At 36.6% G+C, this 113,583-nt stretch overlaps 10 protein-coding genes and 1 long non-coding RNA gene across 29 annotated transcripts; 7 read left to right on the forward strand and 4 right to left on the reverse strand.

Annotated features, from left to right (window-relative positions):
- The first annotated feature begins 702 nt into the window (after positions 1-702).
- LOC143218374 (uncharacterized) lies at positions 703-6,486 on the forward strand. 2 transcript variants are annotated; one of them, XM_076443508.1, is made up of 3 exons: positions 703-1,019; positions 2,274-2,403; positions 5,674-6,486. In XM_076443508.1, the coding sequence occupies exons 1-3, from the start codon at positions 895-897 to the stop codon at positions 5,932-5,934; spliced, it is 516 nt and encodes a 171-aa protein (XP_076299623.1). In that variant the 5' UTR covers positions 703-894; the 3' UTR covers positions 5,935-6,486. The 2 variants fall into 2 exon arrangements, with proteins under 2 accessions (XP_076299623.1, XP_076299624.1); XM_076443509.1 differs by having other exon boundaries at positions 2,274-2,400.
- A 2,073-nt stretch (positions 6,487-8,559) lies between these two features.
- LOC143218481 (uncharacterized) lies at positions 8,560-9,884 on the reverse strand. The gene is made up of 3 exons (XR_013011082.1): positions 9,730-9,884; positions 9,375-9,547; positions 8,560-9,192 (listed from the first exon to the last, which is right to left on the reverse strand). It is a non-coding gene; the product is annotated as an uncharacterized LOC143218481 (long non-coding RNA).
- A 6,666-nt stretch (positions 9,885-16,550) lies between these two features.
- LOC143218469 (leukocyte receptor cluster member 8 homolog) lies at positions 16,551-25,360 on the forward strand. 3 transcript variants are annotated; one of them, XM_076443658.1, is made up of 6 exons: positions 16,551-16,860; positions 18,426-18,832; positions 19,647-20,827; positions 21,554-21,887; positions 22,149-22,356; positions 23,889-25,360. In XM_076443658.1, exons 1-6 carry the CDS (start codon positions 16,712-16,714, stop codon positions 24,049-24,051), a joined length of 2,442 nt encoding a protein of 813 aa, XP_076299773.1. In that variant the 5' UTR covers positions 16,551-16,711; the 3' UTR covers positions 24,052-25,360. The 3 variants fall into 3 exon arrangements, with proteins under 3 accessions (XP_076299773.1, XP_076299771.1, XP_076299774.1); XM_076443656.1 differs by lacking the exon at positions 23,889-25,360 and having other exon boundaries at positions 22,149-23,713; XM_076443659.1 differs by lacking the exons at positions 16,551-16,860; positions 23,889-25,360 and having other exon boundaries at positions 18,426-18,451; positions 18,529-18,832; positions 22,149-23,713.
- Positions 25,361-27,271: 1,911 nt separating this feature from the next.
- On the reverse strand, positions 27,272-51,009 carry Pka-r1 (protein kinase, cAMP-dependent, regulatory subunit type 1). 2 transcript variants are annotated; one of them, XM_076443677.1, is made up of 5 exons: positions 50,605-51,009; positions 38,449-38,758; positions 34,406-34,672; positions 33,651-33,854; positions 27,272-30,959 (listed from the first exon to the last, which is right to left on the reverse strand). In XM_076443677.1, exons 1-5 carry the CDS (start codon positions 50,974-50,976, stop codon positions 30,787-30,789), a joined length of 1,326 nt encoding a protein of 441 aa, XP_076299792.1. In that variant the 5' UTR covers positions 50,977-51,009; the 3' UTR covers positions 27,272-30,786. The 2 variants fall into 2 exon arrangements, with proteins under 2 accessions (XP_076299792.1, XP_076299793.1); XM_076443678.1 differs by lacking the exon at positions 50,605-51,009 and adding an exon at positions 43,885-44,035.
- A 2,638-nt stretch (positions 51,010-53,647) lies between these two features.
- On the reverse strand, positions 53,648-61,584 carry Syn2 (Syntrophin-like 2). 4 transcript variants are annotated; one of them, XM_076443673.1, is made up of 10 exons: positions 61,156-61,584; positions 59,898-60,002; positions 58,858-59,056; positions 58,619-58,744; positions 58,389-58,547; positions 58,122-58,306; positions 57,880-58,038; positions 57,083-57,307; positions 56,804-57,007; positions 53,648-56,735 (listed from the first exon to the last, which is right to left on the reverse strand). In XM_076443673.1, exons 1-10 carry the CDS (start codon positions 61,216-61,218, stop codon positions 56,628-56,630), a joined length of 1,533 nt encoding a protein of 510 aa, XP_076299788.1. In that variant the 5' UTR covers positions 61,219-61,584; the 3' UTR covers positions 53,648-56,627. The 4 variants fall into 4 exon arrangements, with proteins under 4 accessions (XP_076299788.1, XP_076299790.1, XP_076299789.1 ...); XM_076443675.1 differs by lacking the exon at positions 61,156-61,584 and adding an exon at positions 60,083-61,118; XM_076443674.1 differs by having other exon boundaries at positions 53,649-56,735; positions 58,858-59,053; positions 61,156-61,583.
- A 750-nt stretch (positions 61,585-62,334) lies between these two features.
- Positions 62,335-65,021, reverse strand: LOC143218477 (mitochondrial nicotinamide adenine dinucleotide transporter SLC25A51). 3 transcript variants are annotated; one of them, XM_076443681.1, is made up of 3 exons: positions 64,444-64,489; positions 63,777-64,040; positions 62,335-63,671 (listed from the first exon to the last, which is right to left on the reverse strand). In XM_076443681.1, exons 2-3 carry the CDS (start codon positions 63,921-63,923, stop codon positions 62,961-62,963), a joined length of 858 nt encoding a protein of 285 aa, XP_076299796.1. In that variant the 5' UTR covers positions 63,924-64,040; positions 64,444-64,489; the 3' UTR covers positions 62,335-62,960. The 3 variants fall into 3 exon arrangements, with proteins under 3 accessions (XP_076299796.1, XP_076299795.1, XP_076299794.1); XM_076443680.1 differs by having other exon boundaries at positions 64,355-64,463; XM_076443679.1 differs by lacking the exon at positions 64,444-64,489 and adding an exon at positions 64,493-65,021 and having other exon boundaries at positions 62,337-63,671.
- Positions 65,022-65,297: 276 nt separating this feature from the next.
- Egl (Egl_like_exo domain-containing protein) lies at positions 65,298-73,713 on the forward strand. Of its 5 annotated transcripts, none has more exons than XM_076443660.1 (8): positions 65,298-65,424; positions 66,048-66,193; positions 66,285-66,457; positions 67,020-68,486; positions 68,576-68,656; positions 68,723-68,967; positions 70,291-70,673; positions 71,178-73,713. In XM_076443660.1, the coding sequence occupies exons 4-8, from the start codon at positions 67,080-67,082 to the stop codon at positions 71,537-71,539; spliced, it is 2,478 nt and encodes an 825-aa protein (XP_076299775.1). In that variant the 5' UTR covers positions 65,298-65,424; positions 66,048-66,193; positions 66,285-66,457; positions 67,020-67,079; the 3' UTR covers positions 71,540-73,713. The 5 variants fall into 5 exon arrangements, with proteins under 5 accessions (XP_076299775.1, XP_076299777.1, XP_076299778.1 ...); XM_076443662.1 differs by having other exon boundaries at positions 66,285-66,445; XM_076443663.1 differs by having other exon boundaries at positions 66,048-66,175.
- A 999-nt stretch (positions 73,714-74,712) lies between these two features.
- On the forward strand, positions 74,713-78,196 carry LOC143218474 (bifunctional purine biosynthesis protein ATIC). Its single transcript, XM_076443672.1, has 7 exons — positions 74,713-74,881; positions 75,681-75,884; positions 75,960-76,248; positions 76,330-76,821; positions 76,959-77,351; positions 77,508-77,772; positions 77,843-78,196. The coding sequence occupies exons 1-7, from the start codon at positions 74,863-74,865 to the stop codon at positions 77,960-77,962; spliced, it is 1,782 nt and encodes a 593-aa protein (XP_076299787.1). The 5' UTR covers positions 74,713-74,862; the 3' UTR covers positions 77,963-78,196.
- A 531-nt stretch (positions 78,197-78,727) lies between these two features.
- LOC143218478 (prefoldin subunit 5-like) lies at positions 78,728-79,802 on the forward strand. Its single transcript, XM_076443682.1, has 2 exons — positions 78,728-79,057; positions 79,194-79,802. Exons 1-2 carry the CDS (start codon positions 78,853-78,855, stop codon positions 79,469-79,471), a joined length of 483 nt encoding a protein of 160 aa, XP_076299797.1. The 5' UTR covers positions 78,728-78,852; the 3' UTR covers positions 79,472-79,802.
- A 1,225-nt stretch (positions 79,803-81,027) lies between these two features.
- Alg9 (alpha-1,2-mannosyltransferase Alg9) lies at positions 81,028-86,443 on the forward strand. 4 transcript variants are annotated; one of them, XM_076443668.1, is made up of 11 exons: positions 81,028-81,522; positions 81,846-81,984; positions 82,548-82,753; positions 82,837-82,950; positions 83,026-83,136; positions 84,035-84,317; positions 84,390-84,506; positions 84,589-84,944; positions 85,023-85,152; positions 85,231-85,361; positions 85,466-86,443. In XM_076443668.1, the coding sequence occupies exons 1-11, from the start codon at positions 81,443-81,445 to the stop codon at positions 85,605-85,607; spliced, it is 1,809 nt and encodes a 602-aa protein (XP_076299783.1). In that variant the 5' UTR covers positions 81,028-81,442; the 3' UTR covers positions 85,608-86,443. The 4 variants fall into 4 exon arrangements, with proteins under 4 accessions (XP_076299783.1, XP_076299784.1, XP_076299785.1 ...); XM_076443669.1 differs by having other exon boundaries at positions 81,357-81,522; positions 81,833-81,984; XM_076443670.1 differs by having other exon boundaries at positions 81,401-81,802; positions 81,890-81,984.
- Positions 86,444-87,150: 707 nt separating this feature from the next.
- LOC143218471 (4'-phosphopantetheine phosphatase) lies at positions 87,151-95,589 on the forward strand. 3 transcript variants are annotated; one of them, XM_076443667.1, is made up of 13 exons: positions 87,152-87,522; positions 87,743-88,022; positions 88,108-88,291; positions 88,369-88,438; positions 90,037-90,165; positions 90,250-90,440; positions 91,078-91,352; positions 91,529-91,681; positions 91,764-91,851; positions 91,938-92,142; positions 92,219-92,376; positions 92,451-92,620; positions 93,540-95,589. In XM_076443667.1, exons 1-13 carry the CDS (start codon positions 87,408-87,410, stop codon positions 93,859-93,861), a joined length of 2,340 nt encoding a protein of 779 aa, XP_076299782.1. In that variant the 5' UTR covers positions 87,152-87,407; the 3' UTR covers positions 93,862-95,589. The 3 variants fall into 3 exon arrangements, with proteins under 3 accessions (XP_076299780.1, XP_076299782.1, XP_076299781.1); XM_076443666.1 differs by having other exon boundaries at positions 87,153-87,522; positions 88,369-88,461; positions 90,009-90,165; XM_076443665.1 differs by having other exon boundaries at positions 87,151-87,522; positions 88,369-88,461; positions 90,009-90,440.
- The last annotated feature ends 17,994 nt before the right edge of the window (positions 95,590-113,583 follow it).

The raw sequence follows: 113,583 nt of genomic DNA on the forward strand, positions 1-113,583 counted from the left end.
CTTATACGAGCATATTTAGAGCTGGGTGAGGGCTCATTCTAAAGAGGATGGTTCAACGCAGCGCGCTTTTCTCATCTCATATGTCAAAAAAGTCTTTTAGAGACAGAAAATGCATTGAAATCTGCGGGATTTTTTCCTAGATTTTTTCTCTACTTTGGACCCTCATATTATTAGTTATTAACATAATCTCGTTAACCTCGTGAGAAAAGCGCGCTGCGTCTAACCTTCCTCTTTCGAATGAGCCCTCACATAGCCCACAATTTGCTTAAATAAGGTCAAACAACGTTCAGTACGAAACCCATATTTTCGACCCAAAATCTAGTAAGATTCTAGGTATTTTCTAGTTACAAATCGAGCCTATACTAGCCCCTTAAATTGTGCTTCCCAATTTTTTTCATAAATGCGTAAAATCCGCGGTCTAGTTATGAGCGCGATCGAAATAAATTTCTCTCATTGATAATTGTTATAAGTGATTGAAATGAATTGCTCTCAACGATAACACTTACCAACAAGAGAAAAGATTTTCTGTTACTTATAATCCTTATTTGTAACCAATACGATTTTAGTCGACGAAATACTCGTTATTCAATGACTTCTTTTTCTTTTTGGTTATAACAGTTATGGTCTCCGAACACAATTGTTCAATGCGGTCGAAGTGATTGGACCACCGTGTATAAAACAAAAATAAAAAAATCACGAAATCGTACGCGAGCTTTCGATACATCGTTTCGAGGAAGTTTCGTCCCGTATTTCAGTCGGTGTTTACGGATACCTTTCCTAGACGGTCCGCCATTTTGACACGTTTTGCATCTATCGTCGAAGGAGCAACTTGAATGAGAACAGAATTTTGAGGGTTTGTAGACTTGAGACGACGGGATCACTGGATTGGCAAACATGAACGCGCCCGTGAGCGATCTCAAAGTTAAGATGTGGTCACCTGCTGTTCCTCTAAAAACACCGGACAACATCGTGTCCTCACAGTTCACCTTGCAAAAAGTTTTCGTGCCGTCTTACGAAAAGTAACTGTTTCGATTTTTCGTGTACATGATTTTTTTTTCGATCAGAGAGTACGAAAGTCTCGAATTTTCTGGTAGCAAAAGTTGCACGTTGAAAGCTCCAATGGACAATCTCAAAATCTTTCTTGCATATGTCATTTGGTAAATCAATTCTTGCAATTACTCAGAAAAAAAGTCAGCTCGTTTGATCCGATCACAAAGAAGTTATACTGTTTTAAAGTGCGTTCAAACAGAGTTGGGCAAAAATTGAATCAACGATCGACGACTAAATTTCTACTTCAATCGTTAATCGCAATTAACAATTAATCTCCTCGTTTAGTCGTTAAAATTGTGGTTAACGATTAAATACTTATTAATCGTTAATTGCGGTTGACGATTACTAATCGTCAATCGAATAATTGATGAATGATTAACTGCTGAAATATCGAAATGAAATACGTAATCAGAACTGTATGGATACTGAAAAAAATGTAAACTGAGTTTAGGTGTATTATCATTTGGTCTACATATAATAATACAAACTCTGTTTACGTGCTTTTATGTTTGAAGTTATTATTCCTGGAAAGCTACGATCATGTGTTTGTTGAAATATATTATTATCTCTCCCTCCTTATTACAATTTATGGATAGACCGTGAGGCGATTAACTTCAACAATTGATTAAATCGTCCGATTTTTCGATGATTCCTTTTTTTAACCAACGATTGACGATTAACTTCATCAATCGATTGAACAATCGTCGATTTTTCAACGATTTAGTTTTTTAATCGTACACATTACTTAATCAATCAATCACATGATTAAAATTTTAATCGATTAATGCCCAACTCTGCGTTCAAAAACTTTCGTGGTTCACTGTATACTTACAACAAATATTGTAGCATTTTAAGGGACGCCTCGAACGAGTATAATTTCCTTTTTACCACGTTTTTATTAGCTCGCTTTCTTGTTTGTTTGTTTGTTTGTTTGTTTGTCTGTTTGTTCGGTGGCAAATTTTGCAATTGATATTTTGTATTTCATTTTTTTCCGAGATATCAAGGTGAACTTTAGTTTTGTCAAGGTCAACTGTCAAGGCCATTATATTGTAGGTCGCTGAATTCGTCCTTGCATCGTTCAACAAGGAGTTAATATAATTGCAGTTTGTTTTAAATTCGCTAGATCAATAGAAAAGAAATGAAAGTTCGGTGGATATTTCTGTTCACCTCTAAAATTTTCATGGCCACCGTCTCATGCTAATTATAGTGTAAATGATCTTTAGAGAAAAACGACCTTGCATGGAACAGCTGTTGACGAACGAATACCAGCGTATTTGGTGGCAAGAGAAGGAAACGTGGGACAGAAGATTTAACGCGACGCCGACTACGAAGAAATTGTTGCAGCGCAAAGTAGTAGAGACCATTTTTACTCTTCTTTACCTTCTGCAAACATACATAGTCCAGTCAATGAATGCTTATAAGGGAGGTGTAGAGGGAAATGGAAGGAACACAATTTTTAACTTCGGGACTTTGTTTGGACTAGTTAGAAGGTAAACATACTAAAAGTCCCTACTCCTAGGAGGTGACCGGGGTCATATCTCGGAAACTATGCGTTCTAGCGATAAGACCATTCCATACAAAATTAAAGCTGACAAAATGTGCCACAATATTGATTCCATTCAGTTTTTTGCTATCTCGCATAGTTTCCGAGATATCCGCGCTCAAAGTTCACTAATTGTGAGAAAGAACTGTTCTGCACAATTAGTGAACTTTGAGCGCCGATACCTCGGGAACTATGCGAGATAGCGAAAAAGTGAATAGAATCAATCTTATGGTACATTTTGTCAGCTTTAATTTTGTATGGAATGGTCTTATCGCTAGGACGCATTGTTTCCGAGATATCCGCGCTCAAAGTTCACTAATTGTGAGAAAGAACTGTTCTGCACAATTAGTGAACTTTGAGCGCGGATATCTCGGGAACTATGCGAGATAGAGAAAAACTGAATAGCATCAATCTTATGGCACATTTTGTCAGCTTTAATTTTGTATGGAATGGTCTTATCGCTAGGACGCATTGTTTCCGAGATATCCGGGCTCAAAGTTCACTAATTGTGAGAAAGAACTGTTCTGCACAATTAGTGAACTTTGAGCGCCGATACCTCGGGAACTATGCGAGATAGCGAAAAACTGAATAGAATCAATCTTATGGTACATTTTGTCAGCTTTAATTTTGTATGGAATGGTCTTATCGCTAGGACGCATTATTTCCGAGATATCCGCGCTCAAAGTTCACTAATTGTGAGAAAGAACTGTTCTGCACAATTAGTGAACTTTGAGCGCCGATACCTCGGGAACTATGCGAGATAGCGAAAAACTGAATAGAATCAATCTTATGGTACATTTTGTCAGCTTTAATTTTGTATGGTATGGTCTTATCGCTAGGACGCATTGTTTCCGAGATATCCGCGCTCAAAGTTCACTAATTGTGAGAATGAACTGTTCTGCACAATTAGTGAACTTTGAGCGCCGATACCTCGGGAACTATGCGAGATAGCGAAAAACTGAATAGAATCAATCTTATGGTACATTTTGTCAGCTTTAATTTTGTATGGAATGGTCTTATCCCTAGGACGCATTGTTTCCGAGATATCCGCGCCCAAAGTTCACTAATTGTGAGAAAGAACTGTTCTGCACAATTAGTGAACTTTGAGCGCCGATACCTCGGGAACTATGCGAGATAGCGAAAAACTGAATAGAATCAATCTTATGGTACATTTTGTCAGCTTTAATTTTATATGGAATGGTCTTATCGCTAGGACGCGTAGTTTCCGAGATATAAGCGGAAAACCGGAAAAGGGGCACCCCGCTCACCTCCTAGAAGTGGGGACTTTTTTATGTTTACCGCCTAACTAGTCAAAACAAAGACCCAAAGTTAAAAATTGTGTTCCTTCCATTTCCCTCTACAACTTTACGTTGACTGGACTAACAGTGAACCGCGAAAGTATTTGAACGCACTTTAAACCAATGTAACATTTTTCTGAACGACCTGCCTTTTTTTCGATCAATTAGAAGAATTGATTTACGGACCAATTAGCGCGCGACCTAGACGCGTGTTGGCACAGTCGGCCCAGCGCACAGTGCGGATAAATGGCCTAATATTCGGCACTTCTCTAAATTTGGTTATTAATGTATATATAGGTAATTTTTTTACAGAAAATGATATTTACCAATATAATTAATAAATTTATTAAGAAATTAACAATTTTTATTTAAACAAAAATATATTTTTAAAAACTAACAAATTTAAAACGAAATTAATAATAAATGTACCATATTTAATATTAATAATAATAAACTTAGACAAATTATAATAGTATAAACCAAATTAATAAACTTAACAAAACGCTATTCGCTATCCGAGTCATCCTCGATACTTTGAATGTGATCTAAAACGAATCATTCAATCCCGTGATCTTGCATATTTCTGATTAAATATTGATCAATTTCAGTAAAATCGCAAGATTTGCTTTTTGTTGTCGTTTCTCGAGATATTTCAATCTCTTCAGATAAATCGTCCACCCTGTATAATTATTGCAAAATTGTATTATGCATAAAAATGATTATTATATGATTATTAATAACAATTTCCATCCTAATACGCATTTTTTGCAAAAGAAATGTATTTCATATCGTGATATACACGGATATTGAATTTTTCTGTGGCGGACAAATGGCAAAATTTTGTACAAAAATCCAAATTTGTTATGAATGTATATGTATTGGTAATTATTCGCAGAAAATGAAATTTAACGACATAACTAATAAATTTAAAAAGAAATTAACGAATTTTCCACAATACAACATAAAGGCAAGGTACGGGCACTTATTAAAAAGTTTATAAAATTAAGAGTAGCAGTTAGTTGCAGGCTAAACTATGAAATTCTTAAACTACAACAAGTAATATATCCGAATATATCAAAATCTCAGGATATTTTTTGCCTTTCTCGAGATATGTTAATTTGAAGTTTTATATGCAAGTAATAAATAAAACCACCGTTGAAAATTTATACAAAAAATAAATCTACTTTATTACATGTAAAAAGAATGCATATACCTTGGTGAGCATTTTCCATTATACAGAATTATTATTGCAACACTGATTTACAATTAATGTAATATTATTTGATTTTTGGGACTATAGAGAGTGCGACACATGGTAAAATTTTTTATAAAAATCTAAATTTGGTTACTAATGTAAATGCAATAGTAATTATTCACAAAAAAAAAATGTAACAATAAAATTAATAAATTAAAAAAAAAAATTAACAATATTTATGCATAAAAATTATTGTTATATGATTAATAATATCAATTACCACCTAATAAAACGTTTTGCCAAAGGAATTTATCGTACATCGTGATATACACGTGTAGTGAGATATGCCACGTTTGTCCGCACTGTGCAGCGCGCCAACTGTCAATTGGCGTCTAGATCACGCTCTGATTGGTCCGTGTTTTTCGTTAATAACTCCTTGCGAACGCAATTTTTGCAAAGGAAAATGTTGTGCTTCAAATGATCCCAGGAACCTCCCATTTCCGGATGTTGAAGGAATTTTAAGACACCCTGCAGAGAATGCTGAATAGTCGATATTACTACGCCCGATGTATCGTTGTCTGTTAAAGGTAATCAGGAAAAAGTCGTCGAAAGAACCTGTGAAGGAGATACCGAAGAAAATTATAAAATCACGCAGAAAAGTAGAACCGAAGAAGACGGCTGAAAAAACGAAGACAGCTGAAGAAACGAAGAAACCTGAAAAAGTGAAGAAATCCGAAGGAACGCAGAAATCTGAAGAAGGAGCGCAGAAATCTGAAGGTACGAAGAAATCCAAAGCGACAGAAGTTATTCCGACCGAAACAACGGACGACAAGCAAGAGGATAAATAAAAATAAGCGACGTGCGTTGCGTCGAATGGATTATAAATTGAAGATCGAACTGGAGAACGTTCAACGCTGTTTAAAATTATATCATAGGTTCATTGGTCGTAGCTCGATCAGCTTCGCTGTAATTAAATTCAATGAGAACCTATTCCATTCGACGTTTCCCTTTTTATAACATTTAATGTGGAAACAATCGCTTTTGTACGACATATGTATACGTGTATTTGTACCGACCGTTTATAATGAAGGAAAATAAACTAGCTATTGCTAATTTCTCTTAATTAAACCACGTAAATGATTGCCCGAGACAGTTTAGATTACCGCAATCAGGTAAACGAGCGTAAAGCAAGATGGCGGGATTTTTTCGAACGGAAACGATCGCGATAACCGTTTCGCATATTAGAGAAGAATTTTGCCTTTCTACATATCACGTAACGGACATTAGAGAAATGTCTGAAAGGTTTAATCGAGATGCTTTATCAAATGTCCGATGTTTCGGAATCGCTTCTATACAGGGTGTCGTGTAATTTATTCGTAAATGCGTCTTCGAAATCCCGAGTTATCGTAGATACGACTTTTCGAGAATCGGAAAGTCCGATGGACATCCGATATGCAAAGTTTTTGAGAATGCCAAGATATGCAACATTATTATAAGGTGGAGTGTGGTAAGTCCGTCGGTTGTAAAAAAAATTACATAGTCACCATTCTTTTCTAATTGTGGAAAATTGAAAGTTGAATATTTTTTCAAATTGCATCTACAGATTTGCGTCATGAATACATAAAGCCCCCAATCTCGTGACAGTCCAGGTTCGTGGATATTACATTAAACAATTATATTTAATGTAGAATTTGATCGAACCGGAGCGCCGAAAAATATTACTATTCCAAGTTTGTTTCAAACAAAAATTGCGATCGATAAAAATCCCTCCTTTATTAAACAATTATCTCTCGAAAAAAAGATGATTCTCCCATTAAAACAAAAAAATACAATTGTACTTTAGAAATATTTTATTTGAGTAAACTGGCGCGCATCAAATAAAATACTTTAATCTTACTTGAAGTGTTGGGTAATCCTATAAGTACTGCGGTTTTTTTCGATTCGTTCTTATAAATATACAATACAAAATAAAAATATAAATATAAACATACAATGTACCTGTGGTCATTAGGAAACAATTTGTACTCGTAAATGTATCGAGTACGAACCATTATTTTCTGCAAGAATATTTCAAATAAAGAGCATAAATTAAAATCAACAAAATATTTCAAGAAGATATCCAAATGTTCTCGATAGTCTTCGAATAAATTGCTATTTTCAAATATTACTTCAAAAAATCATTGCATCAAATCAAATATTTTATTTTGATGTTGTATGCATACTTTAAAATAAATATGGTTATCGACAACTAAATATATACTTTAAAATAGATAGGATAATTGACTGCTTAAAATATTTAAGTATAAAGAACTATTATCCAATATAATATTTGTTAAAATTATTGAATCAAGTTTAACGCATATCTTAAAATAAATAGGATTATTTACGACTTAATATTTAAGTACTAAATATTATATATTGCCAGATTCTATTTAAAAAAATCATTGCATCAAATCAAATATTTTATTTTGAAAGTTGTATGCATACTTTAAAATAAATATTAGATTGGAGAAAAAGAAAACCATTATTTTTACGTTATCTCAAGCAGAGAAATGATGGGGATTTCTTTTTCCCCAACCTAATATGATTATTAATAGATAGGATCGTTGATTCCTTAATATTTAAATATTAAGTACTATTATCAGATTCCATTTCAAAAAGTCATTGCATCAAATCAAATATTTTCAAAGTCGCACGGATATTTTCAAATAAATAGGACGATATTTAATCCTAATATTTAGTTCTAATATTTGAGATACTATTTTACTCAGCCCAAGACCGAAATAACCAAGGTGGGCGTGAAGAAAAATTCAACTGGCCAGTACGTCGCACAGTGGGCTAAACCGACGAAATCTGTGTCAAAATCAAAGAACTTTCGATAGAAATGAGAGAGAGAGCGATGAAATTTTTTTTAAATGGAAGCTGAAACTTTGCAGAATATGGAATAATTATGGAGATTGTGGTACGAACGTTTTTTAACCTTGAAAGAATTCGTTAAACTTGCACAATTTCAAGAAAATTGTGGTTTTTTTTCAATACCACTCGCGGAAAAATTTTTTTTTTAACATGCGACACATCATTTCCCGTATATTTTTTCACGCTTATTTTAAGTAAACGTTCAAATACATCATTATGATTATTTTTAATGTGTTTTATATATGAGAATACAATATTCCTTCAAACTAGTGGCTTACCAATTGATTTCAACGAAAAAATGATTTCATAAGTTACGTTCACAATAATTGATTTCTTGCAAAATCCTGAGATCGTAGACAAATTTTGAAACCAGATTTGAGATCACCGTGAGAAAATCTACAGGAAATGGTGTGTCGCATGTTAAAAAAAAATTTTATCCGCGCGTGGTATTGAAAAAACCACAATTTTCTTGAAATTGTGCAAATTTAACGAATTCTTTCACGGTTAAAAAACGTTCGTACCACAATCTCCATAATTATTCCATATTCTGCAAAGTTTCAGCTTTCATTTTAAAAAAATTTCATCGCTCTCTCTCTCATTTCTATCGAAAGTTCTTTGATTTTGACACAGATTTCGTTGGTTTAGCCCACTGTGCGTCGGTGATGTAATAGACGATCTAATCGCCGAGAAGATAAATCCCCGCGAAAATGGCGTAAGTTAAGCCTAATTGATTGTGCTCGCTTGAAACGGAACACCTTGTATGCACGCACCCGTGCTGCATTGACTACCTAAATCGCTAAGAATAGTGCCCGGTTGCGGCGATGGTAAATACACAAGAACACTGCCTTCGGATATCCCGGTCGAATATTTCTGTGATTTTAATATATACATATCCTTTTCGACAATTACGCGAACTTTCTAATGCTATTACTCACCAGTCTGTTACACTATGATAAGATTACGGTTGGTGGACACTGGTGCAACGTTGCAGCTCGTCGAAAGACGAAAGTCGCAAATGCTGATGCAACGTGCAACGATAGTTGAGTTTGATTTCTCGCCGTACACCTAGGAATTTCTCATGGGGGTCGAGAATGTTGCCGCGTGTGTTTACCTCCGACGATTTATTTTGTTGTTGGTAAACCAGCCTGCTAGAGCTACCCGCAAGTAACGTCGTGTGTCTTGATATATTTCTATAAAATAACAGATTAATTAATTACAGATTAATATCACAAGAAGCACACTGCCAACTGAATGATAACAAATTCGATCGGCAATGTTTAATCGATCTGTGCAAACGACATTACTTGTGGACACTCATAATGCTTAGAACTAAAGTCTACAGTGTGTGTATAACAGAGATTCGTAAACTTACACATTCTTTATAACAAATGTCATTGATTATGAGTCTCTGAAACAGTTGTTAAACATCGTCTTGGACAGTTCTTCATCGAGAATGTTGTGTTTACATCCGACGATTTATTTTGTTGTTGGTAAACCAGCCTGCTGGAGGTACCCGCAAGTAACGTCGTGTGTCTTGATACATTTCTATAAAATAACAGATTAATTAATTACAGATTAATATCACAAGAAGCACACTGCCAACTGAATGATAACAAATTCGATCGGCAATGTTTAATCGATCTGTGCAAACGACATTACTTGTGGACACTCATAATGCTTAGAACTAGAGTCTACAGTGTATGTATAACACAGATTCGTAAACTTACACATTCTTTATAACAATGTCATTAATAATCAGTCTCTGAAACAGTTGTTAAACATCGTCTTGGACAGTTCTACAACGAGAATGTTGTGTTCACCTCGAACGATTTATTTTGTTGTTGGTAAACCAGCCTGCTAGAGGTACCCGTCCGTAAGTAACGTCGTGTCCTGACATCTCCATAAAATTTCTGTAAAACAATAGATTAATTAATTACAGATTAATCTCGCAAGAACCACACATGTTTAATCAATCTGTACAAACGACATTTATATTTGTGCATACTTGGACACCCATAAGAGAGATTCGTAAAATTACAAATTCTTCATAACAAAGTCTTTGATAATGAGTTTCTTAAGACGTCTTATTTCATACGTCCAAACAACGTCCAGTTGGGGACGTCTTCGAGACGTCTAAAGACGTCCGGACCTAGAACGGACGTCTTTGAGACGTTTTGTGCTATCTGGGAAGTAGACTGCGGAAGTTTATGCAATTGGCAATGTTCCGAGACGATTTTTAAGAAGGTGGAACCAAGTGAAATATGATTTTCAGTGTTAGTGGCCTTTGTAGATCTGAAAGATATGAAAATTTGACTTTATGTCCTAGCATTTTTTGAAAAAGAAGCCATATATGCATAAAGATCCGCAGTCTACCTTGAAATAATCGTTTGCAGATTTGCTGTACATGTATGGCCGCCTGAACCTCGTACGCGCAACCTGTTTAAACAATTTCTTGGATCGCGTTATCCGGGAGTCTACTGTGGACGATCAGTTAAACGAAAGGAAGTAATCGGACGATTATTCAGGCCGGTTGTTCCCCTTGTTCGCTTTCACGAAGAATTTGTAAAGAACAATTGTCGATAGGTGTTATTTAACGCGGGCAGGGTAAGGTCTGGGTAACGAAACACCTCGGTAGTTTTGCAACGAAATGGTAGAAATGGAATATGGTCTGGCGCGAGTGTAACACTATATTCATAGGATATCGAATGAAGTTGGACGGCAGTCCTACTGTTATTTCTTTTTTCAGGCCGGAACTCGAGCGAAGATAGATTGCAAACATTTAAGCAGAGTGGTAAACCTGCGATCTGTTGCCTCTCGTTGATCCCGTAATTTAGTGGACTGAATTTCGTTCCACGGTCTCTCCGCGTTTCTTTTTCGCAGAGCTTTTATCTATAAACTTTTATGTATAAAAGTCGACCGTTTTTGTTCCGATCTCTTTTATCAGCACCGAAACTCTTTTTATCACCGACCGCTAATGGGTTCCGTGAATCTTAAAACGTAATTTTACGATACAGTTTTTCAAGCCACGCGTTTCGCATCGTTTCTAAAGATCGAAAATATCCTTCCGAGCGGATTCGTCATGACGCAACAACGGTCGTTGTTTCGTGTTGTTTTACGGATGAAATATCGGACAGTTAATTGATAGATACATATAAAGGCATGTTGTTCGCCTTGAACGAGTACCGGAACTTCCCTTCAAAAATATCGCTCCGGAAAATAATAACCGGCGAGCATCGTGCAGGCAACAATGCGAGAAAGCATTCGCCTAATCTCGCGTTTCTGCTTAGAAAGTAATTGAAGCGTCCGGGGAGCAACTCGCACAGCTGGTAGCAAACATTGAACTCTCCAAAGTGAACTGCGGTATCGTTTGTACATTATATAGTGTAGCATAAATATGTACAGGGCGATTCAGCTGAATGTGCCACCTTTGCACGTAAATTATCTCGTGTGTGAAAAAGTGGTCGGAACAAAAATTATGTGGTTCCAAGAATACTATACAATGCAGTAATTAGTTTTTTTCTATTTTGTTTGTAAAGATCACGTTGAATGTCTTTATTGTGAAGGGTGGAATTTAATCTTATGCTTGGAGGGAAACTCTGAGACAGTGTTGGGATATTGCACGGTTTTTTCGCGCATGCGCGACCAAGTACAGGAACGTATGGCCGTATGTATTATGTCCTAAGTTTGTGGGGAATGTAGTGAAGAACTATTACTGGTAGGAAAGTATTGGAAGAGTTCAGAAGTCTGTTCAGAACTTCAATTTCAACACTCCAATTTCAACTTCAATTTCAACTTCACTTTTTCAGTTTCCACTTCCATTTTTCAGTTTCAACATCAATTTTTCAAATTCCACTTCCATTTTTCAGTTTCAAGGTCAATTTCTCAATTTCAACATTAATTTTTCAGTATCAACATCAATTTCTCAATTTCAAATTCAATTTTTCAAATTCCACTTCACTTTTCCATTTCCACTTCCATTTTTCAGTTTTAACACCAATTCCCCAATTTCAACTTCAATTTTTCAATTTCAACTTCAATTTTTCAAGTTCAACTTCTCAATTTCAACACTCCAATTTCAACTTCACTGTTTCAGTTTCCACTCCCATTTTCCATGTTTCAACATCACTTTTTCAAATTCCACTCCGTTTGGAGCTCATTCTGGCATCACTGGCGAATATCTCGGAAACTATGCGAGATAGCGAAAACCTGAATTGAATCAATCTTGTGGCACATTTTGTCAGCTTTAATTTGGTATCGAATGGTCTCATCGCTAAGCCGCATAGTTTCCGAGATATAAGCGGAAAACCGAAAAGGGGGACCTTCTACGTGCATTTGAAGTTGAAAATTGAAAAATTAATATTGAAATTGAGAAATTGATGTTGAAACTGAAAAATTGAAGTTGAAATTGAAAAATTAATATTGAAATTGAGAAATTGATGTTGAAATTGAGAAATTGATGTTGAAACTCAAAAATTGAAGTTGAAACTGAAAAATTGAAGTTGAAATTGAAAAATTAATATTGAAATTGAGAAATTGATGTTGAAACTGAAAAATTGAAGTTGAAATTGAAAAATTGATGTTGATATAGAAAAATTGATGTTGGAATTGAAGTTGAAATTGAGAAATTGCATAAACATCCGCAGTTCACGTGATACGACTCCGATTCGAGTTGGTAATACGAAGCACAACAATAAGACCAGGTAAAATCGAGCTGTAACGGATTTAACGGAAGTTCTTCTCACGGAGAAAGACATTATACGCTGACAAGTATAGTACGGAGGTATCCTTCGGAGTCGTTAAGATGATAGGTGGCGCTTTGAACGAGCGTTTATGGCAATTTTGTTGCCTCTGCAAGATTGAATCACTTTGAACACCGTTGGAACGAAGATATATGTTTTTAACATCGTCCAAGACTATGTTCGACAACTGTTTGAGAAACTCATTGTCCTTATCAAAAACTTTATTTTAAAGAATTTGGAATTTTACGAATCGCTATTATACATACACTGTAGACTTTAGTTCTTACCACCTCGATTTTCGTCATTATCATCCCAGTAAGCAAACATGTTCTATTTTAGACAGTAGGCTGTGCCATTGAACCTTTTCTGTGAATAAATTCATTACAACATTATTGAGAGAGTCGTGATTTCATAACAACACTGAAATTAAAATATCTCCTTAACTATAACAATGGTTTTTCGATATTACAGTAAATATTCGATGGACGCGCAAGGGCCTCGGAGAGGTTCGTTTGCATAGTTCGTAGAGAGACACTATTTTTTTGTGCTCCCGAGCCGAACGTAGAAAAGGACAGCGCGTGTAAACAGAAACCGCGCACGGCCGAAGCGTACCGATGCACTATGCACGGTGGGGTATTTCGCTATAAAATGGGAATAAAATATTGTTGCGTTATTTATGGGCTCAGGGTCATAAATAAGTAGGTCGTTGTATTCGTCTTGACTCCAGCTATAAGATTATGAAATAAAAATTGTACTTTAACATTTAAAAAATCAAAATAATTCTTATTTTTTGTCGAAAAAAATTTTTTTTTTCGAAATTTTAAATGTACAATTTTGTACATGTCTAAATACTGTTCAACTTTTATTTCAAACATTTTGTCGTCAGACTATCCGAACTCTTGAAAAGTAGTGATAATTGAATGCTTTGATTACGATGTACTGGAAACGAGTCTACCTCCTTAAATTTGTTTTTCTTTGTTAAATATATACTAGATTGAAGAACTAAATCTTTGGACCTGATTTTTTATAATCAATTAGAAGCATTGGTTTACGGAATGATATGCAAAAAAGATTTTCCAAAAATTACAAATTTAAAAGATTAAATGCAAAAATAAAAAAGCCATTTGTTAAAACTTTTTTATTTGGGCCCTTAATGACAAATTTAAAATATACGCTTTGTAGATCTATGTTAGTTATACACATGCTGAAAATTTCATCGGAATCGGTTGACGCATGAAAAAACAATACGCATCGAAAGATATACGATTCTGTAGATTTTAAGGAAAAACTGATCAAAAGTCGTGAAAAACTACAATTTTCGTGAAAAACATCGATTATGTTAATCGATTTCGACGAAATTTTCAGCATGTCTATAACTACTATAGATCTACAAAACATATGTATTTTAAATTTTCACTAAGGGCCCAAATAAAAAGGTTTTAAAGAATGCCTTTTTTATTTTTGCATGTAACCTTGTAAATTGTAATTTTTTGAAAATCTTTTTTGCACATCATTTCGTACACCAATGCTTCTAATTGATTATAAAAAATCAGATCATTTGATACAATTATAAAAAAGTTATGGGCGTACGAATATTTATGGGAGTCATTAATTATGCTTTCCGCTCATCAGAAGCAATCACGAATATCACGAATCACTGTGAAAAATAACCGCGATTGAGAACGAACGTGATAGAATCACGAGTGATTCAAAAGTGGCAGTTCACGCCATCCCTATAAGTAATTACGGTTCAGTTTAGACGTTGATCTCCGATTTCAACGTCAGTGGGTACATGGTATAAAATTTGAAATATCTTCGGAAACATTAACTTCTTTGACATTCTTTCCTGGTATTTTTTTATTCAAAATGACATACCACAGATCAGATGATATAAAAAATTGTTGTCTCTCGCAATATCACTTTACAACTGTCAAAAATCGAAATGCTCGATAACGGTTGCACCGGCCTATGACGCTATGATAATGTAAACAACACTGACATTTACTAACACTTCCCACAATTTTCATATACATATAACAAAGTTTGAACGTACGTAGCAAATAGTTTACTTACTGATTCACTCTTGCTCGATGAAAAATCACCGATTCTGTTCCGATCCGCTTCTGCAACTTCGATCACATTATCACAGACAAGGTATAGGAAATAATAGGAATAGAACAATCACCATGTGAGGTTTCTCGTCTCACGATTTGAAATACCGACCGACATCGATCAAAACAACTCGACATGTTACGCCCTCTACGCTGAGAGACGATAAATGTTGGAACTAGATCCACGAAAACGATCAAATCTGCTCAAATACAAATGACAAGTTGTGTCTATGATGTTATGACTAGATGTTCAAGTTAAATTTTTTTATTCGATGTCACACACTATGTTATGTATTTATAATTATTTGATTAAAATACTAATAAATATCAAGTTGTAGAATATTAGCACAGACGAGGTATCGTAATTTCGTACGGAAAAGAGATTGGGTTATTTTTGGCGTCCCAGCAAATTAACAACACGTCTCGATAAATGCTATTTGCAAAATTAATTCGAATTTATACCTATCATACCTTAAAAGTCTATTATATGGAATTATATTATCTAAAACAAATATGTACGATAAGTAAAAATTGCTCCATCACCCCGACGGCACACCGGCTCGGTTTCAGCCTGGCCCCTGTGCACAAAAGGGCGCGTTTTCCGCCTGCCGAGGGCTCGAGCCCAGGGCCTGCCGGCCGGGCTAGGATTCAGCCGATTTGCAAGATTGCAAGGGTGCGGGATTCGCGTTCTCATTGCGTGATAATACAAACACGGGTTTTTTCAGTAGTCAAAAACGCCAAATAAAGGTCAATCTAGGCAGCAATCGCCCTCAAAGGTCTTATTTATTAACTTATTATACTTTTGTCGGTAACAAGGGAGACTGCTACGCATTTGCAAAGTACTGCCACATTGATGCGACCCGCCCTGTGTCGCGCATGCGCGAGAAAAGTTGGGCCCAATCGAAGCACTGATTGGCCACATTAGTGTGATACCGTGCTGCCCTCTCAAAAACAGGCTGAATCCCAGCCCGGCCGTCAGGCTCTGGGCTCGAGCCCCCGGCAGGTGAAAATCGCGCCCTTTTGTGCACAGGGGCCAGGCTAAATCGTCCTGATTTGGTCTCAACGCTGAGCCAAGCATTGCGTTAGCCCGTAACGTGTCGGGCTGGGGCTCGGCTAGCTGGGTCCGGCGGTGGGCTCGGGCAGACTGTGCTGTCGGGGCAGTGTTTGTTCGTTTCTGGACACAGTTATTCGAAGTTTATCTATTATACATAAGATTTCAAAGTAAGATTGAAGCTAACATTGAATCAACTATATGTAATAGTATGTAATACCTAGAATAAATATATACGAACAATTATCGAAAATAAAGAAAATATAGTCACAATAAAACTCCTATAAAGAAAATCAATCTCGAAAATCCTTTACTCTTCGTTCATTGTTGAGTTCCCGCGCTCTCTCTATAGAACCAGATTGCTTCTTCCGTGTTTTCAGTGAACGCGTAAACGTTACAAATAATCTTAGATACTCTAAAATTAATTTCGAGATTAGTATGCAACAGAGAGTATTATGCAACTATTTTAAAACCTTTTAATTTAATTACATACACGTTATAGGGGGCGCGACAAGAGCCAACAACGCCACTGGCTACATGGCTATATATATATGAATTTCGCCGATGCTGCCGTCTAGCAATGAGGAATCGCATAACTCATCGACTCCATTTTATCTTGTCGCGAGAAGCTCGGTCGTTGTTACGTGTCCAACGCATTAACAGTTCGTTGAAATACTGTTTTACTCGTGAATAATGTTTTAAAAGAAAGTCTTCTGGCTTGGACTGATTCGTGGTAATACAAACAGTGTTTACGGCGGTGAAACGTAAAGCGTAAAATTGTTTAAGCAATTCTGATTTTTTCCACGGTATGTCAGAGGGCGAGGCTACAGCATCGCAGAAGAAACAGCAGCCATTTCAGCAATCGCCACAAATCGGAGTAGGCTTGATGGCAACAAACATGGCATGGCAATATCCTTCGCCAAACAATATACACAACATGTTTCCTCCATATTCGGGGTAAACATTTTTGTACAATACTTTTCTATGATATTACCCTCGACCGTTACACAATGAGCGGAATGAGTCACCCGTAGAGACCTGTGTTCGACACAACGCAGATTGTCGGGGAACGTTGCACGAACGAAACTTCAGAATTTGTTAATTCGCCTTGAAATTCATCGAAATCGTGTTCCTTATCGAACCAAATCAGTTTCGAGAGTAGAAAAATGTGGGTAAAGAGATATTGTCTATATCAGGAAATTTATTGACTAGTTAAAAAAATACTGGGGTTGACCTAATTTCGGAGGAATATATAGAATGCGAGTCCCTATAGACGTATATTCATATTTATCGAACTTATTAGGTGTACAAAAGTTCTCGGCCTTTTTTCGTAAAATTCAATATTTTCTTATTTAAAATACAAGTATGTTTCAATCGGGAAAGTAGTCTCCGTTTGCTTCTACACCCTTCTTCCACTTCTTGGGCAAATGACGAATCCCTAGGTGAAAAAAAGATGGTGGTTTTGACTCGATGAAGTCTGCGAGGCATTTCTCGACTTCTTCAACTGGAAGTATGTATCCACCAAAGGATGTTGTAGCGATCTGAACAAGTGATAATCTGAAGGAGGCAGGTCTGCTGAATATGCCGGGTGTGGCAAAACTTCCCAACCCAACGAATCCAGAACGTCACTGGTTTTGTTGCGTTGCGCCTAACCCAGTAGCAAGCTCTGCTTGCGCTTGGCAAGGATTTTCATAGAGTAACTGCTCCAAATCCTCATCAGGAAATTTCTTCGATTTCTTCGGAATGTTTGATACCACTTCTTGATGGTGCTGATAGATACAGCATCTTCTCCCAATGCTTCACGTATTGTCTCCATAGTTTCGGAACTATTGCGAAAAGCATACAATGCCTAATGTGCGTCTTTTGGCAACTAATTTTGTTTATTGTGGTTACAATAATATTTTGAGATTATGTTAAACTATTAGTCGGGTAATTTACTCTACTAGGTTGGTACTATAAAATCCCCCAACCGGAACAGAAATGTTTCGGTACGAAAACTTAGTACAGCTGTTTTTATTCTCAGGCCGAGAAGTTACTTGTACACCTAATATTAACAATTAGATTAATTCAACAAATTCATTTGTTGTAAGAGAAAATATTGTGTTCCTTATCGAACCGAGTTGGTTTCGAAAGAGGAGAAATGTGGGCGCAATTGTATCATCTATATCAGAAAATTGATTGAGTTCGTAGCGTTTTTAAATTTTAAATTCAAAGATAAAATTAAGATATCTACTCATAGATTTTCCAATAACATGGTTTCCATTCTGTTCTATTACTTTTTGCTATTTTGGAGGTATCGTAACATGTCACCGAATAAACCTATGAATAAGTACCTTAATTCTATCTTTAAACGTTAATTTAAAAACGCTATGAACGTTCGTTCCATCCCAATACTTTCTGTAGAATTCTATAGAATGCCCACCTTTTGGATACATTGACCGTAACTTATTAGTAATTAGATTAATTCGAAAAATTCCTTTGTCGTAAGAGAAAGTATTAATTTGTTGTATTCTTTGTTGCAGGCAATTGTATGGACCTGGATACCAAGGTGTACCTCATCAGGGGCAAATATTTAATTATTATCATACAATGATGCCTGGATATGGACAACCTTTTAATCCACAGCAGATGCAACAGCAGCAGCAACAACAACAACAGCAGCAGCAGCAACAACAACAACCACAACAACAACAGCAACAGGGCAACAATCAAGGAAAACAACTACATCAACAGCCTCCTGTACCTGGGACACCAATGTCTTTGGAAGATGAGGCGGATCTTCCTCCTCTTCCACCTGGACCACCTCCGTCTGTACCGCAATCTCAACAGCACAACAATCAAGTGCAACAAACTATGCAGCCTCATCCAGCGTATATGTACAACTCTTTCCCTTATGGAAACTGGAGTGGCATGCATGGTGACATGTCTCGTAAGTTTCCTGCGACGTGCGAGAAAATAGTCGGAGATTATTTACAAAGAGGCACTCGTCTCCGATTTTGATGAAATTTAAACGGAAAAAGTTGTTCGAACTACTTTCCTTCGAAGGTCGAAGATTCTGAAGCTTCGAAGCTTTAATTTCTGAAACTTCAAAGGCGATGAGAATCGAAGCATCGAAGCTTCGATTTCTGAAACTTCGAAGGTGATGAGAATCGAAGTTTCAAAGCTTCGAATTTCGTGTCTCCGTAGTAAATTATTAGCAGATTAAACGAAACGCGGTTTCGAAGCTTTGAACTTCGAAATTTCGCTGCTGAGTTATATTCGATACAATTACAGTGAGCATAAAAAGTGATTGGACACTCCTACATTTCGAAAAAAAATACGCCCTCACAGCTAAAAGAATGAGTTGGGCATTTTAAACAAAATATGACACATAATGTTTATATCAGTACAAAAAGTAACGTGATGAAATGTATAATAAACGGGGAACAGAAAGGGAGAGAAAGTCTTGGGACACTTATAATTTTTATATAAATTTAAAGCAGAGAGGATAAACATTAACACCAAACGTACTGGTTGTATTTATATTCTGTGAAAAATCTGTTCAATTTTTTATCTATCAAAATCATAACATAACATGAAACTCGTAAGTTACAACTTCATATGCTTCAAGACTTCGAAGGGTCGAAGCATTGGAAAAGTAGCAGCCCTTCAAATTTCATCAAAATCAAGCCTCTTTATAAGTAATAACCAAATAATGTGCTAGCTGAACGAATATTTAACCATATACGCGTTCCCGGTTTCAGAATACAACAATCAGATTCGCTTCAACGTACAAAACAAGAAGAATGGCATGGCATTCACTCCGTCCAGCAATAGCGGGGCTGCGAAGAAAAAACGTAAGCGGAACAAAAACTTAGCGGCACAATTCAACAATAGCTTTCAGGCGAACAGTCCCACCACTACTTTCGTACCGGGTCCAAATTTGAAGACAGAACTACCACCCCTACCCCCTGCACAGCGTGAAGTAGCAGCTCCTCCTCCACCGACTGAAGAATCCCCTGCTCCCACTTCTATACCTGCTACTACTACTACCACCGCTAACACAACTCCTAGTGCTGGCACTCCAGCGGTAGGTACTCCGTCTGTTGTGACAACTCCTAGCCCAGTCGGAGACTGGCCTGACAGTTTGAAGAACTACGTGAACAGATGCTACGAGAAATGCAAAACGGCCGTGGACAAGGATCAAGTCGAGATTATATTAAAGGGGAAGATTACACGCGCTGCGAACGATGGCTCGCTATGGGTGAAGGATTGGGACCAAGAGCCTTTACCTAGCATCCACAGTGAACGTATGACCATGACGATCAAACCTCAAAAACCGGCGTTAAAGTTGAACAATTTAGCAAATCCGCTGATCACTGCACAGGGAGGCTTGCGCAAGCCAGGCCTCTCTACTTCTCTTGGGGCTCGGCTTGGTGCGCGTCTCTCTGTCAGTCACAAACGGTCGAGATCAAGATCGCGGACTAGATCTAGATCAAGATCAAGATCCAGATCGAAGTCAAGATCAAGGTCGAGGTCGAGATCGAAGTCGAGATCGCGTTCAAACACACGTAGCCCGCCATCCCGAAAATACAGACGTAGCACGTCGTCGTCGTCCAACGTTAGCGACCGGGAACACGACTATAAGTCGTTAAAGACGAAAAAGTCAAATAAAAGCAAACAAAATCACAGCAGCAAGAAAACAAAGAAGACTAAACAGATGAAATCACATTTCTATTCAGAGTTTGGTTTAGCTACAGGAAACACCGAGGAACTAGGCTCCAAGGAGAAACTGCAACAACGTGCTGCAAGATTCAACGACAGTATTTCCAGGACCGCCAGCAACGGTGTTAAAGATGATTCCTCGGCAGAGTTTGACCTAACCGGTCTTCACATTGTTGGCACATGCAAGGATATAGAAAAGCCATATTTGCGGCTGACATCTGTAAGATTCTATATTCTGCTAATGGGTCGTTCCAACGCGAAATCGGACACAGTATTTCGAGTAATCTTTTCTAGATTCTCATCAAATTTGAATATGTTCTAGTCTTTTTAAAATTCTTTTAATTCTTCTCAAAATTGTTGATTTCTCAGACGTGTAAATGAAGTGTCGCCCCTTCTTTTCATTATATCATAAGACTGGAACTAACAAATCGATGAAAATGAGATTTTAGGAGCTTATTAAAATGTTGTTTTCAACAATTATTTTGCAATTGTTCTAAACAAATAGCGGGGTAGTACTTTTTAAAAAATTGCAAAAAATGAGGGTATAGCTCCAAGTGTCCCCTTTACGGATCTGTTTTTAAAGAGATGGACATTTTAAAAAATTTACGAAATTAAAATTATTTGAAGTGAACCATAAGGGATATCGGAATGAAAAATTTGGACTAAAATTCATTCTAATATTTCGCGTGGAATGACCCTAATAACTAGACTGTGGATGTTTATGCATTTTCCAATTTTTGTCAACAAATTTTAAGAAAATGGAATGAAATAAAGTTGGATTTTTAATGGGAGCAGCCTTTGTAGATCCAAAACAAATGAAAATTGTGCAAAATTCTATTGTATTTTATATTTTAGCATAAAGATCCGCAGTCTACTATGTAATAACATTACTAGTGATGTGCAAGACGCGTTTACTATTAAATGTATATTTGTTTGCACGTTACAGGCTCCAGCTCCCTCCGCTGTACGTCCGGTAAGTGTACTCCAAAATTCTTTGGCACATGTCAAGAAGCGTTGGGTGGCTGAACAAGACTATAGATATGCTTGTGATCAACTTAAATCCATTCGGCAAGATCTTACCGTCCAAGGTATCCGAGATGCATTTACAGTCCATGTGTATGAAACGCATGCCCGTGTAGCTTTAGAAAAAGGCGATCATGAAGAGTTCAATCAATGTCAGACACAGCTAAGGATGCTGTATCAAGATGTCGGCGGAGAAAATCGGTGCGAATTTATCGCATACCGAATACTCTATTATATTTTCACAAAAAATTCCCAAGGTAACAAACTCGCTCAGAAATCTTCTCAGATGATATGCCGGATATACACGAGTTACCTACATTGTTGCTACATTTTATTATTTATTTTCATTTTCTCTCGAGACAACGAAAAGGATTTCCGAACGACCTATATTGATACAAAGAATATCTTACTTCTATTATCAAGTAACAATGATGGGTACCGAATGTATCGGATATCTCATCTGTAAAAATACCAGAAACTTATCGAGAAAAGACAACCAACGACATTTTCTCTTACAGATTTAACAACAATTTTAGCCGCTTTATCCAAGGAAGACAAACGCGACGAGTGCATAAAACACGCACTGAGAGTGCGTTCGGCATGGTGGTTGGGCAACTTCCATGCCTTCTTCAAACTGTACGCCATCGCTCCAAGAATGGCTGCCTTCCTGATGGACTGGTTTGTTGCAAGAGAACGCAAGAATGCATTGAAGTGCATGCTAAAGTCGTACGTACTAAACATTTTGTTAGCCTTTATCCATCTATATTCATCAAAGCATCTTCGAACAGTATTTGATGGTACTTCGCGAACATTAATATCATTAATGCTAAACAGTCTCCTTTTACAAACTTCTTTTTTTTTACATTGTCTTCAAAATAATCTGTATCGCTTTACCTTTTCCTTTTTAATATTTCACATCGCCTAGCGTAACAATACATTTCGAATAATTCATTCGTTTTGGATCGGCGTGGCAGTCGAGTAGCGTTCATAAAATTCTTTCGCTTCATAGATACAAGTAAATGAAACACGTACTAGTAGCGCATAGTTGTGAAATATAGTGACTCCCACTAATATTCGGACACTCTTAAAAACACCATAACTTTTCAAATATTGGACCATGCGATTTGAACTTTTTTCGAAAGCTAGAGCAATTAGTTTACTACAGGATGTGAAAAGAAATTTTTTCAAAAATTGCATTTTACCGGAATTGTAGAGGAAATACTAAATGTTGCATTTTACAAGTTTTTTATGCGGGCCTATATTGAAATTTTGAAAAATATGTTTTGTAGATCTGTGTGGGTTATATGCATTGTGAAAGTTTCATCGAAATCGGTTGATGCGGGGAAAAATGACAGTCATTGAAAGATGTAAGAATTCTTAGATTTACTGCTGTTATAGGCCGAAAATCGTGAAAATTTTTACCATCTTTAAACGCTTGTAGCCAGTGGCGCACCCAGGGGGGGGGGAGCCAGGGGCCCAAGTCCCCCACCAAGAAAAAAATGTTCAGCTTCCAAAATTAAAATCGCGGAATAGCCCTGGGTACCGGTGATAGATATTTTGGCTTTAAAAAAAAGGTCATCACGCAAAACCTAGGGCTGGGTTCAACCCCCCCCCCCCCCCCCCCCCCGCAAGATTACATCCTGGGTGCGCCACTGTTGTAGTCCATTGCAACGTCGACCGATTTTGACGAAATTTTCAGGATATGTTTAATTGAAACAGATCTACAAAACGTATGTTTTAAATTTTCAATATAGGCCCACATAAAAAAAAGTTGTAAAATGGATCTTTTAGTATTTTCTCTACAATTCCGACCAATTGCAATTTTCGAGAAAATTTCTTTTCGCATCCTGTAGTGAACTAAGTGCTCTAGCTTCCGAAAAAGTTTGAATCGTATAGTCCAATATTAAAAAGATTATCGCGTTTTAATGGGAGTCACTGTATTTCCACGCTTCCGTTGGAAATATGTTTGTCATCTTCACGGTTCGTTCTTGAAAATTGTCAACCTTTTACATTCCTACAGGTGTATATCGTTGCGCGGAGAATGGTGGAAGAGAGTGAACGATCTCTTCTTTTTTTTTTTCAATCACGTATAATCATACACAGATTTTCTGTTACAGGGCATCGTATAGCCGAAAGATAATTGATTTTAATGTGTACATAATATGTTCATTTGCTATGTTTACCGCTATTATCATTTTTATAATGTGCACACCGTTCACGGACACTTGTTCTAATGATACATTTCTTCTGCTGTTTAGCTACCGGCAAAATTTGGCGGTTGATTTCGTCGTGGCAGAATTGGCCTTTGAATCTTTGGACAAGTTTTATGAATTTGTCAATGAATTCGGGTTGGTTTATGCGGATCCTGAACAACAGCTAATCGACTGCAAGACAAGCAGTGGTTCTCTAGGTGCTTGGTAAAAGCAACATCAGTCCTCTAGTTTCTCGTGGAAGCCGCATAAACAAATCGATTATTCCTCGTCGTGCACACTGGTAGGCGTAAAAAGCCCCCCTCCTTCGTGCAATGTGCCCCGATATGCACGTCGCCCTGTTTTACGATGATTCTTCTCGCTGTTCTCAATTTACGATCATTGTTCTTCGTTGATCGACGTTATCAATCGATCGAGCAACAATCCTGTATATGAGAAAATCCCTCCCACGAATCAATCTGTGTACATAATACAAATCTCAATCCTCGACCCACCGGTAAAACACGTCACCTCGAGGCGAAGATGTTTCGTGTGGGTTTCGAACAAATTGTACAAAGGATCAGAGGTGATCGGTTCCCGATCATCCTCAACTACCTCAAAACAGAACTCGGTATGAAGCCGGGGCTCGTAGGCGAATTACGAAAAAAAAGAAAAGTAAAAACAACGAATCGTCTTTCGGGGGAAAAAAAATAATAAGTCTCGTCGGGTGAAGCTCTTCCGAGTTCTTCGATAAAAGGCGAAGTCCCCTCCCGTTCGTTGATCGTTGCGTGTTTCTCGATTGTCGTCTCTGCTAGAAAATTGTGTGAACGTCTTTTTAAAACGCTGCCCACGAAGGAACCGGAATTTTTTAAGCCTGTGGTTGCTGCCCAGTCCTTTCGCTCGATTGGGGTTAGCCTCGACGTGGAGGAGAGCTCCGAGATTCGATGGATGAAAGAAGTTAAACGGAAGTCGACAGAACCGGTTCGTACATACGGGGACGAAGATCGGCGTGCCGGCGGCCATGGATCACGAGTGTCGAGAGGAGAGTTGGTTTTTTTTTATGGAAGATCGAGGAGAGACCGAAAGGAGACTAAGCTGGGGTAAAAACCGTTCATAACGAAGAAGAGAATGGAAGACAGCTTCGACTTGGAGATCAACGGGTTGTGCCTTTATTGTGGATACGATATAAGGCATTGACTCTGTGGATACAGTTGACGTCACGTGTTCAAAGATCGACGGCTAGGAACTTTTAACCGGGACAAAAATCTATTCGGCGTCGAGTAGTCGCCGATCGCGTGTGATACAAGTGATTTATTTTTATCTTTTTAAGTGTTTATCGCAGGACAATGGTTTTTTTTTCTTCTCCTTCGATTAATCTCTGCTATCCGATTCTCGGTTCCTCGTCTTGCTCGTACGGAACCTCCCCCCCCGGGTACAGCATAATTGGGAGAAGAAAAAAAAAGAAAAGGGACAATTTACACTGTACGATCGCATTCGAGCATGGGTATATTTCTGCATAATAAATTATTTAAATTTTCGGATATTATATTACTTTTTAATGCGTTACACACACTGGAACCTAACGGATTTACAGGGCATCTGTTGTAAATTAAAATAAAACGTTTTATTATGTTGTAATTTGAACCTGCTCGTTCACCTGAACATCATAGGGAAGCAATGACCAAGTTATTTCTATATTCGTTAGATAGTTACTTTGCTAATTCGATAGTGTACTCTTCGTGGTAGTCCGTAAAAAGTGTTTGATCCTGCAGCGCGATTCATTCATCCTCGGATTCGCCATTCTAAGAGAATCATGTCGATTAAATGTGTACAAGAGAATAAAGCACAGCCGATTGCATGAAATTAAATTATAATATGCGAACATATGGCAGTCGATACGATCAGAGTAAAGCTCTTTGGTTCTTCGAGTCATCTGCAGAACGGATTCTAAATGAAGAAGTTAATATACGCATGGTAAAGGAATAATATTGTTTTAGTATATTGTTATGCAGTTGAGAATTATAAAATATTATTAGTAAAGAAACTTGTAGAAATCGTAGGGTAAAGGTACCTGTTACCGTGCCCCACCCACGGTTATCGGAAACAACAAAAACTTTTTAGAAATTAATAAAAATAACATGAAGTAAGTACCTATTGTATTATTTTATTTTAATTTATTCGATAAATACTCATCCTAGCGCTTTCATACTTGATATTTATCGTTAAAATGCTTTATCACACAATGATCTAATATTTATAATTGTCCGAGTAAGCTAGAAAGATAAGTTTACTCTTTGCGGTCGGAGCAATAGTTCTCAATAATTGGAGCAATACGCGTCCGAGAGCTTTGAAACTCGAGAAATATTGATAAAATGCGGTATTATGCGTGGATATAACGATTTTTGAAAATAAAATTGATGTTTCCCAGCGGTGTGCGAGAACCCGAAAATGCCGAGTCGAGAATTTTATTGAGATTCTCCAAATTATCGAGATTCGATATGAGTGGCGACTCAGAACCACTAAAAATCGCTGTACAATTATTCAAAATATTGTTTACATTATTACTTATGGTGGTAATTAATCAATTATAAACATTTACAATTACAAAAGTATTATATGAGATATATCATTTCATATCAAAAGAACTTAGAGTGCAAAGGGTTAACCAATCGTGGTATGAGATTTCCGATATTTGAGGCATTTTCGAAAACCACATTATAAAATTTATACATTGAATCATCTTTTTTTATCCCGATACTTTTGAGAATCCTCCCTCTAATGTTCCCCCTTCGTATACAAATCAAAACTATTATAATAATATTTGTTTAAGATATAGAAAACATTCGTTAAAAACCTTATTCCTCGAGACAACGCAATTTTTCGTTTCCAGAGGATCGAGGGGACGCCTACGGCATAAAAGGAGATTAATTAATTAATTTGTTATCACAAATTTCTTGTGCCCGATTCGGCGGAGTGTAAAATATAAAAATTACATAGTCACCATTCTTTTCTAATTGTAGAAAAGCTGTATTCTTTAAAATTTAACCATTGAATTTTATTTTCAAATCGGCATCTATAGATATTATAATATTTCTTTTGCTTTCCAACAAAATCGTCCAGAAAAATGTTGATAATCAATCTTATATCGCGAATAATGCGAAGTAAATTACAGAATGTCTTCAAATTAATAAAAAAATATCCGGTAACTGGTACCTTTACCCTATAATCGTTTTTAATGATTAGACTCGATACAGTTCTAACCGAATAACAATTGCACAAGCAGCACAATGCAATTTTGACTAACAGTATTCGATAGAAGCTTCTAAAAGGACCATCCTTACTTTCTTCGTTCACTCATTGTGCAGTATTAAAAAAAAGTTATCGACAAAATTGTGCGAAGCTACATTAGAGTTGCTGCCACACTTTCAGATTCAATATTATACAAATACATATTCAGGTTTAATATATTTTTCTTTTTATATTTTTTTTTTCTCTCTCTTCCTAAATCATACACATATACGTGCACGAATTGATCGCTACATCATGAAATGCATATAATCATTATATATATATTCCAAACATTCTTACAGAACACGATCAAGTTCGCTTCGATAGAATTTAACACAATAAATAACACAAATTAAATACTGTCATAACAAACGAAATTGAAGGTACAGAATTTCGAATTCCGAATACTTTATAGTAACAGGATGAAATTACTTCCTTCTATCATTCCTCCAAACATAAATATTCCGTAAAATAAACATGCGATTTACCAAACTTCTCGGGCTCCCGCGAATTGGTTTATATAATGCAGCACCCCCCTGGCAAAAAGTATTCGATCGCATTTAAAAGTCGCATAATTTTCTTCAAATCGAACCAAATCAGTTGTGATTTCTCGACATGTTGGAAAACATTTTTTACCAAGTAACGAGTAAATAAACTAAGGTACATCGTACATACGACATTTTATACTTGCTTTGGTGTGTACCCCTTGGATTATTCGAATGTATTAATGAATCACCCGGTATAATTGCCGAGCAATTGCATTTTTTCAAAATTTCGTTTACTCGTTACTTGGTAATCGACTGAGCGAGCTGATTCGGTTCAATTTGAAGAAAATTATGCGAGTCTCAACCCTTAACACTCGAATGGGGTGTACCATTATTCAGAATATTGTTTACATCATTAAATACATTGGTATCTGATCAATAGGCTGCGGATGTTTATGCGTTTATAGCAAAATTGAGTACATGAAATTCGAAATTGTTGAACAATTTTAAAAATTGAAGATGTCAATACATAATTTCTCCTCTATTAAGATCATTACGAGAAGAAGTGACATTTAATTTAATTTTTATTTCTTGCAATCGATGCAGACAATTTTTATTATTTTGCACAAAGATCCGCAGTCTGATCAATTACTAAACATTTCAGTATTGTATGAGGTATTATATCAATTTCATAGCCATCAAATTTTAAAAACCAACCAAAGAAATGTTTAATTTTCGAGTTAAAGTAGCTCCGAGTGCAAAGGGTCAAATGCGATCGAATACTAAACTTCCGAATGTCGGTCAAATCGGATTCAGCTACAATTTCGTACATGGAATATTTATTTTGAATTGGAAACGTTTCCCAAAGGGATTCTTGCCGACTCCAAAAGAATTTCTTATCATTTTACTGTAATTTTCTACCTTGTTAGGTTAGGTTAGTTTAACCCAGACCAAAATAGAAAATATTATATCGGTAAGTTAGACAATACAAGTGCTATACAGAAAATACAATGAACTGGGGAACATGTTTTCAACACAAAACTATGTGCAAATTTTTAGCTGAATCCGATTTGACGATTTTTTGCCAGTGGTTGTACTTTCAAGAAAAGTTCGTGTAAAAGACAAAGGTCAAGGTCGTACAGCGACGTGTTGCGAGTTGTTACAAAGTGCGTAATAACGTTATGTGTCGCGGTATATCTCTAATCGTTTAATTTATGTAAATCAGAATTTCGTATATACTATCACCGTCTTTGACAAGATATAGCGTGTACCTGTTCAACGAGCATACCAACAAGAATAAATAACAACTGCGCTTGCTTGCGTGACAAAAAGAGTGCTTACAGTGCTAAGCAACGGCGTGGCAAAATTCATTTCACTTTTGAACAAATGATCAACTTCGGTTTGACGTTGGCGCATCGATCAAATTCATTCTGAACGAGCTCCGAAACGCGAATCACAAATCCCGTCTCGAAAGAAAGACGTTAACGAGAACACAACCGACGACGACACGAATACATTCGAAAGACGGTGAACGTATAACATAATTCTTAACGCGCGCATTGGCTGACGTAATATAGTTGTTACTAGACTACAGAGGTTCATGTATTTGCAGCGCAAAACAAAAGAAAACCTTCCGGAGTCCGATGAAGCTTTTCATTGGTAATTGTGCAGAAAAGGTCCCACCGCAGCACCAGTTTTCATCCAATTTAAATATGTTGTAAAACTGAATATTCTGAACAACTTCTTCCTACATATGTAACAGTCGCTCAGCCTTAAAAAATCACAGCGTGAATGCAGTTTAAATTAGGGAATCGAAGACTCAAAGGATTTGAAGGAACGAAGGGAATTTCAAAGGATTCGAAGGAACGATGGGAAATTCAAAGGATTGAAGGGAATTTCAAAGGATTCGAAGGAACAAAGGGAATTTCAAAGTGTTCGAGGTATTGAAGCTTCAAAGCCTTCGAAATCAAAGTGACATGAAATAAAATACTGTTTTTAATGGGAACAGCCTTTGTAGATCCAAAACAAATCAGAATCTTACTAATTGTAAGTTCTATCGAATTTTATGTTGTAGCATTGTTTGCAAATTTCCATAAGCCATAAATGCATAAAGATCTGCAGTCTACTCATCACCTTCGAAGTTTCTGAAACCGAAGCTTCAAAGTCTTCGACCTTCGAAGGAAAGTAACAGCCCTAGTTCAAATCACGACCGTGGTTTTGCACGCCATCACAAGTCGTGATATAAAGTGGGTGTACAAAGTATTCGTACACCTTTTAAAAACGAGTAACTTTTTCAATATCGGACCCAACAGCTTCAGTCTTTTTGAGACGTTAGAAAAATTAGTTTACTAGCTGATGTGTAAATAATTGTTTTTAAATTTTTAATCTATGCCTGTAATGAAAATGTAGAAAGTGCCTTTGATAGTTTATGAAGTGTAACTGATTGAAAACAGCAAAAATTGTAAGAACCTGCGATTTAAATGAATCACAAGCCCTAAATTCAAAGATTTTTACATATTACAAAATGCCCATAGCTTATTTATCTGTCAACAGATTTCAACGAAACTTTGTACATGTATGTAACTTACTTAGATTTACAAAATACATCTTTTAAATTTTCGTCACAGACACAGATTAAAAAGTTAAAAATCGTGACCTTTACTTTTTCCTTAGCAATCGCAACCAATAACAATTTAAAGAAAATAATGGTTTGTGCACATTAGCTAGTAAACTAGTCCTTCTACCGTCTCAAGAAAGCTCAGACTGTTGCGTACAAATTTGATGAAGTTATTCGTTTTTAAAAAGCGTACGAATACTTTGCACACCCACTATCTGTAAATGTGTAGGCAAAATTCAATGTCTACAGTTTTTCGCAAATGAAAAACTAAGGCTGAGCGGCGGTAACATGTATAGAAAAAACATATTAAAAATTAACGAAATCGGTGAGGTGTAACCTTTCGTGCATAATTACCATTTAATTTTACTGTCAACCCTGGTTATTCTTCCACCGAGGAGAATAAATCGAATAAATTCCTCCATTCCGCTGAACCGATCTAGAAAAATGTAAACTCGCATGAACATCCGCGGTCTAGCTGTTACTTACATATTACTTAAATAAAAAAATGTTAACAGTATAGTGGAGCCGTGCGTAGATCCACGAAGAAAATCAGAGCGACTGACACTCGGACAGCAATTTATACGGACAAAGACACGAAACTGTTATACTGGGTAATGTTGCGTTTCAGGATATCTGCACAGGGGCCCAGAACTCTCTCGAACCTTGCCCTATCCAGTTTTACACATTTCAAAGGGCCACGAGCCACAACCGTCGCAGCCCTCGGCCTGTCTAACAACAATGCAATCTCACCTGCAATTAATAGCTCGGTTAAACGTAATGTTCTATCACAAATACCAAATATTGGACGATTGCGAAAATTCGTGCCCGAATTTTGGAGACTCTGACATCAAATTTCTACGAAATTTTAATCGAATTGTACAAATCTGAAGAAAATTGTAGAAAACGGTGATGACTGTACGTATGAAATTTTGAAATTAATAAAACTGTTATTTTATAATGTAACCACTTATTTTGTATTTTCAAATCGGGCACGAACTTTTGCAATTATCTAGTATTAGGTTGGAGGGGAAGTTCTGTCGTATTTTAAAGAAAACATTTGAATCAGTTTATAAAATGTTCAATATTATTTACACAATGATTTACAGTTAGGAGCATAACTGATCACACACACACTTTAAATCAGAATAACAAGTAACCAATTTCAATGAAATTATCAGAACGTATATAATTTATACGAGTTTACAAAACTCATCTCTTAAATTTTCGTTATTGATCCAGCTAAAACAATTGTGAAAATCAATTTTTCTATCCCATCCCAGTTTTCATATGTATGTTAATTCTCCTCTCATTATCTCTGCATTTAGTGATCCCATAACTGCTGCACGATCGAAGTTATCAATTCGACAACCGAAAACTAAGAGAGAGAGATTTCACTTTAAAATTGTAAAACTTTAATCTAAAATTGTATAATTTCCATTTACATAATTGTGATATTGTAAAATTCTGAAGTTTCAATCTATGATTGTAAAATTTTCATCCAGAATTGAAGAATTTTAATTGAAAATCGTAACATTTCAATTGAAAATCGTAAAATTTCAATTTAAAATTATGAAATTTCAATTCAAAATCGCAAAATTCAATTTTTACTATTGCTTTTCATATTTCCGACCAAATGCATTTTATCAACATATTTACTAGACGTCATTTACTAAACTAATTCTTCTAGCCTTACAGAAAAATCGAAGTCGTTTGGTCCATTCATGAAAAAGTTATTCTAATTTAAAGTGTGTGCGATCGGGTTGGACTGCGGATGTTTATGCAAAATCCAAACTTTATGTATCAATCACAAGACGCAGAGCTAAATATAAATTTACATTTTTCATTAATAATTTTAACGTGGTGAAAATAATATATCGATACTCTTAAAGTCTTTTAATATTTTCACTGTTTTAAATTGCACTTGGTTCATTTTTGTTATAAATGCATAAAAACTGGAGTCTAGTGATCGGTTATGCTCCTAACTGTGGTTTCCATTGTTTGTAACAACTTGCCAGTCAGCCAGGCCTGCTCCGAGCAGACATCGAGCATAGCCTAGCGAGCAGATGGCGGGCATTATCCTGTCCGAACGACGCTCGAAGCTGCTCGAAGCATAGGATGCTCGGAATCTGGACGATTCTGCCAGCATAAAGCGCCACCTCTGCTGACGTAGCTGCGTGGTATTCTCCGGGCAGATGGAAGGCAGCTCGTTCCTGGATTCTGCCTCGCCGTAAGAGGCCAGCACGGTTATACATGGCAGGTCAGATTATAGGGTGACAAGAAATAACGGAGTTAAACATTTCTTATTATAATTCTGTCAAATCGACGAATTTTGAAAAACCAAATGATAACAACCATAACATATAGATCTTTAGTATTCATATATTTAAGAAGTTTCGAAGTGGCCACCCTTTGAGCCGATTCAGAGGCTCAAACGTGTTTTGAAATTTTCGGCTATGGGCCGCAGCTCCTCTGGCGTCATTCGGTCCCACACCCGGCGCAGAGATTTTTCCAGCGACTCGAAATTTTTATGAGGCTGAGCACAGGCCCTGGCCTCCAAAATCGACCAAACGCTGGAGTTCATAGAGTTGAGATCCGGTAAGTACGGCGGCCATTCCGCAGATGTGATGAAACCTGGAAAATGGGATTTGCTACGGTTTTCGTGGATCAAGGGGTCAAAATCAACTAAGGAGTGTATTGACGGGACATTCTCGAAGCCGTCGTACTTCTGTGGGCCCAACAGCACCTCGGCGATCCGGAATGAACGTTACAGCAGGATTCCGCGCCGGCCTATTTTCCAGGTTTCATCACATCTGTGGAATGGCTGCCGTACTCACCGAATCCCAACCCGATGGACTACAGCGTGTGGTCGATTTTGGAGGCCAGGGCCTGTGCTCGGCCCCATAAAAATTTGGAGTCATTGAAAAAATCTCTGTATCAGGAGTAGGACCAAATGACGCCAGAAGAGCTGCGGCCCATAGCCGAAAATTTCAAGATACGTTTGAGCCTCTGTATCGGCGCAAAGAGTGGCCATTTCGAAACTTCTTAAATATATGAATACTAAAGGTCCATGTTATGGTTGTTATTATTTGGTTTTTCAAAATTCGTCAATTTGACAGAATTATAATAAGAAATGATTAACTCCGTTATTTCTTGTCACCCTGTAATATTAGTGCCACTGACGAGAATACCGCATTAGTGCAACGCAGGCAGAATCCAGGACCGAGTTAGCAGCTACTGCCGGGCAGATGTTGGGTCTTTCTGCCAGCAGCAAACTGCTTTCTGCCAAAACCGAGCATTTGGCTGACTGGGTTGTTGTCATCTTTCAGATAACCTGTCAATTCCTGTTTCCCAATCACTCGCTAGCAACGTGTGTTTATCATTTACGAGCAAAATTACCTGCTCATTTAAAATACGACAGAACTTCATCATCTTCACACATACCGAAGTAATCGGACGGTCCTAAACGACCCACTTCCGCCGGTTCCTCGTTCTCCGAACGCTGTTGAAGGACTACAGCAGTGCCCTCTACAATTATATAAAAGTCCTCACCGGGCTCACCCTGTCGAACTATCGTCTCGCCGTCGTCAAATGCTACCGGTTCCAAAGCATCAGCTACAGTCAGCCGTTCCCACTTGTCCAGAGACTCTAAACATAGACCACTCATTATGTAATCTATTTATAAGCGACATCGTCCACAACATGTAACACAGTCCAAAGAAATTAAACTGTTTTCAAAGATCAACTGGGATTTTCGACCGAGGACCATCCTCGGCGTTTGTTTTTGTAGCCTGTTTCAAGTTTATCGCTGCACAACACCTCAGCAATTACCGTTGGGTGATTCTCATAGAGTTTGACATTCCAAAACCAAAGCCGAAAGTAAAATTTAAAAACCGACTATAAAAAATCATTTACAAAATTGTATAACAATTTTCTCTTGTATTTGAAGACTTTAGATATATGTCGAAAAAATGGCGGACTCGAAAACTGTGTTTTCATTACTTTATCAGTCCCATAAAAATTATTTTTCGATCGACAAGTACAACATTGACGACGTAGCATCAGATAAAATTGAAATAGGTTAGAAAAACAAACGCCGAAGACGGTCCCCGATCGAAAATCCTAGTTGGTCAGTTTGTTTATCATGCTGTTATACTTTCTACCTAACTGCATCGTTCACAGAACGTGTTCAGACTCACCTAAAATGGACACTCTGGACAGAAACTCTTCGTACATCTTTCGCTTTCTTATGGTGGAGCCCATGAGGATTCTGCGGTAAGAATCTCTATCGATACCCCATAACTTCACGTCCGTTTTCGCTCGTACAGTCGCTGCACGCGGCGTGCCGTAGATTAGCGCCAATTCGCCGAAACTTCCGCCTTCCCCGATCGTAGTGGCCAGCTCTCCGTTCACGAATATTTCAACTTCCCCTTGATCGATCACGTAGAAATTGTCGCCCTCGTCCCCTAATCAAGTGTAACACAATTTCAAGTTAAATCACCGTGCTTAATCATCTCAACAAAATTCTATTGTATATAAAGCGGTGCGTCATAAATAGCAGACACTTAAGTGAATCCTTTGACGGAACCACTTAACCTTTACGCTACCCGTCGAGTAATCAACCCTCAAACGTTCGACCCGTGCAACAGCGACACGAAGGCCACGGGTTTTATGACCCCCGACAATTTCCGAAACGAGAAGTTTCATACTAGAATTTAAAGGGAGAAGAAAGAAAACTATGTCTTTCGCCGAGTTCGGGAGAATGTAACATTGTAAAAGCAATTATTTGCCAAACTGTATACATAGTATTTACTCGAACAGCTGAATAAAATGCTACTATATTTTCATTTTTTACATTTAAAATGGGCTCGTGCTGTGGGCATACTTATTAGTAGACTGTGGATTTTTATTGTTCATTGTGAACCAAGTTTCATTGTTCGTTTAATCATTTTAATAAGCCGGAACTTATACATGGAGCTCTTCAATTCTCATAACCGGGCTCCTGCTTATAAATTTTACGATAAATCCATGAAATCCGCAGTCTACTTAATAGTTGTGGAAATATTTTTGAATTTTGCGTTTCCGATGATCGCGTCAGATATGTACTACGTCGCACGATGCTGATTTTGTAAATTCTAGACGATGGACTTGCATAAATCACTGAAACATAATTATGCCTAGCTCTTTTTAGACAAAAACAAATTTGTTTAGTCACTTCAATAGTGCAGTGAAATGTCCCTATAATTATAGAAAGATTAGTTCGATTGAATTAAATTCAGAAAATATTTCGTTGATTTGCGACAACCCCAGTAGCATTTATGGTTGGCCAACGGTTGATGATGGTTTTGACTGCAAATTCCCAACATATTTATCTGCAATGAACCTGTAATGAAAATTTCAAACATTTATTTTGTAAATGTATAAGTATGTAACTTGCATAAAGATATCCGCTGTCTAGTTATCATTTCGAAAGAAGCAGAAATAAAATAAAAATTGATATCATCCCTTAATGAAATTGTTAAGTTCATAACAACATTACAATATTCTAGAATTTTTAGAATCTATTACTGTTTTATATTCCACCCAACTAATCTCTTCATAAATGCATAAAGATCCAAACATTTCTAACGGTTGGCCAACGAATATTGCACCGAAGGCCTAACAACCATAAACGCTACTAGGGCGACGATGGCGTTCAATTGTAAAATAATTACCGTGCTGAATGATTGCCTCACGGAACAAGAACGTATCTATGAATCTATTACCGTTTTATATCAGATGATTGCATAAGTTCGTAGCCGATTTTCATAGATATCGCAAACTGTACTTCACGACGAAATGTAAGAAGAAATTATATAGTCACCATTCTTTTGTACAATTAGAAAAGAATAGCGACTATATAATTGATTAATAAAGCTGTATTCTTTAAAATTTAACCATTGCATTTTATTTTCAAGTCGGGCACGAACTTATGCAATCATCTAATATTTCATCCAACTAATTTCTTCATAAAGATCCGCAGTCTAATTAATGACGTTGTTGGCCCACCTGCATAAATAGGCGACATTTCTAACGGTTGGCCAACGAATATTGCACCCAAGGCCCAAAAAACAGCCAACCATAAATGCTACTAGGGAGGCAATGCCGTTGTAAAATAATTACCCTGCCGAATGACTGCCTCGCTGAACAAGAGCGTCTGTTAGTCTATTACCAATTTATATTATATTTCACTCAACTAATTTCGTCATAAATGTATAAAGATCCGCAGTCTAATTAATGACGTTGGCCTACCTAATAGATAGGCGACATTTCTAACGGTTGGCCAACGAATATTGCACCCAAGGCCCAAAAGACAGCCAACCATAAATGCTACTTAGGGAGGCAATGCCATTCAGTTGTATAATAATTACCCTACCGAATGCTTGCGTCGCCGAACAAGAACGTATCTATGAATTTATTACCGTTTTGTATAATATTCCACCCAACTAATTTCTTTATAAATGCATAAAGATCCGTCTAATAATGACGTTGGCCCATCCGCATAAAAAAGCGTCATTTCTATCAGTTGGCCAACAAATAATGCACCTAAGGCCCAAAATACAGCCAACCATAAATATGTTACTGGGGACGCAATGCCATTCCGTTGTAAAATAATTATCCTGCCGAATGATTGCCTCGCCGAACAAGAACGTATCTATGAATCTATTACCGTTTTGTATAATATTCCACCCAACTAATTTCTTTATAAATGCATAAAGATCCGTCTAATAATAACGTTGGCCCATCCGCATAAAAAGGCGACATTTCTATCAGTTGGCCAACGAATAATGTATCCAAGGCCCAAAAGACAGCCAACCATAAATGCTACTAGGAAGGTAATGCCGTTGTAAAATAATTACTCTGCCGAATGATTGCCTCGCCGAACAAGAGCGTCTGTTAGTCTATCACCATTTTATATTTCACCCACCTAATTTCTTCATAAATGTATAAAAATCCGCAGTCTAATTAATGACGTTGGCCTACCTACATAGATAGGCGACATTTCTAACGGTTGGACAACGAATATTGCACCCAAGGCCCAAAAGACAGCCCACCATAAATGCTACTTAGGGAGGCAATGCCATTCAGTTGTAAAATAATTACCCTGCCGAATGCTTGCGTCGCCGAACAAGAACTGTACTTCACGACGAAATGTAAGAAGAAATTATATAGTCACCATTCTTTTGTACAATTAGAAAAGAATAGCGACTATATAATTGATTAATAAAGCTGTATTGTTTAAAATTTAACCATTGCATTTCATTTTCAAGTCGGGCACGAACTTATGCAATCATCTAATATTTCATCCAACTAATTTCTTCATAAAGATCCGCAGTCTAATTAATGACGTTGTTGGCCCACCTGCATAAATAGGCGACATTTCTAACGGTTGGCCAACGAATATTGCACCCAAGGCCCAAAAGACAGCCCACCATAAATGCTACTTAGTGAGGCAGTGCCATTCAGTTGTAAAATAATTACCCTGCCGAATGCTTGCGTCGCCGAACAAGAACGTATCTATGAATCTATTACCGTTTTGTATAATATTCCACCCAACTAATTTCTTTATAAATGCATAAAGATCCGTCTAATAATGACGTTGGCCCATCCGCATAAAAAGGCGACATTTCTGTCAGTTGGCCAACGAATAATGCATCCAAGGCTCAAAAGACAGCCAACCATAAATGCTACTAGGGAGGTAATGCCGTTGTAAAATAATTACCCTGCCGAATGATTGCCTCGCCGAACAAGAGCTTCTGTAGTCTATCACCATTTTATATTTCACCCACCTAATTTCTTTATAAATGTATAAAGATTCGCAGTCTAATTAATGACGTTGGCCAACCTACATAGATAGGCGACATTTCTAACGGTTGGCCAACGAATATTGCACCCAAGGCCCAAAAGACAGCCAACCATAAATGCTACTGGGAAGGCAATGCCGTTGTAAAATAATTACTCTGCCGAATGACTGCCTCGCTGAACAAGAGCGTCTGTTAGTCTATTACCATTTTATATTTCACTCAACTAATTTCGTCATAAATGTATAAAGATCCGCAGTCTAATTAATGACGTTGGCCTACCTACATAGATAGGCGACATTTCTAACGGTTGGCCAACGAATATTGCACCCAAGGCCCAAAAGACAGCCAACCATAAATGCTACTGGGAAGGCAATGCCATTCAGTTGTAAAATAATTACCCTGCCGAATGATTGCCTCGCCGAGCAAGAACGTGACTGGAAACATTGCGTCGAATATGTCTGAACGTTCGTTCTCATCTAAATGAGCGAAAAGAACGTTCTTAGCGATGGCCTTGCTCAGAGCAGCCATCGTCTTGTAATCCTTAGGCACGACCTTCTTGACATAACTGGTGGCATCCTCTTCGGAGACCGGCTCCGCAGAGATGCCACCTCTACGTCTTGGTACTTGTGGCCCTTGCTGTCCCGCGGGTATGTCCTCCGTGTCTTCTGGACTGGTCGCGATCTGTTGCTTGGCATCGTGGGCCTGTTCCTGAAAACGTAGAGAAACAGGTTAATCGTTGCTATCTAACAATCTAAATATGTACATATATTATTAATTTTCTTTAAACCGAGAAGAAATTCTATTTTGGTTTTATTAATGTATAGTTATTGGAGAACACGTAGGCATACAATATATGTAAATTGTCTCCTTTTTTAGCAAATTACGAATTACAAAAGAAAGTTCTACTCACTGAAACCGTAAAATAAATCGTAGGGCAAGGGTTAAATGAGGCAATCGCTGCTTACGGTGGGTGTACAAAGTATTCCTACGCCATTTAAAAATGAATAACTTTTCGAAAATTGGACTCGACAAGCTTGCGAATTTCGAAATAAATCGTGGGAAATATGTTTTACAAGCCTCGTGTGGTTGTGAAACAGAATTGCTTTTTATTTCAAGGTTTCTTTGAGATCACCTTCGCAACGGGGGAATCCCTATAACCCGTCCCGCCTGACACTTGAGACATCCTGTATATGTACTCAGGAAATTTCAAGATGCATGTGATTTCATCAGGGGAAGGGCACGCTGCTACTCCGCGCATGTGTAAACAAAATTGACTTATAAAAGCGTGGTATATATTTCTCTCTCGTTCTCCCTCTCCTTCTTCCTCTATCGGGGGCTCTTGTCGTGATCGTTTTTGTTGAAGAAAAATCAAATGAAAAAGACGATATTGATCCCCGTGTGTATGATCACGGTTAGTGTGCTACAAAACGACTAGGAGCACTGTATCGCCACGTTCCAGCAAACGAATAGAACGATACAAAATACATACAGTGGGCGTACAGAGTATTCATAAACCTTTCAAACACGAATAACTTTTTCTAAATTGAAGGATTAGTTTACTGGCTAATGTGTAAATACTTTTTTGTCTTTATGAAAGTATTATTATAATTATGATATAATTAGACTGTGGATCTTTGTGCAAAATAAAAAATGTTTGCATTGATTGCAAGACACAGGAGCCAAATAAAAATTTGTTGTCAAGCTTAATTTTCGTATTGAGCTGAAAGTAATATACTGATGTCCTCAAATATTTTTAATGTGTCCACTACCTTCAATTGTACGTACCCAGTTTTATCATAAATTCATAAAATCCGCAGTCTAATTACAATTAAGTAAGTAGGTACTAGGTACTACATATAATTATGAAAGTGGTCCAAGTCGTATATTTCTTGTTTCGAGATATTTAATGAAGAGAATGATATTAACACTAAATGAATTCCATATAATGTTGAAATAACGAGCACTATCTAACAGTTCATTTTTTACAATATCGTACAATATTACATTGAATTAATTAGTTTAAAACAATCTGATAACTCGTTTCTTTGAAATATTCACTTAGACCACTTTCATAATTAAGGGCTCATATAATGACTGAAAGTTGAATTTGAATTTAGATTTAAATATAATGTTTCAAAGTTGTAATTTTGATATGAGATCACTGATAAATTCATGTTTTTAATTTTTAGTTAGACCACTTTCATAATTAAGGGCACATATAATGACTGAAAGTTGAATTTGAATTTCGATTTAAATATAATGATTGAAAGTCGAATTTGAATTTAGATTTAAATATAATAATTGAAAGTCGAATTTGAATTTAGATTTAAATATAATGATTGAAAGTTGAATTTGAATTTAGATTTAAATATAATGATTGAAAGTCCAAGTTGAATTTAGATTTAAATATAATGATTGAAAGTTGTAATTTTGATATGAGATCAGTGATAAACTCATTTTTTTTATTTTCACTTAGACCACTTTCATAATTAAGAGCACATATAATGACTGAAAGTTGAATTTTAATTTAGGTTTAAATATAACGATTGAAAGTCGAATTTGAATTCAGATTTAAATACCTATGTGCCCATAATTATGAAAGTGGTCTAACAATAAATCACATATTTCTTGTTTTGAGATATTTAATAAGGAATTTAATATATCTAATAATAATGTTGAAATAACGAGCACTACATAACGGTTTATTTCTTACAATATCCTACACAATTACATTGAATTAATTAGTATAAAATAATGTGATATGAAATATCTGATGAACTCGTTCTTTTTGAAATATTCACTTAGACCACTTTCTTAATTAAGGGCACAAATATAAATGACTATTGATCGAGTCTTCCCTCTTTTACCACGTTTTTTTTATCAATGGATTAGATTTGGTACATTTGAAACAAGGGGAAGTGATCGTTTCTATTTGATCACCGCTTCCTGTCCGTCGGAAGTTCAACAACGCCCGTTGTAAAATTATAGAGAAGCTCGCGGAGAAAATGTTACACGGCGTACAAACGACGAGTACGGCTGAAGAAGGTTGGCAAATAATGCCATAGGTCACTTGGCGTTTTCACGGATGAACGGTGAATCTCGTGGAGCAAACGCCTTCGTAAAAAACATCGAAACGATCACCATGAAGTTTCATGCGACTCGAGAGATCTCCTCGTTTCGTTTCCATTGTTTTGATCAGTCTCGTTCCATTCGCAGCGAGTGTCATTCTTCGCTCGTACTTTATTTGAATATTATTCCTACTTTATCGTGAAATAATAATATGCGTCAGCATTTTGTGGAAGAATTATTGCACGAAATTAATCAGAAATAATACATGTCTTCACTTGAGGGGATATTCCCATTCAGAGCCGTCGATTTTAGACAATTTGTAAGATAAAAACCTGTTAGATTATTACTAGTAGACAGCGGATTTTATGCATTCATGACAAATATGGGCAGCTGTAATTTAATGTAATGAACACAGGTGTAAAAAGAAACATTAGAATTTTTTTTTACATAAAAAAGTTATAAAATGCAATTTTAAAGCATATCCCACGAGAGAGTAACCCCGTTTCGCGCAGCTTAAAACATGGTGGGGGGCGCAGCGAGCCTATCATGTCTCACTCCACTACCCACTCTCCACTTTCTAGAACCAATTAGGGCGAAGGTGCGCAGCGAAGAACGAAAACTAGTCGTTACACAAGTCCGTTCTCTCATTAGATTTATAAAATACATGTTTGAAATTTTCTTTACAGGCACAGATTAAAAAGTTAAAAATCGTGACCTTTCTCCTTCGCAATTGCGACCAATAACAATTTGAAAGAAAAAAATGATTTACACAATTGCTGGTAAACTTCTAACGCCTAAAAAAAACTCAAGCTGAAGGGTCCAATTTTGAAAAAGTTATTCGTTTTTGAAAGGTGTACGAATACTTTGCACACCCACTGTATATCCTTAATTATTCTGATTTCTACAAAACACACAAAATTTACGTTCTGTCTGGATTTTTAACCATTCCTTGAGAAGTTCTATCTTTTCTTTTCAAGTTTGTGCAACTCTTCATTAATTACAATTATTGATCCAGTCGTTTGGACATTTTTACAGAAGTCTTAATAATTTTTAAAAATAGCATTATATTGTGGAAGAATATTTAATTTTGGTCAATTCTTTCAATTTTTCAATTTTAAATATTATTGCCGAGAATAATGGTTCGAATTGAATACTCAATATTAAATATAAATCCTGTACTATTAAGAAAATATTTTTTACACATTAGCTAGTAAACTAATCCTTCCAACGTCTAAAAATTTTCATTCATCAAAAGTAGTTCTCGTTCGACGTTTCATTTAATTCGACGAATCGTTGAATCAAAGTGAAACCTAAATAGTACAGGTGCGGACGTGTACACTGTACACCCTGTGCATATACGGAAACGTTGAAATAACACTATCTCGTGACGAACAGTCGAACTACACTCTAACAATAGCATCGAATTAAAAGGACAGTGTCAAGTCTAGTCGGTCAATGGTCTTAGCACGTGGTGGCACAGTATTGTACCCTTAGCCAATTTGGTTCAAAAACAATCACAAGATTTCCGTGACATTATTACACGATACAATCTCAACGGTTGATTCTACAATCAAAATATATGCAGTTTCTTCGTCCGAACAGTCTTCCAAAATTCTAAGACGTTACGAAATTCTTTTCGCCGAGGATAAATTCGAGAAACCAACAAGTTACGTAAATAATACAGTGGGTGTACAAAGGTACTCGTACAGCAGAGTTGGGCAAAAATTTAATCAACGATTGACGAATAAATTACTACTTGAATCGTTAATCGCAATTAACAATTAAACTCCTACTTTAGTCGTTAATTGCGGTTAACGACAATCGGATAATTGATTAATGATTTAACTGCTGAAATTTCGAAATGAAATACGGAATCAAAACTATTATGCATACTGAAAAAAATATATACTGAATATTTGTCGAGATATATTTCTGCCAATTCTCCATCTCTCTGTCCCTCTCTCTCCCTCCTTATTAAATACAATTTATGGATAGACCGTGTGGCGATTAACTTCAACAATTGATTAAATCAGTCTCCGATTTTTTGATGATTTCTTTTTTTAATCAACGATTCGCGATTAACTTCATCAATCGATTGAATCAATCGTCCATTTTTCAATGATTACTATTTTTAATCGTACACATCAATCAATCTTGACCAATAGCGATCAATAACAATTCTATATCGTTTCGGTTTGTTGCAATTTAGATAGAAAATTTTAAACCGAATTAATTCAATGTAATTGTTACGATAGTGTCAAAAATGAACCATTTATATGGATCATGTTACTATAAATATCTCGAAACAAGAAATATATAACTTGAAGCACTTTCATAATTTTTAGCACAATTGCGACCAATAACAATCTCGAAAAAAAATTATTTACACATCAGCTATTAAATTAATCCAACTAGTCGAATTTTGAAAAAGTTATTCGTTTTTAAAAGGTGTACGAACACTTAGCACAACCACTGTACCATGAACGAAGAAGACCTGTTTGAAAGTGGTTGGAAAATATTTCTCTCGGTTGGAATAAAAATGGTAGCGTTGCCAAGGATTTTTCAATCAAGCGCGAAACTTTCAGAGCCCACGTAATAAGACGAATCTACAATTCTACTGACCTTAGCGGTACGGTCTATTAAAAGAACGAACCGAGAAAGAAAATACGAAAACATTCCAACGGCGTTTCGCAATCTAAACGAAGTACTGAAATCTCTGGATCTCTTGTTATCAATAATAATAAGATCCACATGTGCGGACATACCTCGTCCATTATTTATCCAAATACGACCCGCTGGTGCACTATAATTTTCTGTCGAATGTATCCTTCACTGGCAGAGCACGTCACACAAACACACGGACACGCACACACACGAAATTTAGGAAGCGGAAGTTACGTTACGGGGAAGAAAGTTTTTCCGAATCAAAAGTTGCGGACGGAACCGACCGACAGCACGAGGCACGCGCGAGAGAACGATCGTGTCTGATCGCGACGTCCCGCCGCGGCGCTTCGGAATTTTCTAAGGCCTCGCCAAATTCGATTAATACGACAACGATCTTTCGCGGCACGGCGCTCTCTGCGTGACAGCAGAGGGTAGGGAGGGACGACTGTTGTCGTCAAACGAAAACATTACGGTTGCAGATCACCGAAAAATCAAAACAACTTTTTCCAGTTACCGTGAACCGCAATACATATGTGCCCATAATTGTGAAAGTGGTCTAAATCATACACAGTGAGTGTGAAAAGTATTCGTACGCCCTTCAACACTAAACCTACCGAGTACTAAAGGCGATTAAAATATATGTTTGGTTACAAAAATGACAAGGCTCTATTTATTTAGATTTTGTGCAACTTTAAATTTATTACATTATATTTATTACAATATTATTATATTTATTACAATATGTGCTTGGACAAAGAAATTTATCGAATCAATTTCCATGTAAGCAACTTCATAACTTCAATAATTGTAAGACGAAAAATATAAGACCGGTCATTTGACCCGCAGTGGTAGGTTTAGTGTCAAAATAGAATAACTTTTTTATAATTGTACTAAACGACCTGATTCTTTATAATCAATTAAAAGCATTGGTTTACGAAATGATATGCAAAAAAGATTTTTCAAAATTTACAAGGTTACATGCGATAATAAAAATGGCAATTTTTAAAACTTTTCTATTTGGTCCCGTAATGAAAATTTAAAATATATGTTTTGTAGATCTACAGTGGATGTACAAAGTATTCGTACACTTTTTCAAAACTAATAACTTTTTTATAATTGTACCAAACGACCTGATTTTTTATAATCAATTAGAAGTTTACGAAATGACATGCAAAAAAGATTTTTCAAAAATCATAATCTACAAGGTTAAATGCAAAAATAAAAAAAGGCAGTTTTCAAAACTTTTTTATTTGGGTCCTTAATGAAAATTTAAAATATATATGTTTTGTAGATCTATGTTAGTTATACACATGCTGAAAGTTTCATTGAAATCGATTAACATACACACGAGCTACAAGCGGTTAAAAATTGTAAAAATCGTAGTTTTGCACGACTTTTGATCAGTTTCTGCTTGAAATCCACAGAATCGTACATCTTCCGATGAATGTTTTTTTTACCTGCGTCAATCGATTTTGATGAAATTTTCAATATGTGTATAAAGAACATAGATCTAGAAAACATATATTTTAAATTTTCATTAAGAGCCCAAATAAAAAAGTTTTAAAAAATGCCTTGTTTATTTTTGCATGCAACCTTGTAAATTGTAATTTTTGGAAAATCTTTTATGCATATCAGTTCGTAAACCAATGCTTTTAATTGATTATAAAGAATCAGGTCGTTTGGTACAATTATAAAAAAGTTGTTCTATTTTAAAGGGCTTACGTAAATGAATTCCATAATGGTTCTTTTTTGACAATATCGTAAAAATTGCATTGAATTAATTCTGCGAATTAAAGATAAACTCGTTTTTCTTTTATTTTCACTTGGACCACTTTTATAATAATGGGCACATATAATGATTGAAAGTTGAACTTGAATGTAGATTTATTCTTGTTTCTTTATATTAACACTGAATAACGGTTTTTAATACGAAATGATACGACTTGTAATTTTTGGAGAAGTTAGACCAATTAATTTTCTGCATGACGTGAACGAGAATTTTTGGAAAAATTGCAATTGTACAGAATTACATCGATAATAATAAAAGTTGTCCTTTACAATTTTTTCCTGTGGGAAAATTTAGAAAATACGTTTTATAAATCTGTGTCAATTAAACATATTTTTTTAGGGCCACCAATTTGATTGTTTGCATTCAGAGCACATCATTCATCCATAAAATACTTACACATACGAGATCTCTTTATTTTGCGAGTAAAATGATGTAGAACAAAATTTTTTAACAAGATGACAGTCGAATAAAACAGAAATTCATTAAAATGAAAAATTCTTCAAGCAAAACCTTATTTTAAATGTGTAATAATATGCTACTGAATAATAAAAATAATTGCATACCAATTGCACTGTGTCATCTCGAAAAAAATGACGAACATCTACAGAAAATCTTGAAACATTGAAATAAATAAATAATATAGTAAATAAATTGTGTAAAACTAACGGCTCTGAATAGAAATATCCCCCCAAGTCTAGTTATCAATTATTTCTGATGAATGTCGTCCATAAAATGTTTACACATTTGAATAATATTTAAATAAAGTACGACCGAAGCATGGTACCGCAGTAATCGATACAATTAGTCTAGACAAATACGGAACCTGAGGATGGAATGTACTTCCGATGTTGTCGAAAATTTCCGTCGCAACACATCCCGTTTGCACATGTTTCGAGGACGACGCGACGGAACGCGTTACACATGGACTTTCGTGGCTGTTGGCTAAGGTTGCGCGCCTCGTTATATTTCGAGCGTACTTCTATATTTAGAGCGTGCCCTATACACAGTGTTCGTCGTGACGGTCTCCGTGGTTTTCTTAAGTTTTCGCGATCATTGGATAAAAGATAACCATCGGGTAAATTATACTTCGAAATCATCTGGTGACCAGATGATTTCTAGCCATCAAACGGACACGTGTAAACAGAATCAGGAATTAATAAAGTAGGGCAGATGCTACGGATGGAATTAGACACGAGTATCTGATAGAACTATTTCATTGAAACGAGTGCCTTTCGATTAATAATAATTTCTGCATTATTGATTAATTTTGCAGCATCAATTAATTTCTTTTATGCCGTAGCACAATAAAATCATTATTTTATTATCCTCTGGTGTATCACAGTTTCTTAGCATTCTCAAAAACTATTGTAACACTTTTGATTTATACACGAAGGGGAAACTTCAATTTTATTTCAAAAATTATGTACTAGGTACTTCGTGTTATTTTTAGTAATTTCGGGAAAGATTGTTTTGTGTAACTGGTACCTTCACCTTCATACCAGTAAATACTTAGGTTCTTCAAAGTTTCCGGACAATGGTAACGCTCTTACTATTTAAATTAGGAGAATCAATTGGTCAAAATGAATTATAATTCCTATTGTATTACATAATCCTGTAGTCACTTTCTACGAGTAACTGGAGACCCTTAATCTCCTTCAATTAAATTAAATATCGAATGATCGATCGATAGACCGTCACGTATTCAACTGTGGGCGAATACGGTTTCCATTACTTTCTCAAATGTTTACGATAAAACTCCCATAAAATCTAAACAATAGAAATGGTGTATAATGATTAATATAATGCGCAGTTTATGTTCTGAACAGCATTCATTCTTCTCCACGATTTTTTTATATCTCATTGAATTAATACTGGTTTAAAATTAATATTAGATTGACATAACCTCATATTTCCATGTTTAACGTAAGATCAAATTTTGGACGAACGAGTAAGGAAATGAAAAATAGTCGAACGATTGTACATGGATAAATTCAAACGATGAGCCAACTAGTGTTCAATAGTCAACAGATTAATAATTATTACGAACATCCGGTAGCGATAGCGCGTACTAACCAGTACTAACCGAACCCTTGACCGTGTGTTATGGCGTGCCCCTGATTTCTCAAGATTTAAATCCCACCGTTTGCGTGGTTCGCTAGAAAATGGCAAATGGTATCGATCATTCGTTCGCGATGCAGCTCTCAACCATCTAGACTGCAAGAAAACGGGCCACCTAAATCTCTCTGTTGTTTTCGAAGATACGAAAATCTTGTCAAGGTCGGTGTTGTACAGTTCGGATGAAAAATAAGGATGTAATGACGCATGAATTTATGATCGATACACGATGTCGTGTAACAAGCGAAGAGAAACGTTAGGGGCAAGTGGATCGCCCTAAACTGCTAATCGTTTAGTCAGAAAACATTAGGGGGTTGTTTCACACAAAATTTTGCGTTGTAGCATTTTGAATACCAAATATGTATTTTCTATCAAAATATTTGTCTCATCAAGCACATCCTAAAAGATGCCAGTCTATAATTTTAGATTGTTAAACATTTGATATTTTTAGTTTATGTTGATTTTGAGGAAGAACAGGATAAACAAACATTTTAGAAATAAATAAAAATAACATAAGTACCTAGAAGTACCTAGTACATATTACTTTATTTTTAAAAATAAAATTGAAGTTTCCGCTTCGTGTATAAATCAAAAGTATTACAATCATTTTTGTTTAAGAAAGTCTTATAATTAATGTCTTAAAGTCTTATAATTTTTTTACTAACACAAATTGCAGCTTCTCATTTTTGTCATAAATGCATAAAGTCCGGAGCCTAGTTACCAAAAGTTTGTTAATATTTCTTTTGCTCTTTTAACAAAATCGTCCAGAAAAATTTGACGATACAGAAAAAGGGTTGAAAATATAATCGATCGTTCGTCACAAGTTATGCGAAATAAATTACAGAATGCCTTTGAATTAATAAAAAACTTTCGAGTTGTCTCTAAATATCCGGCAACTGGTACATACCTTTATCCTATATTAGATAACGGTAATACTATGTATAAATAAATAAATAAAATACTAGATGCCAGTAGTGATCAATTTCAAAGAGAAACCGTTGTGTACCGACCCCCCACCACAATCCATTTACTCCCCCTCAATTACTTTCAAACGTGCTTGCAGAAACATTTCTCGCGCGAAATTTGAAAGAACTTATGAAACGAACGATTTTCTACTGTACAATAGACAATGTCAAAGCTTTAATGCGACTTATAATGCAATAAGTGTGTTCTGTGACAATTTAAACGAACATAAATATTACAAAATAAAAATTTTCTGTACTATAAATTACAATTACAATTATAAACGAACATTTTAAAAAACAAAAAACTTAATGTATTATCCTAATAAGTATTTAGACGTTCTCAACTCCATTCGAAATTGAAGATCTCGGAAAATTTTCTAAGAATTGTTATTCCGCGTTAAAAATACTTGGGAATGTCGGACGCTTGTCACAATGTTAAAAATTGTGCGCTCGGTAAACGCAAAATAGTTTTGTCAGCTGAAACTGTCACGACCTCGGCTTGAAAAATTATACGAGTGAAATAAAACTCGTAAGAAAGTAGATAAGTAGCCAATTGTGACTTCTGAAAATTTGCAAAAAATGCTAGGATATAAAATGTGACAGAATTTAGTAGGATTTTAATTTATTTCAGATCTAAACAGGCTGCTACCACGGAAAATGAGATTCTGTTCTATTCTAATTTCTTAGAATTCGTCTACAAAAATTGAAAATTGCATAAACATCCGAAGTCCAGTAATTAATGAACATCTATGTTTGATTCCACCTTGCTTTCAAAAAGTCTTCGCGAAACGAATTAGTCTAAAAGACAATTAACTTTAAGTAAATGTTCTGTAATCTCTTCTCAATGATTTATCAAAATCAGTACTTATCACTGTACTTATTCCTTTTATTAATATTTTGTCAATGTACCTTCTAATTGAAAAATTCTCGTAAAAAATATATGTCATCCTTATCTGTCATCGAGCAGGCATGTATTATGACCTCAAGATTAAAGTTTCTTTTTCAATTTATATATAAATGCTACACAGAGCACTTTACTACAATTCTTTTGCAATAGCATCAGCTATTGTTAAATGATAATTAGACTGCGGATCTTTATGCATTTATGGTGTATAAAAATTTTCAAAAAATGCTGAAGTATCAAATTCGACAGAATTTAGTACAATTTGTATTTATTTTGGACCTACAAATGTTATTACTATACTGCGGACTTTATGCATTCATGACAAAAATGGGTACGTACAGTTTAAAGCAGTGTACATATTAAAAAGATTTAAGGACATCAGTGTATGTATTAGTTTCAGCTGAATAAGAAAATCAAGCTTAATAAAAATTGTTTATTTGGCTCCTGTGTCTTGCAATCAACGCAAACATCTTTTATTTTGCTTAAACGAAATCCGCAATTTAGTTATTACCAATGAAAATAGGATTTTATATGGTACCACCTTCTTAAAATTTGTCTACAAATATTGAAAATTGCATAAACATCCACAGTCTATGATGAGATTATTTTACTATGGATTACTATACTAATAACGACTCCTACAAAGTCATATTTGACGAAAAACTTATATTTTTCACAAAATAATCTAACGGAAATCGTGTTTGATTTATACTAATCTATTGCAAATATATTAGAAATAGTCGTGGCAATCGAACGTAAGATTCGTCGGTGCAGGATTTTTGTTACCCACTGTATATTACTCACACTTGTCAAACTCGACGTATACATATAAATAGTACGAGTCTGTTTGTATATAGGTGAGTATTTGTATACGGAATAGATAGAATTTACATTGTACATTGATTTGTTGTTCTTCCATCTAATCGTTGACATATACTGCATTGTTCAACAAACGAACAGATAAATGTATAAATCGTCTAGCAGAAGTGAAACAAGAGGGCAAAATGAAATCCGAGGTTATTTACAGGCGTTGCGATTCAATACGTACCCGTTCTAGTTTTTGAAAATACTCCCTTAAGAAAGATATGGGATTTTCAGGGCGTCCCACGCACAGTTGCACTATACAGTCTTTCAAAACTTGTTGAATATTGTGTCTTTGCACGTATTCCTCGCACTCTCTTAAACTTTGCTCTTCCTCAAGATTCGCCGCCATATTGATGCACAAAACCAAATACCTTCTCAACGATTCCGCTAACACAGGGATCGCTGGACGCAATTTTTCGTGTCTGCAGCTCGATTTCTTAATGTAAACAATATTAGCACGTTTTATACGAGCGTAATCATGCATTGTTTGGTACACCGTCAGCAGCTGAGAACTATACGATTCGAAGCAATAATTATTAATCAAATATAACGCCATCGATGTTAGCGCGCCTATATATACAGTACGTCACGAAACTATTAACCGAATCAAATTTCATCGACTCTCGTTTAATTTATGTGTATACGCGTATTATGTCGAATATTTCAAACCTTTCGATTAAATCATTTCGAAAAATACGTAATTGCGCACTATAAATAGTTTATATAGGCTTCGCACTCCAAATTTAAAAGAAATCAATTCTGCGCTCCAAATTAAAAAAAATCAATTTCACCTTTTTGTAAATCATTTTCTCCCTCTTGCAAATTACTTTCACCCATTATTTAGATTAAATGATATATTTAAGTAGATTCAGTACTCAATACTCTTCAATAACTGTACATATGTACTTTCGTTTTTAAAATTGATTGATCACAAGTAGCCACGTACGTCCCTAAAACGTACGGTTCACGTCCAAACGTCCTACGTCCATTCTGCGTACGTTTTAGGGACGTACGTAGCTACTTGTGGCTACTTGGGATCAGAAAATGGCTACAATGAATATATATATACATATATATACATATGTATACATATATCTATGTATACATAGTTTTCATACAATGAATTGGTAAGTACTTTTGAATAAGTATTTCGTGTACATCTTTGCAATAAATAAAATGTTGACATTAGATTTGATTTGTTTTTACAAAAACTTCCTTTATTTGTGAAAGGTTGAAATTGATTTGCAAAAAGATAAATTTTGTTTTGTATGGATTCAGAAAAAAATTAATTGACCCACTTTAATTTACAATGGAGCTCGTTATCTTTAGAAGTTCGATACTGCTCGTCCTGTACTGATTGCATCTTGTCAACCTAGTAACATTTGAATCTAAAGCCTAATCTTGGAAAAAATCCTTTTTATCTCCGACCTATGAAGAAATTGTACCGAGACACGATTTGTTTATACTAACCTAACGTATACAAATCGCGTGATAGCAAAAGTCACAATAGTGCACATCCACACGTTATATTTTTAAAAAATATATAAATCAGTATATGAATGAATACTCTGTTTATCTAACAAAGAAAATTTATTCAATAAATTGCTGAAAGATAAGTTGGCATGATTTATACAATGTTGGTAAATATACACGCGACAGACATACCCCATGGGAACAGGCATTTAAAAAAATATTTGAATTGTCTTTTTTTTTAACTTCTAACAATAATATATTTTAAAACATATTGTCAATGGGAGGATAGACATTATAACACATAAACTATATTTTAAAATATAAGGTAAGAATGTTTTGTGTTCTTTTTATACTTTTAGCAATCAGTAATTCTGTAATCCCGTATCGTTCTGAAACTAATTATGAAATCAATTTTCTTTTTTTATAGCAGCTTATGGTATACAGAAAGACACAGGACTTCAGAATAACAAGTCGTTTTTGAACTTAAAGCTTATTATTTAGAAAACGCATGGCCATGTTCTCCTATTTACATTAATATTGCTGAACAACATAGAATGACTCGATATACCTATATATATATATATCTGTATATATATAATTGTTCACACATTGTAGAATCCATTAAAATATCGTTACGTTATGAAATTCTACCGAATTATAAAAACAGTTGTTTTGCGATTTAAAAAAAAAACATTGCAATGATAATAATTTTCCTAACGATGAAACGTCATTATCAAAGTGTTTAGAATCTCTTTTATTAGATTAGAAATCGTCAAATGGATTCTTCAATGATAAAGCTTCGAGAAAAGAAAGATTAATGTTAAACGACTATATCGAATAGCATTATATTCAACTTCTGCGGATCAACTCTTCACATTCTCTGGCTTATGTTTACCTATACACTGTAATTGTGCAATTTTTTAATTATAATCTAAATTTAACTATAGAATGCATGCGATGCACATATATATATAATAGAAAACAGCAATGCCATTATGGAACATTGTAACATATCTTGCGCTTAATAAATATAACACACAGTTATAATTGCTTTCAGAGTGTATTGACATGAGTCGATACTCATATGGCTCTTGGATACAGTTTTATTGTGTTTGCAAATCTAACGAGTGGACGCCTATAAATAGTATTTCTCGGTACTTGCATACTGAACTATTTTGGCCCTTTGCTAACAATATTATAGTTTATAAAAACTCACCGCGATGCATCTGTAATTAAATTCAGTAGTGAGTTTCATTTAATCTTTCTTCTGTTTTACCGTACACGTACGATCGTTCCCTAAATAAATAACGTAAAAGACCCGTTGGTTCACGCAGGATATTAGCAAAACATTGCAATACAATGGAGTGATGCTTGTCTTCCTAGAGTGCCTTTCGCTTACAATGAAATTACGATAATCATTTCTGCATATCTCCACAGAGTAAAGGTACCAGTTACCGGATATTTAGTGACTAATTAATAATTTATTTTGCATTATTTGTCATGATTATCAACCTTTCTTCCGTACCATCAAATTTTTCCGAACGATTTTGTTGAAAAACAAACGAAATATTAACGAAGTTTTGGTCCTATTTTAGTACAGTCATTTGGTTCGAAAAAAAGAGGTTACCTGGAAAGTTTTCCGGGAGTTTTGAAAATGGGCAATTTTATAGATTTCGATGTGCTCTTTCCGAATTTCAACTTTGCCACCTCGTATCTTTGCCGCTCGCGCCGCCATATTGGAAAAATAGGCGCCGTTTTTCCAACATGGCGGCGCGAGCGGCAAAGTTGAAATTCGGAAAGAACACATCGAAATCTATAAAATTACACATTTTTAAAACTCCCGGAAAACTTTCCAGGCAAAACTACCAAATGTCTATATTATTTACCGGACACAAGAAATTTGTGATAACGAATTAATTGATTAATTTTCTTTTTGTACCGTAGCGCAGTAAAATCATTATTTTATTATTCTCTGGTGTATCACAATTTCTTAGAATTCTCTATAATCTTTAACTAATGTTTTCTATATCTTGAACAAAAATTATTGTAACACTTTTGATTTATACATGAAGGGGAAACTTCAATTTTATTTTTAAGAATAAAGTAATACATACTAGGTACTTCGTGTTATTTTCATTAATTTCGAAAAAGTTTGTTTTGCGTAACTGGTACCTTCACTCTGGTAATTACCAGTAGGTTCTTCAAAGTTTTCGGACAATGGTAACGCTCTTACTATTTAGACTAGGAGAATCAATTGGTGAAAATGAATTGTAATTCCTATTGTATTATATATAATCGTATAGGCACTTTCTACGAGTAACTGGAGACCCTTAAAATGTGCAATGCAAATGAAACATCTGTCAATCTCCTTACAATTCAATTAAATATCGAGTGATCGATCGATAGACTGTATACACGTATTCAACACTGGGCGAATACAGTTTCCATTACTTTCTCAGATGATTATGATAAAACTCCCATAAAATCTTAACAATATAGAAATCGTGTGTTATGATTAATATAAAGTGCAGTTTGTGATCTAAACAGCATTCTTTTTTTCTTTTCTTTCTTTTTTTTTGCTTCATCCAATGTACATTTATTGCTCTAAATATAATTGTAGATTGGTAGATTAATTGCACAGAGTGTGGGTATTAGTTCTGAAAATTACCTCGCATAATTAGTAACGTTAGAACTTTTATAGAGAAAGAGAAGAATAGATTTTTCTTGTAACGCAATAACAAAGACTTTCGTGTATGAAAATTTTTCGGCGCGAGAACGTGATTAAAAACGATATAAAAGCATAATTGATCCGTAGATTGTACGATTTAGAATATCTTTTTAACTTAACGTTTATTGGATACAAACAGGAGTTTTTTTTTTGTAAAATGCACTGCTAACTTCTACGAAAGAAAAAACAATGAACAAACGAATTATTCGTGATATCATTTGTATGTTTGCTCCCTGTGATCTATTCGTTCTTATTCACGCATTAATAAATAAATTTGTTTTTAAATAGATGGCCACCATGGTCTAATGATACTACTTATTGCTATTAGGTTTTTTCATCCACGATTTTTTTTTTATCTCATTGAATTAATACTGATTTAAAATTAATATTAGACTAATATAATCTCATATTTCCATGTTTAACGTAAGATAAAATTTTCTAGTAAAATGTATACCGCGGCATTAGATGCATAAAACTTGCTGTTCTAATGAACTATACAACTTCGATGCACTTTTGTAACTTATTATTTAATTACACCTTGTTCATGGTTTTTAAGGCACCAGATACACGTGAAAAGTAACTCAACGCATGAATATATGAATCATTGTTTAAAGAAGATCGCCTTATCTTTGGAACTTAAAAATCATGAACGAGCGCTTTGATAAGTTTTTAATACCGACTTAACGGGGATAGACTCTCGGTTCCAGGATTGCAAGGGTGCGGGATACGCCTTCTCGTTTCTTGATAATGTAAAGATGGGCTATTCAATGATCAAAGCGCTAGATAAGAGATCAATCTAGGCCGACATCGCCCTCCCAAGTCCTATTTTTACGTTTACGAGGCGTAATTTGCTTTATTTGGCAGTGTAATTTGCATTATTCGGAAGCATAAAGCTGCGGATTTTAGGAAAGACTCTAGAGGAACCGAAGGACATTATTATGTCGCTTTCGACTTTATAACACGATTAAAATAGAAAATATATTTTCACTTGGATAATTTTGATTTTGCATAAAGATCCGCAGGCTATATACATATTAACCCCTCGCCGTAACATTTTCTTTACAGTTGCAGCGATTGAAACGTCTTTATCCCCAAAAATGTCGTAGAAGAGAAAAGAAAATTTATATTTTTCGTATTTTTAATGCTTGAATATCGATTGCAAACGAATCAAATTTTCTTTCGTTTAAACAGAAACGCGTAACATTCGTATTTGTTAGACTTTGAAATCGATCATATATCATCAAAATAAATTATCCAGTGATTTGATGTTGAAAGCTGCACATGTAGCTATTGTCATAAAGCTGCGACAGCTACATGTTGCTGAATAATGCAAATTACGCCTCGTAAACGTAAAAATAGAACTTGTGAGAGCGATCGCGGCCTGGATTGATCTTTTACCTTGCGCTTTTGAAAACTGAAAAACCCCATCTTTACATTATCGAGAAACAAGAAGGCGCATCCCGCACCCTTGCAATCCTCAAAACGAGTCTACCCCCTTAATATTTCCATTTTTTATATAATAAATGCATGTTTCTCACATTATATAAGAATATCATATAAAACAATACGCTTTAAAAAGTAAAGCAGCTACGCTCTCAAAGTCGGCTTGAAATGTCGCAATGAAATATCAATTTCCTATCGACCTCTAATTCATCAGTGTAAAAAAATAAATAGCAGTGCTTAATTAATCGCGAAGTACATAACGATATTTATATATATATGCATATATACATAAACAAAATAATATCTAGCAATTGATATTACTATCTACACAATGGTTCACCAGTATCCGTCAGAAATAAAAACGGAAGCATTGAAATAAACAATATTTCATGTAATCATTCCAAAAACATAAAGAGATATTTCCACTGGGGAATTGACTAGTATTTGACATGTCTTTGTTCTAGTTCATTAATTATTATTATTTCTGTACCGTCTATGTAATTATATGAATATTAAACAATGATCCATGTTTTGCATTATTGGCGATAATACTTACTTCGATCTTACGGTGTAGTTGACGTTAAAAAGGTTGGGTCTACCGCGGCAACTTTTGCGGTCAAGAACGCGTGCATACAGAACAATAAATTCTGTAGCTGAGAACATTCCAATTCCTACAAATTGAAAAAGAGAATTAACGAACGAACATCGTTGCTTCGTGTACGGCGCCAGATACGAATACCTTTGTCTCAATTGCAATACTATCTGGCTCTTGAAAGTGTAACTTCAACCTGCTCTTCCCGTCATCACTGGATCCCCTCAACTGGGAAAACTTATAACGCCACACGATCTCTCCGATATCCTCGTAAGAAAGCGTGAAGCCTTGAGTCCACTCTAATGTTAATCCTGCACTTCTTCCGTTGAACGTGACGGGAAATGTTTTACTCTGTAACGCGTAACAAAACAATTCGAAACATTATACTTTCGCAGTCGAATACGAAAAAGAAAATAAGACACAAACCTTTAAATGTGTAACAGCTGAACACACTGCAGTATGCCACGCTGCTTCGACTCTCAACAATTCTTGTCTAGTTTCAACACTTAAATATCGCGGCGGTTTTCCGGGGCTCTGAGCTAGGAAACAGTGCTGTCTCTCGTCTACGTTTTCGGATTCTCTCATCATACGGAACATCGTTTGGTAGACTTTAAAAGTTAATGCACATCGAGACCAATCACCTATGTTGCACTAAAAACATAAACCACATACACTTTAAGTACGTTGTTCCGTTAAATGATACATTGCAATCCCGCAATCCCTAAATATATGTATATTCCTAATAATATCTTGCGTAAAAAATAATAGTTAACAAGATATTATCTATAATTTCCTATATGTAGCTATTACCTGGAAGCTAGTAGACAGAGTTGGGCAAAAATTTAATCAACGATTGACGAATAAATTTCTACTTCAATCGTTAATCGTAATTAACAACTGCTGAAATTTCGAAATGAACTGAATGCTGAAACTGTATGCATACTGAAAATAATGTAAACTGTCTGTCTGTCTCTCTCTCCCTCCTTATTACAATTCATGGATAGACCGTGTGGCAATTAACTTCATCAATCGATTGAATCAATCGTCCATTTTTCAATGACTAATTTTTTTAATCGTACACATCAATCAATCTTGATTCAAATTATAATTGATTAATGCCAAACTCTGCTCAACTTGAATAACTACACATGGAAAAGTATTTCTGTAATATCTCGTTTCATGCCTTCAACTGTGCTCCTCGCTGTATCTTAGTTTGTACTTACGGGAGGTGTTTCAAATAACAATAAATCAGGTCCTTTCAGCGCTAAAAATCTTGGTCTGTAGCTTTGCCATGGCTGATTACTATTACTCACTGCTTCGTTTACCCATCCCATGTACTCTATACGTTCACCCACGCCGAAATTCCGATTGTACAATTTCATCTAATAAAAGCATATGAATATACATCGTTTTCCGAGTTAATCTAATGAAACTGGTATATTGATTAATACGAAATTCCGTTTACCTGTAAATGCGTTAAGCCAGTAATATTATCGGTAATGTATTTCAACCATTGGCTTAGAATCGCACTATCGTCGCAGTGTATGACACCAGTGCGTGCACCATTTAATCCTCTTACTTCAAATGCATTTCTTCTTAGTTTATCCGTTCCGAAGATGTATCTTGTTACGTACGCCATCATTAGTGGAACTGAAAATTTGTTGACATCATGTTTCTCATCACAATTGGATACGAACAAGCAAGAACGAAGATTTGATAGAGCTATCGCAACCTGTTATAACATCCACCCATTTCTTAGATTGTATCGAGGTTACAGATGCGTTTGAACTTTGTCGACTGTGACCGCACCTAGGACTGCCCTGTCTGTTCGGTGAAAGCCATTCATCTTCCGAACCACCGTTCGGAACGTTATCCAACTTTTCTTCTTTTTCTAAAAGTAACATCGAATTAGTATTACAAAATCATGAAACGTTTATGTTTCTAACATGAAACTACGCTCACCATTCTTTTGTAGAAATGGTTTAGCTGCTCTGTAATGTTTCACAGTTAAAACAATTATGTCGCCAGCATTCCTCAGGATGTTTACAGCATCGTCGTGATTACACGCAGTTATATATTCTCCGTTCACTGTATCAGAATCAAATGTTAATCAAATGTTATACGATGTTACACGTCCGTCGCGTGTTTTCTTTCAGTTCTTTGGTTATTTCATCCGATTTTACTTGGAAAGAAGAGCATACCTTTAATAATTGCATCTCCTACAAACAATTGGCCACACTGATCAGCAGCTTGACCTTTATAAATTCTAGATATAAGAACAGGAAGCTTGTGTTCTGCTCCTCCTTTTATACTTAATCCTAAGCCTCCAACTTTCTGTCTGGTGATTTGCACCATTCGTTCCTTAGCATCCAACGGTGGCTTGTTATGATTCACTGCCTGCTGGAAATCAGTGTCACTTGTTAGAAATCATTCAATTCTCGCAGCTAGAGACAGCAGATTTTATGCATTTGTAACAAAGATGAGTAGGTGTGACTTAAAACGTTTACAATTTAATGTTGTTATATAATTCTCAAACTATTAAACATATTAAGAAAGGAAATAAACTTCTATTTCACTCCAGTTTGTTGCGAATCAGATAGAAAGTCTTTATTTTGCATAAAGATCCGCTGTCTACTAATCAATTACTAAACATTTAGGTATTGTACAAGGTATTCCACCAATATCGTATCCATAAAATTGAACAAAATCATAGCAAAAGGTCAGAAGAAATGTTTCATTTTCGAGTTAACGTAGTTCCGAGTGCAAAGTGTTAAAATGCAACAAATTATACTGTAAGGTCGATTAAATAGTTTAACCTTTAGTTACTCGCACCTCGATTTGTGAAAAATTGCTCGCATCGGGTCTTGTAGGACCCCAATATAATTATTGGCATTTATGCCAATTTATGGCATTTATATCCAAAAAACTTCAAAAAATGCTAGACCCTAAAAATTCCAGGAAATTTAGAACTACAAAGACTACTATCACTGAGAATAAGACTTTATGTGAATCCACTTCCTTAAAGTTTGCCTACAAAAATTGAAAACTACGTGAACATCCGCAGTCTAATAATGTTTCAATCCAAATAAAACAACTATTCTAGTTCTAATGATTTGTTTACATTAGTTAAGTCCCTGCACAGAAGTGAATAGAATTGCGCATTTACGAAGACATCGAAATTACTGTGACCCCATGCGAGTAACTAAAGATTAAAGAAAAATATAGATGCATTAAACATTACCTCTAAATCTTCTCTCTGAAGTTTCAAAACTTCCATGGACAAATGTAAACGCATCGGTACCGGCTTGCTTTTCCCATCGCTAACGCTTACCATTCCGCTCCTCACCTTTTTCAAAACAGTAATAATTTTAATTCTAAGTTTCTGTTTGAGAAAAGTGTTGTTCTATGTATTCGAATCTTCTATACCTTCTCAAGTAAGATTCATAAAGAATATTTACTAATCATAGTCGAATAGAAATGGAAATATTTCCATATACTATATGTTAATTATCTACATTTATTAATTATAGTTTGCCTTAACTTTGTTTAATTAATCGACATTCCGTGCGTAACATTTAATTCTGAAATTCACGTGAAATTCCCGATCAAATAAAATCGATTTCCATGTTCATTCTGACGCTGAAACGAGCACAGAGTTAAATTGGAACACGTTTCCACGATAATATAAAAAGACGTACTAATATTAGGACTCGAAATGTCAATAATCCCATCTCGAAAGACCTAATTCCGCGCGACATAATTCTCCCCATCTATCTCTGCATATCATCAGCAGAATTCTACAATTTATAATTGTACGATCTAAAACGGGAATCATCAAACAAAATCAGTAGCGTACGTCATTACTTCGCCCGGCTGTCGTTCGAGTCTCTATCCAGATTTTAAATAATTATAATGTATAACGATTCTTCAAAAATTCTGTTTACTTATTAATTAACCACGCTACTGACAATGAAACCGAATCGTTTACAAAGCATACAATTCCCTTTTGTTTTCAATTCTCGTCAATTCATCGACGAAATGCATTCGCAATATACGGATTACATTGTCGAGGGGAACTTATCGTTATTTTCAATTTACGGTCGTTACTCAAAAATCTACAGACATCGAGAGCGGTGTGCATAATCGTTATGCAGTAAAATAGCATCGGAGCGAATTGTTTATGCACCATTGTCTCTCGCTTTCGATTGGCAATGCGATCTTTTAATACGTCACTTGCGGTAAAAATGATTTATAGCTTCTAACATAATAGATAATCGAATTCTCGCGTAGCGGACTGACGTGAATAATTGTTGACGGAGAGAATATATGAAGAATTTAAAGGGAAAGGTGAAAAGTGTCCGCGAACATTTTTGTTCTGTTACTATATATGCGAGTTGATGGTTTTTCGATGGAACCACTTGAATTTCCTAAAGATTCGTGGGGACTCGATTACGGTCGCTGAAAACTAACGAAAGTGAAGACTGCATTCGATTTCTCACCTTCAGCTTCTGGTCAATCTTCTCCTCGATCGGAGTGCTCATTTTTGTTGCGTTGATTCTCATTATTCGATCCGATTATGCGGTCCGCGGAAACAGCTCTCCGTATTGCCAGCCGCGAATCACCGGGACCGAGAGAATTTCGGTTCTGTCCGACACCACAAGTCGCATGTTAATTTCATACGGGTTGCCCGACACGACTGCGGCGGCTGCTGTACGAAGACAGTAAGATCATAGCCACGGTCCCTTTTCCGAAAAAAAAGAAAAAGAAAAACGCACCGACTTACGCCGGACTTCGATATAGATATTCGACAACGCGGCGGCACGCTCATGCGGAATTAAAGCCGCGGGATACAATGCATCGTGACGCTTCGAGACGTTCCGGGGGGAAACGAAAAGCTTGAACCGGGATGCAGAAGAATTGGAGTGGGCTAAAAGTAGCTAAAAGCCCGCGGCCGAGGCGCATCGATTTGCGGGATATGTCGCGCACCGATGCCGCTTCGTTTCCTTTCCGTTCGCGGGAAACATAAACAGAATTCCATCCCCTTCGACATGCAATCCGCTTTTTAGTCCTGATTGAATCGAATTAGGAGGAGCTGTCAATTTCCCAGTCGGCAAAATCTGTCTCGAGAAAATTATGAACAAATGTTTGCAATCGTACTTTGCGAGTAAAAGGCGGTCGTTTTGGTGCCAGACCACGCTTCAGCAGGATTTGGTCCTTATTTGCTGCGAATTTGTCGATCGGAACCTGTTGGCAAATTCTGAGTTTAATACGGAAACGAATGGTTCGGTATTTGTTTGCAAAGTTTCGAGGCAAAATGAGGGCAGACTGTGCTCTCGTCCGTTTAGAAGTTTCGTGTATTTCCAATTATTTAAATATAGTTACAAATCTTCGAATAATGACCATAACGATTTTGCCCGATATATTTACTTTGAAAGCAAGGCTAGGTTCGTTCGTAGTGCGACCGACCTGCCCTCTGTAACGAGGTCAGGCTCCGCCTTCGTTTTGCCCTCGATTTGCCATGGAATTTTGCCTCCAAACTTTGCAAGCAGATGCCGAGGCTAATGCGGAAACAGATGGGTCGGAATTGTAGGCAAGTTTTGGTGGCAAATTCAGAGCAGATTACTTACTGGGTACTTTACGAATTCATTTCAATTCTGCGGGTGGTGGGTATTTTGCAAGTAGACTATATGGTAGGATACGTTCATACAAATACACAACTTTATTAGTTGCACTGTTTTTGTACAATAAAATATTACAATCGTTATAGAAACTCCAAATCAGTAACATATAGCCATTATAGAAAATATAAATTTCAATGTTTATCACTTATGTTTGAAGCCACATTACATTCATTTTCTACTGACCAGATATATCTGGTACGCAAATGCTGTATTAAATTTCGATTGAAGATCAAGCATTACCAATATAATGTTTCATTTATATTAAATGCATAATTAAATAGAAAGGAGATTATTCTCTCACTGTAATGAAAAACAAAATTTTATAACATACGTTTATAAAACATACATTTTAGATATATATCTAAAATATATATTTAAAACATTAATTACATGTTCTATTGGCCATAATTTATAATTTATTTATTCACAATAAAAAATATAATATTTTCACAATGATTGCAAGAATATGATTACGGTACTACTATTGTTTTACTTTGATCATGTCGATTTGTTGCAGAAGAAGTGTGCGATCATGAGCTTCAACAATTGAAATGTAGCTAGTTGTCATAAATACATTCCTTTAAAAATAAATAATCATTTTTATATCCTAATCGCAGTTATTGTTAAAAGATGATTTGTTTGAACAAATCGTAAGATGCGTTTATCACTCCCCAACTAATAAACGATCTTACGCAATTTAACTGTACTCCTTTATAAAATGACATTACACTTTTATTTCTCGCTGTATATATTTCGCGAGTAACAGTCAAGAACTTTTCAAAGTTACCGCCTATCTTCGATTGCATATGTATTTTTATTACATTCATCGGATAAAATATAGTACTCGTTAAACCACCGATTAATGCGCCGTTAATGAAACTTGTTACCAATGATTCCTGCTCGCCCATTAACAGTTTCGATTGTTCTTTCAAAACAAAGAACATAAGATTAGAACAGCTATTCCTATATACAATTGGCATTAAACCACGATAACATTCCGATAGACCATAGTTCTTCAATAAATATTTAAATGCATGAGAGGTATTCTTAAATTTATTATGATACCGCCAATCTTGTAGCAGCGTTTGTACCCTTTCAAGCGGCATAAGTATAGCCTCAGCAGTACCAGCAATGTGTGCTGCTAATATTCTAACTAACACATCATTATGCGTTAACATATACAGACGTTCTTTACATCCTTCGTACATACTAAACATTACGCTAAGAGATAGAGTCTTTTGGCAAAGGGGTGGTAAAATTCCACGGTATAACAATCGTATGCCTTCTTTGGATATTTGTTTGAAAGCGGCATTGGCTGGTACGTCTTCCAAAATCTGTACAATAGTAATTAGGAAATTAAAGAAAATAGAAGTTAATCGTCCGATTATATACATTGTAAATATCGCTAGAAATATATTAGTAAATATTTTTCTACATACCTGTCTAAATATAATTTTATTAATAGGAAAGGTAATAGATACGTTAATAACAGCAGCCCCCCATCCGCATATAAATTCTTTAAAATCATTATTGTTTAATGCTAACACTGATTTTAACGAAACATCTTGCGAAGTAATGTTACTCATTTTAATATTTTGCAGAATAATTTATTCATACAGCGCTACAATTTAGAACAGTCGATCATGTTTACTTCTCCTCTACATCACACTTGCCGAACTGTTTGGATCGAAAAAATGATTTACCTGTAAGGATTAAAGTATTTATATCATCTATAAATTACATTGTTAGAAATTTTTACAGCGACCGATAGTAAGTTACCGAAGAAAATTATAAATAAAATATCTACGAGATAGTACTAAAGTATATAAATAAGCGATGAAACGGTATGAAATAAATTACTTAGGTAAAAATAAAATTAGTATATACACGAGAGAATTAACTGCGATACATTTTGTTAATCATAGATATATATATATATATATATTTATTAAAATAGCATTCGACAAAAATAATTCAAACATTTCGAATAAAATTGCAATTGTTGTGTATACTAAACGATAAGAAAATAAACGAAGCTCAATATGCAACACATGTTACTGTTCGCCACATTATATAATTTTCATTATAATAAGAACTCATTTACACGTTATGAATATGATACAATCTTCGATACACTTGGATACACTCTACTCACATCTTGTGCGATTTATGCAGATTTATGAGACGACCCATATTCACCGTTCACATATGTTGTAAACTCAGTTTTAATGTTGTATTTTCTGATTTATTTTATAATTTCCATATTCCTTTGTAGATTCACGAAAAACTGTATTTAACACACATGCATCTTGTTCGGTTATCGAAGTTTAACAATTATTCTCTTACAATGTCAGATGTCAGATATCAATCAAGCCAATCGAAATCTCACGTATACCGACATACCGACCAATGAAAATTCGCGAATCTTAGCGAGAGTATTAGTGGTATTATTACAGCCTACTCATGCAGTAGTAGGCGAAATAAAACTTCCTTGAACTTTACATTATATGATATCGAAGAGTATTCTCAAATTACTTTATCTTTTCCTCAAGGAAAAGTATCTGTGCCGTGTCTATAGGTATATGTATATTTATATGGTCTAAATATGATGTAGGTTTTGATCCAGGCTAAAGATAGGATTTGATCCTAGCTAAAACCAGTGCTAAAACTTACTTACAAGCTTACAATTAGACCTGCTTAGACCTTAGACTAGGGGACAGCACGGTACAGGTACAGGGCACAGGGACATAATCTCCCCGGACGTGAGCACTCTCTGTTCCTCTCTGCTAATAATATATAATTTCGTTATATTTTTCCATTGATCTCTTCAATTCGAAAATAAAAATTGATTTCGTTGAAATATATTCAAAACCAATATGAAGGACAATTGTTGTAATTCTTATCTTCTTGAGAAAGTAATCATAGTCTGTGGTAATGTTCCTCTTTTTAATACTCCCTCTTGTGTCTGTTTTACCAGGTGAGAATTAATTGGATATGCATGTATCAGTATGTATAGAATGATATACCTATTGCACAGTGCACCACATTGGCGAATGACTGAAATTTTACTACATATTATTAGGCAAGGTATATAAGCAAACGTTTAACGAAGCGTCATAACTATTTAGCTGTCGTTTCTTGTTTAAATAATACACGTAACGAAATGCTAACGTTTAACTGTAAGATCACACACATTCGATTTATTAGCGTTGTTGGCGTGGTATTTTAAATCTATGTCACAGAGTTGTTTGACCTGCGATATCTTAGAATTTGAATATCGTTAATCCTTTAATTTTTATCTTGTATTAACCGTTATTTGTCGCGTGTAGTTTTCTTGTTGCTTATAATTACTCAGCAGTGTCTGTAATGTATCGAATTCATTTACAGACATATGTCTTATGTATAATACATATATTCTAACATTATGGCAAATCGGTTAAGTAAGACTTTTAATTTATAAGTCCGTAACGTAATGGTACGAATTTATAAATATTCAGTTGCATTACATATATATGTATACACGGACAATATTTCCCCCCCGTATTTATATTCAGTAGATGTTTCATTCATCGTAATTCTTTCAAATTTTATCAATGTACAAAAACGTTTTATCATCGAATGTTAAGTATTCGTTGACATTTGCTAAAATTTAGTAATAGGTAATGTATTTAAGCATATGCGTTAATACTAATGTTTCATATTTTTTTTAGGTTATGTCATTATTTTTTATTTTCATTAATTTAAGTATTCTACAAAGGAGGAGAAGAAAGATCTTATAATGTTCTTGTTTTCCACGATGTGCACGATATTAGTAAAGAAGGAATTCTGTTTAAAAGAAGTATAATCCTCTTATAAGGTTCCTATTTTCTTTTTTTTTTTTTAATTAGAGGAAAACATCTATTATTAATAATCAATGCGTTAATCAAATGTTTCCGAATCTCTTTTAGATCTAGCTTTTCCTCTGTTATGGTGGCTGTGCAATTATTTACTCATTGGAATTTAATCAATCTCGACGCAACTATTTCTTTTCGACAAAAACCAATGAGGCGCTTATGAATGTGTACATTAAAGGATGGCAATAATTTATTTTTATGCTTTCATTCTGACGGTTAGTATAATGGTATGTATGTGAAAAATGTTAATCGTTCAATCGGTGTAATTAAAACTAGTATAAAAATAGTTTTACAATGATTACTGTGCACAAATATATTGACTATTCACATAATTTACATGTATATAAGCCATGTCAAATATAGAAGTTTCTATAGATGTTGAAATACTGGTCAACTTTAGTTGGAAACATTTTTTCCTTAGATTATGCAACTAAATATTACGATGTTTTCTAAATACCACGATATGCAATCTTTCACTTACCCCTAGACGAACAAGCCATATTAATTTGTTTGCTGAACATTGTTTCGTACTTATTAAAACGTCTGTTTGTCACTCCATAACTAAACTCAAATGACATCGAACTTAGTCTTTCAACACTGTTATTTTTTATTGTTTCTACAAGAGCATATCTTAATTATATTAAGTAACTATATTTTGCTGACAGATAATCATGAATGTAAACGAGTTTGACATGCCTGCTGTATTTATATATTTATACACATAATTTAAATTGTACGTTAACGATTTTAGTCATATTATTTCGACTATATTATAATCGTATTCTTCAGGAATTGTAAATAAAAATATACATATGTACATGTACTGAAAGCAGAGGATAAAGTAGAAAAATGGATAGCTTAGAATACGAGACTGTAAGAAATATGACACTTCTATTTTTCTTCGAACTTCTTGTGGACAAGGGTGGACCACGTACATTGCACGATTTAAGCTGCCAGTTCGGAGCTAAGGGATTCACGAAAGAAATGCGTCAGATAGCTGGTGGATCTCAAAGTGGCCTTAAAAAATTTTTAGCTCAATACCCGATGCTTTTTGTTATCGACGGTGATCACGTATCTGTAAATACTTTTCAACAAATCGCCGAGGAAGAGAATGGATGTAAATTGGGCAGTAAACGTGATTATGCACGAGAGGCTGTAGAATATTTTACAAATAAATTAATGCAATACGGTGTTGGTACAGAGGTGCCGATCAGTAGCCTTTTGGGACATCGGTCTCAAGCTTCTCCAGAAGTTCGACACATTTCCGGACAACATTATAAGAAATTTAGAGATTTTCTTTTGAAGTATCCGGACGCTTTTATAGTTACCGATGATAATGTGATGTTGAAGCAATACGAAGGCATGAAGCCGGAGCCTGCAATGAAAATCGAACATACGATACCCTTTCATATAACTGCTACTAAAGAATTCTTGGATTTTCTGTGCGAGTGTATCGAACAAAAAGGTCCGGTTCTTCTCGAGCAGATGGTCAATATAATTCAGAACAAATTTCCTAACGAGAACGTGACTTCAATATTTACGGCGCCTCACGATGTGCGTTTATTCCTGAAAATGTATCCAGACGCGTTCCACGTTCAAAGCGATTTGGTGACGTTAGTTGGGAGACCAAAGTTTTCCGTAGTAGACGGAAAAATAAAAACTGAGAACGCTAATTCTGTGCGAAATCAAAATAGTACTTCGAGTCAAATAAATATGCATCAGGCTGTCCAGTCGAACAACACAGAAACGTTACAGCCGTCGGTTGATCCAGAGCCCATTAGCGCTACTCCACTGAGCGAAGCTAACTCTGTACAGAATTCTTATTCCCAATCGAGTGAAAGCAATAATAATTCTCCTCCAGTAAGTTTGCAGCAGCAAACCTTAAAGCAAAGAATAAATACGCTGGTAATGAAGACCTTGGCAGACAATACAGAAAAAGATCGCAGTTTGCAGGTTGCGCAAATGGGAGACGCATGGAAATTGAAAGTACTGCAACAGACTAGAGTGATTGTGAATACGAGAGAAAGTCTTCAAATTATCGACGATATAATAAATCCTCGCAAACCTCCGCCGGATGGTAAAATTGTTGTCTCGATGGATTGCGAAGGCATTAACGTAGGAATTAAAGGACAATTAACGCTTATACAGATAGGTACTATGTCTGGACAAGCGTATGTATTTGATTTATTTACATGCCCTGGTCTTGTTCAAGCTGGAGGACTTCAAAAACTTCTAGAGCATCCAAATGTTATTAAAGTAGGGAATAATAATAATTTTTCATTCTCTCTTTTGTATCTACCTACGAAACATATATTTCTGAATGAACACTGTACATTTTGTTTCAGGTAATTCATGATTGTAGGAACGACAGTGTCAATTTGTACAGACAGTTCAACATTATGTTGAACAACGTGTTTGATACACAGGTATTTCTTTCTTATTAAATACCATCCGAATCTTACTGAAAATATAATTGACGAATTTGTTTATAGGCAGCTCATGCTGTACTTCAATTTCAAGAAACTGGCAAACCTGTATATAAAGTTAAAAATGTTAACCTGAATACATTATGTGATCTTTACGGTGCTCCATCTAATCCATTAAAGGAACAACTGAAGAATACTTATCGTAATAATCAAAAGTATTGGTGTCGGCGTCCGTTAACACGAGATATGCTTATTTACGCTAGCAGTGACGTCTCGAACCTGGTTCCACAAATATACGTTTCCATAGCTAAGTATGCGTGTGATTTATTCGCTCGATATTCACAAAGTATTTCTTTTATTACGTTTTATATCAGCAGCTTCCAACTTTTTTAATAGATAATACACTCCGAAAAATTGGTCCCACTTTACGTGATCATAACTCCGTCAAAAATTGCCGTATCGATATCGTTAAATAACGGTTTGAAAGCCTGAAACCTCTAGTTTCAGATGTTCTGTTTCAAATTGTTGTTATGTTGGTTCTTTACAAAGTTATAGCGAGATGAAGACAACATTGACGGTTAACAAAAATTTTGTGCAACTTTGGAACATCACACGGGTAGCAACAAATTTTTTAGATAAGTCGCGTTAATATCATTTGGAAGGCCTATCTTTCCTGTGTAAATTGTGCGGTTGTTGAATATTGTGCGATTTTTTTTATTCGAGTTATTCAACATTGAAGTAAATATAGGCTTTTTAACTTGAACTGGCTCCAGAAAGCGAAAAAATTATCGTAGAATCTTGGGCAAAAATGCAATAGAAAGAGCGTTTCTTTCTCTCCAAGGCACTCCTTTTGTTTTTTTCAATTTCATTAACATTTCGATATACCAAGTGTTTCTGAAAATATGCTTAAAAAATGGACAATTTCCATTTTTCCTTTAACTCGTTGTATCTCGGCGAGAAATGATCGTAATACCATGATCCGAAAGTCAGATTGAAGCAGAGATTCTGCCGATTCTCGATTGTGTACCCCATGAACTCGCTGCGACAATTTTTTACCTACGGCAGCTATGTTTGAAGTTAGTGCTTCGCAGAAATTAGCGCGCCACGTACAGCGGCTGCCTGACATCTCTGAATACGCTACCGCCGCGGCGCACAGTGGGCCAAACCGACGGAATCTGTATCAAAATTAAAGAACTTTCGATAGAAATGAGGTAGAGCAATGAAATTTTTTAAAAATTAAAGCTGAAACTTTGCAGAATATGGGAAAAATAGGGCGATTATGGTACGAACGTTTTTTAACGTTGAGAAAATTCGTTAAACATGTGGAACATTTCAAGAAAATGTGGTTTCTCCAGTACCACGCGCGGTAAAAATTTCATTTCCCGTAGATTTTTTCACGCTGATTTCAAATCTGGTCTCAAAATTTGTCTACGACCGCAGGGTTTTGCAAGAAATCGATTTTGAAAAATCCTGCGGTCGTAGACACGTTTTAAATAATAAAAAGTTTTATTCATTTATATATAGACATTATAAATCCTCCCAAGTTGGAAACTGCTGGCTTATATCAATGAATTGAAATCTCTTTGTAGTCACATAAAACACGTGCTATATCGATTATAACTTTTTATCGGCAGATTAATAAAGCCTGAAGTACAAGCTCTTTTCGCTGAACTATGCGAAGAGCAAATACAAATATACATTAAACCGGCAGACGTAAAGGCACGCAAAAAGCAACGGAAAGTGGAAACGGAAGTGGCAGATTTGAAAAAGAGAATGGAAGAAGCGACTACTAAAAATATTGTGCTGAGCAATCGTGAGATAAGGCTTTTACGTTATTTGGATCTTACCGAGGATGAGAAAGAGAAGTTGAGAGGCAGTTATAAAGTTGCTAGAAAGTTGGAGAAACTTGAAAATATGGGTCAAGATAAAGGGGATAGCAGCGATGACGATGACGATGATAAAGTCGATGATGAATATCATAGTATGGAGAGTTACACTTCGGAAAATTCACACTCTGGTATATGTTGCTTGTAATTAATCACACTGTTCCAGAAATTCTAATTTCCTTCTAACTAAAATCACTCTTTAGCTTTTGAGACATTTCATGACAGCTGTACAGGGTCGTCCTTCTAAATATCTCCTTTTATGACGACTAGATCTTGCGGATCTTTATGCGAAATAAAAAATGTTTGCATCGATTGCAAGACACGGGAGCCAAATAAAATTTTCTATCTTCTTCTAATTATCTTATTCAGGTGGCCTTAAATCTTTTTCATAGATCCATTGTTTTAAATTGTACGTACCCATTTTTGTCATAAATGCATAAAGATCCACAGTCTAGTCATCACAAATAAAGGAGATACGTGTTCAGGTGAAAAACCTTGCCCTCTCAGGTTTTCAGTTCAACATACAAACATTTACAACAACCATGTTTTGATTACGGGAAAATAAAATATGTAACGGACAGTGTAACCTTTTCGTTAACGTTTTCACGAATACAAATATTCAAATTGACTTATAGGTGGTGTGTTGTCGCCGAGAAATACTGATACCCGCAGCCTTACAGAATCGATGCAGATAATGGACGAAATACTTTCGGACGAACGGATGGACAGATTTGAGAAAATTGAGAAACTGGAAGCCATTCTTTCGGCAGTGACTGGTTCTGTGACGGATCAGTTTTCTTCGAGCAGCGCAGACGTATTTCCATCGAAATGTACATGTTCATGTCGAGAGAAAACTAAGAGTCCTCGAACAGATAATAACGTGGGAAATAGTGTGGCTTGCCAAACATATAGTACAGGTGATATAGTAATTACCAAAATATTTCTCACGGAGGAAGAAAAGGAACATATAGATTTAATGAATTCGCCAAAAAAATAGATAGCAGGTAGCAGCTGCGCAAGTGGTAGGAATGAAGTTGCCATTACTACAATTTTTTAAATAAAAAGGAACGGAGGGAACGGGTGGCAAGATATATATATATATACAAGGAATAGTTAAAAATTCATCTATTTTACATAATTTGACAACATTGTAATCCTCGATTACAATCAATTGAATTTTATCCATTGATTATCGATTCGTTTTTCCAAATCTGATGCTGTAGAAATCAGAATTTCGGAAAAAGAACAGTTGTCTCTTCATAACAAAGCAGTATTGTAAAATGTTTTATTTTTTAATAGGAGATTGTCTTTCTTGGCGAGAGTATAAGAAAGAACTAATCGAGTTATCTTAGCAATATACAACTGCGAAATAATATTCGTTTGCTAACGGGACTATTTGATAATTGAAATTTCTTCTAGTAGCTTGCGTTACTACTCAGGATTAAAACGCTAATACCGTTGTGTCTATGGGACAATAGAACTACTGAAAGTTTTGATGCTATCAAGGCACAAGCTTCAATGGTTTTTTTTATGATATTTATAATCGTATAAAACGATGGAATCGGTTATTGAAAGATGCGATTCTTTCTAAAAAAAGTGCTGCATTAAAATCACTGTTTTGCATGACACGAAAATTTATTTTTTACGAGATCTTTTAAATAAAAATATTTAATCAAGTGTATAGAACGAAATTGTTAGTACGAGTACAGCTACACACGTAATGAATGTAATTATTTTACAGTCATAACTGGTACCAAGCCCTGATTCAATATATCATGTACTTACGTATTATCGATTTAGTAAGGAAATTTGTACATATCTTATATTCTTTTTAACACGAAACGAATGTAGAAAACTCTCTTTTATTAGGAGAATCAATTTTAAAAATGACTACATACATGTATGTATGTATGAACGTATTGTTACTGGTATTATTGTTTACTGATTTCGGTCTTAAGAATAGAAATTCTATTATACATTTTTGCATAACAATATATGCGATGAAAATCAACAGTGGAAAGTCAGAATTGGACGGTGATCGATCATTTTATGATTATTTTTCGTGATCAATTGCAAAAGTAATCGCAACATGTAACGTTGATTTGTATAAACGTAGTAAAATTAACGTTACATGCAACTGATATATACAATATCGAATTAGCATTATTATAACTACCGTAACACCAATTTTTTCGATTATTCATTGTAAAAGAATGTAATTATTTCGCGAATCATTAGTCAGATTACTTTTTAGAATAGACTACGGATTTTTATGCGAAGTAAAAATTGTCTGCATCAATTGCAAACAATAGAAACTACATTGAATGTTATTTCTTCCTTGTTTTAGATCTTTTTATTTCATGCCACTTTCTTAAAATTTGTCCTGAAAAATTGAAAATTGCATAAACATCCGCAGTCGAATTATAATAGAGGAGAAGTCATATATTGACTCCGATTAAAGATTTAATTGTTAATAGTTTGATAACAAAGTTGAAAAACTGCAAGCTTTTAACTCTTGATTTTCATTATTATGAAGAATTATACTCTTCAAATTTGATCCCACTTGTTATTGGGAGATTTTATTGTTATTATATACTGATATACACGATCACATTAAAATGCAGCTGTTTTTTTAATGCAATACTTTTACTAATTATAATCTTATACATCCGTTGAAATTTGTATGTATGCATTGGCCATATTTTACAATTTTAAATAATCGTTTTGAAATGTTGTATTGTTTCTGTCGACTATAGGTACGAATATAAAAATTGTTTAATTAAAATGTATCATTACTGGCGAAAAGTAATCGTGTACGGTACATTTTGCTCTGTAACCTACAGTATATATTCTTTTCTTAACAAAAGTAACCTTACAGATATTATTCTATATTTATTACCACACGTACTGGTATAATATTTTCAGTTAGTTTCATTTTAAAGATAACATTGATCGATGAAACGTTAGTGGTAAAAAATTAGAGTAAAGTGCCTAATTTATACTAATGCATTTAAGTCATTTTAATTCAAAGTATGTATTCATTTTAAAAATGACAGGAACTATTTTATCAGCAATAGTAGAGAATGTTGTTATTAACAGTGACTAATTTATTGCATCGAGAGAAAAAAAAACATTTAAACGATGTGCATAATAAACATTTTATGAAAAATATTTGGTTTCATTCTATAAGATGTGAATTTATATTTTGTTAGCAAATATATTCCTATTATGTCCTACCCTCTACTTTTTTCATCAGAATAGGAAATAGTGATACTATTGTTTAAATAATCAGTGGTACGTACAACTTAAAAGTTGGTATAATTATAACTACATAAGGAATATCGAAATGAAACGTTTACTAATAACAATATTATTCCAGTCCACATTGTACTTTTACGTGAAAGTTGTCGGAATTTTTACAGAATGTTATACTTCTTTGTTCTGTTTATTTATCGTGTTCGCAAGTTACGTAGATCGAGATAAACAAATCTATAATTTAACAATGACGTTCGAAACTAATCTACATGTATATAAGTAATATTGACAATTTTACTAATGTTAGCAAATATTTTTGTTGAAAAGTGCGATCTTTAATATCAGCAGAATCAGTTTTATTTAAGAAAACTTTTTGTATACTATATCCATTATAAGCAACAATTCTATTTAGGGTTTCATTCAGTTACTAAAACTGGCTATAATTATAGTTTTTTGAAAATAATTATTACTTTTTTAAATGGACAATTATATATAGGATCATTACTTATAGGAATAATTATCCATTATATATTAATAGTATAATATACATTAATAATAATATCATACATATTTATAATAAATATATATTAATAATATTATTGATATAATGGATAATTATTTCTATAAATGGATAGTTTATTCCTACTATATACGTAAAACATATTAGCGAAGAATTCTAAAGTTTAACTTTCCATAATATGTTTGTGTCGTATTGTTTACAAAGTTTTATCTATTTTCGAAATGATAACTTTTAACCTCTCAGACCCCCGCAAGTTATACGTTATATGTAAATACTATGTATGTATATATATTTTGAATCTCATTACGTGTATAAAAAACACGTGCTGATCGCTGATAAATAGTTATTCGCGTGTGTTAGTGTGCGACTATAATGGGAGTACATGTGTATTTATACATATTACAGTTCAGGGTTGAACACTTGTTGGAATTGGAGCTCTTTTGTGGCGGCTTCGAACCGAGAACGTGACGACCGGCGCAGCTCCTTATAGTACTATTGAAATTAACTTTAATTTACAGAACTTAGTACTCCTTTAAAGTTGCACAATGTCTGCAGGAAATTTAGGTGAGCTATAATTCTAATAATCATATAAAGTAATGAGAAACAAAGATTTAAACTCGTTATAATATGTGCGTATTAGCCTATTCGAACTCGTGGAGATTTTCTATTTAAATATACGTGTTTTTAACATTGCCAGAATATTTTCAAAACGAAAATGATGTTCACAATATTCTATGTTATAAATTACGAAAAAAATTTTTAAATATATTATTATTATAAGCGCATGAACCAGCATACTTTCAATACGAAAATGATGTTCATAATATTCTATTTATGTTATAAATTATGAAAAAATAGTTAATAAAATCGTGAAGTAGTTGAAGAAACAACTTCTTTATTTGGGTTTGTAAGGAAATTTTAAAAATGTGTTTTCTATACAGATTTGTATAAGTTATACTTACACATGCTGAAAATTTCATCGAAATTGGTTTACAAGTTATAAACGATTAAAAATGGTGAAAGAATAGGCTGAAAATTGTAAAGAAACTTTATTTTTTACCATCTTTAGTACTTACAACTCGTAAATCAATTAATAAATTTTTCAAATTTTCGTTGCAGACCCAAATAAAAATGTTGAGAAAGCGACGTCTACGATTTCTTTCATAATTCGGACTAAACGCAATTTTTCAAACATTTTCATTACATTATCATCTAGTAAACTAATTCATCTAGCTTGGCAGGAAAGCTGAAGTCGTTCGGTCCATTTATGAAAAAGTTATTCTGATTTAAAGTGTGTTCCATCAATTATAAGCCTGACAATATATATAATTAATTTATGTTATTCTGACCATTACATTCGCAGTGCTCTTAAGTGTGTCGGATAAAACAGGCATTTTACCATTCGCCAAGAAACTGCATGAATTAGGTTTGACCTTAGTCGCATCAGGCGGTACCGCAAAGTTTTTGAAGGATGCTAGTATTCCTGTAACAGATGTTTCCGCTATTACCGGAGCACCTGAGATGCTCAATGGTAGAGTAAAAACCCTTCATCCCGCTGTACATGCAGGTAAATTGCGAATAATAATTTATCTCTTTGCATCGCAACTAATTATACAACGTAACACGTTCTATTGTGTTCTAGGTATATTAGCTAGACTTTCGAAGTCCGACCAAGAAGATCTTCAGAAGCAAAATTATCAGCTCATCAAACTAGTAGTATGCAATTTGTATCCATTCGTAAACACTGTTTCGAAAGCCGATGTTACGATTGAAGACGCAGTAGAAAATATTGATATCGGCGGAGTAACTTTATTAAGAGCTGCAGCTAAAAACCACGATAGAGTAACCGTTGTCTGTGATCCTAACGATTACGAGAAGGTCAAAGAAGAAATGGAAGCGTCAGCCGACAAAGATACTTCTCTGAAAACTAGGTATACAGAGAATATCGTAATAAAGTAAACGTATATGTTCATTCCCGAAAATAATTCTAATATTATGTTTACTAATTTCAGACAAGTGTTAGCTCTCAAAGCATTCACCCACACGGCAGAGTATGACAACGCTATCTCAGATTATTTCCGTAAACAGTACAGCGCTGGTGTTTCTCAGCTGACGTTACGATACGGAATGAATCCGCACCAGAAACCGGCACAAATTTATACTACTTTGAACAAGTTACCTCTAACCGTAGTGAATGGTTCTCCAGGTTTCATTAATCTCTGCGATGCGTTAAACGGTTATCAGTTGGTAAAGGAATTGAAAGCAGCTCTGAATTTACCAGCTGCCACCTCTTTCAAACATGTTAGTCCTGCCGGTGCAGCAGTCGGTGTACCATTAGATGCTGTACAAGCAAAATTATGTCAAGTGGATGATTTATTAAATCAGCTAACACCCTTAGCAAGTGCTTACGCTCGTGCAAGAGGAGCCGATAGAATGTCTAGCTTTGGTGATTTCGTAGCATTGTCTGATCCCTGTGACGAAGTCACAGCTAAGATTATATCTAGGTAATATAAGATGTATTATTGTATTGGATGATTGCAAAAGGTTGCATTAAACATGCAACTTTTACAATCAACTAATATCTCTTCCACACAGAAATTGAACTATATTTATAGTTACATGAATATACGTAACATTTCAGAGAGGTTTCCGATGGAATTATTGCACCAGGTTATTCAGAGAGCGCATTGCAAATTTTAAAGAAGAAGAAAAATGGCAATTATTGCATTCTTCAGATCGATCCCACCTACGTGCCATCTCCAATGGAACAGAAAGTTTTGTTCGGTCTGACTATGGAGCAAAAGCGTAATGATATTGTCATTAATAAGGAAACGTTCGCCAATGTCGTAACTAAAAATTTGGCTGCTGTACCTGAATCTGCTATGAGAGATTTGATTGTAGCTACTATTGCTGTAAAATATACGCAAAGTAATTCAGTATGTTACGCTAAAGATGGGCAAGTGATAGGAATTGGTGCAGGACAACAATCAAGGATTCATTGCACAAGGCTTGCTGGCGATAAGGCTGATAATTGGTATATCATTTAAACGCTCCTAGTTACAGTAAAGTCCCGATCTATGTCACAGCACAAAACCGAGAGAATCGGCTTAGATTGGGATTTCACTGTATTTTCGTATTCCGAGTGTTTTATTGAATTCAATCTCGAATTTAACAATTGTACATCTTGCAGGTGGCTACGTCAGCATCCTAAAGTAACTGGCATGAAGTTTAAGAAGGGTGTAAAAAGAGCAGAGATTTCAAATGCTATTGACAATTATGTGAATGGATCTATTGGAAAGGACATGGAAGAATCCGCTTGGGCAGCTATGTACGAAAAAGTACCGGAAAAACTTTCTGAGAACGATCGATTGGAATGGATCAAAACATCAAATAACGTTGCTTTAAGCAGCGACGCCTTCTTCCCATTTAGAGACAACGTGGATCGAGCTAGATTGGTATATCAGTATTTCTTGCATAATTTATTTCTTTTCATATACGCCAATATTCAATCATTTTTATTTGCAGAGCGGTGTAAAATACATTGCTAGTCCATCGGGTTCTACAAACGATGAAGCTGTAATACAAGCTTGTGATGAACATAAAATTGCATTAGTGCATACTAATTTAAGACTGTTTCACCACTGATACGAACAAATGTGAAAAACATGTTACTCAACAAACCTTGTTTGCTGAGTCATTGATTAACAGGTCTGGTTGCATAGCACCCATGTATTTCATCACTATTTTTATAATGGTTAATAATCGATTAAATAACATATAATTTCTACGTTTCTGTATTAAAATATAATGTTTATACAATAGTTTATACAACAGAGAGTTGGAACAAATTTATTACAATAAAAATAACTTGTTTGTTAAGTTTGATCATTTTATCACTTACACACACAAATTATGCAATAACTGGTAGGCTCGGAAGCGAATTTAATGCAAGTCCTTGACCATGAAAATTCAAATCATCTAGTTTTTTTAATATTTAATTTTAATAATTACGATTTCAAAATCGGGAGGAAGAATTAATTTATTTCTTTTTTACTGAAATAATAAGGTACGGAAAAGAAAATTGAATATTTGTTATATTTTTATTATTAAATGAAGTATAAGTATACAGAAAACGTAACATAATTTTAAATTTACGTTAAATGCTGATATTTTTATGCAAGCTAATTGATGTATTTAAAAAAAGAGCTAATTCCATTTAGATGAAGAATTAGGATGACAGTGAGCAAATTCAATCTAGATTAAAAAATCACGATCACAGCGTGATAAATCATCTTCAATCATCTTGCATAGATAGGCTCCATGTCGACGCGTCTAATTGTAAAATGGCGCGCATTTCTGCACGCATGCGCACTGGAAATTCGTTCTGGAAAAACGTCACAGCGTCTCTTGTCAAATACTCTATGGCTCTCAGTCGGCTCAGTGTTGACCGTTTTTGGTTGTAGCTGTCGAACCGTGCATGTTCAAAGAGTATTTCGAGTAAAATAATTTAGTAATTTTACAAAAAGCCATACAAAATGTCGGAAATCTCGATGTCGGAATCGCCACATTTACAACAACTCGATCTGACAACTTTGAACCTCCAACAACTTACGATTTTGAAACAGCGACTCGATCAAGAGCTCGGAGTCTTTCAAGACTCGTTGCAAACGTTAAAAATCGCTCAAAGTAAATTTCAGGAGTCTGGATCCTGTCTTGATAAGATTAAACCTGCGCATAAAGGTAAGACTTTGTTAGTTATAACATATTTAACGTATAGTATAACCGTTCTGTCAAATTCCGGGTACCTAACCATTAAGGTTATGACATGTGCAGTTTATTTATTTAACGTAATTTGTTCGAATGATCTATTTTGCAGGCAATGAAATTCTTGTACCATTAACCGGATCAATGTATGTCACTGGGAAACTAGCTGACACAAATAATGTATTAGTTGACATTGGAACTGGATATTTTGCACAGAAAAGTGTTGCCGATGCCAAAGATTATTTCAATAGACGAGTGGCTTACGTTACAGAACAAATGGAAAAAATACAACAGTTGGGCCTTGACAAAAGTAAAGTTAGAGACGCAACAGCAGACGTCATAGAAATGAAACTACAAAGTCAGCAGAAAGATGGTCCAGAGCATGCATAATATAACACGCTTTTGATGTTAAGGGCGCAAAATGCAACTTTATTCGCGGTCTATGCTAATGCAGATCGTCAGCATTATTAAATTGTATCACTTTCTATTTTGTTATTAAACTTTAATCACTAATTTTATGCTTTATCTAAGAGAAGTACATTTAGCTTTATAAATGTAAAGTATCATTTAGAATATCATCTGTTTCACGAAGTATAAAACAATACTAGTTATTTACACATTGACATAATAATTAATTTTGTACAGTATGATAAATTTTAAATAAGCTATAATGGAATTTTTCTCGAAAATTTGATCAATAAATGAAAGTTTCATTTGTTAATCATTGTGTGTTTTCAACGATTTCCGATTGATAAAAGTTGGGTTTCTCGATTTTTTCGTTTGTTCGATCCAGTGGACAAAAGTAAAAAAGCTCGAAGTGTAAGATTTAAATAGTCTTGAAGCATGAAATATAGTTTTTAGAACTACCCACAGCTTTTGCTGAATATACCAATTTGTTGTTGAAATTTAAACTTGATGTTTAATATAGAAAATCAATGCATATTTACACATTTTAAATCAATACAATAGTAAGTACCGTGGGTCGATGAGCATAGTTTATAGTTTATATCGTTATTCATAATTTCGAATTATTTTGTGACGTGACTTATGGGCACCAGATAATTACTCGGTTATCTTGGAACAGAGCGTCCTATGCATATCCTATGTCCTATATACAGTAAATCCTCTATCGACGCAAAAGCATCGGGGAGGTTCGTTTGCATCGATCGTAGAGGGACACTATTTTTTTTATTTGTCTCTATATACGGGACTATTTATCACATCGAAAAATGTGTTCAACAAAACCTGTAGATCTTCACATTCCGCGTCTTTTATGTCGTATCATTTTTCCTCGTAACGCAAACGGTTTTCGAGAAAATCGAGGAAAACGTCGGACGAAATTGAAATAATGATTTTATTGCTTGTAAAGTCGATTTTCTCGAAGATCATCGAAACTATTTATCGAACAATGTGTTAGGCGAAACCTGTAGATCTGTACATTCTGCATCTTTTATGTCATATCACTTTTTCTCGTAAAACAAACGGTTTTCGAGAAAATTGAGAAAATGCTAATGGTAAATTGTCAAATAGTTTTTCTCGAATATCTTCTAAACTGTTTATCGAATCGAAAAATGTGTTGAACAAAACCTGTAGATCTCCATATCCTGCGTCGTTTATGTCGTATCATTTTTCCTCTTAAAACTAACGGTTTTCGAGAAAATTGAGAAAAACGTCGTACGAAACGTTGGAGTCGAGGGTACCCCAACGAGCGGTAACGTGAAAACCAGTGAAAACCGAAGGAACGCGTCAGCGTCGATCAGTCGAGCAGGTAGTCACACCGGTCACACGGACAGAGTAGAGAGTAGAGGTACGCAGGTGTGTGTAGCGCGCGTGCAATCGAGCAGGCACCAACACGGGCATGCGCGGTCGACACGGATACGACGGTACGTCAGGGAAGGGGAAACCAGCGACTCAGGGGAACGGCCCACGCAGTGTTGCTAGATGGTACGGGAAAACTCGCGCATGCGCGACGATTCCAGCGTCACTGAAGTACGAAATCGGGCACCTTGGTTGCCCCGCATAGCTTCGCACAATCTTTTCTTCTCGATTTTCAAACATAACGTTTAACATGCGTATGTTATATTAAAATTTGATGTGTATGTACATGTAATATATAAATATATTCTAATTGTATATATACAGTAACGGACAAAAGTTTAAGACCGCTCTAAAGAAAACTTGCCCCACAAGCTACGGACTGTAGAACGCAGATACGTTCCTGGATTCGCCGCGCATGCGCGAGTTTTCCCGTACCATCTAGCAACACTGGGCCCACGGCCCACGAATATACCATCACTATCACTGTCTATAATACACCTGAATACACCGTGATCTGGACCATCTGGTCAAACAATTTCTGCCATGGCGCCGAATCAACGTCAACGTCAGCTTTTTATTTCAAAGAAAGAATTAAGAAAGCTCAATGGCAGAAGATTCTCAAAGTAGATATAATATCTTAAACATTCTGATAATAAACAACGAATTAGATATATTTCGTTTAATATATTGTTTCAAGTAAACTCAAGTATGCTGCTTGCCGGTTAACCTCTTCTGTTTGTTTAACGTTACGTGTATTTTTTTAAATGAATTACAGATATTTCGTATACGGAGTAATATTTACGTATTTCACATATTTTTCTTCATTTGTATTTCCTGTAAATTTCAAACAGTTTCATTTAATTAAAAATAGATGTGACAGTCCAATGCATGTACATGAATAAGGTAAACAATAAATCTAGAAGGAAATTAAAGATATATGTTTCAGACCAGAAGAATCGTCTAATATAGGCCTGATTTATCCCGGTGCAGATACAGCGTTCAAATTACTTTTATCCGTCAGATTTTGCTCTGCTATATGGAGTCACATAACCGATTGCGATGAAACTTATAATTATTGGGAACCAGTAAGTAGTAATTTGTATTCTTAAGAGAGAGAGAGAGAGAGACAGAGAGAGAGAGAGAGAGAGAGAGAGAGCTATCATATTATTTCTAATAATATATTTATTTACTGATAAACACAAATATGTCTTTTATGTTGACAATGTAAATACAGCTTGTCAAATTTAGTTGTGTGGCTGAATGTCCCCCGCAAGGGGAAATGACCCCGCTGTGCAATGGTAAATAGGCGGAACTTCGCAACGATAGAGAACTGATCGTCACCTGTCAAACGATGCACGTGGCGACAGTTCAGTTAAAAAGTAAAGTGACACAAGTGTATTCACACAAACATATAAACAGTTGTACGCACTTTTCACAAAGTGTCTACCTTACCATTCATATGTTACATTGTTCTCTCGTCGAGTGCGGTCTTTGTTTTTGTCTGCGCATTCCTAAGTTTTGGTCAACCGCACAGCTAGATTTGACAAGCTGTATGTAATCTTGTATCGTATTTTCTTTGTTTTAATAAATGTATTTATTTTATCATTGTATATCATTTAATCCGTTGTACTTTATTGCTTTATTGTAGAGCCACTACTTGCTTTATGGAACTGGCCAACAAACATGGGAGTACAGCCCACAATATGCGTTAAGATCTTACGTGTACTTGTTAATTCATATGGTACCAGCAAAAGTGTATCATTATTTGCTGGAGCCAAATCCTGTGTTAGTCTTCTATTTTGTAAGATGCCTACTATGCGTAGGTTGCGCATTGTCCGAAGTATACTTTTATAAGTAGGTTTTCTTTTATAGCGCAATTTATAAAAAGATTAACAGAAACGTCAATTCAATTAACAAATTGAATTTCGTTTTTCCAGAAATGTATGCAGAGAATTCGGAATTCATATAGGAAGATTAACATTATTCTTTCTTATCGTGAGTTCTGGAATGTACATTGCGAGCGCTGCATTCTTACCGTCTTCTTTTTCAATGTACGTATACGAGATAATGTTTAAGCAAAACGAAATGTCAATTACTTCTATAGTTCTCCTTGTTTTTCTACATAGGTATTTAAGTACCGTCGCTACAGCAGCTTGGTATGGTCGTCAATACGAATTAGCGATTTTTGCCACTGCTATATCTGCGTTATTGGGATGGCCATTTGCAGCATTACTTGGGTATTATTTACACATATAGATGTATTAGGTTGGAAAGAAAATCCTTGCGGTTTTTAACTATTCAATTCAAATGCGCATATCTCAGCTCAAACAAAACTTTATCAATCAAAATAAAGACCATCGCAATCAATGCAATTTTACCAACGAGAAACAATTTTGGTTATTCCGGTTGAATAAAATTCTGGAGTCCTGGAGGCGACAAACTCGTTGAATGCCGTTTCACCATCTTTCTGGGATTTGAAGCATTTCTCGTCGGCCGGGCGTTGTCGTGGAGAAGGATAGGACCGTTTCTCTTGACCAGTGCCGGATGCAAACGTTGAAGTTTTTCGTGCATTTCGTCGATTTGGTGGCAGTACTTTTCAGCTGTAATGGTTTCACCAGGATTCAGGAAGCTGTGATGAATCAAACTGGCCACAGACCACCAAACTGTCACCATGACCTTCTTTTGGTGAAACTGTGGCTTTGGCAAGTGTTTGTGGAGCTTCGTCGTGGTCTAGCCGCTGAGCCGATGATTGTCACCGATTGTCGTAAAGAATCCTTTTTTCATCGCACGTTACGATTCATCCGAGATTACCACTTTTTTAAGCACCTCGACTACTTCTTGCGTGATAAATGCTTCAAATCCCAGAGAGATGCTGAAACGGCATTCAACGAGTTTGTCGCCTCGAGGACTCCAGAATTTTATTCAACCAGAATAACAAAACTTGTTTCTCGTTGGCAAAAGTGCATTGATTGCAATGGTCTTTATTTTGATTGATAAAGTTTTGTTTGAGCTGAGATATGTGCATTTGAATTTAATAGTTAAAAACCGCAAGAACTTTATTTCCACCCTGATATATTACTTATGAATACGAAACATAACATATGTAGTTAAGTACATGCGTACTATCTCTTGCAGGATTCCAATCGCTCTGGAAATGTTAATTTGTAAACAAGAGTGGAGTAAATTTTTAAAGTGGGTTATTATATCTGGTGTTGTTATATTGGTACCGATGGTATGGATTGATTCAATGTATTATGGAAAATTAGTAATAGCACCATTAAATATCGTGATGTACAATGTTTTTACTAACCACGGACCGAATCTTTACGGGACGGAACCTCTCAGTTATTACATATACAATGGATTTTTAAATTTCAATTTCATTTTCATTGGTGCACTTTGGGCTCCGTTTGGATTGGTAATATCGATCAAATTTCTAAGAATAAAAGACTCTCGGTATTTATTATAATATTTTAACAAAGTTTTATAGCTTTTAGTATGGTTGCTTGTACCGGCACGTCCAAGGGACAGACAGTGTTTGTCGTATTGGTATTCCCTGGCACCTTTATACTGTTGGTTTTTGGTCTTCTTTTTTCAACCTCATAAGGTGACTTAAATGTAGTATTCGCATACTAAAAAGAGCTACAGTAATATGTGTATGTTTTACCATAATTTAAGTTTGCTTTCAGGAGGAACGATTCTTATTCCCTGTATATCCGATGATTTGTTTGGCTGGGGCAGTAGCTGTGGATGTTGTTCAAAAATTGTACTTTTTTATAAGGACCAAGCTCACCACCTTGCATATCGCTTATCATTACTTACAATACACCATCCATATTACTCTCCTTACTATTTTAATATGTGGCATCCTTGGGATATCAAGATCATTAGCTATATACAAGGGCTATTACGCGCCAATGGAAATAATGATCGAAAGTAACAAATTTGGGTCGGAAGGAGACATTTCAAAAGACATGAATATCAATTTTTGCATTGGCAAGGAATGGCATCGGTTTCCCAGTAGCTTCTTTTTCCCATCGAACAAGTAAGCAATGGTTCAGCATGCATGTTCGACTTGAACTTTAAACTAATTATCTTTACTAAAAAGCAATATTACTTTTAGTTGGAGACTTCAATTTTTGAGGTCCGAATTTAGAGGACAATTACCACAACCCTTTCTAGATCATGAAAATGCAACTAACGTAATTCAACCCAACTTTAACGATATGAACAGAGAAGAACCGTCACGTTATGTAAATATCTGCAGATATTATGTTCGGAAAATATTCAAAGATTCAGCTGAAATAATTATATTCCTTTGTCTATTTTAGTTTAATTTAGAGAAGTGCCATTTTATAGTGGACTCGGATGTTGGATTCGAGACAGTTTTGGAACCGAATTATGATCGCTTGAGTGGCAATTTTACTGTAATAAAATCTTCCAAATTTCTCGATTCTGCGAGGTAATTCTATCGAAATGTAAACTTTATCCTTCAGAGTTTAGAGCACAGTTTATTGATGAGAAATCGCATTTTTTATATTATATTTATCATATTATATTTTTCAGATCACATCAATTCTTCAGAGCATTTTATGTACCTTTCGTATCTCGCATATTTTGTAAGTATGGTTCGTACAATTTGCTGCAGAATTCGAAATTTAAGCTCGCCTCTCAGGCGTCGAAAGAAAAAAATACGAAGTCTTCTTAAACAACGGTTTAAGATTTTTTAAATAATTTTGATGTACAGGGTCTGCGTGTAAGAAAAATCATACCAAAAATAAAAAGAAAAAAGAATGGAGTAATTTGAAGCCATTCAAAATTGATATATGTATATGTCGCGTCATTTTTGTAATTCTATCGAAATTTCTACAACCACTGCTTACGAGAAGAAAACTTTATCTATGAAACTTTACTGAATCAGACTAATGTTCTAATAAACGGTAATTAATATATTCATAAATGTTCTTTGTATGAATATGGCATAGATATATACATATTAAACATTGTAGGGGGCAAAGTATTCGTGTGTCGGTATGACTGCACTCTAATACATATGAATTTTTTTCTAACTACCTGAAAAAATTAATATATACCATGAATACACACAGTAATACATATTTTTGTTAAGAGAAGATATAGTATTTGTTACTAATTTTTTTTTTCATTAAATTTAAACGCTTTTGCATACAATGAAGTACAACTTATTTTACGCTCGACGATATTTTGTACATATGTTAGTAAAAATTAAAGTAGAATGTTTTGAAAGATGTACATATATTATTGCTTTCAATTGTACATATATACTACAACTTATATATTGTGCGGCACTCTAGTTTAAATGTTGTCGTGGTTTTAAGGGAAGATTAAATAATTTTAAGAATGATGCGTATTTGTTTAAATTAGCATTAAAGACTATCAATATACATAGGCTATACTCTATACCAACGTATATGTATTTCATTCTAGTAGCGTTCATATAATAATTTGATGCTGTGCATCATGTTTTGTATTCTTATACAATAAATCAATGTGTGATTTAAAACACTTCGGTAATTTTATTGTGTTATTTATATATCCCAACAAAAACATTCCGTAAACAGGAGCCAAGTTCATATGGCCGTAAAAAGTTGTGAGATCAAACAAAATACGGCCAAGTTCGTTAGCTTAGAAATACCTCTTGCAATACTGGAAAAAGCGTTTGTAAAAATTAGTTTAAAAGAACGCTATTTAATTTTTAAAGAGTTACATGGAGGGCTAAATTATTCAAACCTGGCCGTTACTTTTTAAGTCAATGGCCATAAAAGGTGTTATGTGAAAAATTATGGGAAGTACCCAAAAGGTTTTGATGATCTGTCAGTCAGTCAGTCAGTGACAAATTTAGCGATTTTTGAGGTCCTATATCTCGGAACCTACTAATGTTGGAAGATTAATGTTTTGTCAATATTGAGACATGATAGCATTTAACAAGTGTACGAAATTACATCTCTCTAAAAAACGGCTAAGTTGTTTCGTGTAAAAGATATTTTGCGCCTAGATATTTATGCGGTTTTCAAAATTTTGTGATTTCATAATCACCTTGTATATTAGAAGTAAATATATCGATATTGCTAAAGTTCTAAACATCACGAGGTTCTACAAATTTTCAAAAAGATTAGATACTTATCATTTAGTCCTTACACTTTGTTAGTTAGATGAAAGCAGTTTGTAATCGTTGACTTTTGGCGCCGCACACAACGAATGGCGCCTCCGTCAACATATGTTAATAGCCATTTTTAAATCAACACCGTAAGTTTCCAGGGAACAAGTGTTTAAATTCATGTATATATGTGATGTGTGCTCTCAAAGAAAAGATTTCTTCTGACGTATGTGTGCGATACCGACGGCAGGATGTTTGATTACTGATAAAACTGTTGTTCGTCGTGATGTATTTAGTTCTTATATTGCTAGCCAGACTGTGAAAGCGTCGAACACAATTAGCGATAGTGTGTCGAAAAGGAATTGATTTAAGATGGAAATGGCAGAAAACGAAGGGAATCGTCATCACCCTAAGCCTATAAAATTGCCAGCTACAGTTGAGGTATTTGCAAATTTGAAAAATGCTCAAAAATTCGCTATTGACATCGGTACGTACTTTGTTGCACACTGTACATTATAGTGTATTTATACTACTGGTATATTGTATACGTCTACGTTATAACATTAACTCATTTGTGCCAATTTGAATCCTTCGATAGAAGGACTTGCAAATTCTCGTTAGAAATCAAATCTGCACTGTGTTGCTCTGTATACACATAATTTCTTTATGTTTCTAAGTGTTATCCAATGTATTTTGTTCAATTATAGGCTTATCACTGACGAAAATAGCTTATTATTCAACAGTGAGCTATCGTAAAGCACTTTACGAGGATGTGGGTTTAGGGAATACTGGAGAACGAGCGTACAAAGTATACGAAGGAAACAGACTCCATTTTGTTAAGTTTGAAACCCAACATATCGAGAACTGTTTAGACTTTGTAAAAGAAAATTTAGTTAACGTCGAGAGATTTCATGGGAAAAGTATTAAAGTAACTGGCGGAGGAGCATATAAATATACTCCTTTGTTGCAAGAAAAATTAGGCTTGATGTAAGCTACTTTGTTATAACGTCAGTTTTATCAACTTGTAATGAATGTTAATTAATAGATAAAAGTAATTAACGTGTTCCTCTAGTGTCGATAAGGAAGATGAAATAACATGTCTGATCAAAGGCAGCAATTTTTTGCTGAAAAACATACCGTGCGAAGCATTCGAATTCGAAAGGCATGGATCTCCTGAATATAAATTTCAAAAGGCTGATCCTAACATATTTCCATATATGTTAGTTAATATTGGAAGTGGTGTCAGTATTATGAAAGTGAGTATGAACATGCTGAAACGCTTACAAAGAATCCCTTTCTACAAAATTCTAACGTTTGTATTCAATTTTCTTAGGTGGAGTCTGATAAAGTATTCGAAAGGGTTGGTGGCACAGCTACCGGAGGAGGCACTTTTTGGGGTCTAGGTTCGTTACTCACTAAGAGAAAGGTATTTGCATCAGTGTTTCAGTATGTAGAATGCTTATGAATTTTTTATGTCTCACATTGTGAGAAATATAAATATTTATTCACCACATTGCTTTACCAACCTACAGTTTAGTATACAGGCTGTTTCGTTTATCTGTAAACAGAAATAGTATCTCGTGACACACTGAAGTTATTAGGTATGGGAATAAGTTTCCACCCTTTTGGAGATGTCGTTGTACTTAAGTACCGATCGCGTATTTGATGGAACGTAGTACATGCTTTTGAAAGGTCTATGTCTAAGCTTCAAAACGCAGTTAGTGGCAATTGTTTCGAGCGTGAACAGCCGTCAATTTTTCGCGTGAAGAATGTCGACTTTTGTTGCAAGTAAGCAGCATTTGCGGGAAGTCATGTTGCATTATTTTGTTTTAAAGAAAGGTCTTATATATTTATTATATATTTACGGGGACGCGATGCTCCACCAAATACAAGATTTCGACGTGAGGGCAAAGATTGCGATGGTGTGCCAAAAAATTCGAAGATACAGATTTCCCAGCATTACTTCATGGAAATCCACGTCAAACACTTGCAGAACTGTCAATTGAATTAAACGTCGGTCGATCTACTGTTGGAAAACGTTTTCACGCTATGGGAATTGTTTATACGCTTCTTTTCAACAAAAAGGAGCGGAAACTTATTCCCATATCCAATACAAAAAAAATTTGCTGAGAAAGTGCAATACTAGAGAGAGAGATAGAGAGAGAGAGAGTCGGTGTTTCTATGTTTTATACTACCTGTTTGTTTGAATAAATTAACAATTGTTTGCATCGTTAGCACTATTGGCTTTCATCGAGAAGGATGTCATCCGTGAAATTTCTGAGCCACTTCTATGTAGGATAAATATCCATCGCCATGCAGACAAACTAATTTGGCTTTCTCCTGAACTGTTAAGGCCATGTTCTGAGATTAAATAACTTCGAAAGCACCAAACAGAACTCAACGAAATTATTACAGTCTCTACTATTGCACTTTCTCAACTAAAATAAATGAGACTCGAGACAAATAAGGCAACTCTTCAAAACAAACGACAAGAAGGTCGATCTTCGGTTACGGCGTCTAGCATTAGCTATTAGCTATTAAGCCGGTAACCAGATACTACCAATGCCTATTGAAGAAGTTACAAATTTATAAAATAATTTCTAATATTTTGTAACAGTAAATAACATAATGTGATATGTTGTTGAAATTCGTCTCGAAAAATGCTATCGTGCTTATGACAAAGAGAGTCCTGAAAGAAATTACGCTATATGATTATTCCCTTCGTGCCAAACAATTTTTGTAAATAAATTTTTTATCGTAACTTTGGTGCGTCACGAGATATTTCCGTTTTTAGATAAGCGAAACACCCTGTACACTGTACATCAATGTTTTTGTATACTATCCATGCAATATTGCTTATGTTGTTCCTTCTACTATGAAAGATGTTATGTATATCTGAAATTTTGCACTTACACAAACATCACTGAGACAAATGTACACATTTAAACAGTGATTTTAAAAATACCCTGCTAGGGCTTTGATGAATTGCTGCAACTTGCAGAACGAGGAGATCATCGTAACGTTGATATGTTAGTGAAAGATATTTACGGAGGTGATTATTCTTCTCAAGGTTTGTCTGGGGAGCTTATTGCGTCTTCATTTGGCAAAGCAACATCTTGCAATAACGATGGTAAGAAACTGAGAATGGTCACAGATCATGAAATAAGAAAGATTAATAAATTAAAGAATAATTTGTTTTTTTATTACCTTTCAGGACGATTGAAATTTTCTGAAGCAGATCTTGTCAGAAGTCTTTTATTCACGATAAGCAATGATATCGGACAAATAGCTAGTTTGTATGCAACTGTGCATAAAATGGACAAGATTTACTTTGGAGGCTACTTTCTGCGTAATCACCCTCTATCGATGCATACTATTTCATATTCCATCAAATACTGGTCGAATGTAAGTGACTTGTAGGGGTGTGCGGGTACCCGAAATTTCGGGTTCGGGTCGGGATCCCGAAAGTTTATAAAGTTCGGTACCCGTGATTTTGGGTACCCGAAATGGCAGTCGGGTCAGGTCGGGTCGAGTCGAGGTCCCGAAAGTTTGCAATATTCGGATACTCAAAGTTAAAGTTGGGGCAAGTCTGTGATTAAAGTAACGATTAATAACTCTGTGTATATTGACCCTTTGCACTCATTTTTCGCTGATAATGCGATATTTGAAATATGAAGTTTAAAACCACTGTCGCTGCTACGGCGACACGACTGTTTTGCTTACTAATGTAGTGTTGGGGTTGTTGGTGTACTATATGAATCACTAGGTTGGAGTGCTAAGGGTTAAGATGCCCAATCATCGGTTGTAATAATATTTCGATTTGTACTAAACGCTGATTTGATCGCAGACTTGCCCCAACTTTAACTTCGGGTACCCGAATATTGCAAACTTTTGGGATTCCGATTCGACCCGACCCGATCATTGTCCGACTTGACCCGAGGCTCGGGTACCCGCACACTCCTAGTGACTTGTCTTTTCTTTTTCAATAACTTAATACAATCGGTACATGGTCTGATAATTGATATTGTTATTTCCAATTTAGGGAAAAGTAAAACCACTTTTTTTGCGCCACGAGGGCTATCTGGGTGCGATCGGGGCATTTTTATACGGCGCTGAACAGTCGGATGAACATAGCTGGTTAGAAAATTATGCAGGTTCTTCAGGATTCAAGGATTCGGTATTGACCAATCTTGGCATCACGGTTGATCAATTGGAGATCGATCAAGCAGAAAATGCTGTCACGTTTTGTCCATTTTTAAAAGATCCTGCAACTTACAATCCTGACACAACGGATCTCGCAGAAGACAAAGAAGCCAGGTAAATCATAAGATTTTATTAGAAAGTAGTAGTATTTATTTATTTCGGCCTCGCGGCCAAGAAATTGAACTTGGTTTACAATCCTTATATCACCCGTCCTTCCATCTATCCCCATCCATTCATTCATCCATCCATCCATATCCCATGTCATATCCTGTACAAATTAATGGTTGCAGAGATTACTGGCTCCAGTGCTTTGAGGAATCAGTGGACAAATTTGTGGCAAGAGCTATTCACAGTCAACCTCATAGCCCGACTGCGAAAGATAGAGCAACAAAACTTAAGGAGAAATATGTTAATAGACTGCATTATCTACACTCGCAACCATTGTAAGCTTTGGGTGTTAATTACAATGTAATATTTTGTAATGTAATGTTTTACAATACAATACTAACTTTAATTATATTGCAGTGCATATGGAACGCTCACTGTAAGAGTATTGTTGGATACTATTGAACATTGTATGAAGGAATTCGACTTCCCTGATCCCTATTTGCATGTAAGTTACTTCAAAGTTGAAACTTGCTATCAAATCGTGTCAAATATCGTACCTAATTACCCAATGGAAATATTTCAAATATACAGCAAAAGAAGAAAGAAAACGAAGAAGCTTTGAAGCATTTGAAAGAACGGTTAGCTGTTCTGGATACATTAGAGGGAGCGGAAATGATAAAAGCTTTAATATTAGGCGTCCTGAGCGGTAATATGTTTGATTGGGGTGCAAAAGCTGTTGCTACTTTGATGGAAACAACAGATTTTGGTTTCGCTGAGGCCGAAGCAAAAATACCAGGTATTCACGCGGTCAATATTTAATAAAATATTCAGCTGGTCATATTAAGATTGATAATTCAGTTGTTTAAACATAGGTAGGCCTTGGTTGCGAGACGATCTGGACGATTGGATAGAAAGATTACAAGAAGGGCCGCCTCATAAATGCGCAGCCATTTTTGTTGATAACAGCGGAGTTGACATAGTGTTAGGAATTTTACCATTTGCGCGGGACTTGTTAAAACGTAATACAAAAGTAAGTGATAACAGGTGATATTTATCGACCCGATGCGATGCTGTGACAAATGTATACAATTGAAATTGCTTCAGGTTATATTGTGCGCTAATTCAATGCCAGCGTTGAACGATGTAACATATCCAGAACTGGTTGTGACGTTGCGAGATGCAGCAAAAATATGTAAAGTGATTAGACACGCTCTGAAAGAGAACCGATTGATCCCCATGGAAACGGCCCAGGCAGGGCCTTGTCTTGATTTGAGGTAAGTATTACAGGGTCTTCCTGCATGATTGGTTTCGGATATATTTAGTATTTACTATACTATGGAAATCAATTCGAAAGACATTACAGTAAAGTCCCATTCTAAGTCCAACGAAGGTGACCATTCTAATTGTAAGACAGTTTGCCTACCCCTTCCACTGGGGGGCATACCCCGCGAGGGGGCCTGTTTAATATGCCGCGTAATCCGATACCAGGTCGGGTACAAAACTTCTTTATTTTTCATTATTTTTTATGGGACTCTTTGACCAACATATTCGTAGCATTTTTCGAATGAAGATTATACCAAATATGACATAATTTCAAGAAAGAACTAGAACAGCGTATGGGAAATTCTTAGAACTGTGTCGGCGCGTCGCGACTCTCCGCGTCTCTTTCTTTCCCATACGCTGTTCTTGTTTGCATCGAAACCTTCCATCGTTCATTACACAAGTAAATATAATTGAAATTTTATCGTATTAGGTACCATCTTCATTAGAAAAATACCATGAATATGTTGGTCAGTCCCATAAAAATATAATGAAAAATAAAGAAGTTTTGTTATTGGATTAGTTATGTTTACACTTTTCGGCGACCGAAGCATCTCGAGCTTCGCTGTCCTTCTCTACGTTCGGCGCGTCGACGCGGCCACAAAAAAATAGTATCCGGCCCCGATCTATGTCACAACACAGAACCGAGAATTGACTTACATTGGGACTTTACTGTATTTCGAGACAAACTGTAAAATCAAAATCAATAAAATTTTACGAATTTGCCTATAACACTCGCTACATTCGAAGAAAATGCAAGAGAAAAGGAGTTTAGTTTCTTTGAAACCGTCAAAATGGGGAGACCCTCTGAAAAAGATTTAATGTTCATAAAATTCCGATATTAATGACGATAAATTATTTAATACTCAATAGCCGCCTGAATCTAGATCTGTGCCTAGCGATGGTTAAACATAACGTTGATCTTATTGTAATCGAGGGAATGGGCAGAACACTTCATACCAATCTTTACGCAAACCTGACTTGCGAATGTTTGAAGCTAGCAGTTATTAAGAATCAGTGGCTGGCGCTTCGTTTAGGCGGAGACATGTATTCGGTAATATGTAAATACGAACGACCACCACCGAAAACGACCATTTACGACATTGACATGGGAGAAAAGTGTCCATCGGAGTGCACAGACACAACAGTGCCAGTTTGTACATGCGAGGACGATGCTCGAGCCAGGAGAATGTAACTACAGACAATAACATTCGAACACTGACCTATTTAAAATTTTATTTGAATCGTAGGGACTGTGAAAACTAGTGTGCTAGAGCAGCGCTTGGATTTACTTACTCGCGACCCGGTCGCGCGTCTCGCTCCCCTTAGCGGCCCTAGTTCTCCTCGGCGCCACCAGTGTCGCCAGTTGAGCTCCAAACGGAGCTCACATATTCTCCTCCTTTCCCCTTCCACTATCCCATTCCAGCGTCCAACGTCCCCCACTAACCAGGAGACCTCGTGTATCGAGAACGCCGGATTGCAACGAGTTTTTGTGTGGATATAGCTTACGCACCCTCATGAACTATGCAATTGGTTTTAGCCACCAACGCGAACCCGTTCTCGAGAAAATCGATTTTGAAATGCGACATGTGCGTTATATTATATTCCATGAGTAAAAACCCCTTATTATAGCGGTCAGTGGCCGAGCGAATAGTGGAAGGGGGTAAGGAGGAGAGTACATGAGCTCCGTTTGGAGCTCATTCTGGCATCACTGGCCCGTGCCATAGACTGGACTGGTCATCAGAGAGGGGGTACTTGATTGCCCTCGATTTTCTCAGACTGGAGACACTGGGCGCCACGGATAGCGAGTAGCCTTCGAAACTCGGCCGTCGCGAGTAAGTAAATCCGAGCGTTGTGCTAAAGTATTGATCTACATTTAAGTATGTATATAAAATACTTACGAATACTTTTTATAACATTTATGGTTATTTGTTTTTGCAAAGCTTACGATTAATAATGCGGGAAACTTGGTTAATTGCATCACGTATTTTGTTCGGGGATGAGTTTGCGTAGTAAAAAATTATTGGAAAGTTTTTCACGGGCACGGAACATTGGACCTTTTAATACGATGAAGTTAACCAAGTTTCGAGAATTCACTTACTTGTTATTTGACCACGAGGGCCTTAGCGTTGACAAAAAGACTACGGATAAGTAGGGATTAATGCCTACCCAATGATAAACTTATTTTTTCTGTGATTTAAAAGAAAAAATTATCATAGATTAGTAATAAAGTAATGACGACCAATTGTAACGATTATGAATATGTATGCGAAGTACCTGTTTCGTGCACGTCGGATGCCTCGTACGCGTCTACATGTGCTACGTAATACTGTGCAGTACATCTTCTGTGATAATACAACATTCAAGGAAGAAATCACACGTTCGTGTGAAATCAAATTCGAGGCAACGTAATGGAGCAATACGTACTTATAAATTGAAATTACTTTAAGAGACATAAAGCATTCCCATTGCGGGAAGATTTTTTTACGAGAATACACTTGCGTTAGACTGGACATCATAAAAAAAGAGTTTATTATCTATATATATGTATACATATACATACACATACACATGCCAACTCTTCTTTTCTCATATTAATCAGATTTTTAAGAAATTGTTTTTATAGATAGTCGAAAAGATAATTGAGAACTGGAGAAAGTTGTTCAATTCGTCCTGATAATCCCGAGTTCTAAAGACATTAAATTACCGATTGTGTTAACGCTGTTTGCGCCGGAAATACATACATAAGTATCGTAATTGCACGAGATCGATTGTCACGTTAACAGAGACATTGATAAAAATTGAAAAGAACAGAGTCTGAACCAGAGAGAAGTTAATGGTTTGTTAATACTCGATTTAGATAGACGTCTATGTGATAAAATTGTTTGTAACGTGTAAATAAAAGCCTCCCTCTTTCTAATCACAAGTGTAGGATATTTAATATAAATCAAACAAACCCTGCAGAGCCTATACCATAAAATTAGAATAATAGAAACCCGTCGAGATCGAACAAGAATGCAGTACATCTACAGACATGAGCAGATGCATCGAGTTTCTGTACTATGTTTCTAGTCTTCGATTTTATACGAATGTACTTACGACTGTTTCGTGTAAACAGAGTGGTCATATATTTTTTAAAAAATAAACATAGTACAAGACACATTCGTTCCTTTCAACATGTCCAACCGCTTTGCTAGACCAGGGCCACGCTTCGATTGTGCCCAAATTTTCTTGCGCAGGCGCGAGAAAACAGTAACGTATCTACTATTGGGTGGCAGAGCGGCCAGAGCCCTGAGGCAGTTATATTAGCGGGAATGTACCGAAATAATTTTACCGGACAAAAAGACTCCAGGACGTGTCCTACGAGTTGCAAAATATACACAAATACACTTGTTATACATTCATTTATCAGAATCTTAAGGAACCCCATTTTATCGGGAAGCTTACGTTACTGAGGCTGAAATCGCCGCGCATGCGCGAGAAAATTTGGGCACAATCGAAGCACTGGGGCCACGGTGCATTATACAGGTGTGCCGACTTAGCATCTCTGTAACGTTGACGTTTTGTGATAGATGGGTAGTAATTCTCTGGCCGCCGCAAGATGGCGTATGGCTCGTAGGTACCGTACGTGTGCGAATGAGATTATGGGTGCGTTCCGATTCACGCATCATGCGAATAGACTGCATAGAGAACCGTTCCGTTTCATTCAATGCACGCATCAGAGCGCACAGAATTCCCCAAATTCCCACCACTTCTCGCGCATCAACCGTGCATCAGCTACCACAGTTCAGAAGTGAAACGTTTGATGCGTGGTAGTCGATGCATTAGCGGTACATTTCAAAAAAGTAGATGCAAGTAAAGCACATTGTGAAACAAAGCACAATTTGTGAAGAAAGCAACGAAGAATTGACCTTGTTGCTTGACAAGGAAAGTGCTGTGACGGCTACTCGAGGTATAAAATATATACAATCAATATATTTTTTACACATAACATGTAATTATAAATAAATTAATCCCAAATCAAAATTTACAAAAATATAGTATCACTCAAATCACTACAATTGTTCAATTCTTCTTTTTCAATGCTTTTATTTAACAAAAATAACGTTAATGCAGATAGCGTTTTGTCACCCATGTAACCAGCATTTTTGCTGTTTGATTCGCAACAAATGCATGGAAAAGTGTTCCGTTTTCAAGCGCGCATCATGCGCATTAATGAAACGGAACGATATCAATGCGCGCATCACATTGAATGCGATCCGTGCGCCTAATGCGTGAAACGGAACGCACCGTATGTGTATTCAGCAGCGCGCCCGCAATCCCTGCGATTGTACCACCAATCCCCATTACATACCGCCGTACCTGGGACACTAGCGAACTCTAGCGGCCATCAGAGAATTACTACCCATCTATCACAGTTTTCTGAGGGAAGTCGGCACACCTGTATAATGCACCGTGACCAGGGCGCAATAAAGCTCTCAGAGTCGTTGACGGGATAACAAACGAGAGTCTTCTTCATTTATGTGTCCTGGATCTTTAGAAATGGCGCGACAGCCTCTAAAATGAGATTCAACATCAGTGTAAACACTTGTCGAGAGCGTGTCCATAAGCTCTAGGATTGCGTTCTCGCAAATCGCGAAGATTCAAGCGTCCAGATAATATGGAAATCCAGGCCAGCTGCGTTCAATTTACAATCGTTTCACCGGTGTGTACCCGTTGCGAACCGACCAGGAGAGAGAAGCAATCTCTTGAGCTGGAAAGGTGGAAAGGATCGGGAAGAGGAGGTCGGAGTCGCAGAAAATAGAAGAGAGAAGGTGTCGGTTAGTGAACCAGTGCCGGGGTGAGAAAAAAACGAGGAGGAGACGAAGAACCGAAGAAAAGGAGAGAGGAATGGCTTGGGTTCTATGCATGCTGGACACGCTCCACGTCCATTTCTTTCAGCCACGTCCCACGCAACGTCCGAGTGTTCGGCTTTATTAAATTCCCGTTCTTTGATATTGTCCAGCCGTCTAACTTCAAGCTGGTTCACGATCCACTTCGAGACCGTTCTAAACCGTCGCGTCGTTCCGATTGTTTTTCCACCCTCTCGCGATCGATGCACCCCTCGAATAACATTTCGTCATGTTCGATCCGGTTTTGCGACTCGACAACCTTTTCGTGTCGTCGACAAGGAAAACTTAACGGAAAACCGATGGACAATCAGATCTTAAAGAGACGAGGTTGTAGATTGACAATGAGATTAACGTCGGCGTAAACTGTAAACTCGCAGTAAAAATGTTTGCGTGTATAAATCTCCAGCTCTCACTTCATTTTGCTGGCATTCTCCGTAAATGACACGCATATCGGTTTGTTTCGATGAGACTACTCCTACCATTCTTATTATCGATGTTCTGCGATGTCGTCCACAAGTGTCTATTTGTCATTGCCAGGTTTAGTAAATACGTTGCTGTAAGATATCGTCAACGCTCTCACCCTACACGCCGTACAATTGAATACATTTGTACAATAAATTGTTAGAGTATGTGATTCAATGAGTGCCGAAGTGATAGGAAATACTACTCAATCCGTGATAAGAAGATTGCAGCATTGTATTGATACCAATAGCACACCTTCTGGAAATGCAAGTTTATTCCGCATTTTTTGTCATAAATGAACTTTGCTGGGCCTGCAGGCCGGGACGGGCCGGGCCGGGATTCAGCCTGTTTTTGAGAGGGCAGCACGGTCACACTAATGTGGCCAATCAGGCCGATGCCAGCGTACAGAACACAAGGTGGGTCGCATGAATGTGGCAGATGTCGTTAAAGTAAAAAAAATAAGGCTTTGAGGGCGATTGCTTCCTAGATTGATCTTTTATCTGGCGTTTTTGACTACTGACAAAACCCCGTGTTTGTATTATCACGAAACGAGAACGCGAATCTCGCATCCTTGCAAATGGGCAGAATATCGGGCCGGCCTGTAGGCCCTGGGCTCGAGCCCCTATATATTTACCTTTATGTATTTAAATCTCATTGGGAAAAAATACCGCAGTGAAACGTACACCCGCAGTTATAGGTACGTTTACTCCATAAACAGGTACAACTTTAAACTTTATGGGAAAGGATATGTCCAGCGTGGCCAAGTGAGACCCGATATGATGCGCGAAGCACCACCACTGTCAAATGCGAATAGTAGGACCGTGGGTAGTGTTCCATCTGGCCCAGTGCAGTGGAGAGATGGGTCAGCTAGGCCTTGGGCGGTGGGGTTTTAGTGGGTATGGGGGGGGGGGGTCCCGTTTCTCCCCAACTTTCACCTTAGGGAAGGCCGAGTCCTACATTATCCCCTATCTTCCATCTTTGGGGGTTCTACGTAACGATGTTTCCCCACAGCCCTAAAAAAAGAAGGTACAACTTTAAACTGAAAAACCGCGTCATCTCGGAAAGTCGAAAATGTAACACAGACCCTTATTTGAGATTCAAATTCAGTTAGCCGATCCGCGAAATCCCGTGAAAGGTATAGAACAAGTTTTTCCGTTTCACTGTGCCGTGTCGGGCTTGTCGATTCATTATCAAGGTAACCGTGGCGATAATTACATTGGAACAACGGGAGCAAGTCCGAGTTTCCGAGGAAATTTCGAAATTCCGGTAATAGTTTAATGGCCGGAGGAAAATTACCGGGCGCTGGACGATATTTTATTTCCCGTTGGATATTAGCCCGCTTAGTATGTAGCTGCTGTTTACGAAGTTCGTTCGTTCGTTCCCAGGGGTAAATTCGATCGGCCAACCTAACTATCGGCCCTCGGGGCGCGAGGATATTTGATCGTCCCCGTATTTAGAAGTCTCCGGTTTGAGTTGCGCTTTTAGCAATCGCTCGCGTTCGTGCCACACGATATTTATTGATTTTTTTCTTCTTTAAACCGTGCCGGGTTCCTCGGATGAATTTATTTTTGCGCTTGGAACTCACGACTCGCGTCCGCTTCCACGTTTCTTGTCGTTGGTTTTGTAAACATATCGGCAAGATTAAAGGCTCCGAAGTTCCCAAGGGTTTCTTCGCTTCCTCGGTGCAGCACAGAAATATCGAGAAGGTCGTGAGCGCGCGGTACCAAAAACCGCGAGGAAGATTGATTTTCCGCTCTCTGCGGATAACTGAGACCATCGAACTTCCAGCGAAAAAAGAAACTAGCCGAACGAAAGATTTCAACGGTTACGTCGGATTACGCCGCAAAAGGTATTAATTCGTCAGAGGCTCGCGCGCGCGCGCTCGCTCTCTTCTGCCCCCGTCCTTTTCTCAAGTTCAGATGCGTCTCCTCAATTGAGGACACGGTTCTTTAAAGCTTATTACTATTCCCGCGTTCAGTCTCGTTCATCGTCGCACTCTTTGCTACGCGTAACGAGACCGGTAACAAGATACTCGGTGGTAATCACCTGAAGAATCGTCAGCCGTGCCTAATTCGGCCGTTTAAATTACAGAAAACGAAACGTGCGTTACCGACGGGATACGTACCAATCAGCGGCACTGGGTTAATTGATAGTAATTGGTGACTCAAGCCACTATGACAGCGGCGAGCTCCTTTTTTTCCGCGTCGAGAGGATCGTTCCTCGTATAATTCTCTCCCGGCTGGCCAAGGCCATCATTAATTCTCCCAAAGGAGATCGGTTCACTGCCGAGCAGAGTCGCCGGATTAAGACTTGTGCGTCCCCACTTTACTTTCCCCTTCTACGACGCTATTCCCAACGTTTCCGTCACGGCCCGGTCACGTGATGCGTGTTCCGTTAGGGTGGACCTAAGCTATACTTGGCGAAAAATTTTTATGGAGATACAAAGCACGACGCTCCCAGAATGGTTCCTTCTGGTGAAAAAAAAATTTGCGCAAAGTTTGAGATCGATCGGAAAAAAGGATCACGTGGCGCATTTAAAATGAAAATTTTGAAATTCATCGTAACTATAAAGTATTATATATCGTTGGATTTGTAATTTTTTTCTAAATAAGAATATGGAAAAATTATATGACGTTCATTAAAAAAAAATAACGATGACCTCGAAATTTCGAAAATTTGATTTAAAAAAAAAAATTTTTTTATGCCATTATATTTACCATATTGAACAGTGCAACATTCTCCATTCTCCACATTTTTTCGTATAACCACAAATAACAGAGATATTTAATTTTGTATTGTACTATAATATGTGAATTCTACAGAATAGTAATAAGGAACTATTTCTTATATTCTAATGTAAGACTATCCGCTTGTAGGATGGGAAGGACAGAGCGGGTCACCAAATCATACGCAAATCGACGGTGAAGCCGCTCGCCAAGAATGTGTTTTATTAAATGAACAGACAAACAATACAAAAGCTAGAGAGAGAATCCAAATTTGACAACAGTCACTGGAAGAGCTATGTTGCATCACATTCGCGATCACGGGAAGAGTGGGTCCTCAGGCCCGAAGTGGCTGTAAGGACCCGCGCTGTCAGCGTATTTTATGACGCTACCCTTCTGGGATCTTCCTGAGAGGGAGGTAGCTGTGTGGTCCGCCTGTGCTGCGGACCCTCGACGTTCGATTTTTCTTACACTAAAGAACTCTATTTTATATTTACACGTTTTTCGCTATTGTAGTTTTTGTTGCGTCAGAATATTGCTGGCGGTAATCTTTTACCATTTGCAGTACCAACTGCTTTTCTTCCTCATTGCGAGCTAAAATTTGATTGTAATCCTGTATTAGCTTAACGGCTCTTTCTGCCGAATCATTGACCACAGGTAAAGCCTTAACTATATCTAAACCTAGTTTGTAGGATTCTTCATCTTGCCAAACTATTGGATCTTTTTTTAAAAATTCTGTCAATATATTAAATCTACTACAAAATTTTCGACTTTCGTCTGATATAAAACCTGAAATGTCCTCTTGCATGTGATCGGCCACATTAGTTGGTAAAATGACAAATTTTTTATAATAATCGCCGCTACTAAAAATCACTAATTGATCAAGAAACTCTTGTTCCTGTTGATCTTGTATCTGGGATCGTCGTTTACAACTCTTTTGTAAGACCTTCCACTTGTGGTATAATGACTCCAATTCTTCGACGCAGCGACTGTTTAACTGAACTGGAATTCTGGCCTTTCCCCACAACACTTCCACTTCTTTAACAACAAGGTGTGCACTAGACCGAAGGTTCAATTTCACTTTCCGCAAATTATAAAATAGCACTCCTAAAACTTGTCGCTTCGATGACAACTTAGCGTCAATTATCTGATTTTCATCATGTTCTAGTAAGAACAGTTTTTCGCGACTTGTAGAAGTGTCCCGAGGACCAACGGTATTTTACATGGAATTTTCCATGCATGTCATAACAATATGAGAATACAGGAATGAATGGGGACAAGTAGGCGATGGAAGAGCGCCAAATTCAAATTCAATACGCGCTGAACGTTGTGATGTGAAGCATGACAAGCATGACTACAATACTATCATCTTCGTACGAGACTGTATAATATAATCTTGATCAAACAATTTAACGCATAGAGACAAAGTCGGTCTATAATGTACAGATATAAAATGTAATGTGACCGTGTAACTTAAAAATTTACCTATGTACCATATGTAGATTGCATCACCACGTTCGCCTCCCAAGTTAGCTGAAGGACGTTTTAGAGGTCGACTTCCTCTCCGTCTTTCGTTTCTACCCTCCGTACTTATAAGTCCAGTATATGCACCGTCCTTTAGGCCTTTAGGATCCGGCCTACTGTGCGACAGGGCCGCTAATTTGGCACCTCTGCGCTAAATCGTCGAAAATTATTAGGACCTTGAATAAGTTCTCGCTGTTTCTTCAAAGATGGCAGTAGCAGTACCCCGTTCGTGAAATTTCGAATGGTAACACACATGCAAGGCAGTAGTGTATCTAACCTTAAATTTCAGTGTATGGTAGTTCACTTTAGCGTAAACAAAGTAATTTTTTTCTTAGTTCTGAAAATGTCTACTTTTGTGCCAAATAAAGTGTATTTGCGGGGAATTTTATTGCACTACTTTATTCAAAAGAAATCTGCAGCTGAAGCACATAGAATTCTTGTTGAGACTTATGGTGACAATGCTTTGTCGGATACGACATGCAGAGACTGGTTTCGACGCTTCAAAAATAATGATTTTGAACTTGAGGATAAAGAACGTTCTGGCGCACCGAAAAAATTTGAAGACGAAAAGTTGGAGGAATTACCCGATCAAGACCGATGTCAGACGCTAGCAGAACTTGGAAAAACATTACAAGTAGATGAGTCAACTGTTTCAAAACGTTTAAAAGTTTTAGGAATGATCCAGAAGCAAGGACATTGGGTACCGTATGAATTGAAGCCGGGAGACGTCGAACGGCGTTTTCTCACGTGTGAACTACTGCTTCAACGGCAGAAAAGAAAAGGTTTTTTGCACCGCATCGTGACTGGCGATGAAAAGTGGATACACTCTACGATAATCCAAAGCGTAGAAATTCGTGGGGTAAGCCCGGCCATGCATCAACATCGTCTGCAAAACCAAATATCCATGGTTCGAAGCTTCTTCTCTGTATTTGGTGGGATCAGCAGGGTGTAATTTATAATGAGCTGCTCAAACCGAATGAGACTATCACGGGGGAGCGCCATCGACTTCAATTGATGCGTTTAAGTCGAGCCTTAAAAGAAAAACGGCCGCTATACGAGCAGAGACACGACAAAGTGATTTTGCTACATGACAACGCTCGGCCTAATGTTGCAAAACCAGTGAAAACCTACCTGGAAACGCTTCAATGGGAAGTTCTACCCCACCCGCCGTATTCACCTGACATAGCCCCTTCTGATTTTCACCTATTCCGTTCGATGGCACATGGCCTAGCTGACCAGCGCTTTCATTCTTATGAAGAAGCTAAAACATGGATCGATTCTTGGATAGCCTCAAAAGACATGTCGTTTTTCCGACGCGGAATTCATATACTACCAGAAAGATGGGAGAAAGTGATCGCTAGTGATGGGCAATACTTTGAATGAAATGTTTTTGTTCCTTATAATTTAAATAAAGCTTTTATTTTGTAAAAGAAACAGCGAGAACTTATTCAAGCTCCTAATATTTTCGAGAACAAATGAACGATTGCTCGCTGTAGTAGCAGAGGCTTCAAGCGCTAATTGAAACTTGTGTTCGATTGTAGAGAACATTGAAATTTGAATATTTGAAAATGATTATTAGCGAGAACTGCGGCAGATTCCGCATTTAGTGTTCAGCGACTAAAATGTACCAATTACGTGTAACTTTACATAATCGTCCATTGTTACCGGCTCGTGCCTGCAATTTGGATAATTACAGCGACTCGTAATTAACAACTGTAGAAATGAACTTGCAATCCAATCAACAGCCACGTTTCAATTGCCGTTATTAACAGAAAATCAGTTTACGCTTTGACGAACTCTGCTTTTGTTCTTATGTAACAGAGGTGCGCGCATACGTAAATCAAAATGAAACCGAGCGACGCATGGTGGTCGGAATCGCGAATCTAACTGGTCAAAACTATTTAAGCATTATTATTTTAAGACTTAAAACCATAGTAACATAGGTCGTTGGATTCGTCTTGACGTCAGCTACAACAATGTATTATAAAAAATACATATAGAGACATTTATAAAATTAAAGTGACCATAATGTTTTATTAAGAAAAAATGTTTTGTAATTTTTTTCTATCGAGATTTATAGACGACTGAATATCGATTAACATTTTGTTGGGCGAAATTTCCGTTTACGTCCAACCTCAGAATTGGATGAAATTCTGGGTTGGGAAATTACGAAATCAGCAACATCTGTCATTTGGAAAATTTTTAATTTTTGCGCCGCCTCCGAAAAGATTGTAATGTATTTAAGTTTGTGTGTATTCACATAAATTAAATGGAAATTATTTTGTACTTTTTAGTGCATTTCTTCGAAGTCGGTTTAATCTTTTTTCTATCACACCTCGTATATCCCAACTAGCACAGGGATATCCTATGTCCGTCCAGTTCGTTTCGAACATTCAGGACATTCCGAGAACGTCCAGGGAATGTCCACATGTCCTAGTAACGTTCTCTGGATGTCCCAGCGAGGTACCACTTACGTTGTTGGACATCCTGTGTACGTACTGTGGCGACATTCCTAGAACGTCTAAAATCCAAGTCCTAGTGACATTCTTCGAATGTACGGAATGGGACGTAGGACGTTTGGCCATAAACTGGACGTGAAACGTTCGTTCTATGGACGTACGGTGCTACTTGGGATGTTTCTTCAAAATTGGAAGTTATAGAGCCCCGGTGTCTCCGCTACCGTGCCGGGACGAGACAGTGGCTGAAAATCACTCTGCGAACGGGGCAAAATTATTTATCTGCTCGTGGTCGGATGGTGGACGTTGACAAGTAGGAGCCGGTGCAAAACGCTCGAGAGAAATGCCGGAAGGAAGGAGGAAGGACGATTAAGCGAGATCCCCGACACTGCCGGGCCGTTGGAAAAAATTGTCGCTCTCAACAACGACGAGAAGAAAGATAGAAACTCTTCACACGGAGGATATCTCCTCGTCCTTACTCCCTTTTTTTCCCCGGACGTGAACGAAGCTACTTAATCCACTGGCTGGTCCTCGTCGCTGGAAACGCGCGCTCCCCTCGCATTTATGTTTTGGAGATGAGACTACTTAATCCGTGGCGCCGTTGGGTATGCGCGCATTTATCTTAGTAAAACGTTACCATACAGAGTAGTGTCTTCGCGAAGTGACATTTCTATGTGAAGAAGTATGTCGAAGGTTCGTAACGAAATTAGCCCCTCGTATCAAGTTTCCTCTCTGCGAGAATGGAAGTTTCTCTGGTGTTCTCGGTTCCGGATTGAAATGAACAGAACCCGAGGAAAAAGTAACAGCAACCGACGCGCTACCCGAACCTAACTCAAATCCAACGTGTAGTACTCGACAAATATTTAAATTCGATCTGTCCACCACCAAAATGTAATTTGATTCCTATCTAGCGTTCCCACCCGGACCATCCAATTTGTTCCCGCGAACTTTCCTGTCATTCCTCCATCATCCGGAGTACAGTGGGCTGGGAATGGAACACGATCCTCCCCTTAATCTAGTGAGATGTAATTAACTGATGCAACTTCTGCAACAAACACCCCGATATGCGGGCGCGCGAGCGTCGACCATACCGCGCGCTCCGCCGAAAACGTAGACACGTTAATTAATTAACTAAACATCAGCCCGCGACCATCCCTCATTAGCTGTTCTGTTCGCGGAAAAGCGCGAGAAAATTAGTAACATCCACGCCCCGGCTTTACCGCCCTGCTAATTGTACCTCCCTGGCGAACACCTCTTGCGAATAGCATACGTTTCAAGGACAACGCTGGTAATCCGGCTACGCTTATCGTCACGCGGGACATTCTCCGAAGAGAAGTATCGTTGCGCAGGAAAAGGGTAGTTTGTTAACTGCGAAAGCCCCGCGGGCACGGAACGATCGTGTCCTCGAGTTCGTCGCAGCTCCGCGCGAAAAACATCGACGGAACTGGCATCAACAGGTTCAACGGAGAAAGTTCCCAGCAGCAGAGCGATAATTGCGGCCAGAGCCTGGTTCTCGCGAAACGTTTTACAGATCTCGCGAGACGGTTGTTCGCACCTCGACTGGATTCGACCATCGACCATGGAGCCTATGGCCCTTTTTAATTAAACCGTCGACGACGATTCTTCCAGGCGAAACGCAAAATGAACTGTCTCGTCGTTAACCGAGTTGCGTAACGGAGTTGCAAGCAGAGTTGTGTTGCGTTACTATTGAATTACTTCACGAATTATTAGGACCTTGAATAAGTTCTCGCTGTTTCTTTTACAAAATAAAAGCTTTATTTAAATTATAAGGAACAAAAACATTTCATTCAAAGTATTGCCCATCACTAGCGACCACTTTCTCCCATCTTTCTGGTAGTATATGAATTCCGCGTCGGAAAAACGACATGTCTTTTGAGGCTATCCAAGAATCGATCCATGTTTTAGCTTCTTCATAAGAATGAAAGCGCTGGTCAGCTAGGCCATGTGCCATCGAACGGAATAGGTGAAAATCAGAAGGGGCTATGTCAGGTGAATACAGCGGGTGGGGTAGAACTTCCCATTGAAGCGTTTCCAGGTAGGTTTTCACTGATTTTGCAACATGAGGCCGAGCGTTGTCATGTAGCAAAACCACTTTGTCGTGTCTCTGCTCGTATAGCGGCCGTTTTTCTTTTAAGGCTCGACTTAAACGCATCAATTGAAGTCGATAGCGCTCCCCCGTGATAGTCTCATTCGGTTTGAGCAGCTCTTAATAAATTACACCCTGCTGATCCCACCAAATACAGAGAAGAAGCTTCGAACCATGGATATTTGGTTTTGCAGACGATGTTGATGCATGGCCGGGCTTACCCCTCGATTTTCTACGCTTTGGATTATCGTAGTGTATCCACTTTTCATCGCCAGTCACGATGCGGTTCAAAAAAACCTTTTCTTTTCTGCCGTTGAAGCAGTAGTTCATACGTGAGAAAACGCCGTTCGACGTCTCTCGGCTTCAATTCATACGGTACCCAATGTCCTTGCTTCTGGATCATTCCTAAAACTTTTAAACGTTTTGAAACAGTTGACTCATCTACTTGTAATGTTTTTCCAAGTTCTGCTAGCGTCTGACATCGGTCTTGATCGAGTAATTCCTCCAACTTTTCGTCTTCAAATTTTTTCGGTGCGCCAGAACGTTCTTTATCCTCAAGTTCAAAATCATTATTTTTGAAGCGTCGAAACCAGTCTCTGCATGTCGTATCCGACAAAGCATTGTCACCATAAGTCTCAACAAGAATTCTATGTGCTTCAGCTGCAGATTTCTTTTGAATAAAGTAGTGCAATAAAATTCCCCGCAAATACACTTTATTTGGCACAAAAGTAGACATTTTCAGAACTAAGAAAAAATTACTTTGTTTACGCTAAAGTGAACTACCATACACTGAAATTTAAGGTTAGATACACTACTGCCTTGCATGTGTGTTACCATTCGAAATTTCACGGACGGGGTACTGCTACTGCCATCTTTGAAGAAACAGCGAGAACTTATTCAAGGTCCTAATATAATTGCCAGGTAATTCAATTGTATTGTATTCAATTATTTCGTAATTCGAAATTCAGTCGCTTCATTGAATTCAACACTTAAAAAACGAAATAATTATGTATTATTTGAAAGAACTTTTCATCGTCTTTCATGCAGAGTGTTATTAGTTACTTCTGGAGACGTCGAAAACACTGCGTTTTCGTTAGTATTTCTATGAACTTGAAAGCTACACAAGCTTGACTTCTTTATAGCCGCGACAAATCTATAAGACAGTTACTCGCAAACAGTGAAAGCGAAAAGATCATCGATGAAATATACCTGAAAAATATTAATCAACTTGCAATACTTGTGTTCATGCAAAATGCCACGAGGAAAAAAACTAAATGAAACAGAGATTGAAATTATCAATAATTTGCGAAATGAAAATCATTCAGTGGCAAAAATTTCTAAAATTCTTGGAAGAAGCCGTTGTGTAGTTTATAATTATATAAAAAATAGTGAAAACTATGGTAAAAAGTATCCAGGAGGCCGTCTAAAGTTGACAACTGCACAAGACAGACGGAATATTTTATGACATGCATCGAGCTCTACATTAACGGGACGACAAATTGCGGCAGAAACTGGCGTAAAAACAAGTGTCAGGACAGTAGAACGAATAATAAAGGCTTCAAATAATTTTAAAAGGAGTAAAATTTTGAAAAGACCGCCGCTAACTAATCGTCATGAAGAAGCCAGATTAGAGTTTGCGGAACAACGCATGCATTGGTGTAAGAAATGGAGGAAAGTAATCTTTTCCGACGAGAAACGGTTTACTTTACATGGCCCTGATAATCTAAATGATTATTTTCACGATTTAAGAAAAGAGGAATTGACACTGCAAAGACGACAAATGGGTGGAGGAGGAATAATGATTTGGGCGGCTATGGGATATCATGAAAGAAGTGAAATTGAATTTATTCCCACAAAATTAAACAGCAGGAAATACATAGATGTTATTGACAAGCACTTGTCAGAACATGATCAGTCCATAGCCAACCAGAAATACATTTTCCAACAAGACAATGCAGCTGTGCATTCGGCAAAGATAGTACAGGCCTACTTTAAAAATAAGGAAATAGACGTTTTACCATGGCCAGCGAGATCTCCTGACTTAAATATCATTGAAAACCTTTGGGGAATACTAGTCAGGGAGGTTTATTCTACCAGTTTAGTACTGTAGAACAATTGAAAAACTGCGTCGAAATGTTATGGAAGAAGATTAAGCAAAAAACGATTAATAAAACTTGTATAAATCTATTCCAAAGAGAATATTACATGTCATAAAGGATAAAGTTGGCAACACAAAATATTAATAACCGATAAAAATAAGCTGTGCGTGTTAATTTTTTACAAAAACATTACCTGTCTTATAGTTTTGTCGCAGTTAATAAAAGGTACGTTGGTGTTACTTTCAAATTCTTAGAAATACTAACGAAAACACTGCGTTAAACGACGTTTCCGGAAGTAACTAATATCACTCTGTACGAAAGACGATGAAGTTCTGTCATATAACACATAATTATTTCGTTTTAAGTGATGTCTTATAGTATTGTCGCGGACTGTATAAATAGAGTTGCGCTTGCGTTTAATTAGATTAGTCTTATCTTTGTACTATTTAAGCATCTGCTCTCGCCTCTTACATCTTCGTCTTCTGTATCAAGCCGTTAATACAGCTAGCCGTCGCGTCGATCGGCTGACTAATTCCTTTCCGTTTCGCTTCGTACACTCGCGGACTTCGCGATCTTATGACAATCTTGTTCACTCCTTGTTGTATATATTTATTTGTTACAATATATCTTGGTTTTGTTACACTTTCCTATCAGTTCTATCAATCACCCTTGTTCGTTCGTTTCATCCTTATCTCTCTCAGGTTCCTTCGAGACTCATCTTGTCTCACCCGTCTTTAGTTTGCACAGGATTACATTTTAAAAAGGTTAAAAATTTCTGGTTTCCTCGTGTGAAGTTCAGCCGAATTTTGTAATGGTTTATTTGAAATAATGAGTACACACCTTTCATGTCATTGTTTGAGTAATTGATTCCATTGCTATCAATGATATACGTCCTATTTATTCGAACTTTCATTAATACACTCTTCGGTCCTCACTAAAGGCAGGATCTGCTAAGCGCGTCTGGATGTAGCGTTTTGCGATCCATACTAGATTCGTCGTAGAATATTCTAGAATATTCCACGATAGGATAATGCGATGTTGTTTCTTGCCGTAAACGCACCGTCTAGACGCAATGGCTCACGCCTAGACGCAGTTCTGATCAAGTATAAAAGGCGCTGGGATAACAAAACGCTGCGTCCAAACGCGTTTAGGAGATCCCACCTTTAGAGCAATTGTTCAGTCTTCGAACTTCCCGGTAATTGTAAAATTGCGTGTCGACCGCTCATCTCCATAATATTTGGGCTATTGTCTTCGATACAGCGGACTACGACTCATTTTCTATCGAGATATATCGTATGAAACCCACGCGCTTATCGCTTCTGCGTAATTCTTGTTATACCAATCCACGTGGATTCCTCGAGGTCCGGCTTCGGCATTTTTCGAACGTACGTTTATAACACACCATTCGTGTTACGGAGTGTTCAACCACCAGTGCGAGACAATAAATTCAATCTGGTTTGTTCGACAGTTAATCGAAAACGTGCTCAGTTCTTTTGTGCTCGTCGCTCAGTGTATATCCTCGTCAGGATAGTCCTAGTCATCCTCCTGAAATTCTCTGCATAAACAGCAATGTATACTCTTTTCTAAGAAACTCGTATAGTAGAAACGCGAGATTCATCAGTCTCCGACGGCCTCTGGGCGTTATCATGGATTTACTCGGCGAAAAATTGAAAGTGGGAAACAGAAGCGTTTACCACATGGACAAAGTTCGCGCGCTTAATGTTCCCCGAACGGAATGGTTTATAGCGATCGCGATCGCGTCCCGACCGAAGATTTACGCCCGGCACTGGTTTTCTTTGCATTTCCACGGGCGGGGATTAACGATGTCGTTAAAACGACCGGGAATTGCCCGTTCTTGGCAGCCGGCGAAGTTTTAATTCTCCGCTGGAGAGAGCTATCGACGACCGATCGAACAATAAAAGCGAAATGAATGATAAACGCGGTCGGCGCGGCGCTGCCATGCCGCCTCGTCCTCCTGTCGACACAGATTTCACGCGCGATAATTTGATTGCTTTCGTGTTGCCGCGAGTTCGTGTACCTACCGTGTTCGTTGGTTTCCGTTCGTACGCGTAAATTGAACCGAGAAGAGAGGAATATAATCGCTTGTAAATACTCTGTCACGGATATTTCCTCCTATTCTTTTCGTTCTGGTGTTACACCCCGCATAAACCAGCGAATTAATCGAAAAATACGATAAATTAATTCGAAATAACCCAACCATTGAAATCATGCTGGGATTGGTTCCATCCCACTTGCAACCAGAGTTGTGCTAATTTAATTACACTGTATTTTATACAGGGTGTCCCAAGATTCCTTCGACAGCCGGAAATGGGAGGTTCCTGAGATCATTTGAAGCAACATTTTCCTTTGCAAAAATGTTATCCGTGGCTTTGTTTACGAGTTATTAACGAAAAACACTGACCAATCAGAGCGCGACCTAGACGCGAGTTGGCATAGTCGGCCAATAGACAGTTGGCGCGCCATGACTACTGTGCCAACTCGTGTCTAGGTCGCGCTCTGATTGGTCCGTGTTTTTCGTTAATAACTCCTAAACAAAGCCGCAGTTGACATTGGTGCAAAGGAAAATGTCTCTTAGAATGGTCTCAGGAACCACCCCCTTTCGGGATTTTCACTTGTTTTGGGACACCCTGTATATATATATATCTCTCGCTCTCTCCCGCTCTCTCGCTCTCTGTCTCTAATGTAAAAAGCTAAAAAAAAAAGTATAAAAAAAGTTACTACGACGGGACTCGAACCCGAGCCCACGGCATAGCAGTTCAGCTCGCTGCCGCTACGCCACACCATTACTTAGTAAAAGAGTGAACTATGTAAACTGACATGTTGCGTCCACAAAACTTTAATTTGCAAATATCTCGAAAATTACTGAATAGTTGCCCCAATAATGGGGTATATTCGTAATCAGGGGAACGAGATCTGTAACTCTGTAAAGTCACAACTAAATCTGTGACGCGAAGGCTTTGCATTCTCCTTGTGTAAATTGTCACTTTTCATGACTGCAATAGGATCCTCGTATTCACGGCATTGAATATTGGCTGTAAGTCGTGAAACATCGTAGCCCTCCGTAAATACGGGAATCCTGCTACTATGCGTCGTGTGACGTAGCAGCTGAAAGGGCGTGGTCACGCGGCGAGTACGGGACCGTCAGAGGTGGGGGTAGGCGGCGCTAGTTGGAGACCCCTCTTGCCTCTGTGCCCCCCGCCCGGGGATCTTTTTGTCAGCTCTCAGCAATACTTGGTTGTCACGGCAAGGAGGCACATACAGTCAAAAGCAGGCTTGCCATATTCCGCGCGTGCCAGGCCCCTTACCGCTGCGCCCCTCGCCCATCTGCTGGGCTAAGCCTGCCTGGCTTGCCCCACTCCTCGCCAGTGGGAGCAGGTAGGGAACCTAACGGGCGTTCTTTTGTTCCGCGCGACGCCACGGACGGCTTGGCTTGGGTGAAAGTGAAGTCTTTATGGGACACCCGTTAGCTTGCTCAACGCGCACGCGTGGCGACGAGTGGGGCAAGCCAGGCGGGCTTAGCCCAGCAGATGGGCGAGGGGCGCAGCGGTAAGGGGCCTGGCACGCGCGGAATATGGCAAGCCTGGTCAAAAGTGTGCTGATTGGGAAACGCAACTTCTTCGGCAGGAATCAATCAGTGCATCTTCTTTTCTCAAGGCAATCGGTGACACAGCACCACTGCCTAAACTAATAAACGTGTTGGAGTATACACCGATATGCACGGAACAGGCGGAGGAGGAAAGGTCTCTTTTGACCTGCCGTTTATTGCACCTCAAGCGTAGCCATTTTTTCCGCACTACAGGGCCTAAGAAGGAATGGTCAACTCAGTCCGAGCCAGTGATTCCAGACGGGATACGTTTTTTCGCGCATGCGCGGCGTTTTCAGCCTCAGTAAAGTGTGCTTCTCGAGGAAATGTGGCACCTTGAGCGCCTCACACAGAACGTTAAGAAATTGATATAATCTGATTTTGAAAAACGAATGTATGACAAATGTATTTGTATGTATATATAACCGTATATACATATGAAATATTGAAATGTGATATATCATATATATCATATATATTATATATATACATATTATATATACTATTTCCTACAACAAACTTAAAAAATAAATTTTTTAATATTTCCTTGAGAAGCGTTATTTAAACAGTTCCTAAAAATCGTTTTATTTTATTTTTATATCTATAGCTATTATAATTAAAATCAATATTAACGTTCTAAACAATAAATTACAGGTGAAAAGGATGTCCTTTATTTCGATACAATTTTTCATACTGCTATTTTCAACGCTTGTCAGGTTTAACAATAATTGATTTGAGAAGTAAAATTGTCGATAACTTCTACAGACATGCGTGTTGATAGCTTGATTCTTTGACTTTTGCAATCCTAAGCTAAGTCTTCCATTTGGACCACTGTGCGTCCCGTCAATTATATCGGTACATTCCCTAGCTGCCTCAGGCCTCAGGGCTCTGCTACATCGTCACCTGGTCGCCTCATCATAGATACGTTACTGTTTTGTACGCGCATGCGCGAAAAAACGTATCCCGTCTGGAATCACTGGTCCGAGCCAGCCTACCGAGCTAGTAACAGCTCTCACAGCATTTAAAGTTTTTCTAACCGTCAATAGTTGC

Source organism: Lasioglossum baleicum, chromosome 19 (genome assembly GCF_051020765.1).
Source record: "Lasioglossum baleicum chromosome 19, iyLasBale1, whole genome shotgun sequence".
Classification (NCBI taxonomy): domain Eukaryota; kingdom Metazoa; phylum Arthropoda; class Insecta; order Hymenoptera; family Halictidae; genus Lasioglossum; species Lasioglossum baleicum.

What these genes read in the sequence shown, in the direction of transcription:
- LOC143218374 (XM_076443508.1), top strand. Translation starts at nt 895, where the DNA reads ATGAACGCGCCCGTGAGCGATCTCAAAGTTAAGATGTGGTCACCTGCT. An exon ending in TTCGTGCCGTCTTACGAAAA is followed by an intron (nt 1,020 to 2,273) that starts GTAACTGTTTCG and finishes AATGATCTTTAG; the next exon opens with AGAAAAACGACCTTGCATGG. An exon ending in AATTGTTGCAGCGCAAAGTA is followed by an intron (nt 2,404 to 5,673) that starts GTAGAGACCATT and finishes TGTCTGTTAAAG; the next exon opens with GTAATCAGGAAAAAGTCGTC.
- LOC143218469 (XM_076443656.1), top strand. Translation starts at nt 16,712, where the DNA reads ATGTCAGAGGGCGAGGCTACAGCATCGCAGAAGAAACAGCAGCCATTT. An exon ending in ATGTTTCCTCCATATTCGGG is followed by an intron (nt 16,861 to 18,425) that starts GTAAACATTTTT and finishes TCTTTGTTGCAG; the next exon opens with GCAATTGTATGGACCTGGAT. An exon ending in TTTCACAAAAAATTCCCAAG is followed by an intron (nt 21,888 to 22,148) that starts GTAACAAACTCG and finishes TTTCTCTTACAG; the next exon opens with ATTTAACAACAATTTTAGCC.
- Pka-r1 (XM_076443677.1), bottom strand. Translation starts at nt 50,976, where the DNA reads ATGGCGTTATATTTGATTAATAATTATTGCTTCGAATCGTATAGTTCT. An exon ending in ATTTTCAAAAACTAGAACGG is followed by an intron (nt 38,759 to 50,604) that starts GTACGTATTGAA and finishes CTACGTTTTCAG; the next exon opens with GAACAGGCCCACGATGCCAA. An exon ending in CGAGGCAATCATTCGGCAGG is followed by an intron (nt 34,673 to 38,448) that starts GTAATTATTTTA and finishes ACACTTGATTAG; the next exon opens with GGGACGAGGGCGACAATTTC.
- Syn2 (XM_076443673.1), bottom strand. Translation starts at nt 61,218, where the DNA reads ATGAGAATCAACGCAACAAAAATGAGCACTCCGATCGAGGAGAAGATT. An exon ending in ACCATTTCTACAAAAGAATG is followed by an intron (nt 58,548 to 58,618) that starts GTGAGCGTAGTT and finishes TGTTACTTTTAG; the next exon opens with AAAAAGAAGAAAAGTTGGAT. An exon ending in GTATTGCAATTGAGACAAAG is followed by an intron (nt 56,736 to 56,803) that starts GTATTCGTATCT and finishes TTCAATTTGTAG; the next exon opens with GAATTGGAATGTTCTCAGCT.
- LOC143218477 (XM_076443681.1), bottom strand. Translation starts at nt 63,923, where the DNA reads ATGAGTAACATTACTTCGCAAGATGTTTCGTTAAAATCAGTGTTAGCA. An exon ending in ATAAAATTATATTTAGACAG is followed by an intron (nt 63,672 to 63,776) that starts GTATGTAGAAAA and finishes ACTATTGTACAG; the next exon opens with ATTTTGGAAGACGTACCAGC.
- Egl (XM_076443660.1), top strand. Translation starts at nt 67,080, where the DNA reads ATGGATAGCTTAGAATACGAGACTGTAAGAAATATGACACTTCTATTT. An exon ending in ACAACGTGTTTGATACACAG is followed by an intron (nt 68,657 to 68,722) that starts GTATTTCTTTCT and finishes ATTTGTTTATAG; the next exon opens with GCAGCTCATGCTGTACTTCA. An exon ending in ATATACGTTTCCATAGCTAA is followed by an intron (nt 68,968 to 70,290) that starts GTATGCGTGTGA and finishes TTTTATCGGCAG; the next exon opens with ATTAATAAAGCCTGAAGTAC.
- LOC143218474 (XM_076443672.1), top strand. An exon ending in TCATCCCGCTGTACATGCAG is followed by an intron (nt 75,885 to 75,959) that starts GTAAATTGCGAA and finishes ATTGTGTTCTAG; the next exon opens with GTATATTAGCTAGACTTTCG. An exon ending in ACGTGGATCGAGCTAGATTG is followed by an intron (nt 77,773 to 77,842) that starts GTATATCAGTAT and finishes TTTTATTTGCAG; the next exon opens with AGCGGTGTAAAATACATTGC.
- LOC143218478 (XM_076443682.1), top strand. Translation starts at nt 78,853, where the DNA reads ATGTCGGAAATCTCGATGTCGGAATCGCCACATTTACAACAACTCGAT. An exon ending in GATTAAACCTGCGCATAAAG is followed by an intron (nt 79,058 to 79,193) that starts GTAAGACTTTGT and finishes TCTATTTTGCAG; the next exon opens with GCAATGAAATTCTTGTACCA.
- Alg9 (XM_076443668.1), top strand. Translation starts at nt 81,443, where the DNA reads ATGGCGCCGAATCAACGTCAACGTCAGCTTTTTATTTCAAAGAAAGAA. An exon ending in CTTATAATTATTGGGAACCA is followed by an intron (nt 81,985 to 82,547) that starts GTAAGTAGTAAT and finishes GCTTTATTGTAG; the next exon opens with AGCCACTACTTGCTTTATGG. An exon ending in TTACCGTCTTCTTTTTCAAT is followed by an intron (nt 82,951 to 83,025) that starts GTACGTATACGA and finishes TTTTCTACATAG; the next exon opens with GTATTTAAGTACCGTCGCTA.
- LOC143218471 (XM_076443665.1), top strand. Translation starts at nt 87,408, where the DNA reads ATGGAAATGGCAGAAAACGAAGGGAATCGTCATCACCCTAAGCCTATA. An exon ending in CCATCAAATACTGGTCGAAT is followed by an intron (nt 90,441 to 91,077) that starts GTAAGTGACTTG and finishes TTTCCAATTTAG; the next exon opens with GGAAAAGTAAAACCACTTTT. An exon ending in GGGCCTTGTCTTGATTTGAG is followed by an intron (nt 92,621 to 93,539) that starts GTAAGTATTACA and finishes AATACTCAATAG; the next exon opens with CCGCCTGAATCTAGATCTGT.